Raw genomic sequence first — 121,896 nt, 5'->3', positions numbered from 1 at the left:
GTAGCCTGGATGCCAGCCCGAACCCCCGCCCACAACATTTTTTGAGTAGAATATGAGTATGACGAAGTCAGGCTAGTAATATTGTATGGGTAGTTGACATTTAAAAATGAAAATTAAGAACACACCAACATCATACCTATCAAATGAAACATGTTGAAATGAAAATAAATAAATAAATATGACACCTGCATTTCCATTTCCTTTTACCACAAAATTGACCAAATAACTGGCTGTTCAGAATATCCAATATATCATCATTCTATCCATAACTTTTTTTCAAGCAAAATCTCTTTATTCACAGTTTTAGTCATAGGTTTTATAAATAAATTAGTCAGATTAGTTGATTGTGTCGCTAAAAACATATATTTGTAAATTACAAACAAATATTTATTTTATATGTGAACAAGGAAAAATATACCAGGAAATACACTATATGAGCTCAAAATTCATATCTGAGCTAAAGGACAGATTAAATTCATCAAGTGTCAGTAAAGACATTTATAATTTTATTTCATATAAATGCTTTTTTGTTAGTTTTTTTCTATTTTCTATTCATCAAAGAATCCTGAGAACTGTCCTGATTTTCAGAAAAATATAAAGCAGCACAACTGTTTTCAACATTGATAATAATAAGAAATGTTTCTTTAGCAGCAAATCATCATATTAGAATGATTTCTGAAGGATCATGTGACACTGAAGACTGGAGTAATGATGCTGAAAATAAATTCAGCTTTGACATCACAGGAATAAATTACATTTAATATTATATCACAGTATCACTGTTGTTTATACTTTATTTTGGATCAAATTAATGCAGCTTTAGTGAACATAAGAGACTTTTTCAAAAACATCACATTTTGAACGGTGTTGATATATTTACTGCATACAGTATGTAATGCCAACCAAACATATCAACTGGCATTACACCAAAGTAATTATATGAGTCAGTACATATGATCCAGTTTGCGAGAGGATGGCATTAGATAGCGTTTTCCCAGGAAGAATTACATAACAGCTCAACAGCGACAAAACTACACACTCCGAATCAGGAGAGAAATAGCAGTTAAAGGACAGAAAGAAAGGAGTCATGCTAACAGTGCCTCCAGTTGTCATTTTCTCTTTAAACACAGGCAGAACAAATGATCTCAACACACACAATACAGTCCTGACTTTGGCTCCACTGGCTCTTCTCAACAGATAGCATGTCCATCGCCCACAGACATGGAGGCTGTATTATATAAAGCCCTCCTGAAACCCTGGCCGCTGCAGTGATGACAAGACTCCACATATCTTACTGTGCATTTACACACACACACTTTCCATAGATTTTTATACTGTACAAACTGTGTATTCTATTCCCTTACACAAACCCTATCCTATCCATCACCCAAAACTTTCTGCATTTTTTTAATTTCAGGACAGAAGTGTCTGACTATTTGGTTTACGAGCACATGAAGAATCCTCATATACAATGTTTTCATTGTAAAACCCATGTCATTATACAAATTTGTGTCCACAAACCACATATACAAGAACACGAACACGAACACGAACACACACACACACACAGTACCTAAAAGCACATTCTCTAGACACTATGACCCCTGAACTATTTTTAGCACGGCTAGTGCTGAGAACTTCACTGCTAAGAGATGCATTCAGAAAAGTATGAAAATAGTTTGTTATTTAAAGAACCCCGACAAACACTGTAGAGGAAGTCATCTCTAGACAAGACAGAATAAAATACCACATTAGGTGATGAAAACAGTGAAAGTCTTGCTTATGTGAACATCAAAACAACAGATATACAAGGAGATAAAGGCTCCTCCTCAGTGCTTGGAAACATAAACAGTTTCTTGAGTTCAAATGCTGGATATGTTTTCCTGATGTAAATCTATCGATAAAGACTCAAATGGGCAAGACAAATCCTCCCACACAGACGCCAGCAGCCAATCATAAACACATTTCTCTATCTGATCTAATTAAAATAGATTTTTAGTTAACAGCTTTTGTTAAAGATCCACGAAGGGCAATGGGCCGTGAGTAGGAAGTGTTTTAGCTGTGTTAGTTGTGGGGACACACAATGAATAGCTGTGTGTACAATCTAATAACTAGTCGATACAACGTCAAAGTGACCTTTGCTGTGACATTGTGATAACTGATCTGTGGTATTGTATAACTATAAGAGAATTTCAAGCTGACATATGTGGTCAGCGAGGGATTACAGGACCGTCTTACACAAAAAAACTGCATTTGCTTGAGCACATTTCAGTCAAGGTGAGGGGGCTGTGTGTATTCAGGAGGCTATTCCCAGGCTCAAGAGTAAACAGAAATACTGCAGGGCAAAGAATTATGTGATAACAAAACAAAACAAAAAAAACATTGAAAATGGCAATTAAATTAAAGATTAAAAAAATTAAACTGTTTTATAGTGCAAGCTAAATTCATTGTGCATAGCCTACTAGAATTTATGATGCATTCATTAAGATTTTATTGCTATTATTAGTGTGCATACTACACTAACTTTTGCATAGTAAACGTTCACATCATTTTGACATAGGCTAATCATTATGATGTACGTACTGATAAAAGCTCATCAACCACGTGGGTGAGAATTGAGCCCACGAGCACAGACCACAATGGATTAATTAGGCACGTTTTAAATTAATACCGCCTCCGTAGTCCGTACTGCGGGAGTCAAATATAGTGAAACGATACAACAGCGGCAGCACGCGGTCAAACAGTGTTTGCATGTAAAATAAGTAAATATATAACACATTTTCAGAGGGAAAAAACGATTATGAAAAAAATATCATACATCTAATTTGATGTGCAATCCATTTTGAAAGCATAAAACGCATACACATTTATTTAAAAATATCTTATAAATAACCGGAAACGTAGATAAAAAATAAACTAACAACATAGCATTTGCATATGATATTTCTGGTTTGATGATTTTTAAAGATTGTATGCATATAATAAATATTACATATTTAATTCTCTCGTTGACATTTTTTTTTGTATATATGCAATGGAAAATAAATCTAAAATATTTGTGTCATCTTGTACGATGCTCAAAAATTCATAGATACATACGTAGAAGCCAAATTCGACCTCTTCAGACACGTCGGCGCGCCCGCCATGTTAGAACGGTCAGCGTGTCATGAGACTGTAAAAAAATAGGTCGTCACTCACAGCTTCTCTTTGTGAAACCGCCGAGATTTAAATTCCCGAAGAAATGGGATAACCTTCCACAGGTGAGATTGTGTGTGTGTGTGTGTGTGTGTGTGTGTGTGTGTGTTTATGCATTAACTAAATTTTACAGGTTTTTAATATATGGTAACTTTTTAAAGTTGTGTTTGTTTGCTAATCCCCTCGTCTTGTTGTATTGTGTTATTTAGTTGAACATTATCATCTGGTGGACTATATTGTAGATATAGACAATCATATATACATGCGTCTAAATAACAACGGTTGCAGAGTCGACGACGCACAGTCAACTCGCTCTCGAATGTTCACGGCTTTGACCGTTCCAATATGGCGGATGACTTACCGGTATGTACTTTACTGTCTATGTTTATGTATTGCTATCGAGCATCTATGTATATATTTCTATGCTTCAAATGTCTTGGTAGGTACTAACCGGAAGCGGAAATAGCGAGGGAGCGGTTGACAGCTGCTGGATATCATCAGAAGGGGTTCTCGAACAAAACAATTCAATTGTGCAGAAATGGAGCTGTGTGAAATATTATACAACAAGGCTGAATACATCGAGACGGTATGCGAATATCGTCGATAATATCCTTCAGCTGAATCAAGCGGTTGCAAATATTAAATTCAGAATTAACTGACTGACTAGTTTGTATCTGCAAACCGAATGTGTTTTCTAATAAACAAAGTGTTGTTTTGACATAACTTACCAGTCACTAAACGTCTGTAACAGTTGCATATGGTGTTTATTTAATTAACGTTACTCAGATCAGCCCACAGCTGGACCGTCATATGATGGTAACGTGCACATTTGATCTCTCTAGGCATCAGGCAACAAAGTCAGCAGACAGTCGGTGCTTTGCGGCAGTCAAAACATCGTCCTCAATGGAAAAGTGAGTTTTTCCCCCCGTTGTTTCGTTCTGTTATTTTCACCAGTGTGTTAACTTTGTGAAATGGGCTGGGTTTTTTTTTTCAGACCATCGTGATGAATGACTGTATCATCAGAGGAGATCTTGCTAATGTCAGAGTTGGGCGCCACTGTGTCATTAAAAGCCGTAGTGTGATCAGACCACCGTTTAAGAAATTCAGCAAAGGGTGAGTAAAGCATGTGCATTCTCGCAGAAAATGATTTCACCAAGTGCAACATGTTCCTGGATCAACATCTTTTTTTTGATCCTGGAACAACATTCCAATCAACCAATCAGATTTGAGGGACACATTTACAGTTTGTCAAGTTTAGACTTATAACCAGTGTTATTCACCTATCATTTCCCTCTGACTTTTAGCATAGGTGTAGGGGTAGTTATATGATTAGGATAAAATTTTCGGTTCCTGTTGTTCCAGGATCAACAAAATACGTTGACACAGGAACGCGTCAAATCAGGACGTGCCTGTATTCTCTCTAATAAAATTGAATTTGTATGATTTAACTTGCTTGTGTTTTTTCTGTTTACATTAGAGTGGCTTTCTTCCCCTTGCATATTGGGGACCATGTGTTTATAGAGGAGGACTGTGTTGTCAACGCTGCTCAGATCGGATCATACGTCCACATTGGCAAGAACTGTGTGATTGTAAGTATCCCCCTCATCGGTATCCTCTCATTTGTTTTGTGGGCGTGACATTTGCAGTGATAAAGCATGTTTTTTCAGGGTCGGCGCTGTGTCTTGAAGGACTGTTGTAAGATACTGGATAATACTGTCCTTCCCCCAGAGACAGTGGTTCCTCCATTTACAGTTTTCTCTGGCTGTCCAGGTCAGCACCTTCAAATACATCGTTATTTTTTTTTTTATATGAATTTATAATGTTATGAATGTGATGCATTTTTTATTGTTACTTATAAATACTGTTAATTATTATTGTAATCTGGTAATGTAATTTAGTGAAGTGAATTTATTTTATTTATATCATGTCAACAATGAATTTTAGAAGTGATTTAATATCACTTGCTAAATGTAAGCTTCTTTGTCATTCTGTATTTCAGGTTTATTTTCAGGAGAGCTCCCTGAATGTACCCAGGAACTGATGATCGACGTTACCAAGAGTTACTACCAGAAGTTTCTCCCTCTCAGCCAGATCTAGGACTAAACTTCAATTTGTGCCTCGCTCACTTTTTCATTCTGGGACCAAAGGAACTAATATTCCCCAGCCTTAGGTCACAATTGTAAATCTCAAAATGCTACTTAATTCTGTTCACAGTTGCAGTAAAAATCCCCTGCTGTGTTCATGGCTATGTTAACATAGAATATAAAATTTAAGAATATGTGTATTATACGCAACCACCACAAATCTCCTGCTTTTCATGTCAGAATTTTTAGATTTCTGTTAATGTCTCATACCACTGTCTTGTTTGCGTGGCTGGGAAAAATATCACAACACAGTGATAAGTTGTTAGACTGAAGGACCTTTATTTATTGAACAGTACAATTTCTGCAACACTAAACCTTTTCTGTGTGCAAAGACAGATTACAGATGGTAATAAATGTTTTGTTTTTTATAAAGAAAAGAGCATATGTACTGACTCATTTTAAGTGGTCACAGCATGTTTTGGGGGCATTTACTAAACAACACTCCTTTAGTAAAGTGCGGTCACATTAGTAAAAACAATTTCTGCAAAAAAGGTCTATTGTCAATAATGTAACAATGTATGAAGCATAGCTCACACAGAGATCACTTTCAAATCAAGCAACTTTCTGTTGGTCGAAGCAGTTGATCCATGTGACCAACAGGTACCCTTTGATAGAATCTGCATGGTAAGATCTTTCCCGCGAGCAAAATTCTCTATCATGTGGATTCCTATTGAAATGACTGGATTTTCAAAACTCGCTGTACAACGGTTAATGACAGCCTGCCACTGTAGCGGTGTACAAATGTTATTTAACGGTGTAAGGAACAGGATGACATGCAAGAAACATACTCTGTAGATAGATGCACTAAATTTCATTTTCAAAGCTACACTTTCAGTTTTTGAGGTAGGGATCGTTCAGTCTATTTTAAGCAATGGATTTCTACAAACATGCTTCACACAATTCAAATACATCCATGTATAGTGTCACTTGCTATAACTTGCCTGTTTATATAGTGGAAAAAATGGTCTTGGCCCCTTCTAGACTGCAACAAAAAAATAATAAAATTATTGAAAAACAATTGATTTAAAAACAAAAATGTTAAAAACATAACAGATGTGCATTCATACAATGAACAATACCATTTGTACACATAGCATACTTGAAAGAGGTAAAGATACTTAATAGGGATTTTTTTTAAATGTTATGCTACCTTTCTTCTGACACTTCTTTTGTTTTTCAAATTAAGTACCGGTATACTCTGCTGTTCAAAAGTTGGGGGTCAGTATGATTTTTTTTTCTTTCTTTTTTTAAACAAAATGTATTATTTAATTCAGCAAGGATACATTAAACAGATTGTTACAAAAAGTTTCAATTTCAAATAATAAATCCTTTTCTTTTGTACTTCCTATTCAAAGTATTCTTAAACAAAATGTATCGCAGTTTCCACAAGAATAGTAGCTTTGATAATAAGAAATTTGCCTTGAGCACCAAATCAGCATATTAGAATGATTTCTGAAGGATTGGAGTAACGGCTGCTGAAAATTCGGCTTTTGCCAAATTCCCTCTTTACAGGAATAAATTACATTTTAAAATGTATAGAAAACAGTTCATGTAAATTGTAATAATATTTCACAATATTACTGTTTTTACTGTAATTTTGACCAGCCTTGGTGAACAGAGGCTTCCTTCAAAAACATTTTAAAAAATCTTACAAACCCCAAATTTTGAAAGCCAGCGTGGGGGGTCTCCATAATGCACTATGACTCACAGTGATCTTTTTCATACACAGATCGGCCAAATGCTTTAATACTCCTTTATGCCTACACTGTTGTTAAGGAGGGTTGGCCTTTTAAAGAAGAGGGTACCCCATAAGCAGCCTGCAGCATAGCTTCAGCAGTTTACTGGTAAAACAGTTCCTCAGTCCAGATTCCATTCACATAACCACTGCTGACACTGTGCCTGTTGCTCCTCACTCTCCACTGGGTAGCTGCTGCTCCTGTGCACGGGCTCTGGGTCTTCTTGGATCTCAGCTTGTGGCTTTGTTAAAATACTCTTCAGTAAATCCTCCAGAATGTTCACACATCTTTGTGGTGCCCATTTGGAGTCAAGGCTGGGTACAGAGGGATCTGGGGCTATGACATGGATGGGTTCATTCTCTAGTGGAATGTCCAGGAAGTAGGCGTGCAGCATCATGCGATACGGAGCATTGTCTGTGCGTAGACTGTAGGTATAGTCGCCCACTATGGGGTGACCAATGGCACTGCAGTGCACTCGGAGCTGGTGCGTCCGTCCTACAAAGTTAAAGAAACTTAAACTTTTTTTCATTTGACACATCTATATTTTTTTCTGTACTGTTGATGGTACTGTACCTGTCAGAGGCTGTAGAAGCACTTTTGTGACTGGATTTCCGTCATATGCTCCATACTCTAAAACGGTGAGCTCTGTTTGGCAGGGCTTGGGATTCTCACAACCTACCGTATATGACACGAAATATACACACGAATGTGTTTCAGTTAGTTTAATTATAATGTTTAATCCTGAAGCAAAAGAGATTCTGACCTTCTGTTCCTTCAATGCACATCATATGGGTCTTGCCCTCTGTTGTGTTCTTGCCAATCGCAAAGTCCAGGGTCATTTTCTCCTCAGCCACAACACCACGGACCTGCACAGGACATATAAATAGACTGTTATTAGGAAAAACCTTCTATATTCACAGGATGTCTTAATGTACCAGGACGTACCAGTGCAAGATAAGCTTTGGTAACAAGTCTGTCTTTAAAACAGCGGTACGCATGCCCTGCTGCTGCCTTGTTCAGAGCCACACACAAAGCACCACTGGTAGAGAAATCCAACTGGTGGCAAAACCTGCAGAATACAACAATGCATATCAATGAACTGCTGATAAGACAAGTGATGGTTTAAATTATTGTTGGTGTCAGCTTATCGCAAAGTAACAGAAACACCCGGGAAAAAGACCTGAAGCCGTAGTAGGTGTAAGGATCTGCAAGCTCTGGGAAGCGATGCTTTAGCTGACTCTGGACCGTCTGCTTCTCATACCACATTTTGCTGTCAATACGGATGTCCCAGTGTTTGTTGACAACTATATAGTTTGCACTGTGGTACAAAACACACAAGTTTTCCAGGCTCGCTGGCTCCATGGTCTCTATATCTTCTGCAAAGCAACACCAAGGTTATTCTGTATCATGGTATATCAACAAGTTTTTACATTATATGTAACATATTAAAGGTGCAATGTGTAAAAAATTTGAGTATCTATTAACAGAAATGTAATATGACATCCATAACTATGTTTTCAGCGGTGTATAAAGAACTTACTGTTAACCGTAATGTTTTTAATACCTTAGAATGAGGCATTTATATCTACATAACCACGGGCACCCCCTTCTATGAAGGTCGACATATTGTGACGTCATGTTTCTACCGTAGCCGACAGCGAACAAACAGCGCTACAGAGCGCGTTTCGTCTCTACCTTGAAAGAGAAGCAGCAGAAAGCTAGAAGCCATAAACACCGTGAGTAGTGACTTTTCCCTTGTCAGTGGTGTAAAATATGTAGTTGGATTGTTTCATGTAACTTAGTTCTTCTCCCTCGCTGTGTTATGGCTTTGCTATGTGGGGATAAATGTGCTGGTTACGTTTGTGAGACAGCTGATTAGTACTCTTGTCATTGACCGTATAACAGTAACGTTACAGGAGTCACCAACCCGTCGATCTTGGAAGCATTTTAAATCGATCGCGAAGAGTTTTCAAAATCAGAGAAAAAAAAAGCCTATTGTGTGTAGTAAATGGTGTCTAGGGGATGCGGAGGCGCGCGCGCTGTTACAATCATGTCAATCATTTCACAATCATTTTTGCCGCCCGCACCTTTGGGCTCATGCGGACGCATCGAGTTTAAACAAGACTTTACGCTTTAACCAGCTCAGCCACAGTAACAGCTCATATTTAGCCAGCTAAACTTTTACTACCCTGTTAGAAAAATATATATAGTTTCATATGGTTCTTCTCCCTCGCTGTATGGGTGTGCTATGTGGGGAGAAATGTGCTGGTTACGTTTGTGAGACAATCAGCTGATTACTATTATTATATTATATATTAAGACCCTTGATCCTCACCTGACTATGGCTTTGTAAACTTTATCCATGATGTGGTTTATAATGGACTGTGGTACAGAAACAGTGACAATGTTACACACTCTTGGCTTACTCTGGCTAATCTCTGCTGTCTCAGACGACGATATGTTTGTCCCGTTTTAGCCACTGTAGCTTCTTCGAAAGGGAGGGGTGAGCAGTGGGCTGAGCCATTAGTGCAACTGGCAATCGAACCGCTAGATGTCACAAAAAAATACACACTGCACCTTTAAAATATTCCATATGTAAGTATCTTTTTGAAAAACAATATAAAACTGCTATAAAAAACAAATACCTGCTTTAACTGTTGTTGTGCAGCATGCTGGTTGTAGATTATTTACGTCAGTCTTCCGTTTATTTTGTCTCGGCACGAAGAAAACCTTCTACTTTAGAGAAAGCATTAGTTCGTACCATAGACAGGTTCGTACACGGTTTCTTCAATCATCTTGCAAAAAGTACTTTGACGTTTCTGGCTATTATAGGGTAGAGCAAAGAAATTTACTTTGAAAGACCATAACTGTACGATCCTATCAAGACAGTTAAAGAAACATGAAAAGCCGTAGTCTTTTACTGTCTATATGCGTAACTGGCAGCCATGATTGGTCCTTCTTCTTCTGATTTTTAATGGTGGTTGGCAAAAACTTTTTGATGTGCATTACCGCCACCTTCTGAAATGGAGTGTAGATCAAAATAGCCTACTTTACCCGCTACAAAAAAATAAAATAAATACATAAATTAACTAAATAAAACTATTAATAATAATACATTATTATTCACATCATTATAGACACAATTTTAATAATAACTAAACTCATATCCTTCTAATAAGCCCAGTCCCCCCCCCCAAAAAAAACTAAATATTGCTCTATACCCCACATGCCCTGAATTCAGTTGTAATACTTCCTTAATGTCAAATCAATTTTTTTTCTTACTTAGCATATCTTTCAGAATCATCATTTCCTGCTTGTACCTAAGACAATTAATAATTACATGTTCTGTTGACTCTATACTATTCTATAATACTATTACACTGCTCACACAACCCAGTTTCATGTTTCCCTTACTAAAAGGTGCCTTATCGCTAAATTAATTGATGAAGAAAAAGAATGCCTTAATCTAGAGGATGTGACACTTTCTTAAAACCCCATGTCTTTTATTTCCTTTATTTATTTATTTTATTTGTATTTTCTTTATCCTATGTTATCTGAGAAGACATTTCATATGTTGTAACAGGCCAATTGGTTGTTAATAATATTCAAAAAAAGAAAGAAAAGAAAACTAAAAAAAAAAAAAAAAAAAAAAAAAGGTGCCATGATTGGTTCTTCTTCTTCTTCTGTCTTTTATTGGCAACCACACTAAACAGTGCATTACTGCCATCATCAGGTAGCTTGGCTCAAAAAACATTTTCCTATTCCTCTTAACACTTTCTAATCATCCCCACTACATAAAAATAAAAATAAAACCCTACCCACTGTCGCTGCGTGTTCAGCTCCTCCAGTTTCCACCCCCATTCCCTTTAACTTCCAACAATTCACTATATCCTACCATGATTGGTTTCAAATTAAAAGCCTTATTATTTCATGTTACACATATACAGTATTGCATAATTTAAATGGTCATATATATTAATCATTTACATATAACTTTAATAAATAAATTAAACGAGGCGGGTAAATTTTTTTTAAATTAATGTAACGTCCGATTCGTGTTTTGGTTTTAATTAATCTTTTGAGTCGGATCTTTTCAATGAATTGGGTTCGTTAGCAGTGTTCCACCGTTCGAAAGAACCGATTCGCGGAAAATAGTCGCACTTGCGCTGACCGGCGCTGACAGAGTGCGCACGCGCATGTCAAACTTATGTCCAGTGACTGTCGCAGTGAATTGTGGGATAGAAATTCACAGACATGGCGTCCCGTGCGCTTGCACACTGTGTGCGCTCCGTCGTTCGCGCCTCTGCAAGGTTAAATCATGGCAACATGCTAGCACGATCCGCCTGCGCGCCCCTCGCCTCAAACCAGCGAGCTCTCTCTGCCGTTTCACGCGGCCAGCGGACGAGGTGGACTGACCTATTGCGGGTGAGAGTTCTGCAGACGGGGGATGTTTGTGTGTGTGTGGCCTACTGGTGCTGGATTACTCAGTGACCTACCTGTGTCTTTCCGACAATCTATTCATGCATGACAGCGGGCAGCCATAGTCTCAGTTAAAATAGTGTGCATTCACAACATACATCTACAACATCAGTGTGACCTGCAAGATTTTAAACACATGATGTCATAATTATTTATAGTAGAAATAGCTACTAGTTAAGTTAACTTAATAAAACGCACTAGGAGAATACATTTTATCACTGTCACTGTGCATCTTCACTGGCGGTTATTGCTCTGCCAGTCTCTTTGCGTCTATTATTGTAGCTATTATTAAAGGAATAATTAACGAAAAATTAAAATGCTATCATCGTGTCATTCCAAAACGCGCATGACTTCATTCTGAGGAACACAAAAGATGTTGGACATAGTCACAGACTCTTCATTTGACTGTATGGTAAATGGTGACCAAAGCTATTAGTCTCTAACATTCTGCCCAACATATATTGTTTGCTGTGAAACAAAAGCAGACATGTATGACAGTTTTCATACCTTCACTTGGTAGAGGGAGATTATTTTTATTCTAATGATCATTGTGTAGTATAAATATTTGGTCTCTGCAAATTGCTTGATATTTTTCTCATTTTCAAGTCATAATGTAAATGTTTGGATGTCTCTAGATTTCAGGCCCGTCTGTTCATCTGTGTCGGCGTTACGGTGATCTTCCACCCCTCACTTTAGAGACCATCCAAGACCGTGTTATGTACGTCCTTAAACTGTATGACAAGATCAGTCCAGATAAGGTGAGAGATACGTCACGCCTATTGTACTGTAACATTGCATGGGTGCACTGAAATTTGAAGGTAAATTGCATACCTGCCTGCCACATTTCATTAATTTTTCTGTGTGGATATACAGATTTATTGTTACTGGATTTGCTTGGTTTACATTTGAGATATGCATATTCCCAGCATCAATCTCTGACATGATTGACCTTTTTTTCCCCCTCCTCAAGCTTCAAACATCATCTCATTTCATGAAAGATCTGGGGCTGGACAGCTTGGACCAGGTGGAGATTATCATGGCTATGGAAGATGAGTTTGGTTAGTAGGGGTTTGTTTATCTAGTATTAAAGCATTTAACAACTGTCACATCTTATAAGCATTGAATTCTGAATTCAAATTCCACAGGATTTGAGATCCCAGATGCCGAGGCGGAGAAGCTTATGACTCCTGAGGAGATCGTAAAGTACATTGCGGATAAAAAAGATGTGTATGAATAGAGGTAAGTCTTATGTTACGTACGCCCTGTCTTGTGAGCTATAATGCCTAGATTGTAGGTAACTTATGCATGCTTGGTAATTGTATTTTTATGATCCTAAAATATTGTTTTTCTTTCCTCATTTTCACAGATGGAAGAATTGACTATGTATTAAACAATACGAATGTGGATCAGCTGTATCGTTGTCCAGTTTCTGTCTCTTGCTTATGGTGTCAACTGCCTTGTCATGTGTACTGTTGTATTTAATGAAAATGTCACTATAAACTCTTGGGAACTTGAGCTGAAAATAAAGCCAAGACTAAATTGTAATTCTTTGGTTTGTCATGCCACAAGTGAAGCCTCTCACTGGTCCCTCTGCAGGAAGGGCAGTAAAACGGCTACTTAATTTACAAGGTCAGTGCCACTTTGTGAATGTCAGTGCAGATCCTTAAAGCTGCTGTTTTTTCCATCGAAAAATTGCATCCTTCACCAGATGTCTGTAAGCAATTCGTAAGTTGTTTCAAAATGTGTGGCGCTTCCAACACTACTTTGAGGCAGGTAGTAGGTGAGTGTTTAGGAAATCTCAAGGTCCCACACTTTCTGACCAGCAAGTTTCCATGACATCTGCTTATGACTACTGGATAAAGATTCTTAAAAATCATTCAAATTCAGGCTGATTCACTAAATAATATAGACTGATTTGAGGACCAGTTTGGTTCACATCCACAACTTGTTCAGGCCTCAAAGTCATGTTTGAAAAGTATTTCTTGGAGATTTATTTGGTGGCACAGAAATTATACTGCACCGTTGAAGGTGTATTAGATCTTTAACATTTTACTGGCCAATAGAAAACTGTTCCATAATGACAACTGCATGTGACATCACCCTTGATTTATGATTTAGTATTGCAGCAGTACTAAGCCATCTCAAGATAGTCCACCTTTATGTAAAATAAAACTACTTTTTCAAGGCCACTGTTTGACTAGTCTTTGTCATGTAAACATATGTGATAAGCCTCTTTTAAAAGCACTATATTTTTTTGTGCGTATGTAATCACTACCTTATATACCAGTGGACAAGACATGGATGCTAATGAGCCAGTGTTATTTGTATTGTGAATGAATGAGGCATTTATACTACTGTACACCCAAAACGCTTTACAATCACATCAGGGAATCTCTCAACCACCATTGAGATCAAAAAACATGTCTAAAGAGTTATTTTAGAACATCAAGTTATGAAAACCAGAAATGTTGCTTTGGCAACTGCTGATTTTTTGGGGGATATTTTATTTCAAGTAACACACCTCTAAACTCTTTAAATCATGCCGCTATATATTCTTTTCCGTTGTTAATTGTCCTCTCCTCCAATCGTGCCAGAGTATAGTTTGGGAGGAGGTGACAGAGAGTGAAGGTACTTAAAGGGGCAGTACAAAAAAATAAATAAAAATATATTGCTACATGTTTTTCATGTTTTTGGTTTTAGGAAACTATAACAACCCTGTAAATGAGTCATGATTGTCTTCAACATTTTCTTTTGGAGCCCTCCAGAGGCAACGGAAGATGTAAGATTGAGTGTTTTCCAATTGCATTTGCAGTAAAAGTATATTCAAGAAAAAGAGAGAAAAAAAACAACATTGCACACCATGTCACTGTTAGGCTTTATTGCGGGTTGTACCCAAGTTATACAGCTTTGTATTCCGATATTAAGATCAGGACTTTACAAACAGTTATCAGTCTACAAGTACAGCCAACAAAAGACCTAAAAACTACTCTATTACCTCAACTACCTCGTTACATATGCACTTAAGGGTACTAAAATTGAAAACCAAGCAACAAAGAAGGAAAAAAGAAAAACAGCATTACAGGAAACATTCATCACTACACATTTGAGTATCTACCATGTATTACTAGACTAAACCTTGTGTCAATTGTTACCAATACAAATAAGGATTGTCCTTCAAAAAGTGCAGTTCCCCAAGTTAAAATTCTAAGATGACCCCAGGAAGACGCTGAAATGAACTTCCTGCTCATTTAATTTATCTTATTGATGTTTGTTTCTATTCATTTTCAAACAGTCTATCAAAGCAGTGTGCATATAGGTTACATGTGAGCAAAACTATTTCTGGATAGACCACTAGAAAAATTTGCCATTCCACAGCCCGTTCAGTGAGGAGCGCTGTGAAAAAGGAAATGTTAATGCAACCCTCCATTTGCTACATCTGGCCAATTTTTGTGACAAAAATAAAAGAAATTTTTGAATCATGGCACATTACAGGAATCGTATTTTTAAATCCGACCCACTACCGTGGTCAGGATTTCATTGAGCAAAGACACAAATATGGAAGCCTCACCCTACACTGCATAGACTCTCTTAGAATTTCCCCATGGTGGAAGCTTAGATTTAAACTCTCGTTCGTCCATTTCTTGTGCTGGTTTTACTAAAGCTTTTTGGGTTTATAATAACATGACAGCAATACTCACAGTTTAAGTCAATTGCCTTAGCACATTGTTCAACAGTAGGAACCATTTAAAAGACATGGGTATATTTGCTCACAGGATAAATCAGAAAAGAATGACAATTTCAGTACAAAAGTAGAATGTCAGGCCAAGTCACTTTTTCATTTCCTCCAGGTTCAACCTATAAAAACGGGGATTGTACATTGCTCATGAATATCCTCAAAACATCCATTTTGCAAGTGACATTTGAAGCATATACATTGTCCAGCTTTTACAAAACAAATCCCTTTCCTCCCCCTACTTGATAATTTGGCATGACAGTGGATTATTAAAATGTCTCAGCATGACAGTTCTGTCTAACACCAAACAGCTGCACATACATACAACAAAATTAAGAGGGGGTGGGGGGAAAGACAAAACAAAGAATAATTAAAGTGGAAACAAACTGGGTGCCAATGGCTTTTCCCTATGCTTTCACAGTTCACTTCATAAAAACAAAGCCACGAAGAACAGGGAAACTAGCATGTTTGCCAAGACGGCAGGAAAGAACCCATTCAGAACCATTGGTAAAGCTCAGCGCCGCACTTCCAGAAAGGACTAACGCTATCCTGGATGCATACGAACATGTAACTGAAGCACAAAAGCTTGAGCAATCCACATTGAGGGAGTAAACAAAGTCACGGCAATCCAATCGGTCATACCTGCAGTTATGCGCCCCCATACAAGAGGAGAATACTCGGGCTCCTGATGCGCAGGAATGGAGTGGACCACTCAAACACGCAGGCACAAACGCACGCTTTAAAGAGTCTAGCAAATGTACACAAAGAATTAAAGACAAACAAAAGGCCCGTCCAGTCTCCAAAGCTACAGTCTGCCTCCAGAACACAAATACAGTACAAGCTTCTCTAGTTCATTATGTACACCAAGTGCAATTCCAAAAACTCATTTTCGGCTTACGTTATGTAGTTTCTCTCCAATGTTCCACTTAAAATTAGTCAGACAAACAAAATGAGATTAGCCAGGTCTGGAATTAAGTAAACAAATCCTTTGATTGAAGTATATTTGGTAAAGCGGTTACTTAAAATGGTTCAATACTGGCACACAACCATAAAGTGAGGGTAATACTCAGGGTTTTGTACGATGAGTCATTAAATATGGATAAGTTAACACCACGCAAGTTCTACTTCTCAAATAAAACAAACTGGAGAAAAACAAACAACAACAACAACAACAGCTTAAACAAATATTAAGGTCCATGGCTTAGCCTAATGCTGACATCTTTCTCTCCCTCTCGCTCTTGAAGCGTATCATAAATTGTGCACCTAAAATATAGTACAATAAAAGGTAAATAGTCTGTAAATCTATGCACATTATTTTAACTACCAGCAATAGATTACATTCACCTCCAATCCAGCCTTCCTTGGCCACAAGTACAGAGGCAAGCCATTTTCAATGACAAACCAGCTTTGAGGAAGGGGGAAAAGGGGAGGGCAAAGGGGAAGAAAAAACAAAATTAAGAAATAAAATTAAAATAAAATGGTAATGAGCAGCCAAAACATTAATTTATTAATATTGTAAGGAACTTCAGATGAACACAACCAAACTGTACACATTACAATCATTTTCTATTTGTAAACAGTTAAAAGCCACTTGACTTGTTGCATCTTCGGACACAATTTGAATCAAGGCAATGAAATGTGGACGACTTTTGGACTGTTAAAATAACCAAACAAGATTTTCTTTAACACCAGCTCTGGCGATGAGGAAAATATATATATATATTTTCAAACAATGTATATGCAAATTGCGGAAACATATAAAACATTACTTCAGACAAAGAAAAAGCGATTCTGTAGGCCGAGTCAGTGGCCTCAGTATGCATAGTTACAGATTTCTGCTTTTTCTTACGACTTTTGACAGTTACTTCGACAGTCACAAAGCGGAAAACATTGAGCCACTCAGTGGGAAAAAGGGAAGGACTAGATAGTGATTCGGCAAACCATATCCACTCATTAATAAAAAGACAGCATATTCAAAAAAGCAGTATGTAGAATGTCTCCAGCTTAAAGCAGTTATTTGGCAGAGAAAAACTTACAGAGCTATAAGTAGTTTCAGTGCTAAAAGTTGGATTTTCCTACAAGGAGTTTCTATGGGGGAAAACTGGCTATATTTCCTGAGAACCATGCTGGTTATTTAGCAGACAAGAGGAATAGATAAAATAACCAATGACATGGCCAAACACTGATCAGTATTCCCAGAGATAGAAAGCTTCGTCTTCATCCTCAAGATTTTTTTTTTTTAAGGTTTCTTTTGTCGCTTTTTGTTCTTTTTTTTGTATTTTTTTGTATTTTATATTTTTTTATATGATTTTTAAAAAATTCTTTATGCATTTTTATTTTATTTTTCCATTTAAAATAAAAGGAAGAATGACCATACTTTCCCCCTCAAAAAGTTTTGTAAACAAGAGGGCACAATGTGATGCCTCCAAAACAAAATTGAAAGCCTATTTTGAAAGTGCTGTTCCCCCTGGCTTGCAGGTCGGGTTTGCAAGTCACAGCTGTGGCTACAGTTTTTTTTACACTGCAGAGCTAAATTCTTTAGTTTTAAAACAAAATTGGTGCAATACTTATTTCTGTAATATCATCAAATAATCCTAAGTCAGCATCTATATCTTGATCTCAAACTCCACAATACCACAATAAGGTAGGCGTACATCAAGGCATAGTAGAGCGCACACTTTAAGAACATCCTTGAGTAAACAACTACACTGGAACTGTCGGCTCCCTCCATATTGCAGATTATACTGAGAAAAACCACATTCAGTGCAAAGTTAAAAAAGCTCAAACTCCAACATTGTCAGCAAACAAAATGCAAATCATAAAAACAAAACGAAAAGAATTGGAATTGAAATAAACATGATGAATAAACAGATGAGCTCAACTGAAGCTTTTTTCTGTATGAAGAGCACTACCTGGAAGTGTAAATACATCCTTTCACATTATAGAATTGGCCTGCATGATTCAAGTATTCAAACTGATATGTTTTGGGCTAAAACAAAGTGGACATATGTGCAGAAAAAAAAAACGTAACTTGTTTCCACAGGGTGACCCCGCATTGTTTTTGTTTTTTGTAAGTGAAGAAAGTCTAACTAGTGCCATTTGATTTTTTTATATATAATATATATATATATGGTCATATGATTATGATTAACTATTTCCACATTGAGGTCACGGGTTTGTATGTTTTTGTTTTTTTGTTGTTTTTTGTTTTTAAGTCAGAAGGTGAAAGATGCACTACATGGACTCCCCACCTCCCATCAGATGGTCAACAGGAAGGAAGGAGCTGATGGGGGAGGGACTGTTGATTCTCCCTCCCTCACCACCACTGGGGCTGCCCCACAGGCTCGTGGAGTAATTGGGAACGCCCCAGAGAGACGAGCCGTGCAGGTCTCCGCTGCCAGCTCCTGCCAGCCCGCTGCCGTTCCAGTGATTTGGATCAGTGCGGTTTGGGAAGGGGTGAGAACCCTCGATGGATCCGATCCGATTCTGAGAAGAGCCCAGCGTCTGCCAGCTGGGAGAGGCAGTCATTGACTGACCTTGTGCAAAGAAACGATTAATTTCCTCTTCACTAGCAAACTCTGCAAGAATAGTAGTGTTCCCTAAAACACACCTGAGAAAAGAAGAGGAAGAGCAGAGCCTTTATCAGTATTGTGCCTTACACTCTCATACAAGTCTGTGTGAACTCCAGCATGTGGTTCTGGGAACCTGGAAACCGCTTTGCGTAGAGGTTGCCACATTATTATAGTTTTTCAACCGAATAAGTAAACAGGCTGATAAACTTCAGTCAGGACCCTTATAGGGTTAGTTCACCCAAAAATGTAAATGCTGTAACGACGAGAAAACTTTTTGCACGCAAAAAAAAAAAACCCAACAAAAAGAAAAAAAACCTATTCAACAATCTCTTCTTTTCTATGTCAGTTTGCTACGCTGATCACATGGTAAACAGCGCCACACACCACGACATGTGTGATGCTGAAGCCGGCCAATAATGAGCCGGCGTTCACGTGATTCTAGCAAACTGACATGGAAGAGAAGAGATTGTTGATTAAAGTTGATCTTTTAAGTGTGTGTGTGTGTGTGTGTGGGGGGGGGGGGGGGGGGGTCTGGAACAACTGTAGTCACATGGACTTTTTCAACAATGTCTTTACTACCTTTCTGGGCCTTGAAAGTGGCAATTACATTGCTGACTATAGGGGGGGCAGAAAACTCTCGGATTTCATCAAAAATATCTTCATTAGTTGTGTTCCGAAGATGAACGAAGGTCTTAAAGGGATAGTTCACCCAAAAATGAAAATTATGTCAGTAATTACTCAACCTCATGTTGTTCCAACCCCGTAAGACTTTCGTTCATCTTCGAAACACAAATTAAGATATTTGTTATTTAAATCTGAGAGCTGTCTCACTCTCACTTCATTTTGCAGCATTGGTAAGGCACTTTTACGTTTTCTCGTTGGTTTCTCACGTTTCGGACATCCAGGAAATGCACACTTAAGAACCATTTTAAACACTACATCGAGACACATCTACGTCATCTTCTCAGTTCTCGCGCATGCGTCGTGGCGCTCTCGTGAACTCGCGGCAGAGGCCCACACGGAAGAAAATGAATAATTGAATAAAGTCGTTATTTAGGGTTATTTGCGCACAAAAAGCATTCTCGTCGCTTGATAAACTTAAGGTTGAGCCACTGTAGTCACTTGGACTATTTTAACGATGTCTTTAATAACTTTTCTGGGCCGGCAGATGCAATTACCTAGCAGCCTATGAAGGAGAGAGACCACTCTCAGATTTAATCAAAAATATCTTAATTTGTGTTCCGAAGATGAACGAAAGTCTTACGGGTTGGAACAACATGAGGGTGAGTAATTACTGACTAATCTCATTTTTGGGTGAACTATCCCTTTAAGGTTTTGAAACGACATGAAGGTGAGTATTTAATGACAATTTTCATTTTTGGGTGAACTAACCCTTTATTTTAATCACTTACAATTCTACATATAAAAATTTCAAACTCATTTAAAATTAAAACATGACTAAACACTGTATCATGCATATCCCCTATAGACCTTATTCAGAGCAGCGCCATTCCAGGTATGAAGCGAGGCTGTGAGATAGACTTACCATGTTTTAAATGGCATCTGCTGTTAAAAGCTGTATAAAGCTCCTAGATCACTTATAATTTTCCAAAGCACATATTTGTCTGGGGTTTTTTGTCTACTGAAATTTCTCAGAAAGATATTTTTGCAGTGTTTCGTCAGCTGAACAATCCAAAAACACATTACATAACAGTACAACCCACTGAAGAGATGCGTCTATCCCTCACAGGCTCGTTTTTATTCTCGTTAAAAATCAAAGATGTGAATAAGGTCTATAGTGCAGTAGATCTAAACCAGGGGGCCGGGGCAAACTTTAAAGGGGGCTCAGGAAGTGTCATGTAACTTGATGCTCCATTGGCAATTGTATAATGAATATACATTTTTCTAGCTGTGCTAAACTCTAAAATATTGAATCAAGTTCAAATTCTTCTCTATAATTTTTCAAAATAAGGGAGGGGGCAGGGGTTCAGGACCACTGCAATACTAAACTGCATAAGCTGATTTTTTATTAAATGGAAGAAAAATATTATTTGAAGATGAAGTGACAGTCATTTAATTTTATATAGGAATGTATCAAACCTCAAAAATAGTAGCCATGCACCACAAAAAGAAACAATTAACTTGCAGTAGGGCTGTGCGATATAGCTAAAAAATGTATCACGATATAATGTTTCATATCGTTTGGTATCGATAATTATTGACATTTTTTATAACCTTTTTTTTAAAGACGAGTAGAAAAGGTTGAATTTAAACCTCTGTTTTTTTATTTATCCACATTAAGGCAAACTAATTCTATTAGTTTTAGCATTCAAAAACAAAAATAAAATGTAAACAAAAATATCTTCTTTATGTCTTATATTAAGATAAAAAAGTAAGTGTTAATAAAACTCTTGAACTTAAATAAAACGTTACAAAATGTGTGCAATGTAAAAGTGTAAACATGGAACAATCAAGGCTAACTTTGAGGTAGATCAACATCTGTAGCAAGTAGGGGTGTAATGGATACAGCAAAAAGAAAGAAATGCCAGAGAAATTTTCTTGATTTAAAAAAAATAAGGAAAATTAATTAAAAGAAAAATTATTTTTAAATAAGTGCGAGTTTTTATGAATGGGGGTAATCTTTGAAGGATAAACAAATAATGTTTTGGTCATCACATTAAAAATAACATTAAAATATGATAATATTTGAGTTTTGAAGTGCTGGAAAAAGATGTGACGACCTTGAAAGCATTTTACTATTCTTGACAAACTTTCATGGTTACAGTTAGTGTTACTACATTAAATCCATGGTGAATGTTGCTGATCTGTGGACAAAGCCTATAACTAGTTCATTCATGGCACAATGTTTCTCCTGGTTTCCACGCTACCTCTGTTTACACTAATAGAGATCTACGGTTAATAACGGAGAAATTTAAATGCTTCTCACTAAATCTCGCAGTGAGGTTATTACTTCTGTGGCGAATTTGAATGCTTTCTTTACTGGACCTCTAAGCACTGTGTAGTAACAGTGTCGCTTGATCAAGATCAAAAAAGAGAAAGCGGCACAGCCCCGCCTTCCATGCGTTTTTAGACAAGATATGTAAACGATCTACGGGCGATGCACGTGCATTTTAATAAAAATATAGAACGCTATATCGAATATATCGCTATATTTTGTTTTAATATCGTTATCGACAATGGTGAACCTTTGATAAACACCGATACCGTTTTATCGGCCAGCCCTAGGGGTGTAACGATACACAAAATTGACGGTTCGGTTTTCCCACGGTTTTGACGTCTCAGTTCGGTTCGATTCGGTTTAGAAAGCTAAAATGGCTTTTTTTTTTTTTTTTTTTTAAACAGTGGTTTAACGAAAAAATTATCTTTTTCTTTAAATTAATTCAATTACAATTAAACGTTTCACAAGGATTAAAAACAAATCTGCTAATTACTATAACATTAAAGGTTGTAGCCTAGAGTTTTAACCTAAATTCAGATGCTATTTATTTTTTAGATATAATAATCAACACACAACACATTGTATGAAAATATGTAAACTGAACATAAGGCAGTTTTTGCATTAACTTGTGTTTTTACTCTAATTTGTTATTGAAATATAATACTTTACACAGTTGCCATTTTCATGAAAGATATTTTAAACATACATTAAATAATCAAGATATCATTAACAGGTTAAGTAAAATATAATATATAGGCTAACATGGTGCATTTATTTAGTGCAAGAGTTCATTTATAGGAACCAAAGTTGTGGACACTGAATCACTTGCCTGTTGAGGTAAATATAATGCTAGTGACAAGCTATGCTGTTTTATTGACGTCTTTCCGCTGCTGAAACACTGATTGAGCGATTACACGAGTTATGATGCCTTTCAGTACGTATACTGCATCTTTCAACATACCTTCAGGTGTCCATTCTGTAACTGAGGAAGAGATGATCGCGTTTACCCGCGCGCCGCGCTGCCGCTTGAAATGAGGAGCTTAGTAGCCCTACAGCGATCTGTTACGCCACATCAAAGAGCGCCAAAACGCCATTTATTGTTTGAATTTCGTGATCAAATAGACAGAATTTGAAAGATTACACCTTGCTTATTATCGAAAGTAACAAAACACGGAGCTTGTTATTTGGTGTTAATGGTGGTTAGGCTACAAAACTGAATTCGTTGTGTACTGTACACAAGACATGAGGTCCATTGAGCCGGGCTGGGCGGGGCCGGGATTAGCAGGGGGCGGGGCGTGTTCGGTTTGCAATGAGAGTATCGCGATTCGAATCGTGTGTTCTGTATCGCGGTTTTTCGGTTCGGTTCGAATATCGTTACACCCCTAGCCAGCCCTAATTTGCAGTCTTAGGCGCCATTCACATATAGCGCCTAAAAACGCGTAGAAAACGCTAGGCGCGCCGCATTCTCCTTTTTCCAAAGGGCTAGGGTGGTTGTGCTCCGGTTGGTTCTTATCACGTGACCTACCGTGCGCTTGCAGCATTCTGAAAAGTTGAGATGTTTTTATCTCGATGCGGTGCGGACGCGCTTGGAAAAAACTAGCGCGTTGCACCGCGACCGCGTCGCTTCCATTATGAGCACGCATACCGCGCGCCTACATTTGAAATAACGAACTTGAGCGCGCTAAAGATGCGATATGTGAGCAGGCCCTTAAGCTGTACATTTTTATGAAAATTCTATTTCTTACAATTATAAACCAATCAATGCTTTTGATGAATCTAGTTATTCAAGGTAGAAGTGGTCAAGTTATGTATAGCTAAATTGAATGCACTCACCTCCTCTTACACTGCTCAGTAAATATTAGCAATATGATTTCTGTTCTTTACCTGCATTGAAAAAAAAAGATATAGACTTACATGTGCAGTGACTTCTGGGCTTTTGCCGCCTCCTCCTTAGAGCTGTAGCAGACCACAGCATTGCCATGGGGAAGGTTCAGATGGAATGTGATCAGTGGACCGTGCTGCATGCACAGAGTTCGCAAGGTGGAGCCATCAATCTGCAAAACATGTTACACAATAAATGATTTTGCTGTGCCGTTATATATAAAAAGATATCTAGATTTCTAGTATTTCCTTTCATAACAGCCATTACTTACAAAAAGGCTAATGAGAGTTGGCCATTGAGAATTATTACAAACTTGATCATAATGAAATCATGTTTACATGAGCAGGGCTAAATTTACGTCCAAATGATGCAACACACAACCTAATATGTAGCTAGAAATTGCCTACATTGTCTGAATTCAGTCAGACATACAGAATAAGTGTTTGTGTGCCTGACAGACATTAGATTTTCCTTCTAAAAAAGTATAAATTATACATATTAGCGATTGATGATTTTTCATAAAAACCTAAACTGCAAAATACAGTGTTGATAAATACTGCCCTACAAAGGCAAAAGACCTTAACTCGCTAGAGTGTGGAACTGAGAAAAATGACTTTAAAGATTTTTAGTTGTCCCGCCAAATTAATTATAGGTAGGACACTGAAAATCTGGTAATTAGATGTTTAAGTAATGAAAATTATCTACATAAAATTGAGCTCAAACCTGACTTTTGACCACTATTTTAAAGTTACTGTACACTGCCTTTGTATTGTCAGGAAAAAGTGAGAAGTCATGCCAAGGCAAAAGGCAGTAACTTCCACATAATCAATATTTGGTTGCTGATCACCATTAACAAAATCATTATAGTAACACCTGTATAAAATCTAGTGATCATGGCATTTATTTTGTATGATTTACAATTACCTATAGCCTTCTACTTATTGTGCTTTGGTTGCATTCTGGTGGCCCTATTAATACATTAGACATGACAAAATACCTCCATAGCGGTAAAGACTAAAGAGTATCTTCAAGTGGTACCGAGTCCGAGTGGCATAAGACTTGCTAAACACGCGTTCAAAACGATCACGATAAAACAGATCCTCGCGCACATTCGACCCGGAGACTGGTTTATAGCGGTGGATCTGAAAGACGCATACTTTCACAGGCGTTTACCGAGATTCGTGTTCGAAGGTGTCACGCTCCGTTCACGAAAAGTAGCCTACGCAGTGCTTTACCCCTTAGGGAGCGCGTTCTGGACTACCTAGACGACTAATGCATTTATAGCACAACCTTCTGTGTTCTGCGTCTTTTCAGTATGCGTTGGTTTCAGCTGTCTGCCCTATTACTCTGTGTGCACTTCGCTCGTCCCGCGGATTTATTCCGGACGCTGCGTTTTGTATGCATGCTTTTAACAGCTGTTCTGATGTTGTATGCACCAGCACTTCTTGCTTCATTATGTTGTATGCGCCAATATAGGCTACCCTTGTTGCTTCATTATTATCACTCCCTGCGATTAGTCCCACGTCGGCTCGGCTGTGTTCAGGGCGGAGCTGAAGGCGCCGGCGAAGTTTTGGCACTCTGCCAGCTAGCTAGATGCATGATTGTTTCAACTAGGTCCGGTACCCGAACTGGGTGAGGCGGGGCTTTAGTTCTTTGTTGTATTGACCTGCTTCGGCATGTGTAACATTTTTCTGTCAACTCTGCATATATCCTTCGCGATCGATATTGCACGTTTGTCGATGGAGCGGGTTAAGAGCATACTAAATGTTCTGACCGCATTAGTGCGGGACAAATCTCTGAGGACATCAGAAGTTACAGGGACTGATGGCAGCTGTAAGTACACAGGCTACATTGTAATTTCAATTTTAATGGAGAGTAAAACAAAGGCAGAACACCGTATAATCTGATTGGTAGCATTATTTGATAGAACGCCGGCACAGTAACTTCATATTGACGCGCGGCTAAACAAAGGCAGAGTGCCGTAACTCAATATGAGCGTTCCAAAACTAAGCCAAAGAGCCATAACTGGTGTTACGGTGTTCTGCCTTGGTTTCTCATGGGCTTTTGGAAGTTACGGTTAAGACAACCCATTATTTTCTCGAAAAAACAACGGAATTGACTCAAGATACTTATCCACATGATAAAGGAGGTCTTGAATGTGCCAAAAATATCAATAACTCATTTTCGACCAAAACCGAAGTTACGGTCTTTTGCCTTTGCATGGCAGAATAGTTTTATGGTGTTTTGCACTGCAAAAATCATGAGTGCTGAAACAGGCAATGTGAATGCTATGGACTGTTAAAATGAGCCCATGCAGTCCAAATAATTAAACTTCTTACCTGAGGTGTGAGGTTTTTGAGTACAAGCCAATTAGTTCTCCCTGAGCTGCTGTCACCCCAGCTGGAACCTGTGAACAACGATCATTTCAGGTCTCTCTTAAATCTTTAAACTCTACAGTACGGACACTGTTCATAGAGTTTGTTAAGGTGAAAGGAAATATAACTGTGACTTACTAGAGTTGAATCTGGATTCAGAGCCACCCCAGCCTGCCAGCCTCAGAGAGCCGTTGTCCCAAGATGAGGGCTGTTTCTGGCCAGTCAGGCCAGGTGGAGGGCGGGACGGAGCAGAGATGCCTTTCGAAGGGAGAGGAACCTTCCACAGCTCATGAGCCAAAGAGGTGTTGGTGACTGTACCAGGAGACCATTTGGAGTCACTGTTTCTGGCTGCAGGGAAGAAAACAAAGTTAATGGACTGTATTTGAACCACAGGCCTGTGTGGCTAGGCCTAAATAGTTGCACACCAACCTGAAGTGCTTTGTGCTGTACTGCTGAGGGAACTATTGTGGTTGGAGGCACGAATGGATGTCCAGGCACTATTTGAAGGCAGCGTGGTGTTAAGTGATGAGGATGGCCCTGGAAGAACAGAAAAAAATAAATATTTCATTGTTGAAAACACGAATACATACAACTCAGCAAATTACAGTACCATTCAATTTTCTTTAATGGTTTCTGAGCAAAGTCTCTGGCTTGAAAATCAGCCTCAAAGGCTGCATTTATTTGATCAAAAATATCAAATAAGGATCACAATATCAGAAATATTGTGAAATATTATAATTTAATGTAACTTGTCTATTTTAATATATTTCAAGTTTAAGATTTTACTGTTACTTTATCAATTTAATGCATGCTTGCTAAATAAAAAATTATTTCATTAAAAAAATAATTCTTACTGACCACAAACTTTTGAACAGTACTTTATAATGATATATAGCTGGTTTAACAGATCACTTACCATTGTTCCTGTCCCTGAGGTGATCAACATCCCGGACTGTATTAATGGAGAGATTATTAATCACACTGCCAGGAGTGACAAATGGGTCAGTTTCAGGATCAATGTTTGGATATCCTTTCCAGGGCTCACCAGGACGGAACTCTGTCAAATAAACATAACATGGTGAGCTCATTCATGCCACAGCGCCATTCTTAACCAGTTGAGCTTTTCTGTAATATTCCATTTCAGTAAAAGATTTGATTGGAACATGTAAATAATTTATGAAGCAAATGGGTCTGAACCTGGTGGCCAGTTGACATTGGTGGAACCATGAGGTGATTTGGCACGGCTGGGCCAGCCATCTCCCACAGAGCCAGGAGGACTGATGGGAGTGTTACTGGCATTCATGAAGTCATATGGACCAAAGGGCGAGTCTTCAAGCCTCAGGCCAGATGGTATAGCACCTATAGTAAAATATCCATTAAACTTTTCGCTCACATTGTTTGATGAGATAAGATTAGGGCTGCACAATGGACTAAAAATTATTACTGGTGATTTTTATCCTTGATAGAAAAAACAACATTGAGATGGAATGCACTAATTGACACTTGTCACAATTAATCACATGGTCATATATTTTTGTTCATATCAGCTGTGAAGCTATGACTGATTACAAAAAAAAAGGGGTTATCAAATGGGGAAACCCACCAGATTTGCTGGGGTTTTGATCAAGTGGCGAGTTAACGGAGATATCCATGGCAGTCCACTTCTTCAGACGGGACTGTGGCTCCTTAAAACCAACACTACTAATGTCAAGGTTGCTTACATTCAAGTTTGAGTTCAAACCTAGAGGAATACAACAAAAGTAATTTAAAAAAACAACTTAATTTTCTGTCAGGATGTGCATATTCTTAACAACATTTCTGGTATCCAGGAATTAACAGCAGCAGCAGCTCTAACAAAAAGATCATATCAACATTACATTCAATTTAAATGCACTCAGTATTTTTGATATATCAGTATTGAATTTAAAAAAAAAATTCAAATTATTTATTACGGTGACAGCGTTGCAATTCAATACTTTGGCTTTTGTGTAACACTGTTCACACCACCATGGCAGCCGCATTATTGCCAACACTGATTGCCAACAAACAAAAAAATACAGAATGCACAAAAACTGTGGGAAAACAAAGGAAGGCGACAAGCAAAAACAACCTTATTATTGTCAAGCGGCAGAAATAATAAGTACAAGCACCATACGTATGCCAGCCAAACATTGGATTTACAATCAAATAATAAGGTTCTGAAATCAGAAGGTTTTGCAACATTGCACTGTTTTCATTTTCCCTGTAATACAAAATGCAAGAAGAAACTTTCCTGGGGACAACAAAATAGATAGACTGTATTCACCTCTCGCTGGCAGAGAGCTGCTGTCAGGACAGAAGTTCTTTCCTACCCAAGGGTTGATGGGAGAGCCTTGCACCATGTGGCCATTGCTCATAGGTGGGGCTAGGAGGCTATGACTTTGACTAATGCCAGCTGGCAGATAGCTTGACATGTCAGATGCAAACATTGAGTTGGGCTTGGCAGCTTGGTGCAACATAGAGTCAGTCTGGCCTATATTAAGATGGGGAGGACACCCACCTAAAGGGAAATTACTGAACGAGCTCAAGGAACTTTGTTCTTTCTGCAGGTCAGAGGCATTGGGGGGCATGAAGTTCTCCATATAGGACTTGAGGCTGGGTTGGTGCAGTGAGGGTGGCTGAGGGGAAGTCTGTTGCTTCATCTGGGAGGGATCGAGATGGCGAGGAGTCTGGATCATTTGCTGGGACAGACCCAAACCACGACCCTACACAATCACAAATGAAAAAATTACATAAACGAGCCAAGAGAGAAAGAAACAAACACACAAGTTGGTCCAAGAGATCGCGAACCTGCTGTTCCTGTTGCTGGCGGCTGTTAACAGGCATGGCCCTCTGGGTTTGAGCTTTTTGCTGCAAAAGGAGACGCTGTGGGACCGGGAAAAAAAGAAAGAAAAAGTAATATGTATCGCTAGGAACATGGTAACTTATCAGTTAAATAAATTCTAGGCTGTTACTTGCAGTGGGATCAATACCTGTAACTGATTAATCTGAGACAGTTGGTTGAGTTGAGACAGCTGGTTCAGCACAGCCACATGCTGTGGGCCAAACAGAGGGTTCAGACCTCCATTATTGGGAGAGTACTTCAACAGGGGTGGAGGAACCTGCAAAGAGAGATTGTACACATTCGTTATGAACATAAAAGACATACATATTTTAATGGTTTATTCTGGTTTACAAATTACATTGTCTCTTAAAATTTCATCTTAATAAAATTGCAAATAATTTTTCTCAGTAAAATATAAATTATATTTTTTTCCTCAAATTGTGCAGCCCTACTTTTAAGAGTTAATTTATTCATTTCTATGTGCGGAATCACACATTTGGAAATTTCCTAATACTTTTTTCTGATAAATTTCCTGATACGACCGTGGGAACCCTGTTTACCACACAGCTTAAAGGGTTTGTTTACCCAACAATTTTAATTCTGTCATTAATTACTTACCCTCATGTCGTTCCAAACCAGCAAGTCTTTGGTTCATCTTTGGAACACAAATGAAGATCGTTTTGATGAAATCTGAGACCTTTCTGTACTCTCCATTGACAGCTATGCAACTTCCACTTTGACGCTTCAAAAAGTTTATAAAGAGACCAAAAAACCTATCCATATGAATTGAGCAGTTTAGTGAAAATTTTCTGAAGAGACTCGATCGCTTTATATGATTAACAGATTGAATTTAGGCTTTTGTTCATATCTAAACAGTCTTACGGGTTTGGAACGACATGAGGGTGAGTAATTAATGGCAGAATTTTCATTTGTGGGTGAACTAACCCTTTAATCTTGAAGTGAAGTGAGCTTTAGAAACCCAATTGGAGTTACCTGAGAGGGAAGTAGTGGAGGAGGCACTTGGTTGCGTAGAGTGGGCTGAGTGGAGTTCAGAGGTTGTGCTGGAGGCTGCTGGGCGTTCCGGCCTTGTGCTGCCGCATTACCGACACTGTACATGTTTACATTCTGTGGAGAAACACAAACAACCCACATGTACATAATGAGCATTCAGCAGTCTAGTGCACTCACAGCTTCAGCACACAGGGATCTGCATGCACTAACTTACCTGCCTAACAGAGGCAGAGTTTGGATGGTGAGGCCCTGGCAAGTTGCATTGGTTTTGTTGTGCATTATTCGTAAGGGAAAAGCAGATATTCTGCATGGAAGTGATCTGTGAGTTTCGGAACTCCTCTGCTACAGAGCTATTACATACGGGCAGTGAAAGCTGAAGCACAATCACAGGCCAAGCAGAGAGAGAGAAGCAGGACGCAGAGAACAGCAGCAGTTGGTCAAAGAACAGAAGGAACACCAGGCCACCAGAGAAAGACACATTAACACCCACAGAAAAGGTGACAGAAAGGCTATGTTAGCATCCTCTTTGGCATGTTTTAGGAATTGGGATAAGAAACAGACTTAGATTCCAGAATGACTTGATGTTAAATACCCCATGAAATTGATTGAAGCATTTCCTTGTGAAAAAGGAAATTTGGGCTTTCCAATGGGGCCTCAAGATGACTTAAAATGATTATAAAAAAGAAAATCAAGCTTAAAATTAAGCACAAAAAAAGAGAGATTTTTTAATTGAATTCACTCCCTTAAATGTCCCCCCCACCCTCGAAGCTCTTAACTTCAGGAATAGTTTAATTTGACATAAAACATCAATTTTACATCATAGGGTCTTTACGTTGCATTTCTTTCCCATAGAGGGTGCTAAAGTAACCAACAAGCACAAGTAACAGTCACTGTGTGAAGTGAAGGCTCCATTAACGCTACAAGAGACTTGGAAAAAACTGACCTTATCCATATAGGGATTGCGGTCTATGGGAGAATCTTTGTGGATCTGGTGACGTGAAGCAGGATTTTTTCCGTACTCTCCCATATTAAGAACATGCTTGTCAACATCAATGCGCTTGTCTGTCATTCCTGCAGAATATGAGAGGAATTTATAGATTTTACAATATCAAGCTAGTATTCATGGACTGCGACAAACATCACTCAATATAAGCACTGGAAGAGCATGCGAATGTGACCTACCTCCAGACATATCCATCTTATTGCTCTTCATGGAATCTTCAGCAGAATCCCTCTGTAAAAAGATAGAAGCGTAAGCATGCTAACTAATGAGTTTGTTTCTCAAAGGATTTGTGGTCACCTAATATCTAAAATAAACAGGTTTCAATGGAAATTGTAGCAATCAGACTATTAATCCTTACAGGGTACATGTTGTTGAACTGTTTCACAAACGGATTCATCCATTGAGAATCATCTTGCTTGTTGGGTCCTTTGTTCAGCTAAGGAAATAGGCAAGCAAAATGTACACAATTTTGTCACTAAGTCCTTGTAATAAAACAGTAAATTCAGTGAATGATATTTTAAGTAGTTCTGCCAGGCTAAATCAGGTCTGAATTATTACCTTTGGAGGCATCTTCTTGTAGGACCAGTTACCAGTTTGGTTCATTTCCTGTGATGAACTGTTGTTCCACATGCCTATCTTTACTTGCTCTTCCTCCTCCAAGTTGGAGTGCCCTGCCATAGAATTCTGCTCTCCATACCAGTCTTGCATAGGTTTGGATCCTAAAAAGACAAAAACAATATCAAATGAAAAATAAAGGGGTGATTATATGTTCAGTGATTAAAAATAAAATCACTGAACACATAGTTACATTTAAATTAATTTTATTTCACCCTGATATTTACATTGGGGAAAAACAAACAATGGGTTTAACTCTTTAGGCGCCAAGGTTTTTTGTTGAAAAAATGCTGGATTTTGACATCAACATTTCAAAAGCTTGTGGCTTGAAAGGGTTTAAAGATAGAGATCTACTGTAAATTAGAAAAATGTTGGGGATGACTGAAAGTTTATGTGGGGTGTAAATATACTCATCTAATTTGCATATTATGACGCCATAAGGGGGCGGCCCTCTTGAATTTCATAATATTCAGGAAATAGTAGATATTTAACTGATGTTTGAACTTATTTGGATGTTTTATTTTTTTTTATCCTCATTCCAAATGATGAGAAAAGAGGAAACCAACAATAACAGGAGAAAGTACTAAATTATTACTATACTATATAGTAGTAAAATGCATATGAACAGTAGCCTACTTTTTGGATCAGTTCATCAGTAATATTCAGGAAATAGTAGATATTGAATTGATGTTGGAATTTATTTACATGCTTTTTTTAATTTTCTTTTTTATCCTCATTCCAAATGATCGGAAAAGAGGAAACCAACAATAAAATAGGAGAAAGTACTAAATTATTACTATATTACAATACATTAGTAGTAAAACACATGTGAACAGTAGCCTAATTTTTGATCAGTTCATCAGTAATATTCAGGAAAAGATCACGTCCACCCCTGCCACCCCTATCCCCGTTGGGCAAATGGTCAAAATGATTTGTTTGTGCTTCGTGAACACTCTCGCCTTGCACGGCAAAGATGTACCGCGAGAAGCGTGCAGCACCATTGCGCGTCAAAGATGTACCGAGAGAAGCGCGTGCGACACCATTGCGCGGCAAAGTTGTACCGGGAGAGGCGCGGGCGGCACCATTGCACGGCAAAGATGTACCGGGAGAAGCGCGATCATTAGACGGCCGATCGTCATTTACAAAAGGCAAATATTCCCCTTCAGAGTCAGAATCGGCGAATAACATTTGCAACACATCCTCACGGTACAAGTTTTTATTAGCCATTTGACGATTTTCTCTCACAAATATCACAATTTACTCAGACGCTCTGAACTGAACTGCTTCCGCATCAATGACACGATCGCTCACTTGCTCTGCTGTTTCCTCCAACACTTTGAATAGGAACATGACGTCATTTTGATCTTGAATCGAAGTATTACATGTCTGCCATCTAGTGGTAGGGAATACAAATTAGATATTACACCATATTAGGATCTACAGCCTGTTTTATTAACTATGACGTCTTGTCGTAATTTTGCGACTTTGGCGCTTAAAGGGTTAAAATAAATCAAAGAAAGTTCTTGGCCTTAATTGGAGATGTGACATACCAGACTTGTGCTGTGACTGCTGTCCTACAGCAGCATTGCCCCAGCTACTGCCTCCTGAGTTTTCCCTCCCTGGCCCTTCCCAGCTGGAACCTGTATCAACAGGCTTTCCCCAAGCAGATGTGCCATTGTCCACAGTGACAGGTGAAGCAGCATGCTCACCCCAGGTAGAGGACTCATTTTTTTGTGGCCCACAATACGTCTCTCCCCACCCTGTGAGCAGACAGCAAAAAAACAAAAACAAAAATATGATCACAAGACCAGAACACAAAATAATGCTATTTTTATAGTATAGTATTTAAAAAAAAAATAAAAAAATCGTCAGAGAAAACAAGAATCAGAAGTGTGAATTATTAGCTACATGGCAAATAACTATGCAACTCATTTGCATCTAAACATGAAATATTTAACATTTAAAACAAGGAAAGGTTATCGTTTAAAAACTAAAATCTAATACCAAGGACAACGCAATTAATATGTACACAAACTCCAAAGTGGCATTGGACAGCACCTGCAAACTTTCCGATGGCCTAAATCCGACCCTTGCATAAACATGCTTATGCAAGCTTTGTTTACTCTGAAGTCCTTCTAATGGATCAGCTTACATTTAACCACTAAGGTTTTTGCACTTTCACCATCCAGCATATGCCCTGAATACTTCCTTCAAAAATAGCCCTGTTCATGTGTGCCCTCCTGCTCAAATTGCTGCCATATGACTGCACCATCGGTCAGAATGTAACCCAAGCCTATTTTTCCCTGAGCACAGCTCATATACAGCGAATTTCAAATGAAGTGGGAACACTATTTGAACCTATATCTTTACAGTTCCCATTTAGCAAATAACAAAACAAATGAAAAAGCTGCATTTATACAATGTATATCAATTTCAATGTACTGCATGAATATATTTATATAGACATGCAAACAAACACTCACTCATAAGTTCAGAACTTGTCAGTGCAGGAGGTATTAGAGGAAAGGGGTGGGAGGAAAAAGTGCATCCAGAAAAAATCCAAAGGGATGAGTGCATGACTAAAGATAAATATAATGGGTGAGTAATAATTGCCAAGGCACTGCCAAAAAGGAAGACACCCACCTGAGCTGCAGTTCTTTTCCTTTGGAGCCATGGAGCTTTGGGCTTGTGGGGGTTGACAAACAGCCATGCCATCCTGCTCTCCAGCATTGTTCTTGTTCCACATATTTACGTTGCTAGAGTTAAATTTGTTGGGATCTCCCCATGCTGAAGTACCATCATCAATATCCATTCTGCGCCTGATGGATTCAGGCGATGGCTCTTCCCATCCAGTGGATGATTCTTCTTTGGAGGCAGCAGGTATTGGGCCCCCCTGCCATCCTGTAGGCTTGTTCTGACTAGGGGCTCCAGTCTGAGAGGTGTTCCCACTCCTGTACGTTCCCATGCTGGAATCTTGGGACTTGACCCATTCTGAAGAGTTGTTCGTTTTTGTGTTATCACCCCAAGCAGGGTTGGAGTGGCTTGGTTTGATTGGCTCGCCCCAGGTTTGGTTTTGATTGTTGGTCTTTGGTGGGTCTCTCCATCCTGTGGCTGGACCACTCTGGTCAGGAGTGTTGTTGCCTCCACTGCCTCCCCAGATGTTGCTTGTCCCGGAGCGCCCAGGCTCGCTCCAGCCCGATCCAGAGCGGTCGCTGTCGCTGTCGCAGCCACCTGAACCAGACTTCTGGGGTTCTACCCAATGGTTTCCCTTTGGGCCTTCTCCACCCCATCCCTCTCCAGCAGAGCCCCAGCCTTGCTTTGCCTTCGGCGCATTATTCCAAGAGGACTTCTCATCCTTGGTACTATTCCATGAGGAACCGCCTTTGTTCATTGTAACAGAAGGGGCATCCTCCCATCCATTTTGCCCAACCGGGCTTTTGGTTTCTCCCCAGCCAGTTAAAGGTTTCGATTCAGACCACCCAGACACTGAAGAATCGCTACTTTTGTTGGTGCTGGGTCCATCTCCCCACCGACCTGAGTTAGATACCTGAGGGGGAGCACTGCCCCAGCCTGTCTGTCCACATCCTGTCTTTTTATCGGAGGTTGAAACATCCCAGACAGTGTTCTGGCGGACTGGAGTTTGTCCCCATCCAGTGTTGGACAGCACCCTGGGGTCCACGTCAATTCTAGAGAGAGCTGCATTAACCATCCCTTGTTGATTTCCCCTCCGTCGGTTGCCACCACGCTGCCCGTCCCTCTCACTGCGACCTCCCGAGCTCTCTCCGCTACCTTCACTGCCTGTAGATTTGTTCCACGTGCTGCCTTGCAACGCTTGACTAGAGCTCCCTATACCAAGAGCATCATCCTCCAAAGACTTCCATCCATTAGTTCCCTTTCTGCTTCCATTTGTGCTATCATTGGAATGCTGACTGTTGCTGGGCAAAGTGTTCCACTCCCCGTTTGAGACCTTAGTGCCAGTGTTTGAAGAGGATGAGGAAGAGGAAGAAGAGGAAGAGGCACTCCCCCAGGGGCGAGGGATCCCAGCTGGGCCCACACCATTACCTGCTCCCCAAGACATACTTTGTGAGGTACCGGGGGTTGAGTCCCAACCTCTTTCACGACCGCCCATCCCGTTATTATTATTATTCTTTAAAGCAGCACTCACAGAGGAACTGTTGGCTCCAGACTGCATTAGAGTTGCATTCACAGTGTCGCCCACAGCTTGGCCTTTAGGGATGGGACATTTGTCTCCAGAGTAATTAGTGCTGGGCGTAGCGCCCCATGCTGTACCGTAAGACCCACTGTTAATCCCCTCACTGTTGCCGTGTTGAGAAATGGAAGTGCCATTAGAGACCGGAGAAATAGGGAGCTGAGGGGAGCCCCCTGTACTCATAGGCCAAGCTCGGTGCCCTGGGGGCTGTTCATTTATCTGCATTGAACCTGTAGAGTTTGGTAAACTAGAGGTCATCGAGTTAGTAGTGTTATTTGGTCCATTAAATTCAGTGTTAAGGTTTTGAGTCTGCCCACTTGGAACCTTGTTTGTACCATTGACTTCAGTTTCGGACAGCTGCAGGCATCCCCAGGACATCTTAGAGTTGATACTCTGCATGCTGGGTGTTTGACCTATGGTGCTTTGTTGAGTGTTGGTGCCACCATTTCCGTTCCCCACCGGCCCGTGGGGATTGGGCCCAGTGCTCTGAAGAACGGGCCAGGCACCATGGTTGGCAATTGGGTTCAAAGTGCTTGGATTTATACCTATATTGGTTGAGGAAACTTGGGTACCCCATGCATTTATTTTGCCATGGCTGCTTTCTGCCAGCTTGCCACTGGGGCCATCTCCGGAGCCTTGACATGTGCTTAGCATTGAGCCATTGGATACACCCCAAGGCCCCTTAACACTCCCATTACCCACATTATTGCTGCCATTTGCAACCATGAAATGAGAACCTTGTCTATTGCCATTGTTGTCACCCCCAGTGCTCTCAGACGGCATCATACTAAGATTTTTTTCTGACCCAGAGCTGGAGGCAGAGTCAGCATCCATACATTCTGAGGCTAACTCTGGGTCACTACCAGTGATAGAGGGCCAGGGTCCCTTATCAACAATTACTTTTCCCCAGTTGCTGTTTGAGTCGCTGCAAGGTGAGCCAGAGCTCCATGGTGAACTTTCATACTGAGGTTCCAGACCAGCATGTTCCAAACCTGTGAACGCAAATAGTCAAACGTCAGTCACTTCAGATGGCAAACAGAAAAAAAATGTGGACAGTCTGTATTTGTTTAGTAAAGACTTAATAAGAATGTGGCGACTTAAAATATAAGGTTCCTTCCAAAAAAATATTTGTTGGGACAACTTAGACATTCAGCAAGACATTAATTAAGACATCCAGCACATTCAGCTCCACAGACTCCATGCAATGAAATATCCTGATTCTTTTATTAACTGAGTTATTAACTGTAATACACTCAGTGTAAATAAAACAACCTAAATCACAAGCCAAATGGTGTATATAAATGTGTTGGTTACAAATTACAAATTGTTTTGTACAATGGCTAACCGCCCATGGTCCTTGTCTCTGTCCTGCTGAGAGGTGTCTCACTCAAGCCAGAATGAAACAGTAGTAGAGCTGCCACCATTTTGTAGCCGCAGCATGATCATGCTGCAAGCCAGGATGGAAGAGAAGGGAAAGACAGACGACTGCAAGCAGCAACACTAAGTGTGAAGTGTCTCAGCAAGTTTGCTAATTTTGCTTCGATGCGGCAAGCGTGGTGGCACTAAATTCTAACAATTACACAACTGCTGTGTTCGTTGAAATAAGCATTTTCTGGTAGCCTGCTCTTGCTTTCATATTTTTCTGCAAGATGGCTGCCAAGCTTCCTTGAGCACTGTTCTCTTGCCAAGTCTGAGATCCTTCTACCCGGCTGTGTTAACAACAGATATGGGAAGACAAAGCAGCAGACAGTCTCATTGCTGGTCTCAAGTAAACTGTTTGTTTAAGAGTGACTCAGTAAAATGAGATTCTGCTGAAGGTCACTGGAGGTAAAGGAAAATTACAGTTATATTACAATTTGATCTCATATTTCATTTCTCCAGGGGAGACAAAAAGAGACGTCAACTAAGGAGAGACTTAGTAGTCTACAAGTTAACGGGATAGAACAATGGAAATTCCGCTATCATTCACTCACCCTATTAAAGCCTGTCGTTTACTGACCTTGCCTTTCCAAACCTATATGACTTCTTCAGTTGAACACAAAAGGATATATTTTGGGGGGGAAAAAAGAAGTCATGCAGGTTCAGAACCACAAGCTCAGTAAATGACAGCCTTTAATATTTTTGGAGGAACTATCCCGTTAATGGGAGACATACTGTGTCATGGGCAGTGTGTACAATCTCTGACTTACAATGCAAGACTGAATTCAGAAAAGTTAGCACTTTGAAACAGTTGGCAGCACTACTATTCTGGTCTTATATAACACAGGAAAAACACAAATTTGGCAGGAAACAGGGAAAGTCAGTCTACCTATGCCAAGAGATATTAATTCTTACAAGAAGCTCTAGAGCAAATGGCTAACTTTGGAGAGAGAATTTTTTTAGAGAGAATCAAAGCTACTCATTGAAACACTTAAGCATTGACAACAACTTTCAATCTACCTAAACAAAAACTGATGAACAGGTCTTCAGATGACTTATGGACTTAACACACACACACACACACACACACACTATACAAAAATAGTAAACAACAGCACATGGTGAGAAAAAATAAATAGTGAGCCACCTGTTTGGTTAGGGGAGTGGCTGACAGAATCCCGAATGGGAGCCATGCCTACAAAAAACAAAGAGCAACACAGTCAGGAAAAATAACTAAATTAAGCTGCAAAATAGGTCACCAATAAAAAGGCCACACGCTAAAACCATTTAACAAATATTATTGCTTATTTCTACAGCTATGACCAACAATTCCAATTCATCACTGCTACTTTTACAGGTAACTCCATTAGCATGATTACTGAACTGGACTTTAAATTAGTGCTTGATTAATATGGGTTTTTCATTGGGAGATGCATATGCCAATATCTACTAGTACAGATAGTTTTACACAATACTTGCATTACAAAAAAACAACAAAACACTTGGAACAAATTATTTTGTTGTTTAGCTTTGGCACGGCTCTCTTTTTTCAACTGACACTTTGGACAATGCTTACAATCTGAAAATGGAGAAATATTAGCCAATTTATCAACATGACTACAAAAATACCAAACAAACCAAAAAACAACAGTACTTTATGAGCACTAGGGGTGGGAATCTTTTGATACCTCACTATTCACCTCATATCGACTATTGAGGTCATGATTAGATTGAAATTTTATTCAAAATTGAGAATCGTTTCTTAATTGAATATAGGCTACATAGATTTGATTCTAAATTACTGTTTTGAGTAACTTTTCCTATTTGACTGTGGTAGATAGGACTTGAAAAAAAAAAAACTGAATTAAATTTTTTGAGACAGGAATTTTGGGTTTTCATGAGCTGTATGCCAAAATCATCAGTATTAAAACAACAAAAGACCTGAAATATTTCAGTTGGTGTGCAATGAATCTAAAATATATGAAAGTTTAATTTTTATCATTTAGGGCTGCAACTACCGATTATTTTGATAATCGATTAATCGGACGATTATTTTTTCGATTAATCGATTAATCGGATAAAAAAAATTCACTTCGATTTTTTGGTTTATTGACTAAATAAAACCCGGTTACACTTTATTTTAAGGTGTCCTTGTTACAGTGTAATTATATTTTTAAGTACAGAGTAATATTAAGGAACTACATGTACTTACTATAGGAATAGGGTATGATTAGGATTTTGTTGAGGGTTAGTTGCATGTAATTATGCATAATTTACTGTTATTACTAAAGTACGTAACATATGAAACAAGGACACCGTAAAATAAAGTGTTACCTAAAACCCTAAATTAGGATATTTATGTGTAAAAGTGTACTTTAAAAAGTGCAAAAGCCACACATTGAGTTTTAGTAATATCAATATTTGCATTGTTTTTAATGATAATTGCTGATGGCAAGTTGACAACCATGATTAATGTAAAAAAAAAAAACATTTATATCCAACATATTGTTTTAACACAATTTTTGTTAAAACAAATTTACACAGACATGTTGTTCAGATGTGAAGATATAAACTAAAAACATCTCAAATATATAATTCATTTAATTTTTATTTAAAATTAATTGAATTATAAGGATACATTGATAAAATAAATATAGAAAGACTGAAAACAAGCGTGTGAACGTAGAGCTGCAGTAGATCGCGTTTGAAAAACAATTAAAACTTAATAGACAAATGCTATAAATAGAGAACGTAATGGAGGTACGCAGCAAGTTAACAGGCTTGATTAAAAAGACAGGAAAAATTATGCATTAGTGCACAAACATTCGCTGAAAACCACTGAGTACAGTGACTAAAACAATCTTTTACTGCTGCTGTTATTAGCTGCCTTTATATTTAGTGCTTCGCTTTGTAAAGACCGTTTTAATGTAATATTTCTGCGGTAGTGCTATTTTAATCCATCACTTATGTTGCGAGCGAACTGATTGCGCAACCTGATGCTCGAGACAAAATACAGAGATCCCAAGTCTCCCGGAAGTTCTGGGAGTCACCCGCATATTGATAGCGACTTATGCGGCTCCCTGATGCCCGCAAATTAGTTCAAACTCCCGGGATTTGAGCGCGCATGCGAGACAGAAGAGACTGTGCTCCAAACCGTGTAGCGCGAGCGCGCGGCAGAGCAGCGGAGGGAGAGAGGCCTTGCGTGTGTGCGTATGTGCCTCATGAAGCGCGTGTAAGACAGAGAGCATCCTGATTGGCCTGTTTCAACCAATCACCAGTAAACCCTCCCCGTGACGTAAGCAGACCAACTAATCGATAATGACATTCGTTGACAACGATTTTCATAATCGATTATTATCGATTTTATCGATTAGTTGTTGCAGCCCTATTATCATTACATTATGGAAAATAATTAACTTTATCACAATATGCTAATTTTTTGAGAAGGACCTGTACATTATTTAAGGTTATTTCTAACGTTATTCGTTACGATATTGATATATGAACTGTTATTGTCAAGTAAGCTTCATGCTTTCCCCGTTGCGAATGCACTCTTCTAAACTGTAGCTACAAGTGCTGCACTGCTAGTTGACTGCTGCGCCTTTTCCCCCGAAAATATCACGTTAACAACCCCCCTTTAGAAAACGTAATTCCTTTGTGGATCCTCTTGATCTGCTTTCTCCATGTTTCTTTGACAATTCTCAGTGTCTCAGTCTCACGGCGCTGCACATGAGTTAACCACGCCCACTTATTTACATGTCGCGGTATACACAGAATAAATAAATCTGTTACTGTTGACATTTTCTACCGCGGTAACGATATATACCGTCATACCACCCAGCCCTATTCACCGGCTTATTGTGATTAACAACACTCTAACGTGCCAATAACTTATTACTGCGAAGTTAAAGTGTAACACTTTAGAAAATTTATATTTGAAATTTTTGAATCGGTAGAAGATAGAATCGCGATTCATATGTGAATTGATTTTTCCCCCACCCCTAATGAACACACACATATCTGTCCTTGTAAACTTGAAAAGCCTCTGTCTATCACCAATGACTAACTTTAAACATATATATCATAGATTTCAGTGCACCTGGCTGATCCGTAAATAACAAGGTAATTTTGCGGAGGACTAGTACCTGAAAGGTGGCTTTGGGCGCAGTGTAGGACAGACCTCTCAGTCGTAAGCTCCCCTGGCTGGCTAGAGTTGAGCTGCACTTGAGTTCCCAGGGTGGCAGCGAGGACCGTGAGGGATTGCCCACACTTCAACAGCTGTTTCTGTTTGTGCTAACAGAGATCAGGCGGAACTTCACAGAGCGGGTACCGAGGCAGGGCTTGGGGCTGGCCGCTGGCTGGGGCCCTCTTGGCATTGCTGATGGCGCAGGTTACAGTGGAGGTGCTGCTGTTCTAATTGGCAGACTGAGGCTGGCTGAAACTGGACTTGATATGTTCTGGCACTGAAAAAAACAATAACAGGTATCAAAAACTGTAAACCCCAGTATTTTCATCCTACACAACTCTGCACTATTTAAAGCTAATCAACAAATATCTATTTTAGTTTAATGATGCCTAAAAAGAGCTTTTCTTTGTGGAATTTTTCCTGACCTAGAGACATAAAAACCACCCCTAAAGTAAAACAAAGAATAATAAAAACTATGGAGACCTAAAAAAAAAATATAAAAAATAATAATAAAAATAACATACTGCACCTCGTTAGAAATTGACCTAATTTTAAACACTTTGAAGGCCAATAATCTGAATAAAAAAGTATTCGAGAGATTAAGTTGTCTATATGGTTTGCTTATATAACAGAGCAGTTCCATACAGATTCATGGGTACCACATTAAGTCCACTATGTTAATTCCACTATGTTAATTATGCCTCCTCTACATTGGCTGAATAGAGGAATATTTTGGAAACAAACTCAAAACTGTGCAATGTTGCTAACGTAGTATAGTTTTGCTGCTACCGTCATACAAATAGTTCAGTTGTTGTCACAGTCTAGCAATTCATTAACAATCTTGCACAATTGTTAGACACTGCAACAGATAGTGGGTTGTAAAATGCGTTAAAAACTCAAGACTTAATCTCCATTAGAGTCATAGTCCATGTAAATTTTGACTTAAACAAATGTTTACAACTACTGAGCTCACTAAAACAAATATTTTCATTGAGACATTTCCACGATTTACTACTTAATTATTTTCACGATCAACCAAACAGCCGATGATCAGGGCCAATTATATTCTGTCAATCAAAAGGGGGCAGAAAAACATGTCAGACTGCAACTCATACTGTGTGTGAAGAAAACGTCTAGTGTTGAAATTAGGGCTGTTTTGAAGTTAACAACTATAATGCATTAACAGTTAAAAAATAGTGACGTTAAAGCAGGCTCTTTTTTACCAGGGCTGGTAGGTTTATGGGTTTTCCCTACGCCAAACATTAATTGTAGTGTGCCTCCCATCTAATAATCGCAAAGAGCTTTGTTACTTCTAATAAGAAACAGTCAAATTCAAAACATTACATGGTGTTTTGATGCACTTAAATGTGACATGACAGATCGCTGTAGCTCCTCAGTTCAAGTTCTCCTCTTTCACTTTAATACAAGTTATTAGGACTGGGTGGTATTTCGAGTTTGTACAATATATCGATATATTTTTTTGAAACGATATGGAATGAGGCAATACCGTTTATATCGATACAGTAGTTTGATACAAGCACATCTGAAAAATAGTTGAGGACGCAGTGTGAGCTATCCTGCAGTGAAAGTACATAGTACAATTTGTCCTAAACATGAAATATGCCATACTGAAATTTCGAGGGGTGGCACAAGATTGGCAGCTTCAACACTTAATAAAGCATTTGAAGACGCGTCACCCCGCAGAACACGATGGCAGACGAAGGATGAGCCGCGCCAGAATCAACAATCTCTGGAAGCTTCATTCAAACGAAGAGAAAAGTTTTCAAAAGAAAGCCAACGAGCGATAAATATAACCGACAAAATTATCGGGTTTATTGTTCTGGATGACCAGCCGCTGTCAAAACTGAAATGCCGTGCATTTAAGAAAATTGTTTCTGGACTTTAAGTTTTAAAGAGGTCATTTTCTTATATATCATTTTTAAAATTTCTAGATTTATTTGTTGCAGTTATATTGTTATATTTTTTACAGTTATATTGTAAATCTAAAATACCTTTTTCAGTTTAAAGTATTAGATGTGTGGCTGCATTTTAAGTTCTTTTTCACTTAAGAAAAATAAATAATATATTGCTGTGAAATGTATGTCAGATAATAAAAATACTCTAGTTCACTGTATGTATTTGTTCATGTTTTATTAAGGGATAAGTCTGAAGCACACCATAAAATAATTCTATTAATTCATACAGGGCTAGTATGAATTGCAGCTGTATAGATACTGTACAGACCCAGGTATCGGATCAGTACTCGGTATCGGAATCGTACCGGGAAGGGAAAAAGGGTATCGGAACATCTCTATATAATAGAAAAATGTAGAAAGTACCGAGATATATCATATATCGCCATTTAACCAAAAAATACAGAGATATGATTTTTTGGCCATATCGCCCAGCCCTACAAGTCGAAACATATCACGTCTCATGTAATCGCTCAGTTTTTCAACCGCGGAAAGATGTCAATAAAACAGTTTGAACAATTAAATTAATAAATAAAACACATGTAACTTAAAGGGTTAGTTCATCCAAAAATGAAAATTCTGTCAGTAATTACTCCCCCTCATGTTGTTGGGGTTAGGGTTAGGTGTCACAAATGCAGGGACTGTGTAAGGGGCCGTTCACACATCGCGTCTAAAAACGCCTGGAAAGTGCGACCGCGCCACTCTCCTTTACACAAGCACTTGAGTCTGTCATTGCTATGCAACCATGAACTGCGCTGCTGAGGGCTTTCCATGATGACGAATAAGTATCAGCAAAGGATTCATTGATTTCTAGCCCTTGTATTAGCTTTACTTCTAGATATATTTATGGAGATGAGAGATAAAAACCCACCCTGTACAGCTATGATCAGCTGTTTGGGCCGAGCTTTCGATGTTACAGAAAGGCCGAAGCCGATTGTTGGTTTTTGTCTCATGACCTGCGGTGAGCTTGCAGCATTCTGAAAAGTTGAGATGTTCTCATCTCATCGTGGCATAGGCGGGCCTGGAAAAATGTGCTTCCATTTTGAGTATGCTTGCCGCGCGCCTGCATTTGAAATAACGAATTTACACGCGCAAAAAATGCGACATGTGAACATAAATGACGGTGTCAATAAGTCATGCGGAAAAATTGTGGCCACGTCGAGAGGAAACTAATCTTCAGTCATCTCATCTGAAACGAAAACGAAAATATTCTTCTGAAGATTAAAAGAAGATATTTTAGCCTACCTGTTTATTTTAGTCTGATCATTACATATAATGATTTTTTTTTTTTAAAAGCTTAATAAAAATAGCATTTCTCTAGGGAAATTTTATATTGCAAGAAATATCGTTATCGCGATACTCAACAACATCGCATATCGCATATTTTCCAAGTATCGTGCAGCCCTACAGGGCGGCTTTTAATTTCTCATCTCCATAATATATCTAGTAGAAAAGCTAATGCAAGGGCTAGAAGTCAGTTAATTTTTTTGCTGATACTTTTTGCTGAAGATAATTGCTGCCAAGACCGGCAACACGATAAATCTGATAAGGCACTGAAAAGCGCACAGAATACACTTCTGTGATAAAGTTTATCCGTCTTCGACTGCAAGAACTGGAGCGCGTCACAAATGAACCGAAACTCGGCGTATATATTATACTTGCCTCACAGACATGACAAATAGGCCTATAGACGGTCAAAATGTGTCTACTTTTAAACGAAACAATTAGAAATAAATAGTTTGATTATGTAATCCATATATCGCGCGCGCAGTCACTATTGCAGGAATGACGAGTCGGCTGCAAAGATGAATATGGCGATGCTAAAACACTCAGTAAGCACTTGTTTATTAATAAACAATTAAAATATCTCTTTGCTATTTTTTCCCCCGACACATTTTTTATTTTGCCAGTGCTTTGCGGCAAGCTTTATGCGCGCCAGTAGCCAGTCCCCAGTAGCCTATATTTAATTCAATTCACATTTATTTGTATAGCATTTTTCACAATACATATGCATTTTCTGTAAAGCTGCTTTGAAACGATGTCTAAATTACAATTTAGAGTGATCTGTTATCAGAGGTGACTATGTGTAATGCATTTCAATTAATTTTCCTTCAGTTTCATTGTTAAACAAAGCATTAAGTTAAGGCAGAAACAATGAGCTCATTGAAGTAAAGAATAGGCTACATGTTGTTAAATGATTAGGAAACATAGAAAACTTAAAGGGGTGATGAACTGAGAAATCAATATTTCCTTGAGCTTTTGACATCTAAGAAGTCATCATATTATAAGAATATCCTGTAAGTTTCAGAACTGAAAACGTCCTTGTTAGTCCAATAAAAGCTTTTATTGACACCAGGCTCAGCAAACGACTCGTTTTTCAAAGTGGGGAACTATGACGACAAAGATGATAAAACACCACCCCCGCAGAAGAAGATCAACGCCTACTTCAACACGGACGGTTTAGCCCCGCCCACCGATTAGCGCATTACACGAAACTCATTATAATATGCAAAACTGTTATCCACTCACAGCAGTGGGCGTTTACTTCCAAGTCTTCAATGCGAGACGCCCATAAAAACCGAGCGTTTTTGAGCTAGGCTCAAAACTAGGGTAGAAAATAGCCTATTACTTATTCATTTTGATGTTTTTGAATGTAAAAACCAAGCGAACGTCATAAGTTGACCTCAGACAACAATATAAAAAAAATGTAAAAAGCCAGTTCATGACCCCTTTAAGCATTGGTGCTTTTTTACAGACTCAAATATGAGTGTAAAAAGTTAACAAACTGAAAAAATATTTTTTTTTTGGATTGTGTAATATTGTTAAAACGGATGGTAACACTTTATTTTAAGGTGCTTGTAATAAGCAGTAATTAACAGTTAATAAGACACTTATAAGACCTTATAAGATGCATATAAGATGCATATAAGCATTAACTACTTCATATAAGGGTTAATTATAGGTCCAGGCCCTGAAGAGATCAGGGAAACTACTCCCTCTTGGGAAGGTCAATTTTTAAGTGACTGGGAGTTTGTGTTACCATTTATGTTTGTTCGGCTGTTCTAAAAGTGCAATGTATTGATACTTGAGAAATTTATTATTTTATTTTATTTATTTATTATCATTAGTTACATGCATCTTATATGCATCTTATAAGGTCTTATAAGTGTCTTATTAACTGTTAATTACTGCTTATTACAAGCACCTTAAAATAAAGTGTTACCAAACGGATTTCATAAAATTGGTATAGAAAAAAAGTATCGTTCAGGAACCGGTATCGAAGTCAAGGTATCGGTATCGAAAATTGTTACGATACCCAGCCCTACTTAAGACATTAACGACTGTTTATAAGGATACTCGCAAAGGTGGGCATTTTGACATTTGTGTGTGTATTTGACTGTTCAAGCCCAGTAAGGTGATAAAAAGAACTAAATTCAGCACTCACACGCTGTTTTCTACCGGTTAATTGTGTCTACAGGTATATCACACACCCCTACACACATGTAAGCTAAATGCGATCATCAACATTAAACCGCATTTAGATCAAAACTGCCTAACTTGAATGTAATGTCAAACCCACAAAGAGTTGTAGGACTGTGCATGCTTTGGGGGGTGTTAATGAACACAATCTACTTTCATCGTTATGAATCAGATCCAGATCAAAAAATCTCTTTAAAATAACTGAATATTCCTTTTTATTCCTTTACACTCCTAAATTTAAATCCCTCCTTAAATGCCTGTCATATAGGGACCACTTTTCACAATCCAATTATTTATCTCAGAAGTAAGCACAATTAACATCCACTTCACTTTCAATTCTGTAATAATTCAGATTACAAGTAAAATGGGGACTGTAAAGTACAAGCAAAGACAACACAGTATATGTCTATTGACAGTAAACACGCAGTAAAATTGCTTTCCAATATTACAGTGTCCCCTGCAAGTGTCTTGAACATTCAATACTGACTATATGTAATAAAATCTTTTGAAAACTGAAATTCAATTAAAGATTTGCTATATCAACTTAACGTACTGGTACTAGGGATGGGCATTTAAAAAAAATATTGCATTCGAATATTCGGGCTCATAAAAATCGAATATTCGAATATTCGTTTATTTAAATGACGTTTAACGAAAAAGACTTTTTTTTTAAGTTAAATTTTTTCACGTTTTTGTCACCACTTCTGAACAAGCTTACAATTAGGCAATATACACAACAAGCTTACAATATATGTTAAAGTTTTCTTTTAGTTGAGAACATTAATAGTAGGCCTATGTGTAAACAAAAAATATAAAAAACAAAAGCATGCTTAAACAGTGCGAACGGGAAAAAACGCCTAATAAAGCAGATTGCGCCAGATATCGTACAGAACGTACACAGACACACACACACACGAGTCAGCATATGATTATCGTGTTTATATTGTTTGACGTTTATGTTGAGAAAAACAATAGGCTAATAGCTATCCACATGCAGGGGCGCCGCCAGCAATTTATGCTCGAGTGAGAAAAGGCGCTGCGCTGACAGACGCTTCAGAGACACAAAGATAACGGTGTTTTTAAGTTTCTAACTGCACTTTGCGTTTTCTGTTCTTAAACCTGTCTCCCTCAACGAAACTTAAAGGAAGTATATGTCTCAAAATCATTTTGCTATAAGATAAGTTATCATTTCGGATCACGCGGGGTCCAGCTTCGCTTACCTGCAGTCGTGAATGCAGTGATGGACAGCTGTCTTTCCTCATTCGACTGTTTGGATTTCATGTGATTTCTCATTGTGGTGATGATATTATAACTCAGATGAATTAATTAATTCGATCAAAAGTAATTCCATTTAGTAAGATCATTTTCAAGTAATTCCAAACTTCGCGAGGCAGACGACAACATTATGTGATCAAATACACACAACTTGTTAACACACTCCACAGCGCCACCCAGTGCATTTAATTATAACTGCGAGTTAGTGCTTGGGATTTATCATGGATTCGCTGCATTTACGGCCAGCAAAGCAATGTAGTAAAATTCGAATAGTATTTTATTTTTCGAATAATAATTACAGATCGAATATTCGAAAATTCGAATATTCGTGCACATCCCTAACTGGTACAGTATCATATGCTAATACCATGATACTGAACGATTACTATATAGTGTTTCCCAATACATTGATTTATTTGTGGCGGCCCGCCACAATATCAACATAGATAAAATAGATTTTAGTGCTTCCCATTCATTAACTAGACTGTTGCGGCCCAAACATATTTTTAAACTTCTCATAATAACATAAAAGCTCTTTAATGTTGTGTTTTGCACCATTACTGTCAAACAAACTAAAATCAAAAGCATGATAAGGCTTTGTGTCCTTATCAAAGGATTGTCTGTTTGCGCTGTGGAAAAAGAAGTGCGTACTTCAATCACGCGACCAGCTCCTCAGTTCAGTGAATGAATGCAGTGAACTCTATCTGTGCATGTGCTGAGTTTAGCGTGAATTTTATGAACGTAGTAGTTGCGCATCTTTTTCACATTTGGATAGTTGACAATTTACAGCATTTCACTAGATTTGTAATTAGAAGCGTTTGTAAACTTGTTTTCCGCCAAAATAAAAGCTCAACTGCAGTTTCCGTTAAAATAAAAGCTCACGGGTTTATCTCTTGTATGGATAGAAATTAAGACAAAACTATGAAAGTTTCATTTATTTTTCAGCGCATTTGTTTTACAATATAGCTCGTCATAAGAATAATATTATAACGGTATTATTATTGTTAGTAGTAGTAGTAGTAGTATGTAGACTGACAATATCACAACGAAAAAGGTTTGAGTCTTCTTTAAAGTTTAGATACAGACTTTTTCTTTGTTCAATTTGCACACTGAATATGGGCTGGAGCTCTTTATTTTGAACTCTCAAAGTAGTGTTGTCAGTCGATACTGAAATTTCAAAAATGTGACGCTTTGAGCGCTGTTGAGCGGAATCATAAACACCTCTGATTGGCCATTGTGTTCATGAGCTCATCGGATATGTCTGTCATTGGACGGGACGGGAGCGTTTGAAAGTTTTTTGAAAGCACAAGCAGGACCGATCCGCTGATAGACGCCTGTTTTCAAATACTCGCGTGTGTGTGTGTGTGTGTGTGCAAGCGCTCGCTGAAGAGCGTCATTGATGTATATTTATTTACAACATGTTTTTGAAGCGCTGATCATTGTAGCCAATCACAGACATATTTGATGAGCGTGTGAGTACAATGGCCAATCCGAGGTGTTTATGGTTCACATTTTTAAAATTTCAGTATCGACTTGGTACCGAAGTCGGTACTTTTGACAACACTATCTCAAAGTAGGGGTGGGCGATATGAGCAAAAATTCATATCACGATATTTTTCACTGTCCGGACGATATCGATATTATATCGCGATATGAGAAAAAAAAAATTGGAATCACATTTTAGTACACCTTAGTTAAATTACAGGCAAAATATGTATTTTAACACTAGATAACTAGAAAAAGGTGAGGCATTTCATTGGACATAGACCTGAAATGTGTTTTTTTATTGTGCCATTTTTTTTCTCAAAAAGTGCAAACGTGCAACATGAGGTAGGCCTGAATGCACTTGTTATGTCTTTCCACTTTTTGCTCGTCTTGTCATAATGAGAACCGGCAGCGAATGAAGACTTTATTGATTTCAGAGTGAGAGCCTATCTGTTGTTATAGTTTTGCTTTTTTAAATTAGTTTTTATTTTAATATCGTTTTCAATTTTGCTTTAAATTTCAGTTTAGTTTTAGCTAGTTTCATTAATGGTTTTGTTAGTTTTTATTTTGCAAACACATTTCTATATAGTTTTTATTTTATTTAGTTTCAGCTTTAGTAATAATAGTTTAGCTTTAGCAGAGCAAGCAGAACACTTCCAGTGTAGACCAAAGCGAGACGTTTAATTTAAGTTTAATGTTTGCACAGATTACAGTTAACTCTTGTGCAGACATCTTAATAATAAAAATAAAATAATGGGTTGAGATTGAACAAAGCACTAAATAAATAGAACTTAAAAGTATACAAGAAAAAAACAATGAAAATTTTCATACAAAATAATTCATTAGTGTAAGGAGACAGAATAAAGGCCTACAGTTTGTACAGTATAAAACCCATTACGTCTATGGAGAGTCCCCACAAAGATAGTGGACCAGTGTGTGTATGCGCGCGCTTATGTGTGTGTCGTGTCCTGTTATTCATAGCCTAACGTTACATTGCGGGGAAATGTCTCCACGTGGATAATATTATTAGCAGTAAATGTTTTGTAAAAACAAAGATAATAATAGCAGCTTTCAGCCTTTCAACCTTCATGAAAACATGACATCTCAAACATACAGTAGCCTGGAACTTTAACGTTTTTTTGTGCTTGACGAACTTGTTTTGGTGTTGCACCCGCGTCTCGCAAATGAAACGGCATTCTAAAAATGCTGCGCTCAAGTTAAAAGTCAAACTTGCGTTTTATTACCTTGTTATTTCCCATTCCACCGCAAAATATGCATCCTTTATGAACAGTCGCTTAGCACTAGCGATGTGTTCTACGTTACGGTCCTTCATTGAACGCGTCACAGGACAGCGGTTAATCGCCTCAGCAACTTCACGCGTATGAAGCGCCAAATTAGCCACTTCCTTAAACAGCGTATTCGATTCTGTATCGTCATTAGTGTTAACAGTTGTAAAGAGTACCAAATTGAACAAAACAATATAACTGCAAAATTTGAATTTATGAATACGGTATCCTCGGTATCGCAAAATCCATATCATGGCACAACATAATACCGGTATTCACGTTCATACCGGTATAGCGCCCACCCCTACCTCAAAGTGCATCAAAGATTGATGAATTTAACTTTAAAATGTACAACATTTTCTTCCGGGGGACATGCCCCCGGACCACCTTAAAGGGACGAGGTCCACCCACCACAGTTACACAATATCCTATGGGAAACACTGCTATATTTGTGCGCCATCATATTTGGATGCTATTGCAGTATTTCAAAGCATACAGTGCATGTCCTCAAAACATGGCATTACCATGATGCATTTTGGTACTTTATAAGTATCTAGTTTGTAACAATAAAAATAAGCAATGCATCTGATTTCAATTGTTCTATAACTTGTTTTCATGCATTCAGGTTTGAAAATGTACAGTTCTAAAGAGGAGACAGTCAATATCACTAACAAATAGTTTACCACCGCTGCACATTCAGCTTCTTAAAACTGTTAATGCAGTATTTTTATTCTTACAAACTAGTTACTTATAAAGTACCAAAATGCATCATGGTAATGCCATGTTTTGAGGACATGTACCATTGTATGCTCAGCTTAACTGTTTGCAATATCCAGCAGTCTGTTCATGGACATTGTTTTGGCTGTGGAATTTCCTCTTCAGGAATGACCTCACAGTGCAGCAATTCAGTTTCACATTTAAAAAAAAGAACTAGATAAATGCTTTATAAAAACAGAAACCGTCCCGACTGTCAACCACAGTCTAGAACAGAGAGCTACCAATAAAAAGACTAGTATAATTACATTATTCCTCTCACATCAAAACAGCCGTGAAGATTTTACAAATTCAACAATTTAACAATAAAAGGGAATAGAAGAACTCAAAATACAAAAGTAAAACATATTTGTAGCGTATTATAAAAGCTGAAACTCTACCTTCAAGTAATACAGGATTAGATTACAGCTTCCTTTTTCCCTCCTATCCAGGTTTACCAGAAGCCTTTAAACACATCCAGCTTTGTTTCTTCTCTTTGCATTTCATAAGAAAAAAAAAAAAAAAAACGGAGGGGCATGGTGTCATTTTACTGCTCGAGTTGAAACTCCTGCCAGCTCCTCCTGCTGCCTGTAGTGGGGGCTCTGTGAGGGGGAGCTCTTTTGGGGGCTTTCATTTTTTTTAAGTCTACTTTATCTCTTGAATGTTTTAGCAGAGGAGTTCAAAAGGAAACAAAAGTGTGAAATAATACTGCAACCATGCAACAGGTCTGTGTTTTTTTAGGGGCAATTTCCTGTTCAGACAGCTTCGACTCGCTTGTTGTGGAATGACAACCGTCAGGAAGTCAGGTGGTCATATTGCAACAAGCAGACTACCATGCAGATCTGTTGCACTGCAACAACCAGTGCTGCATTCAATGACAAGCCTGTATGACTACAAAATTAGAGAAAGAATGAATGCTTTCTGGTTTGATGCAGTATCGGAAGGCATCTTTCCAGGAACACTAAAAATACTAGAGTGCATTTATTTCTTCACTGCTGAAATGCAAAAATGACAACGTGCTTGTAGAAATGTCAAAAGCGGAATCAAGTGGAGAGAAACTGAAATATAACAACAAGTTTCTCTTGAACACTCCCAAAAGAAGTTGCAGACATGATCAGGTCTGCCATTTGTCTTAAAATTACAAGTATGCATGAACAGGTCTTGACTTGAAACGCCTTTCCATATTTGGTGCCAGCTATGTCAGTAATCTATTACTATTAGAGGCAAAAAGACAAGGTACTATCTTTTAGAAGTCTGAAGCTTTGCTTTTGGCATTTTTAAGTGATTTTCCAGCCTCTTAATGACGTAATACTTGCCATCTTTGTCAGTGTCTCTTCCTTGAAAGCAAACATATTGTGCATGGTCATTGCTAAGCAACAGTTAGATGATTTAGTCAACACACTAACCCTTTGTCGCAAAACACAGACGCTACAAATCATTTCTTGAAGGGGTTTCCATTGTCTGACCCTATTTTACAAAGAAAAAAAAGAGATCATGATAAACTTTTGACTTTTTCATAGACAGATGTTCAAAATGAGAGGTGGAAGGAAAAACAGGAAGGTAGACTGGGACATGTTTTGAAATTTTAGATGAGGACCAAATAGTTTCCAGCTGGTATTTATTTGGATGAATAAGTCATGAAATATAATTTAAGTGCGAGTGAATGTTTATTATCTAGTCAAAATAAAAAAGGAGCAAGTTATTGTTTTGCACACAGCAAAGTCAACTTTATTGCCTAAGTACTACTCGGTATCATGAAGAAGACAAGGACATCTGGGTCAACAGATAAGTAAAAAGTCACCCGGGGTAACCAGGGAGGGGTGGGTACTGGAAACATGATTCTTGGATATTTGCCGTGCGAATCTCTGAGCAGCAGCGCTTCACCCAGATACCGAATGAGGTAGATGCAGTATTTACATCACAATACTTTAAGGTCTTTTCCCAAGCTCAAACTACTTTTAAAGAGGGTTTCAAAAAAGACATATTCCTACATTAAATTTCATCATTTCCACACATTTTTGACTTTCTATAAGTAAGACCACAGACACACCCGCAAACTTTTCCTAAGGAGAGCTGTTACCAGACTTAACCAAGCGTCAGTCACACCACTGGCCTTAAGCTACTGTGAGAGCGAAGACAAGGTCAAGAGATAAAGACCTGAGCTATCAGCCTTTCCACATCACTCGGTGGAAAAATGCTACACCCACTGACACGTTTCTATGATGTGCCTTGGTCTGGATAAAAGGCAAAGTATGGTCACTTGTGATAAATGTCTTTGCTTCTCTTTCCAATCAGAAATAACAAATAGGGCAATATCATTAATGAATATGGGTTGATAGCTGATGCTGTGACAATGCATTGAGCTAAAAAAAACCTCCAATAAATGCTATTGGTAATATTTAGCCCCGTACACAATAATTCTTACCTTTATACCAGCCCCTTCTTCCTTATCGTCATTCCAATGAGCTCTACACTTTTCTCCATCCACTCTCCATCCGTGTTTCGAACGATTTCCCTGAAAACAAAAGGATTAAATGGCAGATAAAACATAACGTGGCTTCATCTTTAGCAACACGTTACGCACAGCTACATTTCCAAATAAATGATGCAGCAAGGCATTTAGTAAAAGGGAGAAAGCTTCTGGTAATCTCCTTAACGGATTACATTGGGAAATTACTCCTCTATAAACAGACAACCATCTCTGTGGGTCACACAGGCAAACACTTTTTCGATGACTACCTATACTCTAGATCTGCACAAAGATTTGCTGATCTATGCAAGATGCACAATGTTTATCTAGTAAGTGAGATCAATGAGGTCAACAACTTGCTGGCAATATGCAGCATAGATTTACAATAATATAAATAATTATACACAATTAACTTTTGCTTGTTAATTTTGCACAATTAACAAGACAAATTATTGGCTTCTAATTATTTCATGGTATTAAATTAGTGTATTGGGTAGGGTTGCACCAGCCATTCGTTAGTTCTTAAATTGGAACGTTAAGTCCACACTAGAGGCTTTATAACTACTAGCTAGTTTGAAACTAACTCTGTACATTATTCAGTTGCACCATTTGTTCTTGAAGGGTTAAGTTCACCCAAAAATGAAAATTATGTCATTAATGACTCACCCGCATGTCGTTCCAAGCCCGTAAGACCTCCGTTCATCTTCGGAACACAGTTTAAGATATTTTAGATTTAGTCCGAGAGTTTTCTGTCCCTCCATTGAAAATGTATGTACGGTATACTGTCCTTGTCCAGAAAGGAGATAAAGACATCATCAAAGTAGTCCATGTGACATCAGTGGGTTAGTTAGAATGTTTTGAAGCATCGAAAATACATTTTGGTCCAAAAATAACAAAAACTAAGACTTTATTAAACATTGTATTCTCTTCCGGTTCTGCCTTCATGAGTCCGCAGTGACGCTACCAGAGAACACGTCTCACTGCTGACAGAACCGGAAGACAATACAATGTTTAATAAAGTCATAGTTTTTGTTATTTTTGGACCAAAATGTATTTTCGATGCTTCAAAACATTCTAACTAACCCACTGGTGTCACATGGACTACTTTGATGATGTCTTTATTTCCTTTCTGGACAAGGACAGTATACCGTGTATACATTTTCAATGTAGGGACAAACTCTCGGACTAAATCTAAAATATCTTAAACTGTGTTCCGAAGATGAACGGAGGTCTTACGGGCTTGGAACGGCATGAGGGTGAGTCATTAATGACATAATTTTCATTTTTGGGTGAACTAACCCTTTTAAGGCAGAACGTAGCTAGTAGGCCGTAAGCTTTCCGTAAAGTAATGCGCAGCTAGATAAGACGTTTACCCTCAATATTCCAAGCAGCCTATATATAAATAATGGTGCAACGCAAACATATTTAGTAGTGGGCAAGTTGTAGCTTAGTGCCCATTTAAGTCAAAACTAGGCTAAGTTGTAACTTACGCACAGCTGGTGCAACCGAGCCCTGGTACTCAGTACTAAATCTTGATAGGAATGGATGACATTGGTATCATACCAGTTTTCGGGTAATATTTAGTGATGTAACAGTGAGGAAATTCACAACGGTAAAAAAAAAGATCTATTTTAAGACAACACCGGTAACACCAACTACCACAGCAAGCAGTCGAGACTCGAGTGTTTGAAATTACTGAGCTAATGTGGCTTCTTATCATAGAATGAGGCAGACAATATATTATTTCATAGTATTCTATACAGTGATAAAGGCTATGTCAATTAGCACTGCATTATAATATTTACTCGATTAAATTTACTCTTAAATTAAATTAATTTTCGGCTAATTGAACATTGCGAACGTGACACGAGATTCTTACGCGAGAGACCCGACACAAACTTGAGGCGGCAAAAAAGAAACCAAACATGAGGCGGTCAAAACGGAGTGGACTACCAGCTATATACAGCGTGCTAACCTCGAAAATCCAGCTGTATTCGAACAATAACTTAGCTCTCCTTATTAGCTAGGCTCCTTACATGCTGGCTAATAACTTTTTTTAAAGCTGGGTCTCAAACATTAACAGCGCTGTGTTGGACAGATTTGTGCAGCGGTGTTCCATGAGGGAGAGAGAGCGCGATAGGTACGGGTGAGTGAAAGCGCGAGAGGTAGTGCTGCGCGAATGCGCTACGGCGCTCTGCAATCAAATACGATTTTAAATAGGCTTAGTAAAAAAAAAAATATCGAAAATCAATGTGTGGCGATCAGCATTGATATTGTGGCGGGCCGCCACAAATAAATGAACGTATGGGAAACTCTGCCCTCTAATTTTACTGTCACCTTCATCAGGGATGATTTAAGTTGTGTTCAGTTCTATATTTGAAGTTTCCAGGTCTAGTAATTTTACTTTTACCTTTCTCAGACCAAGGGGGATTATAAGTGCTGCTGCTAATGTTTCAAGTTTTTAATACAAGTAGTTTAGATTATTAAATGTAGGCTTAATAATATAGTGTAGGCTAAGCCTACCCATATAGATTTTTATTTAAAATGTATTTTATGTTGCTTAATGTTTCACATGCAACAAGTGAGCTAGTGCACAATTATTTTTTATGCATTTTAATTTTCTGTGCATAATTTATTTTGTTAAACTACTTAAATGCCATTATCTGTACCGTATCCCAACTGTTACAATAAAACATCAATTGAGCAATATAACATGCATTTTTATTCAGTATATAAGCTAGGGCTGGGGTAAACGATTATTAATTAAACGATTAGTCTGTCGATTATTTTATCGATTAGTCGACTAATCTAACGACTAATTGAACGATTCTTTTTTGTAACATGGAAATTGCAGGAGTGCACATTCAATGCACAACAATTTTGATCTGGTTCTTACAGAGTATCTACACTGTAAAATGTTTGGTAGGCTACTCAAATGAGCCCTATCACACTTGGATGTGGTGCTCATTTTAATGTTTTCAGTGCTCATAAAAAACATCCGGACTGTACCGCCGGGAACGGTGCAAAAAAAAAAAAACATAAATAAATAAAGAAGCGTCGACAAAAAAACTTGTATCAATAAATATATCAAAAGTGTCACTGACAAAACCTTATTATCATCTATTTTTAGTCTTAATTGCTCTAATCTCTACCAGTGGAGGAAGAACTCAGATCTTTAATATCATAATGAAAACGTTTTTAATTACATATGTACAGTACTTTTATACTATTTTAAATATGTATTAAGCAAAATGTACTAAACGTGAAACAAAGTTTCACTTTATATATTATTATTCTATTATTCTTTATATACTATTATATATTATATATCACACAAAGTGAATTATGTAAATTATTGGAATATTGCTTGATGTTGTAAGCGTTATAGGCAGAATGAGCTTCAACACTGTCTACACCGGACGCGGCCGTTATTGCTCGCGTCGCAACAGCTGTTTACCCGAGACGCGAAAAAGCGCCCATTTCAAAGCAGAATGGGGCATCAGTTTACTGTCGGAGATTTGTCGCTCGCGCAACGCATTTTAACCTGTTAAGCTTCAAGCCCACTTTTGAAAAATCCCCAGAAATGACATACCCAAACTGAAACAGATACAGTTCATGAACCCTTTGCACTAAAAGCACAAGTATGATCTCATTTGAAAGCTGACACCTGGTTGTTTATTGTAAATGTAGAATTAATTATTGTCATAATGAAAAAAACAATTTTAAATAGCTTCAAAGTTTTGTAAAGTTATTAGAAATTTATTTTTATGAAACATCTTCATGAAAATAAAATTGAAGTTGGCCCTGGAGCAATCTAGAAATGCACTGCAGCTAAAGCCACATGTCTGACCATTTTATATTTAAAATCTGAAAATGATAAGTATAAAAATCTGTATTTAGTTAAATGTTTTTCAAGATCATGTCAAATTACTTTATTTTGATTAGACTCTATTAGCAAACTGATGTTTAGTCATCTTCTGAGTCATCTATTCAGTCTATTGTCTCTATTGTTTTGTGGTGCCCCATTCAGTGTCAGTCTCCCCTGCACACATTTACACCTCTCCAGACTGGTTATTATGACTCTAAATATGCATTTCTTTTGTCTGCATTATAGCTACTAACGACTGGCTATTCACAGGCTATTCATAGGGTTTCAAACCCTAATTTCTTTTATCAAAGTTCTCACTAAATATTTGAAACTGGTATCAAATGCACTGAAACATTTCAGTAAGCATTCCTATTTAGAAAAAAATCATAAAACAATAACTGCTGTTAGCAGGTGCACCTGGGCTAGCTAGCATGTTAGCTTAGCACACCATCAATACACGACCATTTGTGAGATTAAAACCATGTTTGTGCTCCAAACTTACTATATAACGCAAGTCTAGTGTTTTAAATAATCTTCTGTGATCTAACTTGGCTTCAGATTAAAAAAAATCCGACAGAAAATGTATTATTTAGTGTTCTGAACGATGATGAAATCTATATCGATTAGCATTACATTATAAATATAATCTATTATTATGAAATACCTGGCATGGCTTGAAGAACACAGGTAACTCAAATATCATTGCAATCATGTTTATTGTCTTCAAAACATCTTTATCTGCATGTTACAGCGATCTCTGTCAGCTACTTTCTGTATCACTCAGTGACGTCCTGGAATGTCACATGACTATGGGTCTTCTTCATGATCCATATATGGACTTTTATTGGACATAATAGCGCCCCCATGCTATTGGTATGAATGGAAAACACAGCACATCTCAGTAAGAAGCGATCATAATGATTACATCGACGCATTTGGGTATAAATTCAATAAATATTATTCCTGTCTATAGAAATATGATGTGAATCTATGACAATATATCAATATTTCTCCACATCTGCACATTGTTGAGCTAAAAGCCCTCAGGGACGTTGTTTTGTGAATCGCTGTCATGACGACAGCACGGAGTGTTTTTTATGAATGGACCGGCTGACGCTCATAATTCATATTAAAGGTATCGACTCATTTTTTTCATTTCATAACTCCTGACACAAATTAAGACATAACTGTCACTATAAGTTTCTCAGAATACAATAGTGGTCAAATACTGAATCTTGAGTCTTATATCTTTTTAATGATGTATAGTTTGTCAAGGTATAACATTAAATCTGATAGTATATTTGAACTAAATAAAAAAAAAAACGCTTCAGTGCGCCGACGCTCTGGCAACGGTTAAGAGGTTAATCAATGTTTCATCAACCAATTGCCTGGATTTAATAAATAAGAAGTAAATATAGCAGACAATATAATCAGGACTTCTCAGCTGCGCGCTTGCAATAGTCACAAGCTCACACAATACGTGACAGAGGCTGGTAGCAGAGAAATCAATTCTGTGAATTACACTGCGCAAATCAAAAGTAATAGGCTACTACCCACCGGATGAAGAAGGGTTGGCTCTCAACAACAGAACATAAAATATTCATTTTATTTTATTTTTCGTGTTCGCATTTATGAGGAAAAAACAATGTTACGGACGTGACAAGCTCTGAAAGCGGCACTAAAGTGCTTTAAAACTTACACAGAGACCTCAAACAGAAAGCACAAAGCCTTTCATTAAAGTGAATTTCATTTTGTATTAATTGTATCTTAATTTTAATCAATGTTTCATCAACCAATTGCCTGGATTTAATAAATAAGTAGTAGTAAATATAGCAGACAATAGATAATCTCGACACGGAGGCGCCGGCGCGTGAACTGCAACTTGTCTCATAAATGAACCGAAACTCAGCGTATAGACCTGAGAAATATATCTGTATTGAAATGTCTACTTATAAACAGAACAATTCAAAACGAAAGACAGACTGCTCTCTGTTGTAATCAGTATGAAATGTGCATTTCTCTCTGGCGTGTTCACTGAAGATCGCGAGTCAGCGTCGTCAACTTTGCAGCGACACTGACTGAAAACACTTGTTTATTAATAAACAATTAAAATTTCTCCTTGCTATATTTGATGCATTGACAATCATTACTTTTGCCAGTTCTTTGTGACAGCTTTTAGGTGCTTTATTGGCAGCGCCTTACATGAATCACCACACCCACATTTAAAAAAATATTCATTTATCGGCCATTATAAATGCTGATACCGTTAGTAAGGAAAATGCCTAATATCGGCCGATAATATCGGCCCGCCGATATATCAGTCGGGCTCTACTTAGTAGCGCCCCACTTTGGATTTGAGAGGTGAAGGTTAATGATTAATCATTTGTTAATTTGACACTTCAACTCAGTAGGTGGATGACATGAAAGGTGAAAGCATGTAGCCTATTAGATGCCCAGTCTGCAGGAAGTGCCAATTAACAGCAAGTTCTTTTTGTACGCCTGCCTACATTTGAATTTTGAGTCTGAAAGTAAATTAAAATAAATGTGACTGATAGATTCGTCCCGCCGAACCCTGTCCCTGCAATCATTAACAAAAAAAAATCAGCAATGTTTTAAAAAAATAAAACGGAACAATCTTGATTTCACAATGACTTTAGCCATTAGGTCATTGGAAAAAGAAAATTAAACTATAAAACAAATAGTGTTGTCACGATACTAGAATTTCTAACTTCGATACGATACCTTGAAAAATATCGATATTCGATACCATTTTCGATACCACGGAGAAAAAACTGCCACAATATTAAGGGGGTATTTTTTTTATTTAAAGCTAAATATAACAAGTCTAGAACATGACAATGAGGTATATTTTACATGAACAAAAATGTCCTGAGTTCTATTTGTTTATATTTTTTAATTGGACCAGAGCTAACATGATGTATTTTTATTACCTACTGTTATCAAAGATTAAAATATACTGTAACAAAAAAGAAGTTAACAGTATCAAATTGGAGGATAGAGAGTCAGTAATGTATAATAATAAGATTGAACATTCAATTTTCAGTTAAAGGCATGTCATTATTGAATTCAGAGATGCCATTGTCTAGCTGTTTAGTTTAATTAATATCTGTGTAATCAAATTGATGATAATCGCTAATGAAGGAAAATTGCAGAATTAAATAATAATTTTTGAATAAAGTTAAATAGGCACCAGTTAATTTACATTTGACCACAGTTACAATATTTACTGGTCTAAGATTCCTCAGTCAGATTATGTTAACTTTAAGAATTAAAACGAGACAACACAGACTCTTATCAACAACAATACTAGGCCATCTTGGTTAATGTTTCAGAAAAGTTCAAATGAGAAGAGTTACAGTGTTTCCTTGAGGATTTTTTTAGCAGTGGGGGCAGGTCTGTCCAAACAACAAACACCCCTGATGCAGAGCATATGCTGCTAAATAGTAGCCTACCCCTGGAACCTGTTCCTTAAGTCTGTTTTCACCTATACAATAATTTTTAAAAATGAGTGATGTGAGGGATTATTGATAGTCAAACAATCTGTTGGGTGCCCGCAGCCCGCTCGCGTGTCCGCGCTATTCTCCGACATGCCCGCTCGCGGTGTGTAGCGCGTGTCCACGCTATTCTCCGACATGCCCGCTCGCGGTGTGTAGCACGTCCACGCTATTCTCCGACTCCGACATGCCCGCTCGCGGTGTGTTTTTTACGCGTGTCCGCGCTATTCTCCGACATGCCCGCTCGCGGTGTTCTTTATCAATTAACCAAAGCCGGTCGCGGGGGCGCCGCCCTCGCCATCTTTCCATTCACTTCACTTTTGCTATTTAACCAGAGCGAATGAGACGAGTGCGTCACGTGTGGTGTTTGTCAACGCGCCTTTTGAGAGAAGTGAAAGTGACTGCTCGGCTAGTATCGATACTTCGGGAAATTAGTATTGGTACCGTTCAGATATTTCAGTATCGATATTTATCGAAATATCGATATTTTTGACAACACTAAAAACAAATGATAAAACTAGGGGTGGAAATCTTTAGGCACCTCACGATTCGATTACGATTCAGAGGGCTGCGATTCGATGCTAAAGTGATTATCTGAATCTTTTTTTGTGTGTGTGTGTGTGTGACTATAAATACTTTGCTTTAAAAGTACAAAGTAATGACCCATAAAGAATTAACTTACAATATATTTTATTAACATTGCAAAGAACCAACAGGAAAATAAATGTGTGCCTGAACTAGCAGCATACTTAGTAAAAATTTATAATAAATATTATAATATACATACAGTCGGCAACTAGTCATAGTTGGGGGCGTGGTCGGCGTGGGGGAAAACACCACGAACATCGTGTGTATTTGAATGACAAAAATGTCTTATTGCGAGGCATTGACGCCTGGCGACCGGCAACGATACATTGTAAAATTAACTGCAATAGGATATGATTGCCCTTATTTAATTAAAAACTGGGTCAATGACCCAACCGAATGGCCGGAGGTGTCATTTCCAGATATATTGTGTTATCTGGTTGAATCTCCAGGTAAGACATCGCGGTATACTTATCGGTAACAATAGCCTATAACTCAATAATATGTTGCGCACTATAACTCCATAAAACCTTGTCACTTACCAATTGTACGTATGATTCACTTCAAACTAAAATGCTTTTGTAAAACGGTGATCAGTAGTACGTACGAGGGACTGTGCTGACAGGTTCACGGCTGGCGTCATTACGTAGCAATTGGCCTATCAAGCCAATCTTCAGCTGATAACGCTAATGTGAATGAGACATCCCTTATGAAAAACAACCATTGGAATCGTGTAGTCTTTTAGGATAAAATATTATAGTAATCCTATAGGAATACTATAGTATTTTGGGACAAACTATAGCTACTAAAGAGGTATTACAGAACATCACAGAAGTATTATAATACAAATCTTATAGGAATTATTAAGTATTATAATACAAATCTTATAGGATTACTATAGTTATTTTTCGTAAAGGAAGTAGACAAATCTGGCCCACTGCCTAATACGAGTTTAACACCCACTACTATATCACACAGGGATCTACTCACACAGTAATCTAAAAAATTACAAATCCCTGGAGGCTCACACCTTTTTTACCAACGGGTTTGTTGGTTGTAGAACTTCAATTTATAATTTTTGTTTATATTGCCAGTACAGAAAACGACAACAACTCTTCGGCATGATTGTCGCGTGTATTTCAATGAGCGCCAAGGCAATGTTTTCCCCCACGGGGTAAATTCACATCACGTGACGGGGCGTTCCCGGGGGCGTTCCCAGACCAACCGTCTGTATCTATAACAATGATATTTTTAATAATATAAATTAATAATATAACAACGACCGGTAACGTTACAGCCGAGTGTTTTTTCCTCCTCTGGGTGGAAACGTGTCATATGTAGGGGTGTAACGATATATTGTGGTACGATATAACGCAATGCAAAAATGTTACGATATGTATCGTAGAGTTATGGCGATTTCTTTTAACAATATGACGTCCGTTTTATCCTATTGGTTGAGCTACAGCACCCACGTCACGCTTGCATTCACACTCAAATGAATCACTTGAACTTAGCAGTAGCAGGGTAAAATGAGTTCGACTGAAATAGAAATAGAGGATGCCCCGTCCACTTACAAGTCCGACGTCTGGCAGCATTTTGGTTTTCCAGTTACTCGACAGGAGGACGGTAAAAAAAAAGACAAAACACGAACTGTGTGTAAACATTGTAAACAAACACTGTTATACACGACGTCGAACACAACAAATATGATGTGTCATTTAAAACGGCACCACAAAGACGAACGCATTCAACCGAGTGCGGAAAAGAGTGAGAGAAGGCCAATCATCTATACAACGTAGTTTTGCTTCAACGTGGTCTCAGTCAAGTGTAAAAGCTCAAGAAATAACCAGGTGCATCAGAGTTTTTATCGCTAAAGACATGAGGCCATTCTTTGTTGTCGACAATGTTGGATTTTGCGAATTGGTGAAGGTACTGGAGCCCAGGTACCATATTCCGTCACGCCCGCACTTCAGTCAGTAGGTAATTCCAGCCCTGTACAACGAAGTTAAAGCAAATGTGACAGATGGTTTGAAAAAGGCTGAGAGTGTGGCGATAACAACTGACGGGTGGACTTCGAGGGCTGTTCAGAGTTACATTACAGTCACAGCGCATGTTATTACCACAGAGTGGGAAATGAAAAGTTTTGTGCTTCAGACTCGCCCGCTTTTCGAGTCGCACACTGGTAAAAACATAGCCGATGTTTTAAAAGCGACCATTCAAGAGTGGGAGTTTGAAAGATCTGCTCATAGCATTGCTGTCGTTACAGACAACGCACGCAACATGATTGTCACAGTGAGAGAAGCAGGATTGTCACCTCACAAGTGTTTTGCGCACACGTTGAATCTTGCTTCGCAAGCAGGATTGCATGTTCCCCGCGTCAGTCGCTTGCTTGGTCGCTAGGGATGTAACGATTCACTCGCAACCGGTTGAAAATCGATAAAAATGTGTGACGATTCAAGTCGGTTGAAATGTTAAACGAATCGCGATACACGTTTTAAACAGCAGGGCGCGTTTACTATAGCCTACTGTGAAGTTGTGAACCTCGCTTTACAATAGCACAATAGCAGCGAGCACACACTGGCGTGAAGCTAGCGAGTGTTTTCACTTCATTCATGGAACTTGATCTTGTGTGAGCCAAGCTCAACTTCCATAGGAATGAACTGAAAACGCTCGGTTTGCTCCGCTCGCGCCGCACCAGTGTGTGCCATAGACTGGTGTGCACGTGCCGTCAAACAGTAGACATGGCTTTGGCGACGGCAAGCGTAGATGTTGACGTTGACTCATTCAAATCGGAGGTGTGGCGGCATTTTGACTTTCCGTAGACTAATAATAATCACCACCGTGAGTAACACCAGTCACCTCCGTTTTCATGTAAAAGTCATTAATACTACAATTGCGAGAGCCACGGAGATCACAAGGTGCATCAGTGTTTCCGTGGCAACCAGGTGTTGTATTTATTTTACTATCTCTTTCTCTAAATGTGTTTTTTTTTTACTCTTACTAGTGTAATGATACAAATTATAACAAAATTAGAATCTTGCCTTTATTACAATGTAAAACCCCTGTCAATCGGGTACTACTAATTTTACACAGTCTTTTACATAGTGTGTGAAGGTACCAGTGTCCAGCCTCTTGACCAAACAGACAGAAAGACTGAGTTGAAACAACCTTGAAGGGAATTTTTTTAATGTAGTTTTATTATTTGAGAAATATATTTTAAATTAAAAAGAAATGTGCAGCATTTTGTCTGAGAAATAATAAAAGGGACACTTTTGTCTTAAATCGCATTTGTTAAAAAAATCGTGAGAAAATCGTATCGTGAAACCAGTATCGTGAATCGTATCGCATCGTGAGATGAGTGAATCGTTACATCCCTACGCGTGAGGAAAGTCGTGGCTTTCTTTCACCGCAGTACCACAGCTCGCGGCAAAGCAAAAGATGCTTGAGATCGCATCACACAAGCTTATGGATGTTGTTACGCGATGGACCAGCTCAATGAACATGCTGGAACGCTATCTCGAGCAACAAGCTGCTATAACGGCAGCCCTCTTGAGCACAGAGGTGCGCAAAAATGCACGTCAACTCGATACTATGGATAGCGCTGACATCAGTGACGCCGAAGAAATCGTAAACCTTAAACCGCTAAAAAAAGCCACCACTGTCCTGTCTGATCGAACAGAGCATGACACTGGGCGAGAAAGACTCCACAACTATTGCTAACATGAAGACGGCCATCCTGCAAAACCTCTCAAGCAGATTCACAGAGGAACAGGATTATCTGCTAGAGGGTACTGCCTTAGACCCCAGATTTCGGTCATTGCCCCACTTACTCCCTGAACAACGTGAAGAGGTTTTCTACCGATTGAAGAAAAAAAATCAAACCAGTTACAGCAGGTATGTCTGCATTACAAATTGTCTGAGAATCTGTGTATTTGTGTGTGTTTGATTTGTGTGTTTGTCACTCAAATTGTATGTTTGTGTAACCTACTTTGTGCACACCTTTTATGTGTGTGTAACTGAAACTATACTTAGTACCTTAATTATTTATTTTATTATATTTTAAGGCTGTCACTGTGAAGCAAACAACGGAGGGAGGTGCCAGTGATGGAGATCCCAGTGATGCAGCAGATCAGAGAGATACAGCGCACAGAGTTGAGCCAGAACAGCCACCTAGCAAAAAGACAGCACTGGAAGAGCTCTTTAGTGCAACTTTTTCTGAACCACCAGTCACCCAGTGCAAAAGTAGGATAGAAGTAGAGATTGATGTGTACAAAAAGGACACTTCTATTCCCCTCACTAGCTGTCCACTGAAATGGTGGAAAGAAAATGCTCAAATGTACCCACTTCTTTCATTTCTTGCAAAGGCTTACCTCACAGTTCCAGCACCTTCTGTTCCTAGTGAACGTGTTTTTTCTACAGCAGGGGATATTGTAAATGCACAAAGATCCCAGCTACTGCCAGAAAATGTAGATATGCTGGTTTTCTTGCAAAAAAACCTGTAAGTAACCTAAACAAACCCAAAAGCTGTTTGTGTTGAAATTACTTGAACAGAACACTACTTGATGGTGTTTCTTTTTTTTTTTGCACTTTTACTGCTTAAAGAAGTTCTCTCTTGGGCTATCCTAATTCTAATTGCATGATACAATTCAGTTTTATTGGTCAGTGACACCTAGTCAATTGTTAATTTTACATACAGAAGGTTAAACTAAATCTTGATTTATATTGAAGTATTGTAAATTCTTTAAGTTGTATGTATAACAAGACAGTTATTGAACACTGTTAATGTTAAATAAATCTGTTTTTTGATTTTCAGTTGAATTATTTTATTTTGTTCAAATTTTCGTGATACATATCGTATCGTGAACCCAGCATCGTGATACGTAACGAATCGTGAGCTGAGTGTATCGTTACACCCCTAGTCATATGGCTTCTCATATTTGTCGTGTTTCCGAAATATTTGTGTTTTATTCTTCAAAGCTTACAAATAGTGTGGCTCTTATCCAGCTCCTTTCCCCCCTTCAACTTCATAGAAGCCAAAATATTTCCACACGTCGGCTTTTAACGAGGAGGGTGTTTGGATTCCGCGCTCAGCCATCGCGTCTGTTACGTGCACGCCACAGACGGTCCGGGCACTGCACTTCCGCACTTCAGAGTTTCGTCTTTTGCATTCCGTCAATATTAAAGTTATTATAAATATATATATAAAAATATATATATATTAGTGCTGTCAAACGATTAAAATATTTAATCGCGATTAATCGCATTAATGTCATAGTTAACTCGCGATTAATCGCATTTAATCACACATTTTTATCTATTCTAAATGTCTCTTGATTTCTTTTTGTCCCATTATTTTTTCTCATTTTAATGCTCTTATCAACATGGAAAAGTGGATCGGCTTGCTTTGTGCAAATGTTTTTTTATTGAAAACAATATTGGCATATACTGTTCAATTTCACACTAAAACATTATCACTTGGAGCAAATAATCTCTCACACTATGTAACACTGTCCATCAATAAAAGGGTGAAATAAATACTGACGAGGTCCTGATATTGACGAGGGGGCGGAGAATTCGTATCAGCTGTGTGTGTGTGTGTGTGTGTGTGTGCTGGCCATCATCAAGTGGTATTTCAGACTGGACGTGCTGCGATGATGATCAGTTCACAACGACAAAACACACAGATCACTTTGGTCTTGTCAATGGAACCATTTGGCAACTTTTTAAAAGTAAACTTTCCATTCAGAATCTTATTGGCATCCATTTCGGCGTCTCACCCTCATCATCCACTCAAAACTGGACGTTTTGAACGTTCCTATAACATTCAGAAATAACGTTTTTATAACTTAATGGGAACGTTATGAAAACGTTCTTATAACCTAAAATTGTTAGCTGGGGAAGAGGAGAGATTCGCGATTGCACTGAACACGTTTTAAGTGCAGGCATATTCTCTGAGCGAGCCCAGAGAAAATTCTTACAAGAGCAGCGTGTATCTGAGAGCGCGCGACTCGAGCAGAGAGATTCGTGCTCGGCACATTATATTCCGCGCGCGAGCAAAGAGATTCGCGCTCGCGCATCCGGCTCGCAAGCCCAAACAAGTGTGTGCAGCGTGCCTGTTGTTTTGTTTCCGGTCTAGCTAGATCCGCTTGCGCTTTCAAAACGTCCTCGCGCGCCGCAAGCCATTGAAATGAATGGGTTTCATAGCGCAGCGCCGCGCATGCCGTCCTGTTGCAAAAGCATGTGAAAAAAAACTACAAAGTTTGCTAGGCCAAAAAGACCGTTAATCGCACGATAAAAAAATTAACGCCGTTAAAATGGGTTTGCGTTAACGCCGTTATAAAACGCGTTTAACTGACAGCCCTAATATATATATATATATATATATATATATATATATATATATATATATATATATATATTACACACTCACCGGCCACTTTATTAGGTACCCCATGCTAGTAACGGGTTGGACCCCCTTTTGCCTTCAGAACTGCCTCAATTCTTCGTGGCATAGATTCAACAAGGTGCTGGAAGCATTCCTCAGGGAGTTTGGTCCATATTGACATGATGGCATCACACAGTTGCCTCAGATTTGTCGGCTGCACATCCATGATGCGAATCTCCCGTTCCACCACATCCCAAAGATGCTCTATTGGGTTGAGATCTGGTGACTGTGGAGGCCATTTTAGTACAGTGAACTCATTGTCATGTTCAAGAAACCAATTTGAAATGATTAGAGCTTTGTGACATGGTGGAAGTAGCCATCAGAGGATGGGTACATGGTGGCCATAAAGGGATGGACATGGTCAGAAACAATGCTCAGGTAGGCCGTGGCATTTAAACGATGCCCAATTGGCACTAAGGGGCCTAAAGTGTGCCAGGAAAACATCCCACACACCATTACACCACCACCACCAGCCTGCACAGTGGTAACAAGGCATGATGGTTCCATGTTCTCATTCTGTTTACGCCAAATTCTGACTCTAACATCTGAATGTCTCAACAGAAATCGAGACTCATCAGACCAGGCAACATTTTTCCAGTCTTCAACTGTTCAATTTTGGTGAGCTCTTGCAAATTGTAGCCTCTTTTTCCTATTTGTAGTGGAGATGAGTGGTACCCGGTGGAGTCTTCTGCTGTTGTAGCCCATCCGCCTCAAGGTTGTGCGTGTTGTGGCTTCACAAATGCTTTGCTGCATACCTCGGTTGTAACGAGTGGTTATTTCAGTCACTGTTGCCCTTCTATCAGCTCGAACCAGTCTGGCCATTCTCCTCTGACCTCTGGCATCAACAAGGCATTTCCGCCCACAGAACTGCCGCTCACTGGATGTTTTTTCTTTTTCGGACCATTCTCTGTAAACCCTAGAGATGGTTGTGCGTGTAAATCCCAGTAGATTAGCAGTTTCTGAAATACTCAGACCAGCCCTTCTGGCACCAACAATCATGCCACGTTCAAAGTCACTCAAATCACCTTTCTTCCCCATACTGATGCTCGGTTTGAACTGCAGGAGATTGTCTTGACCATGTCTACATGCCTAAATGCACTGAGTTGCCGCCATGTGATTGGCTGCTTAGAAATTAAGTGTTAACGAGCAGTTGGACAGGTGTACCTAATAAAGTGGCCGGTGAGTGTATATATATATATATATATATATATATGTTTTTTTTTATCGATTTTTGACATTTGTGAATCGATTCAGAATCGTCCACGTCCGCATCACGATGCATCTAAGAATCGATTTTTTGCCCCCACCCCTAAAACCACTCTTACTCTTTGTACAAAATTTAACCACATCCTGTGGTAAAATTAGGAAAAAAATCCAACTGTAAGTCACAGAGTAATCACTGTCTTAGTACCAGTGATGGAGTACTCGAGTCCTGGACTCGGACTCGAGTCCTTATTCTCTGGACTCGAGTCCGACTCGAGACTCCATTCTCTGGACTCGTGACTCGACTTAGACTCGCGGACTGATGACTAGTACTCGGACTAGGGGTGGGGAAAAAAATCGATTCTTAGATGCATCGCGATGCGGATGTGGACGATTCTGAATCGATTCACAATTGTCAAAAATCGATTTAAAAAAAAAAAAAAAAAATGTAGATATATATTTATAATAACGTAATATTGACGGAACGCGAAAGACGGAACTCTGAAGCGCGGAAGTGCAGTGGCCGGACCGTCTGTGGCGTGCACATAACAGACGCGGACGCGATGGCTGAGTGCCAAATCCAAACACCCTCCTCGTTAAAAGCTGACGTGTGGAAATATTTTGGCTTCTGAAGTTGAAGGGGGAAAGGAGCTGGACAAGAGCCACACTAGTTGTAAGCTTTGTAGAGTAAAACTAAAATATTTCGGAAACAAGACACATATGAGAAGCCATATGACACGTTTCCAGCCAGAGGAGGAAAAACACTCGGCTGTAACGTTACCGGTCGTTGTTATATTATTAATTTACTACAAATATGCTGCTGCTAGTTCAGACACACATGTATTTTCCTGTTGGTTCTTTGCAATGTTAATAAAATATATTGTACGTTAATTCTTTATGGGTCATTACTTTGTACTTTTAAAGCAAAGTATTTATAGTCACACACAGACAAAAAAAAGATTCTGGTAATCGATTTAGCATCGAATCGCAGCCCTCTGAATCGTAATCAAATCGAATCGTGAGGTGCCTAGAGATTCCCACCCCTAACTCGGACTCGAGAGAATATATAAAATCGGACTTGAGCATTCATCAAATGAATGACGTTGTTTCTGACTAAATAGTAGGGGTGGTGAAAAAAATCGATTATTGATTAATCGCGAGTATGTTATGGACGAGTATGAATCGATTATTACATTTTCAAAAATCGATTTTTTTTAATATAAAAAAAAAAAAAAAAAAAAAAATTTGCATTATTTTATTTTGTAAAAAATGTTATACCGGAAGTTGAACGTCACGAACGCGCCCAGTTCCAGTTAGCAAGCGCGTGTAACGGCAGCCAGAGCGAGTGAGAGCAGGTGTGCCGGAGACACACTGGCTGCGTGGCTGCGTCTCAGCTGCGTGGTGTGTCCGTTTTTATTTCGGCTCCCATGTTAACAGGTTAGAGCTTGCACACTGCCTGCATGAGCCGCGCGGAAAACGCGTGCATGCTAGAAATAGAACCGACGCCTATTTTTCACGCGACACGCAAGCGTGTTGGAAGCGTTTCCAGGCAAAATAGAATAGGAAACGATGTTTATATGTCATTTTGTACACGAATACATATTAATAAATTACATTTTGATGTTTGAAAGTCTAGGTTTTGATATAAATTCAGATATCAATGTAATTTAAACATAATAATAATAATTATCGATTTTCAAATATTGCCATTATTTTTGCCTATATACAAATTTATGTCATTTTTATTTTTTAAACAATCGAGTCCTGGTGTTCACTACAGAGGTCATAGCATAACATATGAATAAAATATCTCTTTTTTTTTCATTTGTTTCTTATGCTCTTAACAATGTGATTACATGAAGAAGAAAAAAAACTTTTGAAAAAAACGTTCTGGGCCTCAGGAGGATATAAAGATAATAGGCTACAATAACAACATAGTGTGTCTTCTGAGTGACGGTCCACCATCAGGCTAAATATAGGCTCTTTAAAGCTACACAAAATTTGTAAATGTTATTGAAATAAACAGACAGCCCACTTCCCTATTTTTCGGATTTTGGAAGATGTGTGATAACAGTTGAAATTGTTGTCGTAAAGGCAAGAGGCAAGAGTTGAAATTGTTGTAGTAAGGATTAACACACCGCTAACCCAAATGTAGACTGTCCCTCTATGTCACCTAGCAGCAGTGGCGCCACGTCAGACACGTTTCTGGTGTGCAAAGACACAGAAAACGCGACGCAGCTGACACGCAACAGAAACGCCACGCTCACGCCACGCAGCCAGTGTGTCTCCGGCCTAATGAGCGTTGCTTGCTACAACACCTTGTCTTTCTAGAAGAAAATTGTCCAATTTCTACAGTATGTTGGTTCTGAGGCATAAAAAAAAAAAAAGTTTGGTTCTGGTTTGTTGTCAGTTGAGGTCATGGGTCGGTAGGGATTTTTTTTTTTTTTTTTTTTTTTTTTTTTTTAAGTGGCAGCAGCAAGGGATAGGTAGGAAATTATTCAGGGCTCGACCTTAAGCCTTTTCATATGCTTGCCCTCCAAACAAGTAAATCTGTCATTCACTTGTCAGAGTAAAAAAGTTGCTTGTCCGGATTTTTTAAAATTTATTTATTCTGAAGCAATGTTCTCATCAGTGTTCAATCAGCTTTGATATTTAAATTGGCATATTGTAATATCTGCACCTTTGAAGGGCATCCCCTCCCCCAATCTTATTAAATGCCCTATAGTGTCGTCTTATTCTAAATAATTGAATTTATTGATCAAATTTAGGAATTTAAAATGAAAGATCAAGCATACTGTTACCCTAGGTAGGGCTGATCAAATTAAATAATTTACACTGAAAAATTACAATTGCATAAAATAATGTTATGAAATTGATTTAAATGTACAAATAAGAAACATCGGAAAGAAGTATACTAGGCTACTTACAAACATAACACTAAACTGCCAATAGGTGGCGGCAGGCGGCCGTATTAATGAGTGAGTCATTGATTCATTAATTCAAACGATTCGTTTAAACGGTTGATTCATTCAAGAATGAGACAGATGAAATGAATGGGTCATTGAATCTTTGACTCAACCGATTCGGTCAAAATGCTGAATCATTCAGTAATGAAAACAGGTTGAGTGTTCCTGTGAGATGCGCCGTGGTTCTGCTGTGATTTTTGTTTGGAACTATTTTCGCTGCAGAAACAGAACAAAAACAGCCAATATTTCATCTAAAATGTAAGTGACTTAATTTTAACTGTTTATTGAACTGTTGTAGGAAATCAATGTCACATTTTCAATCGTGATATGGTATTCAGGAAAAATAATTGAGGCTGCTTAACACAAATGTTAAAATATAGAAACTCCACATTTAGATTTTTATAGGCAGTATGTTGTTAACCTGTGTGTGTGTGTGTGTGCTGCGCTCATGTGTGTAGATTTCTCCTCGAGAGGCTGCGCGAGCGTCAACAGCGCACCTCACCGTCAGCAGGCTAATACATTTATTATCCACAATCGATCGCAACTTACAATAAATGTAATAAAATCAGAATCATTCTCTCGGTTTAGTGATCCCTAGTTATTTTTTTGTTTGTTATTGATGTTCTAATCAGGCTACTTGTCCGTTCGGGCAAGTAAAATTCTCTTTTACTTGTCCTTCAAAAATCCATATGTCGCGGACAAGTTAGACGGGCTCTGGAGATACGAAGCGCGGCAGGTTAGAGTGTTTTGGATTGCATAAAATAATAAAAGAAACGAACAAATACATGGCGAAAGAAGTGTATTGGGATATTGGGTATTGGGATTTGGGATGATTTTTAATGAAACTTGGGAGGCGGATGGAGGTTACTCTGTAACTCATCATGTGGTGTGTGCGTGCCTATGAATGCATGCATTTGTATGTGTGCGTATATGAATAAAAGTGTCCTTAATGACAAAAAAAAAAAAAAAATACTTGTATATGTATTATAGTTCAGTTTGACGAACGATGTGTGAACGACCATGTAGCTCGTTTGTTTTGCTGGAGGACAACAGGCATCTTGCATCGCGTGCCGTACAAAAACGTAAATTATAGTTCGCCTCAGTTTTTTATTTGTGTATTTATTTAATTTTTATTATTTCTTACCCAAGCTCATAAAATAAATTTGGGTCGCACATAAATTGACAGGGTCGGTCGGAAACCGGAACCAAACAAAATTTTTTTTTAAGCCTGATCCACTTCCTAAAGGAAATAAGCCTTTCATTTATTTGTTATTGTTTAGTTCAACTTGATGAGTCACAACACAATGTGATGTATTCATTTCTGTGTTCTACAGAACATAAGCTACATACAAATAATTCTGAAGTTATAACTACACGACACAGAAAGTGCTTTGAGTTGTTGTTACTCAATAAAAGAGTTAAGTAATTCAGCAGCTGACTTTTTTTAATACTGCAAACACTTTGTAGTGTATTTTCATTTACTGTTGTGAAATGGAAAATCAATAATCGCTAATCGAGAATCGTTAATAATCGAAAATCGACTATAATCGAATCGGGACTTCAATAATCGTAATCGAATCGAATCGGGAAATCAGACAGATTAACCACCCCTACTAAATAGGTTATAAAAATTTGATATACGATGTTACACTTTTCCTGTTTCGGGGTCCAAGACCGGCCGTGATCTATTTTTTCCCTCACAGACGCTGCTACCGCTCGCTCTCCTTGCTTGACAACACACTCACTGACGTCACTCACTTTACGCTGCATTCTCGTGAGAGAGATAACATATCACTAATTTAACACTAGATAAATTCCTCTACATCTAATCAGCAATTTCGATTTTGGCACGCTTTGCAGCAGCTGAGCTGACCACTAAGGAGCGAATGTACAGTGACGTGACATTTAAAGGTACCAGATTTAAACTGTGCTTTCGTGCTATGGCTGGCGCTGAGCCAAAGTCTGATGCGCTCAGCGCTTAATCCCGCTTATCATACAATAACACAATTATGTTTATTTTAGCTAACAAACTAGACGGCGACCTTGACTGTCACACATCGCAACCACTTTTTTTCTTGCGGAGTTACAACTGCTTTTAGCACTGCATTTTCTGTTTTTTTTTGCCGCAGTTACATTGGGATTTAGTTTGCTTTTCAAAATTTCTAAATTGTTTTTCTTTTACCATATTTGTCAAGAAGAATGCATTTCTCCTCCTCTGTCCAATTAGGCTTTCTTTTTTGTTTTCTTTATCCATTCCAGTTGACTGATCATCCAAAAATGTATTTAAACAATTAAATAAATATAATCGTGCCACAGTTAGTTGACAATGATTTGAACTAAGGTCAAAGGCAATTCTAGTGATATCATACACATTTCTAGCTGCAAGAAAGAGTGCCTGAAAAATGTTGCTTGATTTGGCTTAAGTGTATATAATTTCGACTCGGACTCGAACACAGGACTCGAGACTCGACTCGGACTTGAACTCAGGTAATGGTGACTCGACTTGGACTCGACTCGGACTCTTCTTTGGTGACTCGGACTTGGACTCGAACACTGGGACTCGAGACTCGACTCGGACTCGACAGTTGGTGACTCGACTACAACACTGCTTAGTACAAATTGAACCACAGCATTGAAAAGCTAAGAAAGTCAACAAAAAAATTAACGAGTTGGTATAGCTCACATCAAGTGACAGCTAAAACGACTGACACTCAAAGAGATAATTTTGCGACTTCAGCCTGGTGAGCAGTTACCAACAGTAGGGGGTAGAGTTACACTGCCTCCTGTTTCAACATCCTTCAAGCTCATAAAATAAGCCTACAGCATCACATAAATACGTGAGAGGGCCAAACAAGTATCTGATGGGAAAAGTAGAATATAGCCACTTCCAGGGGGTAAAGTCAGCCCATCAAGATTGAGCTTGAGGCCACACAAACCTGCCCCTCCCCCAACCTCTTCTCCTTAAAGTGTTTAACCAGATGGCTATCTCAACAACAGAATCCTCCCATACACAAACACAAAGACAGGGGCATCTGTTTGTGAAGCGCTGACATAATAAGCACAGCTAAAAGATGACTAGTCAAAATCATACCAGCACATGTAACTTCACGGCAAGACCTTAAATAAATAAAAATAAATGCATCACATAATTGTAACAAATTGTTGGTCTGAGTAGGCCTTCAAAACGAATTGAAATAGCGATATGGTACAATTAAACTTTTAAACTGCAAAGGCTGCAATTTATTTAAATAAATAATTGCACTGCATGTTTCAGTGTGAAGCGCAGCATTTACACGCGAGCAGCTCACAAACCATTGTTATCAGTGTCTTGAGCGGCTCAGTTTGCAGTATTTGCTGCTCCACACAAACTCTTCTGCTCTTGAGTTTGGGCTGTTTATTGTGTGCATTTGTGAACAACGTGCATCAACAACCTTAACGAACTTCTAATGACAACCACTTATAAACCGGCTGTTGTCAACTAGAGAAGCTTTAAAGTGTTAGTTTACCATTTTTTTTTAATTCTGTCATTTACTCAGGGGTGTGCACAAATATCGGTAGTCAAGTATTCAATCTGTAATTATTATTATCTTTATAATTAAAGCTTATATATATATATATATATATATATATATATATATATATATATAAATAAATAATGTTTATAATATATCTATTATAATATTCTTCGAAAAATTATTAATTTACTAAGTTTCTGGCCATAAATGCAGTGAATCCATGATAAATCCCAAGCCCTAACTCAGTTATAATCAAATGCCCTGGGTGGCGCTGTGGAGCGTGTTAACAAGTCGATTACATTTGATCGCAATGTCGTCGTCTGCCTCGCAAAGTTTGGAATTACTTTGATGAAAATGATCTTACTTTTAATCAAATTAATTAATGAAACTGAGTTATCATAATATCACCTCAACAATGAGAAATCATATGAAATCCAAACACCAGTAGAATGAGAAAAGATAGCTGTCCTTCACTGCATTCACGACTGCAGGAAAGCGCAGCAGTACCACGAGTGAGCCGAAATGACACTTATGTTAGAAACTTTGCTTAGTTAGCACAACATTATCTTTGGGTCTCCGCAACGTCTGTCGGCGCAGCGCCTTCTCACTCGAACATGTGGATATTATTGTTTTTCTCAACATGAACGTGTAACAATATAAACACGATAATTGCTTCATTAGCGTTTTTTCCCGTTCACGCTGCTTGAGCTTAAATGCTTTTGTTCTTTATATTTTTTTGTTTACACATAGGCCTATTGTTTAAAAGTTTTCAACAAAAAGAAAACCTTAAGATATAAAGTAAGCTTGTTGTGTATATTGCCTAATCGTAAGCTTGTTCAGAATTTGTGACAAAAACTTAAAGCCTCTCATTAAACGTCATTTAAATAAACTAATATTCGATTTTTATGAGCCTAACATTTTTGAAAAATTCCCATCCCTATTCCAAACCCGCAAGACTTCGTTCATCTGTGGAACACAAGATAAGATCTTTATGAAATCTAAGAGCTTTCTGTCCCTCCGTTGACAGCTACGCAACAACGACTTTGTCGCATCAAAAAATTCATAAAGAGATCGTAAAACTAATCTATATGAATTGAGCAGTTTAGTCCAAAATTTTCTGAAGAGGCATGTTCGCTTTATATGATTTAAAGATTGAATTTAGGCTTTTCACATAAACATTGATCAGTGAACATAAACAGAAGCTCAACCAGAACCTGCTTGGCGTGCGAGAACAAACCTCTTTGGTTCTTGCGGAAGCTCAAACGTGCTGCGTAACACATTAGAATGAACCTCATTGGTTGTTGCGGAAGCTCAAACGTGCTGCGTAACACATTAGAATGAACCTCATTGGTTGTTGCGGAAGCTCAAACGTGCTGCGTAACACATTAGAATGAACCTCATTGGTTGTTGCTGAAGCTCAAACGTGCTGCGTAACACATTAGAATGAACCTCATTGGTTGTTGCGGAAGCTCAAACGTGCTGCGTAACACATTAGAATGAACCTCATTGGTTGTTGCTGAAGCTCAAACGTGCTGCGTAACACATTAGAATGAACCTCATTGGTTGTTGTTGAAGCTCAAACGTGCTGCGTAACACATTAGAATGAACCTCATTGGTTGTTGCTGAAGCTCAAACGTGCTGCGTAACACATTAGAATGAACCTCATTGGTTGTTGCTGAAGCTCAAACGTGCTGCGTAACACATTAGAATGAACCTCATTGGTTGTTGCGGAAGCTCAAACGTGCTGCGTAACACATTAGAATGAACCTCATTGGTTGTTGCTGAAGCTCAAACGTGCTGCGTAACACATTAGAATGAACCTCATTGGTTGTTGCGGAAGCTCAAACGTGCTGCGTAACACATTAGAATGAACCTCATTGGTTGTTGTTGAAGCTCAAACGTGCTGCGTAACACATTAGAATCTCTTTATTAAACTTTTAAAGTGTCAAAGTGGTAGTTGCGTAGCTGTCAATGGAGAGTACAGAACTAGCTCAGATTTTATTCAAATGTTCTTTTGTGTTCCAAAGATGAACGAGTCTTACGGGTTTGGAATGACATGAGGGTGAGTAAATGATGGGTGAACTTTCCTTTTAAGGCCTCCCTGCACCAACATAAAAGCTTGATTGTTTAACATATGAAAAAGAAATGAAGACAGCTATTAGTATTGTTATTTTACAGTTGTACTGTAAAATAATTTTAAATACCCTATTTTTTATTTTACAGTGAAATATTACAGTAATACAATCTCATTTTGTTTACTATTTCTATTTAGTATGCATAATTATTATTATTATATAAAAATTTAACTTTTGGCCAAATTGTGTAGCCCTACAAACAATCAAAGCAAACCTGCAGCTTTTTTTTTTTAAATCGCAATCTTTATCAGAAAGCAATTCGATTTTTTACCCACATCATGGAGCCCTAGATTTGAGTCACTAAGATGATCTAAATGACACTTTTCTCATTATGCATCAACAGACGAAAAGCACATTGTGAAATAATCATAAAACAATGACATGAAACAAGAAACAAATTTTTTAGGCGTAAATGCTAGAAATATACAACAATATGCCATCAAACTCAGTGAAAGCAAACGTGTTATGATCTAGTCCCTGGCATTGTTAGGTGTGGACGTGGTTATGACCATACAGGGGCAATGTTCATTTCTCTGATAAGAAGAACTCAAAACCTGTCTATGATTAACTTGAAGTTAAAAGCAAACCAGTTAAGCAATATACTGATGCTTCTCGGCATCACAACAAGACGAAAACAAATAAAACTGAAAGTGTTACTGATGTCTTGATCAGTAGTTTTTATCTGGTACATAAACATTAAAACAAACTCAGGCAGATATAAACAGTGAAGGTAAGGGTTTTGTGACTCATGACTGAAATACAGTAGCGTCACAAAGAGCTACACAAACACTGTTTTTGTTGAACATTTAAAAAAAGCAAAGCTTACTCAGCACTGGGAACCCCTTTAATTCAAACGGAACTGCATTTGCTTACACCAGCAGCAGCTGCTTTGACTCTGCTTTGTTAGCGCCGCCCAGCATAGGAATGAATAGGAAAAGCCCAGAAGGATCAAGCTTCAGAAAAACCAAGCACCCATCTACTTTACTGAAAATGACTACAGGGAGATGAAAATACTTACTGACTTGTGTTGCTTCTCCTCAATGTCTTTGGTGGCAATAGCATCCAATTATCTATAAGGAAATAAAACAGAGCTGTTAAACTAATAAACTGACATTCACTTTTCATTCTCTAGTTCCTAGATGATGCTGACTAAACCAATAGTTATTGCATAAGCATAAATCTGACAGAATCAGAGTGGAATTGGATTATATAGCCAAGCCTGATATAGGGTATTTAACTAAATGGAGGTGAATGCAAACGGCACCTTTCATTCTTGTACATGACATGAGACTATATTGTGTGAATGACACTGAAGTGTGCAATGACAACAAGGCAATGCTTTGGCACTATACAGCCTAGAAACAGTCAATCTAAAATAGAATAGATCTAGAACCCCCCCCCCCATTTATCTGATGGCAACCACAAACATCCCGTCACAACACACACTACAATGTGAAACCAAAATCAACTCATTATGCCTCTCTTCATAGTTACATAATAGGAAAATGAGGAAAAGATGGATGGATACACTTCTGATTGTAAGTCACAGAGTACTCAGTACCATTAAAGAAAGAGCAGTTAAAAAAAAAAAAAAAAAAAAAAAAAAAAGGTGCTGCCTTAAATTTCAACTTGGATGTTTAAGTCATTTCAGCTTAGATTACATTTAACTGACTTAAAATATTAGTTGAATCTTGTATAACTTTTGAAAAAAGTTTAAAATTGCTTAACTTATTATGATGAGTTAATGCAATGTTAAAAACATAAGTTGTCATAACTTATTGATCATATTATTTTTGTTGTTTAATTGTACATTCATTAGCTAACCTTTGAGCTTAAATAATACAAATATATTTCTAAAAAAACAAAACAAATGAAGAAGTTCAACATTTGCTATAATTTATTCAGAGGGTTAAAAGCAGGGAGACCTCCTCCTCCCCCACCTCTGGCTTCAGTTGCTACTGCTGCTGCTAACAGCAGCAACCTTGACCTGCCCTTAAAAACATTACAATATTACACACTCAACACGTTTCTAAACAACTTTTTCTCTCAAAGAGAGACTTCAGGATGTCTGTATTTCCTTCATTCTGGATTGGGAAAGGGAAACTATGCTTTTTCTCTGAAAATTTCCTTCTGAATTAGCTGCCGTGACTGCGTACTTTAAAAGCTAAAGACAAAATAAACACACAACATTTAACGCTGGCCTCTGCATGATGTTATTAAAGCGAATGAATCGGTTGAAAAAAATGAAAACTAACTGTTATCCAGTTATTAAAGACCATTTTACTCGATGTGCGCAATTCAGCAGCTGAGCTAAGAATGCTAACAAACCAGCTGGCTACTAAAGGCTCTCATTTACCTTAACTGCTCAACGAATCAAACAATGGTTTAATTGCTCGCAAGTGTTACATTATCGGATTTTATCGTAACGTTAATTGTTGCTTTATTATCGAGCGAATGCTCCAGCTAACGTTACGTTAACGTTGACCAACTAAAGTCGACATAGAGAAAAGTTGCAGGACGTCGAATTAAACATCCACATTTGTTCCAAAATACACTACAGTAAAGTTTCAGAACGCACGAAACCTGATATTTAAATATAGTAACTACATTCATTAACTCGACTTTTATATTTGTATACACGCCGACTGCAATGTCACTTCGATGCCATTATGTGAAAGCAGGAGATCAATGTTCAAGAAATCTACAACAGAGATGCATTTGTGCTTTTTAGACCATGCAGACAGTAGACACTATTGTTTTCTAAACAATTAAAATGTGTAACTATCATGCAAACGCATACAACAGTAAAACATTTAACCGTGTCTTTCCAGTGCTGAGCTCAGCTTATAACGTAACGTTATATCGCAGATACGCTGGATCAATGTATGCTTCTTACAAGGTGGAAACCACAAAAACACACACACGAACGGTTCGAAAAACTCACCTCTTGTAGTTTAAAGTGCAGCAGAGATGAAATGAAAGCAAATAATAAGGCTGTAGAAAATCAACACATTTGCAGAGTCTAGGAGGGGAAACATTTGTCCTGCTCGATCGCCATTTTCTTCTCTCGCATTCATGCATTCATCCCCGTAACTACAGGAAGAGCTCAAGCGCTGCTCTCAGAGCACTTCCTCCAACTCTACACACTCACCTCCAAAATGGTGGCCACATTCAGGCTGTGCTTCAAAACTTACTGAACCGCCTTCCTATAGTGCATTTTTGCGATTCAAGAGCACATGCGGTATTTTTGGACATCGTAGGAAATTGGGAAGTATCGTTCTAAAACAGTTGCGAAGAGTAATGCGTAAGTTGAACTGATTTTAATGCCCAAAGATGCTGTCTAGTTAGGCAGCTCGCTAGGTTTTGAAACACAGCCAGAGAGCTGATGGTCAACCAGGACTCGTCACGATGGCTTTGCTAGATGTGTTTTTCCCAACGTGATATAAAGTCAAATATTGGAGGGAAATGTATAAGTAATGGGTTATAGAGAGAATAACAACATTGTTTCATAGTTGACATAAAACAACATAATTCGTAATAGAAATTAGACAAATAATCCAGAATGATATAATTAAGGAACACGTAATCCAAACAGATGGTAACAAAAGTGACAATTATGTCAAAGAGTTTAAGAAACCAACACTGTTTAAACAACATAAATTTGTATGACAACAGGGTAAAAAATAATTCGATATGCAAGTAATAAAATAATATACACTAGGTAAATTGTTAATCTCAAACAGGGCTGTTTCACTTTATTAAATCTAACCCATTTAGGGTCCATATTTATCAGACTGAATTTTACAATAATATTGTGTTCTCATGGATTCCATAGGCTATTTAAAATGTGCTTATTTGATTATAAAAATACATGAGTAGTTTGATGTGCTTATAATGCCATCAAAGTATTATGAAAACGTTGCAGTCACTTTTAGGGAAACTAACTAGACAAAACCGATTCCTCATTCTTTTTTCAGATGTTTGTTGACAGTGAATACCCTCACCATTGTGAAATGCACAACTCTTTCATCACAAGACAAAAATGCCAACCAAGTGCAGACTAGGAAAAACCTAAATAAATCTACAACAATATAGATACAGACCAGCTTTTGGTCTGGAATTTGCCTGCGTTTTCACTTTGAAGACAAAGCAGTGGCACACGGGATGAAAACAACTCGGCTACGCTGTCCTTTTGAAGGCACTCATTCTGCCTCACTAGGCAGGAAATGCACAGAAGTATAATAGCTACCGATTGAAACAGTTTCAAGCGGATAACAACCTGGTTTAAATGTATAAACTTGATCACTATAGTCAGATGTATATCCGGATGTCAGGTCCCATAATTTACCTAATTTTATGTGACACAAAAATACATGAGCAGGTAGAGCCACATTCCATTGAATTCAGAGGTACAATGCAAAGATATTTTGCATGACGTTGTTGCTAAACTATGTCAACAACTGTGTGTATGAAATCACAGAATAATTAGCATTTTGTAACTTCAAACATTATTTATTTACTTTTGTACTGTCCAATTAGTCTGCTTTTTAATAAAGACATATAGCTATCTTCTTAAATGAAGAATATCCTTTCATAGTCATTCCAAATATTATGTAAGACACATTTCTTCTTTAACAAGTCTGTTTCGTCACAAATGTCCTAAAATAAAACAAGAAAGTAACAGCTAGCGCACAGTGCTCGGGACAGCTCAGGCCTCGGCGTCTGTGATATTGAGAATGAATTTTGTATGAGGCATGAATATTGATGATCAGCGGAGGTCCGAGGCCAGCTGCTTGTGAGTGAGTTAGCTGCAGTAGGACAAGGGTCAGTTTGGTCAGGCCAGTGGGCTTCTCTTCCCCCTCCCAGACTGAAGAGAGCAAGTGGAGCCTGGGAACGCAGGCAGATGCATTGTGCTCGGGCAGACAGGGCAGGAGGAGGGGAACAGCTTTGCATGACAAATACATGGCTGGCTTTGGCTTTCAGAGACTCGCTTTACAAACTCATTTAATAGTGAGCTCTGTTACGCTGGTGTTATATTTCGAAATGGTCAAAATATACACATTTCAATCATCAAAACCTGTAGGTTGTCAAAATTAGCAAAACTACGCTCATGCCATGATGTGACAAACTTTGCATGTCACTTTGCAGTATTTGTCTTTCTTTTGGTTAGCTGTCCCCTTCTTTCATCTTTACCTCTGTCCCCCTAAACCTCCTTATTCACTGGTCCCCAGATGTACCAAGAATCTCACCAACAAGGGCGCTATTTTTCATTTGCTCTTGCCCAATTCCTCCACTACCTCATCATTATATTCAATCTCTATCGGTCTCTCACCCATCCCCCTAGAGTCACCCGCCTCAGACAGAGTGCCAGCTGTGAAAGGGATTTGTTAGAGCTGAATTACACCCTGATCCAACCAATTACCTGTCCGACTGTTCGCAGGTCAGCCTGCACCACCATGCTTCCAGGCTCGATTTATCAGACCACTATTCTGCAAGGCATTTATCATTTTTACAAAGCCATGCACACTGTCATTTATAAATGTTAATACACACTACTGCCTCATCAACTGTTAACCCAAAGAGACTTTTTGCTCTGTTGTGCTAGTTTATGGAAACAGTCAGCACCCTTTCTTTTGAAATATAACATAATATAAAAAAATAATACAATATTTTTTAAATGTTTATGAAAAAAGTCTCTTATGCTCACCATGGCTGCATTTATTTGATCACAAATACTGTATATGGGGAAATATTACAACTTAAAATAACTGTTTTGTATGTTAATATATTTTAAAATGTAATTTATTCCTGTGATGCAAAGCTGAATTTTTTTAATCTTTACTCCAGTTTTCAGTGTCACATGATTCAGAAATCATAATAATATGCTAATTTGGTGCACAAGTATTATTATCAATGTTGAAAACAGTTATGCTGCTTAATATTTTTGTGGAAATCGTGATACATGGTTTTCAGAAGTTCAAAAGAACAGCATTTATTTTGAAAAAAAAAAACTTTACTGTAACTTTTGATTAATTTATTGCGTCCTTGCTGAATAAAAGTATTATTTTCTTCATTATATATTATATTATTTTATTATATTATACTACGGTATATAAACTCAAAAGAAAGTCGCTGACTGCATAAAATTGCACAAAATATAATCAGCAAATATTTGTATCCATCCATTACAATAAAATACTGTTGTATGAAGTGATGGTATCAGATCTTAATATCATGGTACTATCAATAATACAAAACGGTTAACTTACAGAAGACTTTTAAGATGTTCTATGAGAAAATAAATTATCATATTAGCAACATATTAAAGATTGTATGTTAAAGCAAACATTTTAAACCTGACCATTTTGATTGACACAGCACAATATATTTATGGAGCTCCATGCTTTACCATTTACCCATTTATTTGTGGTGATCTCGGTATTCACAGCTTGACTTGTTTTAGACCCACTCCAGTCACCTAAAAGCAATATAAAGATGCAAATGATGCTCAGAAGAGCGATCTTATTGTCATTCATGTATGCATGCAGTATATATTTTAGATGGAGGCATTTTCACCAAGAGCTGCTAGAGCTCCATTCAAAAACTTTGCTCTGGTCCAAATGAGACTTATTTGCATGTGCCCATCCCGCCCTCATCTCAATAATTCACACCTATCTAATGTATATCATCCACAAGGCATGCATTTGAGTTTAGACATGTGAAATCTACTAGGCGTCTCACGATGTGCTTTCAGTCTTCTGTGTGGAAAAAAGTACAGAAATACATTTTAAAAGTAAATGTCATACATACTTCAAAGATGTCACTTTAACTAAAAGTTAGTCCTGGAACCCTGAAGCATAATAACAAAATTCAATATTTGAGAAAACGTCTTTCATGGAAACAATTTCCATTCTATTGTAGTTTTGCTAATCTGATCTGGCTTGGTTCAAATAATATCCATAGCATAGATGGACACCCTTGTGGCCAACATTGTTCAGTCTCACGGGGGGTGTTTCTGTGGGCAGGGGTAGGAACAGCTCTCCCTGTGCAGTGCAGTGAAGGTCGGTAATAACGCAAAATAGGTTTTTGAATGAACTCAGACCATGTTGACTAAATAGAAACTTTGACCTGCTCCCTTATAGCCCTGTAAACCCCCCTCCACTGCCCATAAATAGTTTTTACCCCCTATAGCAGCAGCTTGTAGTTGATAATGAATGAACAACAATATGTAGAAAGAATTAGGTACTTTACAACCTGGAAAATGAAATGAAATGGAATCAAAATAAAGTAAATGAAACAAAACTCAACAGAAAGTGTCCTGACTATTCACCCCATTTCTCCATAACAGGAAGTTGTACCAGGTACAACCTACTATGTACTTGTGTTCATGTTAAGTGACAAAATTTCAAAACAAAAGGGGTTTCGTCCAACAGCATATATTTGTGTTAGGGATGCTGGCATCCCAAAGAGGCTCTTAAACTAGCTTACAGCAACACTTCCTCATATCAGACCAGCCTGGAACAGCTTTAAATTCATGCTGGTCTTTTACAGCAGGAAGACCGACTAACCTAACTGCAAGAACAACTAGCCGGAATGTGTCTGACAACTGCATGTATCCATATGCGTTAAAGTATTTTACTGAAATAACCGCATGCTATTTGAAACAAATCAAAAAAAATTGCTGACCATCTGCTTGAGATTTACTAGATCTACTATGAATATATGTATTCTAAATATATCGACTGGGGAGAACTGATAAAACTGACTGGAGAGATGAGTGGAGCTCATTAGGCCGTAATGATGACTCTCTCTCTCTCTCTCTCTCTAGTGGTCTGCGGACCTTATGCCAGCTCTGAGCAGACCACTCATATTCCACAGCCATCTATCATACTTTCCAGCCGAAAAGTACTTTCTTCTCTCATTTCCAACCATACATGAAGAGACCTGGCCACTTTAAAAGCAAATATAGTCTTTATATTGTCACTTCATGTGTCTGATTCACAGACAGAAAGTAAATGGCCACCTGAATCCATTTGACTGTGAAAACAAATAACAGCCAGGAAGCAAATGAGTGAAGCAGCAGGACTACACCGCTCCAAAAAGAAAAATTAATAAAAAACCCTGTTAAATTTACGATGATATCTGAGAATGTCCTTTTCCTGTGTATAGGGCCGTAAATTATTTAGCAGTTCATAGTTTTTACTTGCAAAAACCCTAAATTTGACAGTATTTTAGAGTAAAATTACAGATAATGCAATGTTAAACTATTTAAAAAAATGTCACTGTATATACTACAGTGTTAGTTAACCAATTCACAGGTTTTTACTGTATTAATTTTATAGTTTTTTTTCTTTAAAACAAACTGTAGGTTTATCTCTTTTAAAAGTTTCTAGATAAAATACATCCTTTTGTTGAAGATTTACCCCATCTTCAAACTTTAAAAATGTATGCATGTCTGACAATGTGTTTGGCTTTGTCTCCTATTAATATTTTATTGCATGATAGTGCAGCAGAGCGTGTGCATTATATGGAGCAATGGATGTGCTTGGCAGGGTGTCAGGTAGCAAATGGGTCTCCTCACAGCCCCAGGTCCTGAGTACATCCTTGTGTTTTTTATTTAGTATAACAAAAGACTCTTCACCACAGGGCAGGCTTCCATGAGAAACACTGTCCGGCATGTAAAAGGAGGAGGAGCACAGAAAACTCTTGACATGTTAATTGACTTGATTAGCATTAACATTACTGGGATTCCAGAAAAAGCCAAAAAGCTAGTTAACTATTCATTTGGATTCAGTTTGATTCAATCATCAGGCTGCAGTAAACAGTAAACATGATTTTGATTTTAGATAAGTCGTTTATCTGTCAAGTAAAGAGGTCTTGAATGGACAGTTTCACACCAGCATGGCTTGTTTACTTCGGAGGAACACAAAAGAAAATAGTTTACAGTTTAAAAAAATGATTTTTGTCCATATGGACGTCAATGGGGTCCAAAACAACATTGCATAGGGATTTTATTGACATTTAAAAAATATATATGTTCTTTAGGACAGTAAATGACAGAATTAAACGTTTTGTGTGACATGGTCTAAACTAATTCATGGTCCCACAATGGTGAAGGATCCAAAAACACTGCAGGAATAATAAATCAAGTCAGGTATGTTCCCCTAGTGACTGATCCTAAAGTGAGCCGTGGGGCAGCGCGAGGTGACAGTAATTAATACAGACAAAAAGGTGGCTAGAGAGTGCATCACTGGATCCTGATGTGAGCACGCTTTCATGGTGAAATATGCAGAGCGAATCTGTGAATTATGAGCTGGAAACGCTGGAAAAAGAAACAACCAGGACTGAGGTTGGTTGGATATTGCCCTGGCATCTTGCCAACTGCTCATTACTGCAGAATGTGTGTGCAGTTAGGCCAGCCAATGTGATGCCCGTTGCCGTGGCAACAGTAGAGCAGACAGGCGATGTAATGCATCATATTTCAGCAGACCAACTCAATTCAATTCACACAGATCCAATCTTTGGGTTGTAAGTGGGGGGTGAGTGCAGGCAGGGGGAAGCTGCTACTACAGAAATAAATTGCTATGAGACCATCAGCTTTCCATGCAGATTTTCTTTTAACACTGTCTGTTAGAAACTGAAATATTCATTGTCCAGCACAAATTGGTTTTATTCAAATCCAGATGTTTGCCACGGAGCAAGGCGATAATAGTGTATGTGTGCAAATTTTTCCTTATTCAGCTGTTATGTTAGACAAATATCCAAGCTATATACTATAGCTTTTCTATTATGCACAAAATCCAGTTTTTGAATAAGATTTTTTTGTGGCCAAACTAGTTATGTAACTGTCCAGAGACTGAAATTCCTAAAATAAAAACCTTGGCATTAGTAGTTTAGCATGATCTTTTATTAGGGGCCAAGCACAGAAGCTGTGAAGGAAGTAGGAACCTATTCCATCCTTTAGTGTTCTTATAATTCATTATTCCTTCTTCCTCAACTCTTGAGTCTATGGCAGCCCATAGAACTGTATGGTAAAAAGTTTTGTTACATTGTAACATGTGTTAATGTTGGGTCTGTCCTCTATTTGTGTGTCGAATTTCACAACTTTTTGTGTTACAATGTGTTATTGTACCGTCAAATCTTGGACGAGAACCTCGTTCCCTCAGCCAGAGCACTGAAGAAGATGGGTTGTGGATGGGTCTTCCAGCATGACAATGATCCAAAACATACCACCAAGGCAACAAAAGTCGTGGCTCATTAAGGTCATGGAGTGGTCTAGCCAGTCTCCAGATGTTAATCCTATAAAATCTGTGGAGGGAGCAGAAACTTTGAGTTGCAAAGCGACAGCCAAGAAACCTTAAGGATTTAGAGAGAATCTGTAAAGAGGAATGGACAAAAATTTCTCCTGAGATGTGTGCAAACCTGGTGACCAACTACAAGAAACATCTTACCTCTGTGCTTGCCAACAAGGGTTTCTCCACCAAGTACTAAATTATGTTTTGCTTGGGGATCAAATACTTATTTCACTGCAAATCAATTTATAACCTATATATGTTTTTTTTTATAAACCTATAACAATTATTGACCCTTCATTTCTTTGTAAGTGGGCAAACTTACAAAATCAGCAGGGGATCAAATAATTTTCTCCACTGTATGTCACATTACAAGAGATTGTATTTATGGACATTTTAGCCCCTCATTCTGCCTCTGAGGTGCTTTAATTAAATATGCAGTAAAGCAGTTTGTTATCGTGGTATCACTAACATGCAGGGAAGCTGTTTTGTTACGTGAAAAGAAAAATATAAAACAGAAAATGACAACAGAGCGAAATGCTAGAGATCAGTATAATAATGCCTTATTTATCAAAAAGGCAAGGTTAGTAATATGTATTGATAAATAGGCCTACACACAGACACACACGCACGCACACACACGTTGGGTTTTCATGTTTTATGAGGACTTTCCATAGACAATGATTTTTATAACTGTATATTATTTTATACCCATACCCTAAACCTACCCATCACAGAAAACTTTCTGCATTTTTACATTTTCATTTAGTATGATTTATAAGCTGTTTTCTACATGGGGACCAAAAAATGTCCCCACAAGGTCAAAGATGTCTGGTATTGCCATCCTTATGGGGACAACATAGAGTTTACCAGGACCACACACACACACAACACACCCATTTCAAGTCGAATACATTTTTTTTTTTAAACTGCATAATGATTCATGCTTAAAGATCTTGGGATTCTCAACAAGAAAATAACTTGACTTTTTTTATTTTTTTATTTCCAAGGTATCTTAAAGAGTCAGGTATCCAAAATGCCAAAAAGCACTACTAACATCAACAGCTTGAAAAGATCTGAACCTTTTGTAGTTCTCCCACTGAGACTTCAGTCTCTGGGTACAGTAGTGGCATTAGGAGGGCAGACAGGCACACAATGGTCTCACACCTGAGCAGATGCTTAATTACAAGCTCTTCATCACTACTTCACTCATTACAGGCCAAATGCTATGATGCTCCACTTACAGCAGATCACAGGGAGATTTGGTGGCTTTGAATTTCCTTTAATGAGCATTTTACCTCCAAAGCTTTTTAATGAGTAGATCCCAGGTATTACTCTAAGATGCTAGCAGATGCCCTGGTTATAGGACATCCCCTTTCTCAGTGAAATATCTTCAGAACATGTGAACCAGAGCTGGTAATGAGATACTACTATACTATCTCCAAAACTATTTTTGTGGATGTAGTTAAAAATGTCCTGTCTAATTTGATTCAAAAACTGTTTAGAACATCATGATACAACCAAAAGTATATTGTGTTCATATTTATAAACATTTCTAATTTCAGTACCAACATAAAGCCCACATTTTGCCTCATGAATCCATTACAGGCTGACTTTAAAGGCCACTTGAATTAGCTGTGTGTGGGTGTGGAAAACAATGTCCATCTGAGATGAACCTCAGACACAAAGGTTTGAACCCATAGTGGAAAAACAGCATTGGATTCCTTTCCAGACCTCTAAAGAGAACAGGGATATTTCCACTCCGTGTTTTCTCCAGAACATTGACATACTGAGCAGCGATAAGGCTGTACAGGAGAAGGTTATTTATTCATGTGAAGGATAAGGTTGCTCACCTCCCCGTCTTGACTATGGGTACCGACTCAAAATGAAAAAAAGTTCATTTCCTGGCACTATCAGGGTTTTAATAATGCAAAGTCACTAAATCGACTCGCAGGGGCACTAATGTCCTACAAATTATCATGTAGAAACAAATATCTAATGTCTAACAAATTACCATGCAATAGACTTCAAATATCCGTTTATACAGACTTGTCAGTTTAGGCATTATTGTAAAAACTGCTTTAAAATGCACACTGAAATGCTTGTCAGAAACGGGACAGCAGCAGATTTGCTGGTTACGTATCAGCAAAAACAAAGAATGGGGAGGCAGATAATTAGACAAGATGCCAGCTGGGCATCACAAAATGTTGTCTGTCTGCTCACTTTCTCGCCCAGCTAGCCAAACAAAAGCAAGTCAACCTCGCTTCAGCACATCAGCAACCAATTAGGAATGAAAGGGGTCATGAATTGAGAAATCTAAATTTCCTTGAGCTTTTGACACATACTAGCCTATAAGAATAAGTCTCAGAACTGAAATCTTCATTGTTAGTCCAAAACCAGCTTTTATTGTAACCAAGCTCAGAGAACGGTCATATGGTGAAAGACCGGCGCCTCTGCATTAGAAAATCTACGCCTACTTCATCATCGCAATTTTGGTCCCACGGCGTGTTGAGATGAGGAGAGAAGAGCGATACAGGATCACTGGACTAAAAATAACATTACCTTTCAAAGGATCCTAATTCCAGGAAAGTGGTTATTTATTTTCAACAGAATGAATGTCTCAGTTGAGCATTATTTATTTGTATCGTTCAAACCAGAGGGCTAAAATCAGGGTAGAAAAAATGCCTTTTATTTTCTGAATTATGACAAATTTTGATGTAAAAAATCATACAAACATTATAAGTGCACCCCAGGAAACATAATAAAGCAATAAAACAATGTGATTCATGTCCAAAATCTAGAAAACACCTTCTCAGCCAGTATCCAAATTCAGTATCCAAGGCACATCCAAATTCAAAGTATGCTAAATATTGTGATGATGCCTTTATATGATCTAATTTTTAAGGTAAACAGAATTGATCCTCCTTCGCTGTAATATACCACAATCCTGTGTCGATTCCTACCATTCAAAAGTTTGGGATTGGGATTACAATTTTTCTGTTTCTGAAAGAAGCCAGACACATTAAAAACCTCACCAAGATTGCTCAAATTTGATCAAAAATACAGTTAAAAAAATTATATTATTATTATTATTATTAAATATTATTACCATTTAAAATCAAATCTATTTTAATATATTATAATAGAACAAAATATTTGAGTTGTTATTTTGCTTTCCCATTTATTGACTGACAGCTCTCCTGTCCCCATGTTGAGAGAAATTTAAGAGTAAGTGCAGAAGCGCATGTTAAGACTAAATGTTAGCATGCATTTACTCATCTCATTTACATATTTATAGATTCAGTATTCCTCAAAATGAAAAAAGTGCAAATGCAGTGTTCGCAAACCTGCAATAATTACAAGTTAAATAATACAAATATACTAGGGCTGTCAAATGATTAATCGTGATTAATCACATCCAAAATAAAAGTTTTTTTTACATAATATATGTGGGTGTACTGTGTATAATTATTTTGTATATATATAAATACACACACATGCATGTATATTTAAGAAAAAAAATATAATTTATATATAAAATATTTATATTTATATATAATATAAATTATATATAAATCTATATACAGTATATACATGAAAATATTTCTTAAATATATACAAGCATGTGTGTGTATTTATATATATAAAATAATTATACTCAGTGCACCCACATATATTATGTAAAAAAAACTTTTATTTTGGATGTGATTAATCATGATTAATCATTTGACAGCCCTAAAATATACTTAATGTATTTAATCTCACTTTATTAACTAATGTCTTTGCTGCTGACCTTCAATGATCCAATAAGCAAAAATGACTTTAGATAAGTGCTGAAGTAAAGGTGCGTTCCATTCGACCGTAAGTGGACTGCGAAGTGGACTTCACAGGGTATTTCGCCATCTTAAGTGAGATTCCAATCCGAAGGGAACGAACATGTTCAGTTCGAAGGGCACTGCAAACGGCATAGGGAATAAGGGAACATCGATACATCACTTCACAGGAAGTAGAGAGTGAAAATCAACCAACTGTCATTGTGCACCGCGTCACCAGTCGGAACTAACCATAGAGCAGAGCCGTTGGAAGAGATTTTAAATTTAAATTTCTAACGGCTCTAGGTTTACGTATGCATTGAGTATTCATAAATATTGTTATTATTATTATACAAACTAGAGTATTTATGAAATGTTGGGGTGATGAATGTATCTATAGGCCTATATGATTTTAAATTAGAAAGGAAAGTAAATTACTAAATTTAATTAAGTTATATCATAATCTGCGCGAGCCTGTTGTTGCTTTTCTTTGATGACGTTGCAGGGCATTCCAAATGAGTGATTATTGTCAGCGAAGTCCACTTCAACTGATGTACCGTGTTCAGGGAGTAGGGAGCAGTGAACACTGCGTAGGGACCCTGTCAAATGGAACCCACCTTAAGAGTGCTGAACTTTCTTCTCTGATCCAGAATGGCAGCACAGCTGAATGTTTTGTTTGAGCTGCGCCCTCTGCTGTACAGGTGTGAAATTGCCTTTCCTCCAGGCTGAGGCTTATTCATTTAACTTTTGGTGCAAGGGCCTTTAACATTTGCCAAAAAAAATAACTTGTGTTTTTTGTTATTAAAAACCAAACAAACAAGCAAGCCCAGGTGAGAAAAAGATGTAATGCTTTACTTACTTTCCATAAAAAGTATGCAATTAGTTACTTTTTTAGGGAGTAACGCAACTTTTCCCAACACTGTCAGTTAGGACCTTTAGACAGAAGCATTTCTATTCTAAACCCCTGGTGTTCAGGTGTCCCGTTGCAGAAGCCATAGCCTGTCAATGGCCGCTGTTTATATTAACATCGAGGTGATCCAATCACAAGCCGTCAGATGATGCAGATTGCATTTCCACCTGGTATTAACACGCAGACCACAGAAACAGATGCCTGAAGTGTTTGTTTATTGAAGGCAACCAGCTACAGGAGCTTCCATCTGTTCAATAGGCAATTTCAGTGTCCTTAACTACTAAAGCAATTACAGAAGCAATGTATTGTGGTTAATTATAAATGAATGAGAATCTACTACAATTGAATGAATGGAAGCTAATCGTTACATAAGTATAAATCTACAAACAAACAACACATTCTTTTTTAGGAATGGGGGGGTCATGATAGCCCACAAAGAGTAATATAAACGGCACACTAGAGGCAAATGGTAATTCATTATGTGTAGCTCTGCTTGGCTGTAAATAAGCCTGTAATAATGAAACGGCTTTAAGGAGCCTCTTCCGGCTGTTCGCCATTTGTTTGTTTTTCCTCTCCAATATCTGTTACTCCTTTTGTTTTGATATTTGATTGGCTTGATTGATCATGCTCTGCTTTGAGGTCTATCTGCTGGGACAACCAGACCGACCGACCACACACACGGTCTTGTATGACAAGGATTGCAGGACCTCACAACAGTACAGAACACAAGAAAAAACAAAGTGGACTGACCTTTTCAAACAGTGGGGACCAAAAATGCTGCAGTCTATTATGTTTCTAATTTATATAATGCAATTGATTTTGTTTCATTATTGTCAGAAAAGCAATTTGAGTGAAAAGTTGAGCTGAAAATTTTGTAAACTTTAATTTACAACAGTTAAATGTTGCATGTATCATTTTATATATGAAGTTATATCAGATATAGATACATCTTTAAAAAATAAATAAATAAATAAATAAATAAATATATATATATATATATATATAAAATATTTTGTCAACTTTTCCTTAAAAAAAGGAAAAGCTTCCTGCTTATTTCTGGGTATAAATGAGATTTTGAATGCTGGACCTTTGGACTACACTGTATAGCTTCTTAACAAATAAAAGCAAACCAGAATAATACACTAGCATTAAAAAATAAAAACTTTGTTTTGGCGGAAATTAATATTATTATTGAGCAATAATGCATTAGATTACTTGAACGTAATAGAAAAGACATTTATAATGTTAAAAAAAGATTTATATTTCAAATAAATTCTGTTCTTTTGAACTATTCATCAAAAGATCCATGGGAAAAAAATATTACTATTTTTACAAAAATACACAAATGTTTTCAATATTGATAATAAATATTTCTTACGCACCAAATCCACATAAAAGATTGTTGTTGTTTTTTTCAAAAACATTGAAAAACCTTTCTAAGGAACTTTACTTCTAATTGTTGAAGACGTCAGCTACAAAATACTGATTATGAAATGTCTCAACCTGTACACAAACCTGTAGAGAGCAGGGACATGTTGAGTCTGAAACCCTTATTCCACTCCCCATTGCTATGAGCTGCATGGCCAGAGCTTTAAGCATTGTGTTCAGAAGACTCGGGTTGGAATTAAAAAAGGAAAATAAAAAGGGCTGACTTTTAATTTGGCACATATTCCCCTAATCCATCCTCACTGTGGGCACATGCTGCCTGGACAATGGAGAGGCCACAGCTATAGGGCTAATTATGTGTTGTTAGATGGAGGCCTTGATATGAGCTCTGGCATGAAGTGTTTGATTTAATCAGCCTGAACAGGAAAAAGATGCCAGACTAATGATTTCAAAAGAAGGATGGTTACATTCTTTTGTTCCACGGGAAAGAGTTATTAAGTAAAAAAAAAAAAAAAAAAAGCAGAAGTGCAGACTCAGAGCTAATACAATACGAAAGACATATGGAAATGTTAAAGTGTGTGCAATAATAGCAAAAAGCATTATTACATTTTTGAGAAAAAACAAATTCTCACATATTTTTCTAAACAATTTTAAATGAAAAAAACATTTTATAAATGCACAACATTCTTATAGGCATCATTATCAAATTTTGAAAATTATTTTAATAATAAAAACATATGTAGGGAATGTGTATAACCTTTCAATTGAGTGGAAATCTGAGTTCATGAGTGGACTTTAAAGTCGGCATGAAACGGAAGTTGAGATTTTCATTTTTTCCTTGTTGTGACGTATATCCTAGTGAAACGGCTTCTGAAATTAGAAAAAAAATGTAGGGCGGGGCTTGATTTCGTCCTTCGGGAATTGATTGGATCGTTGGAGGTTGGGTGTTGCAAACAAAATGGAGTCAGATTTGAATGGCAGTTTACATTCAGTTGTGGAGGATTTCTCTCCACCGGACTCCCCACCGTTACCCTCCCATGAAGGATTTTTTATTGAGGAGCCCGGCGACGAGAACGAGGACGAGCAGCTAAATTTTCAGGCAGGAATCAGCCCATATTTATACAAGCAGGTTCTCTGAGAGGCGGTGCACCGATAGCCGCACCCTCATCGGCTCTGGCCGCACCCTTTCGCCATGGCACATGACCGAAAGAGAAGAGAGGTCGTTCCGAGGGGGAGGGAAGGGTAATGTCAAAAAATAATGAAGTGCACAGATAAATCATTTATAATAAACACTACAATATTACATATAAAAAGAAGATTAGTCAAATTTGATTTCAAGTCGACTTTAAATCAGAGCCTAATTGAAATATTAACCAATCATATAAATCTAAGATATCCAAGAATAAAACTTTTCCCTCATGCAGCATGGGATCTTCATCAGGTGTCAGGCACTGGGTGAGGGGCTCAATCACATCCTTTCATAAACAGAGCAATTCCAAGAGGGTCCTCACACCATCGGTGCTTGGGCCCTAACTAGTCGGGACCTAATAAGCAGCCATTTGGGAGTCATGGCATTTTACTGCTATTAGATTTACCAGGCTACAGCTGTGGACAGTATTTTGATGACGACACATTTCCAGTTGAACTTGTTTATCTAGGCCTTTTCCTCCTGATTAAAGGGAAAGGAGAACCTGGACATCACTGTGTGCTGAATCACTCTCAGTGCCCTGCAGCTGACCAAGATTTGGCCTGAATTGCTTATGTATGATGTGAGGTCTGGTTGAACAGAAAGACAATGGCAAAGCCACACCACCCAGCTACAGCATGCATGGGTCCAAACTAAGGAAAGATTAAAAGAGGTTAATTCTGTATTGGTGTGGGTAAATTAACAGTCACCTTTGCAAAACTGAAGATTCTCTCATTATTTACTCACCCTCATGTCATTCCAAACATGTATGACTTTCTTCTTTGGTACACAAAAATAGATACTTTAAAGAACATCGGTGTCCAAACAACAATTAAAAAAAATATATATGTTCTTTTGTGTTTGGAACAACGTTAAGGCCTGTTCACACCGGGACGAATTTCACGCGCGATATTCGCCGACGTTTAACGCCTCGTGACTAAACAAAGGGCGCCAATGTGAGTGTGCACACCGACGCGAAAAACGTCACGCGTAAAAGCGTCATTTTTTTTTTAAACGCCTCGGGTTCGTTTTTTTGGTTTGACGCGCCGCGTCAAAAACTATCCGACCAATGAGATTGGCGCTTTTGCTCACGTGTCTGGAGCTTCTGAAGTTACAGTAAAACACAACTTCGGGGCGCTCAAACACGAAACGGTCTTGCTGAGCACACATACACTACCGTTCAAAAGTTTGGGGTCAGTGAGAATTTTATTTTTATTTTTTGGAGGAAAGAAATCAATACTTAATTTGATCGAAAGTGACAGTAAAGACATTTATAATGTTACAAAAGATTCTATTTCAAACAAATGCTGTTCTTTTGAACTTCCTATTCATCAAAGAATCCTAAAAAAAAAAAAAAAAAAAAAACTGTACAACTGACAGACCAACAACTGTTTCAACATTGATAATAATAATAAATGTTTCTTGAGCATCAAATCCTCATATTATACTGATTTGTGAAGGATCATTTGACACTGAAGACACTGACACTGGTGATGCTGAAAATTCAGCTTTAATCACAGGAATAAATTACACTTTACTATATATTCACACAGAAAACAGCTGATTTACACTGGAATAATATTTAATACTATAACTGATTTTTGTTGTATTTTTAATCAAATAAGCGCAGCCATGGTTAGCAGAAGAGAATTCTTTTAAAAGTATTTAAAATCGTACCGATAACGGCGAAGAAGATGCGCCAAGTAGCGTCTAACCATAGATATCCATAATAAAGGCTAGATCTCGTCCGCGCTGCTGGCCAAATATGGCCTTTATTATGGATATCTATGGTCTACACTGCCGGGAAGAAATAAGACGAGGAAGATGCGAGGCAAGATGAATGTAGAGCTGCTGGTCTCGTTGGTGTCGGGACATAAAGAACTATGACAAACGCGACAGCGACTACAAAATAGGACTATTTCTGTTTTACATTAAGCGCCATCTAATGTCAGGGAATGAATTTGCATGTTCACTCGGCTCATCATCAGCGATAATCGCTTGGGTGTGAACACAAAAAACGCGTTGAAAAACGCTGACGAATAACGCACGCCGATATTCGTCCCGGTGTGTACGGGCTTTAGGGTGAATAAATGACAATTTTCATTTTGGAGTGAACTATCCCTTTAATTGATCAATTTAATAAATGTAACATTAATTGTTAGATCTATTATGTTCCAAAACCAGCTTAAAGGCCCACTGAAGTGCCTTGGAACGCGCAGAATTATTCAATATGTTGGAGTAATTCCCACTGAAACAGGAAGACAGAGCGAGACACTTTTTAAAAAAATAGCCAATAGCGTTTCATTTATACCACAGCTCGGCCAGAGCCGTTGAGCTCGGTAAAGCTGCAGTTTCCTCCTAATCTCTAACAGTTTCTCCTCCAAATCTCCTCCATATCGCTTTAAAATACAGCATTCTGTTCAAATGGGTCCGATGCGTTTTGGGTTTTGTGGTCTGAATTGTTCCCTATCCCCTATATAGTGCACTATGTGCCATTCAGCATGTAGAAAATAGTAAATGTGTGAACAAGTGACCGATTTTAGCCGCAGCCTCCCTACTTATTTATAATGTAGTGGGCGGGACGCTTTAGATTCTAGAGAGCATTTGATTGGACAGGAAATCTGATGAGAAGCTGAAGTGCAGAGTGATGTCATCAAAATTATTGATCCATATTGGTGGAAGTAAGAGACTGTAAGTTTTGAACACATCTTTTAAATGTGAATTTTGTCATTGTTTTGGAGCACACTACAGCAAGGCTAACATATTCTTACTAAAAGCCAAAAAACTTCCATTTTAATTTCATGGGGACTTTAAGCCAGTGTTGTTATTGTTAACTAAAACTATTTCAAATAATTTTCTGTAACAGAAATAATGCTGAAATAAAAGAAAGTGTAAATATTAAAAGAAAACCGTAGCCTAAATGCAAATTAGAAATGGTGCCTTCACTGCCTTGGTAACTAACTGAAATAAAACAAGTTAAGTTTAAGATGAATTACTAGAATTAATAAACTAAAACTGAAATCAAAATGAATTTAAGCTATATAGGAATAGACAACATTACTAAAACTTAAACTAATATTAAAATAAAAACTGAAAAAATAAATAAAAATAAAAGATAATTCAAAATATTAATAAATTCCAAGTATAGTATAATACTAAGATAACTCTAGCTTAAGCTGGATTTTCTAGGTTATGTGGTTGTTTAGTGATTCTGACTGGCGCAGGCAAGGCTCAGATCATTCACCCAACAGCATGCCAGGGGCAACATTTCCTGACGCAAACACCTTCACATACCAACACCTTTCCCTTCTCTGGAAGCCTTTTATATAACAATACATCCAACTGAGTTCTAATGCAAACATAGTATGCAGGAGACACACAGTGCCATGTTTCTTTTTTGTAATGGACCCCGGTGAAGAGTCAAACATAAAAGGACAGTTCTGCAGAAATGCAGTCATTTCCCTCACAATAGGATGTCATCAGCCTATCTTCCCTTTGAGATGCTAATTCACATGCTGAGCTGTGTTTGACGCCCAGAATCTCATAAGTGACTATTAATCAAAAAGCACTTCAGGGCTGTGATCCACTGTCTCAACTTTCCACACTCCTGTGATAATTAAATTAGCACCAGCTATAGCATTTCCCTCGCTCAACATCTTCAAAAATAGCACACAGTTTTGCTAAGCAAACATCTGACATGTAAATTACAGCTCGCAGAGTGTAAAGCCAGTTAATATGCTTTTGAGGAAAAGGGCTTTGAAGAGCCTCTTAATGCATTTTGCAATTTAACAGAGAAAAATGGCTCGCTTGTACCTCGCTAAGGTTAATAAAGTTCAAAGGTTTGTGAAAAATGTGTATAGAGTGAGCTATGACTCTCAAAGTAATCATTTTATAGTAAATCAAACCTGTCATTGTATAGCAGAAGAATTAGCATTAGCATCTTTAGTGCAATGATGGGGGTGATTGAGTGATGCTAACATTCAGAAAGTCAAATATTGGTCCTATTTCAAGACTTCCTTCACACTCTAGAGAAAAAATCAGTCTAGACATACCCCACACAAACCTCCCCACCCAACACACATTCACAAAGTAAACCAGGACTGGGGCTAATGTTCTGGATTATGATTAAAATAAGCCCCTGCTCTCTTGCCAGTTTACAGCTGAGGACCCGGTCTAGGTTTTATGAAGTGCTAGCTACTTCACTTCATTATGGTAACTGGGTTACATTAGTTGTGCACAGCTGTAGGCAGAGGAAAAGATCCATCTGTATGCCAGTTTCATTTTCTCTCTTCTCAGCCCCAGGCGTATACATAATCTCATCCGCTCACACACTCCACACGATCCTGTCTCCTCTTTCTTCACCTCATTCTCAACCCTAGATGAGTAAAATATAACACCCATATCTAGCATGGGCCATTAGGGCCATGCTCTTATAAAAAGCACACATAAACAGGAACACATAACAAATGCCAAGCCTGATTACATTTGATTTGATGTATGTTTCCTGTGAGGTAGATTAAAGGCTCAAATTGACAACATGGAGTACCTGCTTTCATTTAACCATTAACCTGCCCATGAAATACAAGTGTGTAACATTAACCTGGACTACAATATAAAAAAGTTAATTCACAGAGTTCTACAAAAGAGATTTTCCTGTCTTGAAAGAACATAAATAGCTTTGGAAGAATGTTCGGTTTAGGAAGGCCAAACACACGTCACGTGTCACCAACCCATTGTGGTTTCCATTCCCATTCAATTTCTCCACAGAGAAACATATTTTTTATCAAGAATATATTTTGTAACAATACCGATATGTAACAAAATACACATGGGGTGTCCAAACCTGCTCCTATAGAGCCACTGTCCTGCAGAGTTTAGCTCCAACTTGCCTCAACACACATACCCGGAAGTTTCTAGTATGCCTGGTAAGAGCTTGTTCCTGCAGGACAGTGGCTCTCCAGGAGCAGGATTGGACACTACTGCTATAGAGTCTATAGACTAATAAATAAAATACAAAAATATTACAACAAATAAAGAATAAGTTTAATACATAATGTTGTACAATTTCTATAGATTAATAGTTTTATATTGAACCATTTTGTCCTATAATGCAATTCATAATTGGAGTAGTTCATTACCTTACAAAAGAACTGAAGCACAATATTTTACCTGGATCATTTCCCATTTTTTAAAACCCTGTGAATGGGAAAAAATGAAAAAGTGGGTGGCTAAACATTTATATTTATGCATTCAAACTAACCTGTTGTGATAAACATTTGTACTACACTGGCCTGTTTTGATCAATTAAGATAATCAAAATGATTAGGTCACTTGATTTATGTTAGTTTCCCCGATCTTATTAAACAATTAAATCATTTTACACGAACACAGGCATAAACTACAGAGAAAATGTCATTTGAATGGCTGCAACTCATCAATTAAAAAACTAAAGTAAATTGTAGTGGTCTCATAAATAGTCCTGGGTAGACTTCAGACAGAGAGTGTATTGTTTGAATTTGATGCTTCTTGGTGTTGTACGTCTTGCCCGTAACTTTGCTCTGCTAAACCGCAACTGATCTGAGCCTAATAAGCTCACCTTTGACCCCATCACACATGCCCGTCTGAGCACAAAGTGGCATTTACCCTTGACCGAAACTTTGCCTAAGAACTACTGACTTCTGCATGCACACAAACATACTCATAATCACTCTCATTACTGAAGCAAAAGTACAATACTTGATACCTAAACAATGTGCCTAATAAGTTACATTCAAGCCACAAGGGTGGTTAAAGGTGAAGTGTAAAAATTTCTGCAAAACAGGTTTCCCCAAACACTCACCATCTGCCATTGCTCAGACAAACAGATAGTCCTACCCCAAACTCACACCTTTTGGTTAATGTTCGGCTGGGCTGGTCAGGCTGCTCAAACACACAAAGCAATGTTTTAAAAGCACAACAGAGCCACAGTAATTATAGTATTTCTTGGGAGAAATCAACCTGTAAATGGCTTACTTTTAGTTGACTCATGGGAAAGGATGGAGTATTTAGACATCAATAAAATTATACACATCACCTTTAATTCTTATTTTTTAGTACTAACCTCTATTCAATATTAACAGTGGTCCTTTTAAAATCTAAACAATGAAGTGAGAGGAAAGCTGTTAGTTTCCTCTCACTAATGACTCAGACCCAAGCCAACATAATCACACACAGATCATTTCCAATGGTTAACTTTTTACATTACACATGAAGGGAAATATCTGTCAGTCTAATAGGTGCAAGACAAGCAAACATTTCATTAAAGTTAAAAATATTATAGAAATAAAATGTTCAAAATTTCAAAATATTTTATGTATAAAATCAATAACTACAGGTCAGTATTTATATATTGCACCATTGCTTCTTTGATGAATAGAATGTTCAAAAGAATCGCATTTATTTTAAATCCATTTCTTTGTTACAATTTAAAGGTCTTTACTGTCACTTTTGATTAATAAAAGTATAAAATCTTACTGACCCCAAACTTTTGACCAGTAGGCGTAGGCCTATTTGTATCTAATGCATTTTGTTATGTTTTTTAGATAAATGCAACTTGGTTTAATATTTGCTTCATAACAAAGACATTCATCCATTTTTAAACGTGACAGAAACGAATGCAGTCCAAATTAAACAGCACTTAGGACCTGGCGTCATTTTCTTTAATCTCCATTTCCTTGAGGCCAGCCACCAAGTGGATGTGCACACTGCAGAGAGAGTGTTTGGTTTGTGATGATGTCATGGTTGTCATGGAAGGAGCTCTCTCTTTTCTCTTTCTCGTATTACAACACAAACCTCTCTGTGGGAAAGTGAGAACAGTTTTCTCAAGAACTGGGCTGTCTGTACAATGGCCAAAGTAGGGCTGTTTCTGCCTTTGAGTGCGGCCAAACACTAGCCACTTTCTGTTTAGTTGGGACATACTGCCACACTGGAAACTTGAACAAATTTTCCCAAACATGCCACCCGTTAGATGGACCAGCAAACAATACCCACCGACTGCAACACAGTATAGATCACCTTTAATCTAAAAACAGCACTGACTAGCCACTTAATAACAATGCATTTTAAAACAGCCATGAGCAATAAAACAGGCTTTCTGCTGTTTCCAGATGCGGTGCTGTTTTGTCTGCCGAGCGCATTAATCACAGTGCGGACTGAGTGATGGCACTTGGCTGTAGCTCTGTGCAATGTTTGGCTGCTGTAAGGAGCAGGGATGAAAGGCCTCTCTGTATTTAGATTCGGAAGGCTGCTGGGAGCTTGCCAAGCTGCGATCGGCTCATGTTCTGTAACGAACAAAAGCTCAGTGCTGCCTTTATGGCTCTAAACAAAAACACAGGTCTCTGAGAAAAGCAACTATTCAGGATGTGTGGTGTGAAGTGCTGGTGTACCAAACCCTGGACATGACTACAGGACTCAAGAGTTTTGAAAACCTGAGGATCAGTCGAGATGGTTTATGTACAAACGTGCCATACAAGCTTTTAAAAACAGGCTTTGACTGGGTTTTAGTAAGATATGCGGCTGTGTGAACACTACTGCACTGTTGGTATTCCTCACTGGCAAAGACAGCACCAGAGGGCTGTTTTTAATCAATCCCTCATCCCATCGCTGAAAATAGCTTGAATATTGAGGTTTGTAAATCTGTCTTGACGGCACTGTATACACAACGTGTCCAAGTGGGGATTCTGCACATTCATAACAATCACTGCAAGATAGAAAACAGGACTGCGCTCTGGATGAATGACTTTCATTAAAATATTTCACTGATGACTGAATGTTCCCAGCTTGAGGGTAATTTTTTCCCCACAAGATAAAGAAAAGGTTGGGGTATTTTCACCAAGTTTCCTTTTACTGGTGTAAATTAAATGCTCTGTATTAGCATGTCAAATGTAATGGATTGTAAATACAAAAAAAATCCCACATTTTTATATTTTCTACTCGTTCTCATAGGTTTTTGGCATGGTGCTACACCGTTGGTAAGATGTTTTCAGTGGTTCATATCTTAATACTATGCAGTTGCTAACCTGTTCTCAATGGTTTTTAGCACGATACGCATTCTCAGGGGTTGCTTAGGCCCCAATATACTTCAAGTGAAATCGAAGAACGACTGATGTGATATTTTCCAACTAAAAGTTCATTTGGAGTTCAAAACAGCAACCAAAGCGAACATTCCAAAAAAGTTCACTCTGGCTGGAAAACACCTTCGAAATACCTTTGCTCTGTGGCAATTACGTAGTAGGTAGGTGTACTCTGAGGACCTGCTTTATTCTTAAAGTGGCTATGTAGAATTTAGAAACCCTTTTTATTAGCAATGCCGGTGGTCATTAAGTGAACTGCAGCCAGCAACTTATCTCTCATTGCATGCACTCATGCACACGTAACGTAAAAGAGGCTGAATGTGAATGTTCAAGGTCCCGATATACTCACGGCGAAATTCTTTTTTGTTTTTCTCCACTTAGAAGTAAAAAAAATTGGAAATACCTTTGCAGCGATATACTTTTAACTATCCACACTGCTGAGAGCGATATTTAGATGAATATGTAAAAATGTGCTGTGCGCTTTCCTCTAATAATAAAATAAACAATCAAAATGACGGTGGTGAGAAAGCATCTGCTCATAGCGATGTGGTTTATGTTTGCACAAGCTCTCCAATTCACCGGCAACATGTCGACAAATTAGGTAATTAAAATAACACTGTTAAGATAGTTTGATTATAAAGTATATTTGAGACTATAGACTATAGTTTGAATTGATCCCTATTCTTTTCGTTCACGCCTTGTCATAATTACCGTAATTATGAGATTTCAACTTGTAAAAAGTGTCTTCGTCCTCATAGAGAGAATTTTGTAAGCTCCTACTTGTATCATGTGACTGCTGGCTCACCTGACTGATTCATTTAGGTGTTGATAGTGTTGCCATAAAATTACGCATAATTCGTAGTCTGAGGACATGAACAGCTCTTGTCCTCTTTACAGTAGAACTTTACGTGTCATCTGGAAATTACGGCATGGCGTGAACGCAGCAATTGTATAAGCATTCGTTTAACGTGTCATAGGACAGAAGAGAGGCTCTCAGGAGTGCTCGTTAAAATCATATCCTTTTAATTTTCCAGGCAAAATGTCCTGAGCTATTCATTTAAAAAAAACTGTCACTAAAAAGTGATTAATGCAAGCAGGGCGAAGCCGAGAGCCGTGGGAACAGAGTAGGCCGCACCTGCGCGCTACACCAGTCTCGAGTCTTACGGGGGAGCTCCGGAAGGATAAATGGAGGAGTGACACCAGTGCAAGACGAGAGAGGACAAGGCCTGGACTTTACGTAGTGATTTATTATGTTTATATGCGGCAGTCGTCTGTGAAGGTCTGCCGCTTTAATTTTGTTGTTTATTTTGTGATTAAAGTTTACGTTGATCTTTTGCCGGTTCCCACCACCTTCTCCCTGGAGCCTTTAACTTTGCTACATTGGTGCCGAAATCCGTAAGGAAGGAGGAACGCGGTGGGTTGTGGAGGGGCGGCTGCAGTCCGAGAGGGAGCGGAGGAGTTGCCACCGGTTGCCTGAGGCAGGAGCCTGCTGCTGTCCGCCATGATGGGGAGGAGCAAGGCCCAAAGCCAGACAAGCTGTCGTCGTCCACCAGGCGGCGGAGGAGTCAGAGGGTAGCGCCACCGCCAGGCATCACGGAGGAATTCCCCCAGCTGGTGGAGGACCGATTAGCAGTGCATTTTGGGAACTGACCAAGATTTTTTCCCCTCTCTCGTCTCTGTCTCTCCTCATTCTTCCATCTCCTTTTCTCTCGTCTGTCCTTACCCCAGGTGCTGCAGCCACCGTGACGACAGTGCAAAACAAGAGAGGACCAGGCCTGGGGCCTGATGTATAAACGTTGCATACGCACAAAATGGGCATAGAAATATGCGTACGCATTTTTCCACGCACATATCGGGATTTATAAAAAATAAACTTGGCGTAAATAAGTGCGCACCGTAAGGATGCTCTTGACCGTGTGTACGCACTCTTTTAGAAGAGTATGTGTTTTGGCGACACCAACTGGCCCAAATAGCAATAACTATTTAAAATGAAAAACTTCTAAATTATCCTATTACATCACCCAATAAATCAAATTGCATCAACCTGAATTATCATTATCAGCATTCTTAACCAGGTGCAAATACTATTTTTTTGTAATGAATGGGCTATAAAAAGGTATGTGCGTATATAACATATCATCATAATGGATGCTCTAGCGCTGTTAGAAGACCTTGCTAATGACGCTCTACGGAGGGAGCGTGTTTTCAGAGACCGTGAAGATTTCCTTGCTCATGATGATGATTGGCTCATGAGCCGTTTTCGATTCCCAAGAGCCATCCTCTTGGAATTGTGTGCTGAATTACGGCCAGTAACATGAAATCATTACTGAGAAGTTATGAAGTTACATTTTTATATTCAATAAATATAAATATTTGTTGTGGATGTGATGCTTTTGAACACTTTTCCTCTGACATGCTGTCTGAATTGCTTATCATGATAGCAGATTGTCTGAGAAAATGGTTTCGTGCAAATAATGCACAACAAGGTCTATCTGTTTTCATTAAAAATATAAATCAATTAAAATACTATTTGGCCAGTGGAAAAGATTGAGAAAAACTTTCTCTGAAATGCATTTTGCACTATTTTATTTTATTTATTTAAAAAACAAGGGAAGGATGGGCTACTAAATGATTTTTATTAATGTAATGTGACGGCACATCCGTATTTCATATTTTCCTAATGTCTTGTACCGTTAAACATGTTATCATGTGGATGAATAATCATATGCAAATGATATGCAGATGAGGATATGCATAGTAAAACTAGGCGTTATAATCTCCATATATGGTTATTTCGGGCTGGAGACGCATGTGCGCACAATCTTCCGCTGACTGGGATTTATAAAGTGAATTCTGCGCAGGTTCTGGCGTACGCACGGTTTTATAAGTCTGAATATTTTTTTGCGTACGACATTTTTGGCTTTCGGGCGCACGTACACTTTTAGTAAGGATTCTACGCACAGTTTTATAAATGAGGCCCCTGGACTTTACGTTGCGTTTTATTATGTTCATATGCCGCAGTCATCCGTGACGGGCTGCCGCCTTACTTTCGTTTTGTTGTTTGTTTATTTTGTGATTTAAGTTTACATTGATTGTCTGTTGTTTCCCGCATCCTTCTTCCCTGAGTCTTTAACTTTGCTGCAAAATTTCTTACATATAGCCCATTTAAATTAGAACTTTAAAAAGTAAAAATTTAAATTCTAATTCAAAAGCGACACTTACACCGTTTTTCATGTTTAATACTGTAAAGCTGCTTGCTTTAAAGCAATCTTTTGTATAAAGTGCTATATTAATAAATGTGACGTGACTCGACTGGAGTGTTTAATTGCAGAGCTCATGCAAACATATCCATGTCGCTATGATCAGATGCTTTCTTAACTGTTGTTTTCTCACCGCTGTTATTTTTGTTGTGTTTATTTTGTTGTTGAAGCATGCAGCACATATTTATATATTCAAATGCTGCTCCCAGAAATGTGGGCGAACACGTTCTTACTCCCAGCTCGCAAAGAGAGAGAGAGAGAGAGGCAATGAGAAGCAGAGAGAGAGAGAGAGAGAGAGATGGGCAAAGAGAAGCAGAGAGAGAGAGAGAGAGAGAGAGAGAGAGAGAGAGAGAGAGAGAGAGAGAGAGAGAGAGAGAGAGAGATGGATGGATGGACAGAGATTTCTTTACAATGACCATAATTATTTACAATTTCTTTGTTTGATACCTTCCAACAAATCCTCTGCCTGAATGACCACACTGAAGCAATTAAACAACAGGGAAGTCTGCATATCAACTCAAACTCAGTTACATAACTTTGCAACATAAAACCCCGGGCAGCTCTGCATGGCATTCAATACTTGGGATGACGCATAAAAGAGCACATTTTTTCCTCCCTGGCTCAGTAATGGCCAACAGGAACGCGACTGCTCCTCAGCCGGGGCTTTTGCTGAAACAGACTAAACAATCTGACTTAATGTCAACAACAATCAGAGCAGAGCACGAAGGCCTAAACACACATACATAAACACACCTACAGTGCTAGAGACATTTAGTCCTCTCAATGCAGCTGGTTAGATCAGCAGGGGAATAAACCTAATAATGCTTTAGTTGAAGGGCCTGTGTTAGGCAGTCCAATTATGGCTTGTTTGTCAATTCAGTTGACAAATAATTTTTTTTTACTAATTGCCATCAGTTTGATTTTTCGAGTTCTGTATGCTTGTTATTTGCAAAACATCAATATTGCCTAGAAACATAGTTGTGACACCAACCTTTTCACTTTAACTATTGTGGTTTAAATAACTGAATTTAAAGTTTTTTGAACGTTTACATTATTTACACAAAAAATAAGAATATTAACGTTTAAAAGTTCAGGGTCAGTAAGTTTAAAAAAAAATTATTGAGCAAGGATGGATTCAGTTGGTTAAAAGTGACAGTAAAGACATTGATAGGGTTAAAAAAAGATTTCTATTTCAAATAAATGCTGTTCTTTTGAAATTTCTATTCATCAATCTTTAAAAAATGTATCATGGTTTCCACAAAAATATTAAGCAGCTTTGCCATCACAGGAATAAATTGTATTTTAATATATTAAAATACAAAATAGTACCTTTAAATTGTAATAATATTATTGTCCTTTTTTTTATCAAATAAAAACAGCCTTGGAGAGGATAAGAGACTTTCATAAACATTTAAAAATCTTACAGACCCCAAACTTGAGTGGCAGTGTATGTTACACTTTCTCTGTCATTTGTAAAATGAACCCAGATTATAAAATTCTTGGAAAAATAAATACCATTCACAACAATGCATCCACAAGAATGAATGCTAATTGGCATAAGTGCTCACACAGCTCTGTATAATTTAATCTGAAAATGATCACCCAATGAGCACATGCTTCCTCCATGAGAGATAATAATCACTAGGTCTAATGGCTCTTAAACTTTCCTGCATTCCAACCTCTAAACAACAGTACATTCTCTACCCCAGAGCCGGCCCTAGACCTTTGGGGGCCCTAAGCAAAATTTGGTTGGAGGCCCCTTTGACCGTTTTAAGGCCTAAAGAAAAGCAATGACTAGCCTACCTTATAACTATACCATACTATATATGTATTATGTATATACTATGTTTGATGTCTAACAGGAAAATTATGATACCACTGACTGAGCTGAATGGCAGTGCAAGACACACACACACACACTGATTAACTTGCTGAATAAAAAGACAGATAAAGTGATTATCACTGAACAAAGATACATTTTTATTGACACCAGAGTTTAAGAGTCACAAACAACAGCATATATACACTCACCGGCCACTTTATTAGGTACACCTGTCCAACTGCTCGTTAACACTTAACGAGCAGTAACTCAGTGCATTTAGGCATGTAGACATGGTCAAGACAATCTCCTGCAGTTCAAACCGAGCATCAGTATGGGGAAGAAAGTTGATTTGAGTGACTTTGAACGTGGCATGATTGTTGGTGCCAGAAGGGCTGGTCTGAGTATTTCAGAAACTGCTAATCTACTGGGATTTTCACGCACAACCATCTCTAGGGTTTACAGAGAATGGTCCGAAAAAGAAAAAACATCCAGTGAGCGGCAGTTCTGTGGGCGGAAATGCCTTGTTGATGCCAGAGGTCAGAGGAGAATGGCCAGACTGGTTCGAGCTGATAGAAGGGCAACAGTGACTGAAATAACCACTCGTTACAACCGAGGTATGCAGCAAAGCATTTGTGAAGCCACAACACGCACAACCTTGAGGCGGATGGGCTACAACAGCAGAAGACTCCACCGGGTACCACTCATCTCCACTACAAATAGGAAAAAGAGGCTACAATTTGCAAGAGCTCACCAAAATTGAACAGTTGAAGACTGGAAAAATGTTGCCTGGTCTGATGAGTCTCGATTTCTGTTGAGACATTCAGATGTTAGAGTCAGAATTTGGCGTAAACAGAATGAGAACATGGAACCATCATGCCTTGTTACCACTGTGCAGGCTGGTGGTGGTGGTGTAATGGTGTGGGGGATGTTTTCCTGGCACACTTTAGGCCCCTTAGTGCCAATTGGGCATCGTTTAAATGCCACGGCCTACCTGAGCATTGTTTCTGACCATGTCCATCCCTTTATGGCCACCATGTACCCATCCTCTGATGGCTACTTCCACCATGTCACAAAGCTCTAATCATTTCAAATTGGTTTCTTGAACATGACAATGAGTTCACTGTACTAAAATGGCCTCCACAGTCACCAGATCTCAACCCAATAGAGCATCTTTGGGATGTGGTGGAACGGGAGATTCGCATCATGGATGTGCAGCCGACAAATCTGCGGCAACTGTGTGATGCCATCATGTCAATATGGACCAAACTCCCTGAGGAATGCTTCCAGCACCTTGTTGAATCTATGCCACGAAGAATTGAGGCAGTTCTGAAGGCAAAAGGGGGTCCAACCCGTTACTAGCATGGGGTACCTAATAAAGTGGCCGGTGAGTGTATATATATATATATATATATATATAATTTAAATTAAATAGAGCAAATAGAATAACATTTAAATATTATATTATATAAAATAATAAATAGATTTTTCAAATAAACAAAATTAACAATAACATCTTAAACACCACAAAGAAGATCAATAGTAACAATATTAAGAATAAGGTAACATTTCAATATAACTATTAAAATCCAATCCAAATAAAGAAAATAATTATACATAAAGTTAGACTTAATTTTTTTAAATGCAGAAGGTTATCATTTTACAGCCCCTTTATACTCACCAACAGCTGGAGCTTTGCTTACTGGCAGCATACTTTAATAGTGCTCCTAAGGGGACATAAGGAGTAAACTAATGTTAGCCCTTTAGTGTAGAATCCAAACTGGGTTTATATTGTTCTGTTAAATGCTTTAACAGTAACACCACAGCAAATGGTATAGGCCTAATACTAAACCAATTTTATGCAGCATGTTATTAGCATGTAAGTTAAACAACTGTAGAAAATTAATACAAGCACGATTTAGGCTAATGTTAAAATAAGACTTTTAGTGCATATTATCCATATATCAGAAATCGGAAAATTAAGCCTACAGGCTTACGTACCTTTATCTTCTTGCTTCTTCTCTTCTTCCAGGCTCTTTTTTGTCGTTTTTCTTGGCCAGAAAGACATTTTGGTTTCTTGTCAGACATCGTCGATTCGTCGGAGTCGCTAACTGACTGACCAAGTGACAACGAGTGACATCATAGGGGCAGTCGGGATCAAGACGCGCGCGCGCCTTCGCGGTGAGCTCCCGGTTGATTTGCCATAATACAGAACTAAATAAATAACAACTCTGTGCTTATCATGATGCCTGATAAAGAGCGCTGTAGGTCCATTTCTTTTTATTTATTTATTTATTTTATGTTACTTTTGTTGTGCGATTTTCCCCCCCACTAGCTAGCAGTGACTCTAGGGGGCCCTCTGCTGGCCACGGGGCAAGACAAGTGGATATTCAAACAACACATGCAATTCTGTAAAATATAGCGCGAGTATTGTAACATAATTATCTTTATAATATAGGTAGCAATGAACAACACCGGAGCATGCAATAACCCCAAAGCAACAATCCTGCAAGGTTAAACAAAAGGGCTTTTTGTCCATTTCAAAAGAGTCTGCGATCGTGCGTGCCATCAGAGCCTAACAGCAAACCCGCTGTTACTGCGCCACGCTTTCGATTTCAATGACAGCATAACAATATTTACATGGGGGATCTGCATACACACCACGCATGACAATGACTTCACTGTGGAGAAGCACAAATGAATGGATGCGAGTGTCAGGGAACTTACCCAAGTGCCAGTGGCTGCAGCATATAATCAGAGTCAGGCTGTTCACAGACGCCGCTCCAGCGACACACACACGCACATGCTGACACATACACTCAAACAACCTGCCTGACGACAGGTAATGGGGGACATGCAGTGAAAAAGCAGGATTTTCCCATTTATTAGTTTAATTGCTTGTCTTTCTCTCTCCTCTTTTTGACTCACACATCACACGTGGTGTCGAGAAGCAGTCCACATGAACGTGGGCGAAAGGGTCACGTGACAAACCTAGATTCCCCGGGCTAGGAGTAGCCCAGAGCCGTTGGAATAGCCTACCTAGGGGAATATAGGGAGACAGTGAGATGGAGAGGAATGATAGGGGAACACCAGGGGGCACCATCTTCTGGTTCCTTTCTGATTCCCTCAGCCTCTCTGTGCAGGTGGCATCACGCATGCAGATCAAAATGAAATAGGACGAATGAAAGGAGCTGCGACAGAGAAAGAACCCTGGCGTGAGAGAGTGTGAACACTGCAGAAAAAATGCCTGAGTTTCAATGAATATTTATCAGCTAAACCACCCCCCATCCCCTTCTTGGAGCAGAGCCTAATTCATTTGAATGCTTGCCTTTGTTAACAGCTAAATCAGCAGGGCCGTTTGCCACTCCTGAGCTGCTGCAAGACGTACTCTACACTGCGGCACACATGCAATGGATACCTTGCAAGCAGACACACACACTTGTCCCTGTACTAACTAGCTCTGCTTCAGGGTGAGAGGCTGACAAAGCCACCATTGTGTAAATGCACACACACTTTTCCACACTGTCATGCACCTAGACAACAGCTCTGACACTCTGCTCTTCCTCAACACTGGTGCACCTAAAGACAATCTGCTCTGCTGGACAACAAAGCACTATTATGTGTGCGGTTACTCTGGTATTATTGGAGCTGATGATCTAATGGGCATTTATCTGCATAAGTCTTCATAAGACGGGCATGAGATCGAAACTGAACACCCATAAGAGTAACATTTCACTGTGAATAATCTAAATGATTGTATGTGAATATATTATAATATAAAATTATAAATAAAAGAAAAATAATGTTATATTCTATTATAGGCCTACTATATTATATTGTAAATTATGACAAATAAAAAATGTAAAAACAAAAGAAACTTTTTTTAATGTTAACTCACATTCTCAAATTGGTTTTCATTATTGGAATACTTTAATTAAATTTACAACCTAAATTAAAGGTTAGGAAAAAAATATTATTTAGCAATGATTAAAAATGATCAAAAGTGACAGTAAAGATATTTAAAAAGCTGAAAAAGATTTGTATTTCAATAAATGTTGTTCTGACCTTTCTATTCATCAAAGAATACTGGGGGAAAAAATGATCACTTACACAAAAAAGCAGCACAACTGTTTTCAACATGGATAACAATAAGAAATGTTTCTTAAGCAGCAAATATCATCAAATGACACTAAAGACTGGAGTAATGATGCTGAAAATTCAGCTTTGACATCACAGGAATAAAGTACAATTAAACAAAGTAAAATAGAAAACAGTTATTTTAAATCTGATTTCACAATATTACTGTTTTTACTGTATTTTTGATCAAATAAATGCATCCTTGCATGGTCAGTTTAAGCAACTTCTTTCAAAAACATTAAACAATCTTACTGACCCCAAACTTTTGAAAGGTAATGTAGCCTACTTTACAATTTCAATAATATATCAACATCTAAACAACATACAATTTTACTATATATTTATTTAATTTACATGTAAAACTTTTTTTTTTGTCTTTCTTTTGCATTTGAGGTGAAATAAAATGTGAACATATTCTTGACAGGTTTTGTTAGATCATCTAAAGGAAGCCTGGCCCTTTATTGGCAGTGCCCATCCCTGTTTGCCTTGAATAAACTAAACTAGTGGAACACTAAGCTTGTACAAACCTCTCAACATCCGAACCAGCTATGAAACCAACCAGACACACACACACACACACACACACACACACACACACACACACACACACACACACACACACACACACACACACACACACACACACACACACACACACACGCACACACAGTGAGGCAGACAACATCTCTTTCCTTCACAAAGCTCATTGAAATTCTGTGCACAGCTCTGGTCAAGGGCGGGCCAGGCAGCAGTGGTGGCATACAGGCATACAGGAGATGCAATCAGCACCTCTCGCCACTGCAGCCACAAAAACAGCTCCAATAATACCAGAGTAACCGCACACATAATAGTGCTTTGTGGCCTGCATGAACCTATGCACAGAAGACAATACTGCCACCCAGCACTGAATTCACAATGGTCAGTTCTTATTTTTATGGAATATTGCAGCCTTTATTAAATGATTTGTCTGTACACATAATTTTTACTAAATACATCAGCCCTCTTAATCTTTAATCAAAAAAACGTCCCCTTCCAACAACATCTCATCTCTTCTCTGATGATGTGTTCACCAGAGATGCTCACAAGTCTCTGAGCTAGAGTCCAAGTCAAGTCTCAAGTCTCTGAGCTAGAGTCCAAGTCAAGTCTCAAGTCTCTGAGCTAGAGTCCAAGTCAAGTCTCAAGTCTCTGAGCTAGAGTCCAAGTCAAGTCTCAAGTCTCTTGTGGTTATAAGTGTTGCATCACGTACAGCGACCCATCCAGGTTGCTTAGAACACTGCATAACTTTATATAAGGAATTCGAAGCATGTAATATGTTAGGTTACACTTTATTTCGATAGTCCACTTTAGACATTTTACTAACCATGTACATTTTCAACTACATGTCAACTAACTCTCATTAGAGTATTAGTAGACTGTAGTAGACTGCCAGGTTATGATGTGGGTTCGGGTTTGGAGAACAAGTTGACTTGTAGTTGCCAAGTTACTTATAGTCAGTAGAATATCTTTTGGGGAACCAACAAAATAAGATATTATAATACATAATTAGCAGATATTAAGCCTACTAATACTCTAATGAGAGTTAGTTGACATGCAGCTACAAAGTTACTTATAGTTAGTCGAATGTATAAAGTGGACTATCAAAATAAAGTGGTACCATATGTTATTATGACTCCTTTATCTATTAGCATACAGTATCAGCTTTGATTTTGGTATATAATCAGTGTAAACAGGCTATTGCAACATGACAAAAACACCAAGAATGCTTTACTTTGTTAATTTCTTTATTTTGCCTTGTAGCTTGAACATACCAAGACATAAGACCAAATATAGAAAATGATATAACTCACAATACTAAAATTGACACACTCCTATTTAGTGCAAAACATCAGTGTAGCTAAATGCAAATAAACTATTGCGTCCAAATGAAATTAACACTACAGTGCACTTCCAAAACATTCAAATGCTCAAAATCTTTAGTGTAAATGTGAAGCAACTGATCAACTTATGGCATGTAACTTAAGAACAAAATGTTTAGAAATAAAATCCAAAGGGTGAGATCAGACTGGTTAACCTTCTCTTCTCTTAACACACTAGGTATGGGCCACAAAACATTTCTGGCTTCTTCTGGCTGCACTGCCTATGCAACTAATCATAGCTTAACGTTATACTGTAAGTCAACACATCCCAGACTCTCAAACCAGTGTAACGTTATAACTAAATGAAACTGTAACGTTACATAAACAACAATAATCCTGTAACCTGTTTGTAGACAACGGGCAGCCAGCGGCACGTAAATGATTAACATTACGTTAATCGACCACCACAAGGTTGGCAATTAAACAAACGCTCATTCATATTTCATAAGGAAGACAATCGGAGTTAACCTCCCGTAACGTTAGGTAGCTAAAGCAATAAGCAAGCTAACGGTAGATGGTCAATGCTGAGCTAAACATGTTTACTCACCTATCAGGGTGCGTTTTCAGACGCCTGATAAAATTAGATGTAAGTTAGTTGAGCCAGAATCTTTTATCGTGATACTGCATATTTTGCATTGAGCGCTTCTTTTGAGCGCGTCTTGTTTGAAGTTTTTGAACCCAAAGCTAACGATGAATGGCACAGCAGCGGCCGGTGCAGTCGAACTTTTTGTTTGTTAATCCTCTCATGTGTGGTCGCGCGCGCGCTGCCAGCAATAGGCCACGTAGTACGTGGTTACGTAGGCAGGTTATAGGTAACGGAGGGAGGGGGATAACAGCGAGCTCATCAGACGTTTCCTAAAAATAAACATTGTTCACGAGTCCCGCAGCTCGAGTCCGAGTCGAGTCTGAAGTCTTTCGAGGACGAGTCTCAAGTCGAGTCTGAAGTCACTGTGTGTGGGACTTAAGTCGCACTCGAGTCCGAGTCTCAAACTCGAGTCCCCATCTCTGGTGTTCACTGGAGTGAGGGCGGGACAACCTATCACTCACATGACATCACAGCAGTAGCAACCAACAATACAATCAATTCACCAGCAAGCCCCGTCCTTAATTTTTCATAACACTTTACAATAAGGTTCAATAGTTAACATAAACTAATAATGAACTGCACTTCTACAGAATGTATTAATCTTAGTTAATATTAATTTCAACATTTACTAAAACAGCACATTATTAAAATCAAAGGTTGTATTTGTTAACATTAGTTAATGTTATAATGTAAACTAACATGAACAAACAATGAACAGATATATTTTTATCAACTAACATTAACAAAGATTAATAAATACTGTAACAAATGTATTGATAATTGTTAGTTCATGTTAGTTAATAAATTAACTAACGTTAACTAATGAACCTTATTGTAAAGTGTTACCATTTTTTCTTATTTAAAAAGCAGCATCTTCCATTTCATGATGACTTTAACCTTCAATTATTCTCAATCTTTGTACTTATAAAAATGATGTCACACCATTCATATTACAACATAGTACTATTTAAGTGAACTGCAAAATAAGCTAAAGCATACTCTTTTTTTTATACATTTTTAACTTAAATTGTGATGTTGAAAAAGAAAATTGTTAAAAGTTTTTGACACAATCTTACATTTATGGGGATTTTTTATTGTTGTTGTTGTTTTTTTTTTTCAAATACATCCCTCAAAATTAGTAATGTTTATTTTTTACATCAGCGGTTCCCAAACTTTTTTTCCCTTCTATGTCCCAACCGGTTTGGCGCACCCCAAATCCCCACTTCAAAAAAAAAAAAATGCAACACGCATGAAAATAACATCAACAAAGTTTCAATATAAGGCAACAAAGCCATGCACAAGCTTCCACTTTTACAGTTTTTCTCAAATGCTAAAACACTAAACCCTATTGTCTGAACCAAATGCTCAGTTGCCTGAACCCACTGATTGAATCAATCACTCTTTTGGCAAAACCATAAGCACTTTTCACCTGTTTAGACACAACTTGCCAACACATTTTCATTGTGATGCACCCGTGCTGCATAATGGTGAGCACAGGTGACAAAAGTCAAACACAATTAAAGCACAGGTGTCACCACTTGAACACAACAACTCAAAATTGATCACACTTGTGGCTAATGATGTGAGGGAACATATACAGTAAGCCAGTTCAGAGGGCACTGGTTTGTGAGGCTCTACAATGGATAGAAATCTGAGAGGAGGAATTCGTGTGAGAGGAGGTCAGCGAAGACAAAGAACAGTAATATCTGATGAAATCAGAGCTACTGTGATTGACCATGTTCTTGTCCATGGAATGAGGATGAGGGAGGCTGGACAAAGGGTACAACCAAACATCAGTAGATTCACTGTGTCCACCATAATCCGAAGATTTAGAGAAGAGAACAGGTAATTACCTTTTTTTTTACATTATATACAGTATGTAAATGTAGACAGCAATTACTGTATGACATACTATATACTATACCACAGTATACTGTAAGTAAATATATGTTTCAGTACATCACTGTACCAATGTACTGTAGTATTGTAATGGAGGGTTGGTCTAACTGTTGTAGGCCTAGTATTCCATGTATATTTTTTGTAACTCCATGTTCTCTCTTTGTAGAATTGAAAGACCGCCACGTGGGGGTGGGAGGACAGGTATGTTCTCCCCACACCAAGAGACCCTAATTGTTGATATGGTCCGTGAGAACAATGCCATTAAACTGAGTGAAATTCAGCAGAAGATCATTGAGGACCATGTAAATTTTGAGGGTATCAACAGTGTCAGCCTCTCTACTGTTGATCGTGTCCTCAAGCGCAACAGAAACCGCTATACAGAGTCAAAGAGCAAAGATTCCAATATGTACAGGTTGGCATATATCCAGACACATTCAATGTTGATTACTCTAGGTAGTGATTTACTGTAGTGGCCTAAATCACTTTTTCCGTATCACTTACAAAACGATATCTATTTCTACAGAGGGTTTTTCAACTGGATGCAATGGAAAGACCCCATGAATACATCTACATGGATGAAGCTGGGTTTAATCTCACCAAAAGGAGAAGGAGAGGCCGTAATGTGATTGGCCATCGGGCCATTGTTGGTGTTCCTGGGCAGCTTGGGGGCAATGTCACATTGTGTGCTGCCATCAGCAATCATGGGGTTGTCCACCATCATGCCAACCTGGGGCCCTACAACACTCACCAGCTCCTCATTTCCCTCAATCACACGCGAGATGCTCTGTTAGGGCAGCAGGAGGAGCATCCCATCTATGGTGTTGTTTGGGACAATGTGAGTTTTCACAGAGCCCTCCAGGTTAGAGAGTGGTTCAATATGAACCAAGGTTTTATCAATCTTTGCCTTCCACCGTCCTCCCCTTTCCTAAACCCCATTGAGGGATTCTTCTCCTCATGGCGGTGGAAGGTATATGAACGCCAACCTTACACCAGGGTAAATCTACTGCAAGCCATGGGACTCGCCTGTGGTGGCACAGGTGTGGAGGCATGCCAAGCCTGGATACGGCAAGCCAGGGGTTTTCCCCGTTGCCTGGCCAGACAAAATGTGGCCTGTGACGTGGATGAAGTCCTGTGGCCTGACCCAGTACGGAGACATGATGCTGTGGCTGAGTAATGCACTTATTTGTATATTTTTGTACTTTATTTTTACATGGGCGTACTGTACACAAGTGGCAAACGCATAAGATTTCTGTTTGATTTTACAAGTGCTACGTGTAAATGCACAAGATTTCTGTTTTGTCTTTTTGTACAAGTGCTAAATGCACAGTTTTTTTGTTTTGCAATATGCATTTAGCCTATAGTGAACAATAAACATTTATTTCTCCAGCTTCATGTCCTGAGCATTGTGTTTTCTATTTTTCTATGTAGTGTTTAGTGACTGTTCAGTAGCGTTTTTAATTTTGATTGACTCGGGGCACGATTTGACAACATAGTTCAGTTTTGAGCACAGATTGAACTGTTTTGAGGTGAAAGTTTGGTTTTGCAAGAAGAGTCTGAGGTTTTGTGAATATAGCTTGAAAATTGGGCTTTGTGTTCACAGTTTGGAGAAAAGGAGAGCAGCTTTCAAGAAATGTGTCTTAGCAATCAAGAAAAACTGCAACCCTTTCACACGTAAGTTTAATATATTTTAACTGACCCCCCAGCGTGAGTTTTTTTAAGGGGACCGTTATTTAGAACTTGTCACTTTAATGTTTCCATGGTGACGCGTCATTCCTTGTCACGTGACACCGCGCAACCACAACACAGCGCTGAATGAATGATGATCTGCTTTTATGTCATTTTTCCTTTTTTATCAAAAAATATTCACAAATGTATTAGCTATAGCATGAATACTGATATTCCGATTGTCAAATATGTGCAAGTGGATGTGTTTTATTGTTCAAACACCTTCATAACGATCGTTAGTTTGTGCCACCGTTCAGAGAATCGGATCTGTTGGATTTACAACACGTGACGTCAATTCCTCCACTTCTCACGAAATACATGAAAGTAAGTGGCCGGTGAACTGGGAGAAGAATAGGGTAAAATGTGAAGCTACGTATACAATGAGTATCTGATATGAATAAAACGTGTCGTCTCATTATAATGAAAAGGATTAATATTGCCGCTTCCATAGAAATCAGCTAAATCAAAATCATTGTTTTACTAGTACTTATGTGTATTTAAATGTCTGAAACCTAAAATAAACATTATGTGGTTGAAAACACTCAATGGTTGTGATATATGACAGCACTGGCTCAGCGCCAGCCAACGCGCGAAAGCACATTTGTCACGTTACCGGCTGCAGTGCAGAGCAGTGCGTAGAAGACAGCAGCTTTTTTCAACGTTTCTATCAAAAACTAGTAAATTAGTTTTTTTTTATTTAAAACAAAAGCGATTACAAAGGAAATGTTTACTGTTCATGGTTTTTATTTTATTGTATGGAAAAATCCCACTTACAAAACAGACCGCCATTACATTTTTCCTCTCGCGCACCCCCTGGTGGCAGCTCGCGTACCCCTGGGGGTGCGCGTACCACACTTTGGGAATCCCTGTTTTACATAATGCATCAATTTGGTGTATATCTTTCTTAGATTGCAAAAAAATAAGTTTATATGCATCTTACTGCAACAATACATTTAAGGATCTCCGTTGCCAAATATTGTTTAATTTATTTCCATTCATAACATGTGCAAAGTAAATGTTCTTGTTTTGTTGAGTAACAATTAGCTATTAGCCCTGAAACTATTGGTTGTTGGATTCGGGGCACAAAATATAAATTTTTAAATGAATCCCATGCAAGTTTCTTGGCTCTTGTAACTGTTAGATTGAAAACGTGATAAAGATAAAGAGTTACTGTCAGTATGTGGAAGGCTTTAAGAGTCTGACAGGGCAAGCATATGGAGGCTACCAGACTCTGGCACTGAATCTGTGTGACTGTGCCAGGTGAGTGGAGAGCCCTTCAGAGATCTACTGCTAGACCAGACACACTCATTAAAGAAGCTGCTGAATGTGAGTCACCAGCTCTTCTGAACCTCCATGTTTACCAGAGGATGTTCTGGCATATAGTGGTGCACGATACATCTCGACTTTGGCCTTTATAGCAGCGCTGATCCAGTAAATGGAGGGACCGAATCAATTGCAAGACAAATGAAAACACACAAGGCAATGTGAAAGAAACAACACCTCCCCACAAGAAGCACCTCAAAGCATTCAATCTTCAAAGAGGAGATTGTCTTGAAAATACATGCAAAAACACATATTCACGAGAGATTTCCTGACAAGAGCATGAAGGAAAACAGAAAACATCCACCTTAAGAAATATACTCGCACGTTCACCAATCACTGAAGACCAGACACAACAATTAAGTGTCACCATTAGCTTAAACAAGACAGATCTGCATATGCTTCATTTTAATGAGGTAGACTTGGCATGGAGCCTGGACACAGTACCAAACAAGACTCAAAAGAGGGTGAAAGACCTGAATCAGACCTAAAAAATACATACATAAATGTTAAAAATTATAAAAAAAATATTTTTGGAAGTCACTGTACTAAACCATCAGGAATAAAGTCACATTTTTGTGACAATCAGTCATATTTATTTTTACTTATACAGAATCATTATTCCTGTGGCTACATGTACCAGGGCAGTGAACCTCTGGCACAGCCACAAAAAAGGAATATGCAATATGTCACCACATACGGCCAAATCCTGGACAACGTTCAAGAACAAACAGAAAGATGTCAACTGCACCATTTGGCAAACGGGCAAAGTTGCCCTGTATTCTTGCTTGCTTCTCCCACCATATGATTTGTACTAATTCTATTTATAATACGATTGTATGTAAAAAGAGTTACAGGCCCATGTCTATAGCCTTCTTTTCCTCTGAATGTGTATTTATGTATGCATGGAGGATTTGCCCTTACCTGGCACGCAGCAGAAAGGATTCCCAGAGCGCAGTGTATGGCAGCAGGTTTTAGCAGATTATAGCACACTCAGCACACTGAAAGCAGTGCCAGACATGGCGGCAGGGGGAGACTGGTGGAAACTAGAAGCAACAGCACAAGGGGGCAAACCCTCTCGTGAGGACACACACAGGAGGACATATATGCTGGTGCTAACCCACAACACTGTGCCAGCTCACCAAGGGAATGCTCTTTTTTCAGCTCAATACCAACTGATGCATTTTTGTTATCATGTTTA

General features: G+C 38.2%; 4 protein-coding genes and 1 long non-coding RNA gene across 8 annotated transcripts; 3 read left to right on the top strand and 2 right to left on the bottom strand.

Annotated features, from left to right (window-relative positions):
* The first annotated feature begins 3,643 nt into the window (after positions 1–3,643).
* dctn5 (dynactin 5) lies at positions 3,644–5,735 on the top strand. Its single transcript, XM_056240592.1, has 6 exons — positions 3,644–3,781; positions 4,038–4,106; positions 4,190–4,308; positions 4,673–4,784; positions 4,863–4,965; positions 5,195–5,735. Exons 1-6 carry the CDS (start codon positions 3,734–3,736, stop codon positions 5,290–5,292), a joined length of 549 nt encoding a protein of 182 aa, XP_056096567.1. The 5' UTR covers positions 3,644–3,733; the 3' UTR covers positions 5,293–5,735.
* Positions 5,736–7,106: 1,371 nt separating this feature from the next.
* rpusd1 (RNA pseudouridine synthase domain containing 1) lies at positions 7,107–10,019 on the bottom strand. The gene is made up of 6 exons (XM_056240591.1): positions 9,721–10,019; positions 8,256–8,451; positions 8,021–8,144; positions 7,839–7,941; positions 7,649–7,750; positions 7,107–7,570 (listed from the first exon to the last, which is right to left on the bottom strand). Exons 2-6 carry the CDS (start codon positions 8,435–8,437, stop codon positions 7,197–7,199), a joined length of 885 nt encoding a protein of 294 aa, XP_056096566.1. The 5' UTR covers positions 8,438–8,451; positions 9,721–10,019; the 3' UTR covers positions 7,107–7,196.
* A 1,276-nt stretch (positions 10,020–11,295) lies between these two features.
* On the top strand, positions 11,296–12,857 carry ndufab1b (NADH:ubiquinone oxidoreductase subunit AB1b). The gene is made up of 4 exons (XM_056240593.1): positions 11,296–11,500; positions 12,190–12,312; positions 12,525–12,612; positions 12,700–12,857. Exons 1-4 carry the CDS (start codon positions 11,330–11,332, stop codon positions 12,789–12,791), a joined length of 474 nt encoding a protein of 157 aa, XP_056096568.1. The 5' UTR covers positions 11,296–11,329; the 3' UTR covers positions 12,792–12,857.
* Positions 12,858–13,260: 403 nt separating this feature from the next.
* Positions 13,261–13,743, top strand: LOC130075825 (uncharacterized). Its single transcript, XR_008805582.1, has 2 exons — positions 13,261–13,340; positions 13,378–13,743. It is a non-coding gene; the product is annotated as an uncharacterized LOC130075825 (long non-coding RNA).
* A 3,028-nt stretch (positions 13,744–16,771) lies between these two features.
* LOC130075818 (trinucleotide repeat-containing gene 6A protein-like) lies at positions 16,772–81,446 on the bottom strand. Of its 4 annotated transcripts, none has more exons than XM_056240583.1 (23): positions 81,281–81,446; positions 79,355–79,406; positions 54,060–54,149; positions 41,342–41,659; positions 38,344–38,391; positions 34,211–36,769; positions 33,118–33,327; positions 31,511–31,671; positions 31,311–31,388; positions 31,132–31,183; positions 30,893–31,020; positions 29,932–30,063; positions 29,087–29,215; positions 28,905–28,979; positions 28,381–28,819; positions 27,679–27,816; positions 27,273–27,434; positions 26,992–27,132; positions 26,505–26,612; positions 26,214–26,423; positions 26,040–26,107; positions 23,733–23,872; positions 16,772–18,897 (listed from the first exon to the last, which is right to left on the bottom strand). In XM_056240583.1, the coding sequence occupies exons 5-23, from the start codon at positions 38,387–38,389 to the stop codon at positions 18,522–18,524; spliced, it is 5,352 nt and encodes a 1,783-aa protein (XP_056096558.1). In that variant the 5' UTR covers positions 38,390–38,391; positions 41,342–41,659; positions 54,060–54,149; positions 79,355–79,406; positions 81,281–81,446; the 3' UTR covers positions 16,772–18,521. The 4 variants fall into 4 exon arrangements, with proteins under 4 accessions (XP_056096558.1, XP_056096557.1, XP_056096560.1 ...); XM_056240582.1 differs by having other exon boundaries at positions 79,359–79,406; XM_056240585.1 differs by having other exon boundaries at positions 28,615–28,819; positions 79,359–79,406.
* Between the last annotated feature and the right edge of the window lie 40,450 nt (positions 81,447–121,896).

This window comes from Rhinichthys klamathensis, unplaced genomic scaffold (genome assembly GCF_029890125.1).
Source record: "Rhinichthys klamathensis goyatoka isolate OS25496 unplaced genomic scaffold, OSU_Roscu_1.1 h1tg000605l_1, whole genome shotgun sequence".
Taxonomy (NCBI): Eukaryota; Metazoa; Chordata; class Actinopteri; order Cypriniformes; family Leuciscidae; genus Rhinichthys; species Rhinichthys klamathensis.
Note: the sequence above shows the minus strand (reverse complement) of the source record. Positions and strands in the feature narration are given on the sequence as shown.

Excerpts from the sequence above, each read along its gene's own strand:
- LOC130075818 (XM_056240583.1), bottom strand. The coding sequence starts at position 38,389 with ATGGCTCCCATTCGGGATTCTGTCAGCCACTCCCCTAACCAAACAG. Across the intron at positions 31,184-31,310 it reads AGTTCAACAACATGTACCCT|AGGGATTCTGCTGAAGATTC; the intron begins GTAAGGATTAAT and ends ATCTTTTTACAG. Across the intron at positions 31,021-31,131 it reads TAAGATGGATATGTCTGGAG|GAATGACAGACAAGCGCATT; the intron begins GTAGGTCACATT and ends CATATTCTGCAG.
- rpusd1 (XM_056240591.1), bottom strand. The coding sequence starts at position 8,437 with ATGGAGCCAGCGAGCCTGGAAAACTTGTGTGTTTTGTACCACAGTGCA. Across the intron at positions 8,145-8,255 it reads TACACCTACTACGGCTTCAG|GTTTTGCCACCAGTTGGATT; the intron begins GTCTTTTTCCCG and ends TGTATTCTGCAG. Across the intron at positions 7,751-7,838 it reads GTGCATTGAAGGAACAGAAG|GTTGTGAGAATCCCAAGCCC; the intron begins GTCAGAATCTCT and ends CATATACGGTAG.
- ndufab1b (XM_056240593.1), top strand. The coding sequence starts at position 11,330 with ATGGCGTCCCGTGCGCTTGCACACTGTGTGCGCTCCGTCGTTCGCGCC. Across the intron at positions 12,313-12,524 it reads ACAAGATCAGTCCAGATAAG|CTTCAAACATCATCTCATTT; the intron begins GTGAGAGATACG and ends CCCCTCCTCAAG. Across the intron at positions 12,613-12,699 it reads GGCTATGGAAGATGAGTTTG|GATTTGAGATCCCAGATGCC; the intron begins GTTAGTAGGGGT and ends CAAATTCCACAG.
- dctn5 (XM_056240592.1), top strand. The coding sequence starts at position 3,734 with ATGGAGCTGTGTGAAATATTATACAACAAGGCTGAATACATCGAGACG. Across the intron at positions 3,782-4,037 it reads AGGCTGAATACATCGAGACG|GCATCAGGCAACAAAGTCAG; the intron begins GTATGCGAATAT and ends TGATCTCTCTAG. Across the intron at positions 4,966-5,194 it reads AGTTTTCTCTGGCTGTCCAG|GTTTATTTTCAGGAGAGCTC; the intron begins GTCAGCACCTTC and ends TCTGTATTTCAG.